Genomic DNA, 144179 nt, shown 5'->3' with positions numbered 1-144179 from the left:
TTCCATTTTCCAACTGTAAAAAAGAATATCACAAGATCTTGAAGTGGATGGAAAAATACCTTTGTTATTGTAGCCGTCAAGTCATGCATGGAATATGTGGCCTCATTTGATTCAAAGAAAGATGCTTCTTCAGAATTTTCTATGGCACTTGAATACACCTATGGAAATGTACACTAAATCAAATTTGAATATCAGATTGAAATAAAGTAGAAATATCAACTATGGTGTTAATATCAGTCCCAACAAAGAATTATTATTGCCTAAAATGAATATTTTACACACGCAATAGTGCCAACTCCTTTTCTTGCAGAAAAAGACAACCAATTTGATCAGTTGAAGGTCTGGCACTGATGCTAACTGATGTCCGCGACAAATTTGGGCAAGCCAACACACCCTCAAATTATTAATTCAATTAAAATGGGAAGGTCTAAGCCGTCAACCAAATGTTGAAACAATATGAAATAAAGGGCATGAACAAAATCCCACCCATATCAAATACCGAAGAGCTTAGTTAATACTATTACCATTACCTAAAACCAAAAAATTTTCACAACGTTTCAACGAGATTGAAGCTCCAACCAACCATGTTTAGCAACACCCATTTTCAAGAGAATATGCCTTATACAATTTACAACATCTGACTTCACAAAACTACATTGCTAATTAAGTCAAGGTGTTGAGCTACTTTGTGCCTTAAAAGAAAACACATGAACTAAAATAATTATTCTAAAAGGAAAAAATAAAAAATTCCAATCAAAATTTGGCACAAACCTTCGCTTAAATCTGTACCAAATAGTGCATATCCATGGCAGATCCTTCAAGTCTTCAAAACCAGAGATAACACCACCTTCGCATGGTTGTGAAAGGCTTTGGTGTCCACCTCACCAGAAAGAGTAACAAACTGGTAGGCCTCTACTTGTTCTGAAGTAGTGCAGTTGTCGTTCCATAATTATTGAGGCACCACTTATTTGTTGTTTGTGGGTTAAAATCATGTTGAGTGCCTATGGTGAACATATTATTGTTCCTTGAAAAACTATGTGATATCTGTACTCCAACAACAGTCTTTTTTATAGGATTAAAAATGTGCAAGTAATATGCCTTCAAGGTATCACCCTTACTAGATCTGCAAAGCATGACTCACTTTTAGTATGACACCAAAAAACTTTCTATGCAATGCTTCATAAAAGGGTTTGCAATTGCCCCTAAATTTTACCAAAAAACCCACTAAAATTCACTATTTTAGTTTACAAGAAGGGCAACGACCAAGTCTTACAAGGTCAAAGAAGAAACAAAATCGAACTTTGAAATACTGAAGCCTTCATCATCTTTCAAGAAGTTTCCTGATGCAATATAGAAAGCAACTTCACCCCCTACAGAAAGATTCTCGTTTCCAATTACACCTGAGAAATGTGTTATTGGAGGTGTTGTCAATACAATGCTTGTACTGACCCCTCCATAATCATGTATATATTGAAGCTCAACCTGTCAAATTTACAATATATAATATAAGCAAAGTTAAAGTGTAATCTGTTTCAGAAAAAAAATTACAAAAGTATTTTTATCACTATAAAACATGAAGAATGTTGTTAAGCATTGTGTCTATCACAACATACAAGCATGAAATTTTACCATGTAGATAATGTTGTGACTATTGATAATGAAAATTAGGGGGCATGCTGAAGCCTGACTAATACAGATGTCTGAGAAAATGTCTACAATATTACAAAGAAAAAGCTCCAGATAGAAACAAGAACAAGATGTTTCGTTGCAATGGTTCTCACATATAAAACCAGTTATTATTTTTCATAGCCTTCCAAATGGCTTATTTCAAACTAAAGAACTGGAAATTTGATCCCTTCTCAAGTGAGACGGAGTGGAAGAGAACACTACAGATGAAAACTAAAACATATTGCAAATATATGCATTCAAGAAAATGGCACAATTGACACAAATTTCTAATCACCTTAATTAGCATGCCTTTCTAAATGATAAAAATGAATGCCACAATAACTAAAAGAATGTTTTAACTTGTAGAATGTAGCAATGTCCCAATTATTACAAAGTATTGCAGGTTGTTACTTTACAAAAAAACACCTATATTAAGCATGCAAATTGTTCAAAGCTAAATATAATGTCAAATATAGATTTGATTGTTCAAATTCTATAATTAATAGAGATGACATCTTAAACAACTAGGTTTTAACTCTCAAGTTCTCTATTCTTAGGCGTAGCCATGACTTCCCTAAGGAGGGGTGACTCCATTTCCTCCTTTGATCTAGCCTTTGAGGAAACCACAAAAGCTTTCAAATATCTTGTGGTAGCTTCTTTCTCAAAAGAAAAAGAACCATAACATCAGCCAAATGATGGTTTGTTAAGAAATGGAATAAGGTCTTAAACTTATTCCATCGATCCAAGGAGAAAAGCACTTCATTGCTACCTCTAAAATCTATGCTTCGAAATATAAATTCAATTATCAAGTATAAACCCCAAAGTTACTTGACAACATCATCCATTGTCACCTTGCTGGTCATCCTTCTCACATAAGGCTAGCTCTCCTCCAACATAAGGGACGAATCCATGATAAGCCTACAAACTTTTCCTTCAAATGCTAAAAAAACATATTTGCAAAATGATATTGTTTTTGTCTTTTAAGATTTGAAATGGAAAGCTAGGGAGGAAATAGTGCCTGGCCCATGGGCTATAGACTCTAAGCAACAAACAAAACATTAAAATTGATGAATAAGATGTGAGTCATGAAAAAACAACCAAACAACAACTGTTATCATTCAAGAATAGATCCAATAAATATGTAATAATGTCATCTCCTATTAAATGGAACATTTGAAGACAATTTGCTCCCCCAACTTGGTCTCTTTTAAGTCACATAGATGAAAATTACCTTTGATGTGTGTGATTGCGTGAGATATCTCAAACCAAAGCTAGTGGGAGCCCACTTTGAATGAACCAAGGGGAATCCTAAGGTTGTGTATCCAATCTCTATTAGTATAGATAGGCCTAACAATAAGAGTCACTTAGCTACATAAAGCACTCTAAATAATAAAATGGCATACTCAAGCTAACGCCTTCACACCTGTTCAAGTTTCCTATCACTTTTTGGTTGGATACTAAATTGGAAAATTTGTACCTTCATATGCGTCAGGTTCAGTGTCTCTTGGTCCTATCATAGTTACCAGGGATCTTTCCTCTTAGTTAACAAAAAATAATATTTCTTCATTTCTGACCAATGTCAATGTCGAGGAGAAGTATCTATCAGGCAAGGAGATCTTGAAATTGGTGGAAGCAACTCTTTCGGAGAAATTTCCATTCAGTAAAGGGAAAAAACCATCAAAAACTACAATAGATTATTTGAAGTCCAAGTACACAAATTTCATATTAGGAAGGTTTCCTGAACTGCTAGAGCAAATTTTATTCTAATAATGTGATGGAATATTTCTCTTAAAGATTATTGTTTGCATTCATCTGTTTTTCTATGATCTATGACCTCTGCAATGCTAGCGAAATTCAGGATGCAAACAACCATTTGAAATAAATTTTGAATAGGGGTTTGTTTCTGAGTTGTACTACTTATGGGGCATTCACAGGAAATATGGAAGAAGGTGAAAGGTTGGTTGGTAAGGGAACTGTAGTTAGAAATTATTGTAAAAAATGATTCTTACTATGTATCATACACCATCACTGCTATGAGTAATACTTAATTTATGATTAATTTAGTTCCAAGTACAAAATTATGGAAAATAATTGCCTCTAGACCTATCACAATTAGTTTGGTGTTCCATGGATCATACAAAAAATTGTTGCAAAGTTTCAAGTTTTTAATAATTATACCAAAATAAAGGGCATGAAAAATGATCACAAAATATGATTGCATATAAGCTTTGTAGTTTCTTATGTTACAAAGCCTACCATCTTCTGCTCTTATTGTGAATTACATACTACTACTAACATTGCATAATGCAAAAATTCAATGAAAACTATGCTACTCATACCATTAAAAATTTCTTGCTGGGAAAATTCATCTTGGAATCAATCCATTCACTAAGAGACAAGAATAGAGTTTGTTGATAAAGTGTTTGGCGTAAAGAAATATAAGCACAAATTGTATTATGATTATTTCGGCACACATCTTGCCCAACAGAGACGAAAAAAACAAAAATGAAAGTACAATTATGCTTAGGATCACACACACAATCATTTACAAAAAAATTAGATCTCTAGGTTAAAAATCAATTTGGCACTCACCGTTACAAATGAATAAAACATAGTAACAATGACAACATAAAGGTTTTATCTAGATGCATTCATAGAATATCCAATTCTTCAATATGAGGTTATATGATGTAAACATTTTGACTTTATTGGAATCCCTTTTGCAATTGTCTCTAGGTAGTAGGTATAGCAATTGATACATTCCATTACTTTTGGATTCCTTTGAAGTTTATATTTACCTTTACTTGAAGTTGACATTGTTGGAAACTCATGGTTAACCAAGCAAGCTTGTAGTCCATATAATGGGTTGGGTGCAGTTTGTATTAGTTAAGGGAATTGTTCAAAACCTTAAACCTAAACCCTACCCCCCCAACAGAAACAAAAAAAAACACCATCCCTATTCATTTTTAAGGGATATCGTAAATTTCAAGTTTTGCTAGGTTAGTTATTTTTTTATGTTTTTTTTTCAAGGTGAAGGGGGTGGGGGTCAGTAGAGCTTATATTAAAAAAGTTGTGGCCATACGATACAACTTAAGTTTACTAAAAATATATAGTCCTGGGTAAGCATAACCTAGAATCCCTAGTTAAGGATGAACCAGTCAAAATACTATGGAGGCCTACCTATATCTGCTTCTTATAATTACATACGTATATTTCTTAACATACTAGCATAGTAAAAATAGAACTCAACAAAACATAGTATGTTACTAAAAAAGGTAAAAATTTAATGCCCGTTTTGGGATTTAGTTACTTGTTCCACATGACATGCTAGGGCTTCATATTTCACAATTGTGGAGCTGGTATCAATGTAGATAGCCACATGATTGTCTTGAGTGGGGCTTTCCAGTAGCTTCGAGATATGACCACATAGGGTGTATCCATGGAATGAGGTGGGCCAGAGGAGGTAGATCCTACAAAGATGTTGCTTAATTTGAGAGTGGATGATTGCTTAACCTCTAGGTGGAGGTTGAAGTAAACCAATGTGCACCCATCCATCATTTATAGAGACAACATAATTGAAGCCATTTTCAACTGGTTCCCTCTAAAATGGTCATGGAGGCCCAAGGTTTAGCCTCCCATTTCCTCAAATTAAAAATATGATTTGATGTTTATGGCATGCATTATATAATTGATCTTGGTGTATATGGATGTGGATGGAAATTTGGGGCAAGCATTATTGTTGAAATAGGTCCTATAGGTCCTATTAGATTACTATGTAGCAAATGTGAATATTGAAGAATAGCCAGTTTCCGTTGGGGGTTCAGGCCTTTATTCATAAGATTCACATATTGCCTGCAGATGGAAATGGGATTATTAAGGCCTCGATTGCAGTTTGCTTTATGGCCTTGATGAAAATGTGGAGTGCATCAATACATACATACCTTCACACCTTGTGTTTTCTACAACATCTTCCCGGGGAGGGGGTTTGGCATGCAAGTAATTGACTAAACATTGGGTCTAGGGAGTGGGTTCTTACAAATATTAAGGGATTCCTCCCTCATTTGTACATGGTTTTACCTATTGGTTCAACATTTTTCCTAGGTTAGCCAATACTTTTCTACACAACACAGGGAATTTGTATTAAAGAGGGAAATGAGCTTAATCCCAATTTCCTCTCGGTATCTTCATCCCATTATTTTTGTGGTGCAATAGAGCTGAAATAGGATCCACAAGTGTGACAGCCTACAAGGTTGTTTCATTTAGTGGCAGTCTTTACATAGATATTTTTTATACAATTCATAGGTATTGTGTCCTATGTTGGCCTCCCACAATAATCACATTGTTGCTAGTCATTAGCGGAGTATCAAATAAAATGAAAATGTACATGGGGGTTAAAATTTCATTCAGGATCTTCACTTATCTATTTGACAATACATTCATATGTAAAATAATTAGATAGACTGAACTGGCTAACTGTCACATGTCATGCACAAAACACATGCAAAATCAAGAGCTTGTTTTCAATTACAGGTAGTATTCTTCACTACCACAGACACCAATGTGCATGTTCATACAATTGAGCACTCAAACTCTCATTTTGATACCATGGTTAAAACACAATGCATATATAAGGTAGATAATTAGTACCTAAGAGATGGTTTTAACTTCTTGAACAATGCTCAAATGAGGGGAGAGTCTCCCCTATATATGGAAATTAATACAAGAAATCGGTCACTAATTTTATGGCCTATGCATAAAATGTGGGAGTGAGATCAGCAAGACTTGCTCCACGAGGTAGTTGTTTAGGCTATAAAGAAACACTGAAATATTCTAGTATTGATGCTAGTCATCATAACAACACAATTGTTGGGAAGCCAACAAACATGCTTGCCATATCTACTTAATAATAAATGAACTAGATATCTTAAAATATTTGAGCACACTATTTGAACTTCATATTGCTCTGTTATATCTTCTACATGTGTGATTACATATGCAATTCTATACAAGTATCTCTCAGGTCACATTTCTTCATATGGCATTCATAACCAATTTTTCCACTAGCTCTATCCCTTGAATACAATATTTATCTGTCCAATCCTTCCATCCTTTCTAGACAACAAGTAGAGCTTCAAGAAAAACAACAATAGGTTAATTTTCCTTTCTTTCTACTTCTCCCAGAGAAGGGTCAAAGAGACATCTTCCATTGTTGGCATCCCACACTATGAATTAGATAGGAAGAGTAAAAAAATGACTTGCAGACTTGCAGTCATGTTTCTAAACATGATAGTGATTTGGTCTTAAAACATAGCATATTGGGCTACCCAACGTTGAAGATTTCTTTCCAACAAGTATTTCCAAATGCTACGATGGATTATTTTCCATTAGATGTTAAGCCACACTGGAAATCCTTCTTTCTCTTTGATGAATTCCCATATTTTACTTACCCACAATAGCTGTACTAACTTTTGAAAAAATGTCAAGTCAACACATAGCTCTGCATTTTTAACAGAATCATAAGATAGGTTGTCTTTAACAGAGTTACAAGATAGGTTGGGAGTGAGAAATGAGCCATCAACAAAATGGTAATTGCTCTCAATTGAGAAGTGATTTCCTCAATTTTTTTTGAGTTCAACAACTGCAAAAGGATATCCTATAGCATTGACTACAACAACATATAAATAAGAGGCCAAAGGCAACCCTATCTAGTGGACTAGTGAAGCAGAGCCACTACTGATAGTTGTCGACTAACACAAAGTAGTAGAGGCATTTGAAGAATGTGTTATGACTAATTCAGACATTATATCATATCAAGAATGGATACCCACTAAAATTTATTTTATGCGCTGTCAAAAAAGGACCTTTTACCTGTTCCTGTTTACCCAATTTCTCCTGGAATCAGTCTTTAAGCTATCTATTGGTAGGCCAAATATTCCATGCTATCTATTGGTAGGCCAACTATTCCATGCTCTAGGTGTGCATATATATGAAGCGAGCCTATTCTTTCTTCTTTTCTGGTTGAGAATTCTATGCTTAAGGTTCTTTGTAAATGTTGGGATTGATGTTGATGTACGATGGGATTTGTTGGCTAGAATTTAGAACAGGTAAGATATTTACTAATATCCAAGTGCCTGGTTGGTTGACGTAATACTCCCTTGGGAGATAACAAGATCACCATGGATGAAATGACCTTTGATAAAAGCATGTTTACTTAATGGTTGAATGATTCAGTGAGTTGTATGCTTGATGCATGTAGCCACATTAAGAAAAGTGATAAGATTGTTGACCTCAGAACTAAAGGACACAAGGAATGATTTATAGAATCAAATATCCCTCCAGGAAGTTCAAACTTCAAACAAAGCCTTTAAATGTCTTGGTTACAAATGCCACAGAGAGTTTATGAGTAGTCGATGATTCAAATGCCTTGAATCGTCAGAATGTGGGAAGATTGTGGGGTTCAAACTCTCGGTCAATAGTCTTGTCAGAAACTTTCCCAATCAAATATGCATTCAAACTTCTATGGCTCACATGAATGTTAAAATGAATTTTCTTACGGGATTTTTCTTGATGAATTTGGGGACTATGAAAACCTGCAGTTGCTGGATGTGGGCAGTAATTTGTTCTTTGGGTCTCTGCCTTCTAGGGTTCTTAGTTTGAGAAATCTCGAATGCTTGGTTGTATGGGAGAGAAGATAATATAAGATAATATAGTTATATTTATGTCCATCTTTTGACCACAAAGTAGGTCAAAGGGACTATTTAGTACAATGATGTCCATACAATCCGAGAGAACCAAATGGTTTCCTACACAAAATATAATGTATGAAATATGGGATTTATATTCAAATCCTCATTTTAGGCCCCTATTTATGCCTTCCCAACCCCACCAATAGCTGAGATTCCCTCCATGCCCCAATACATAATCTGACTGGAAATCTTGATTACTGGATGGTAGTACCCCTGATACATCTATCTTTATTAGGGGCGAGGCCCGTTTCCATAGCCCAGTTTGCTGATGTTTCTGACACACCCGGATAGATATCATTTGGTTGAGCGCTTCTTTGTGCTTGTCTAGAAGTATTTTGAGGTTGTTGAGAGAGATGGAGGGCTTGGGTATGTGCCATCGCCCAATAGTGTGGACAACCTTATGTACATTCCCAGGGTAGAACCAAATCACTGTGATTGGAGGCATGGAGAATCCAGTCTCATGAATTCAACCAAAAGAATCAGATCATACGTGTAATTAGGGGTTAAATTTGACAGGTCCCCTTACCCATCGTGGAATGCTTTTATGATAGTTTTATTTTTAAACTAGCCTTCACAGAACTTTTAATATTTACTTTTACCCTGCATAATATTTTTCATATAAAAACATAATCAATGAACACTCATCATTTTCTATTCATTATCAATGAGATCAACAATTTTATGAAAAGGATAAGGATTGTCCATTTTTTATTTAACCAGTGCCTTTAAAAATGAAGGAGTATAAAATAAAAAAATCACAAAAACTATGTATATTCCTTTCTTCATATACGTATTTTGAGATAAAAGAATTAAACCCTTGCAAATCAAAAACATATTTAGGGGAAATAGAATTAAGCACTTGAAAACACTAAAGTATCAAACATAACTTTATGAGAGTTGAACTTACAGTTGGAAATGTATTTCTCATATACTCTGAAACTAGATTTGTTGAAATAGGTCTTTGTGTCCCGAATCCATCGAATCAGACATGATTCATTCCAATTCGTATCTAGAATTCAGGACACAATGTGTCCAATTGGGACAGAATAAAATTTGGATCTTGTCCCAATCAGACACATCATATGCCAATTTCCGGACGCAAATCCAGAAAAAGTGACCTACGCGGCCATAAAAAGGCGAAATTGATGTTCTTTTTTATCATTTTCACTTCTCTCTTTTGCAGTAAGTTTTTTGTGGGTGTGCCTTGAGGGTTTTGGAGAAAGGATCAAATGGTGTGGGAGCGTTTTTAGGGAGATTCAAACAAGAAGTAAGTGCATTTTCTCCGTATTTTTTTGCATTTGTATTACAACAACATTCATTTGCATTTATTTTACAAATTTGTGTATTTTTGGTTTATTTTTTTACAGTATTCATGGTTCAATCAAGGGCAGCATGGAAGGGGCAAAGGAAGGGGAAGAATGTCCCCATAGGAGATGCCCCTCCTCCCCCAATTTCATTAGAGTTCGGTGCAAGTATTCCCTCTATTGCAAGTAATGTTGAGGGAAGACTTCTTCAATGTAACATTGAGAAATATCCCTTGTGGAAATATGTCACAAGAGATGAATGGCCAAGCAGCAAGGTGAAGGGAGGAGGCAATGTGAATTGGAGATGCAAACTTTTCCAAAATACTTTCAAAACCACATATTACTATGCAAATGGAAAATTGTTGGCTTTACCAGGTTTTGGAGTTGGAGCTTGTAAAAAGGTTCCTTTACAAGAGAGGAAAGAAATGGAAAGAGAGTTCAGTGTTGGTATGGAAAATGTGGTTGCAAAAAAAAAAAAAAAAACCAAGAATGATGACCCGCTTCCATTTTTTAGGAAAGGTAGCAACAAATTCCCATGTGAGAGCTCTAGTGTGTGACAAGAAGCAAAAAGAAAGGAAATTTCACTTGGTCCAATGGATAAGATTTTTCAAAAGGAGAAATGGGAAGAGCTTGATATCAACATTGCCTTTTTTTTCTATCTAAAATTCATACCCTTTAATGTTGCACACTCACCTCTATTTATTGAGATGTGTCAAGCTCTAACTCAAGGGGCTCCATCAGGGTATGTGACTCCTAGTTCAGAGAAGCTTAGAACCACATTGTTGATGAAGTCAAAAAAAGAGGTGCAAAAAATGCTTGAGCCTATTAAAGAATCATGGCCAACATCTGGGGTTAGCATTGTTTATGATGGATGGGTAGGTAAACATGACACCCACTCATCAAATTCATGGAAAGCAGTGGATACATTTGGGGAATACAAGGATGCACAATATATGGGTGAGTTGTTTATTAAAGTTATTGAAGATGTAGGTGTTGATTGTTGTGTGAAAATCATTACGGATAATGCACTTGTTTGCAAGGATGTTGGCATGATTGAGGAAGCTAAATATTTAGAAGTGTTTTGGACACCTTGCATTGTACATTCATTGAACTTAGCACCAAAATCCATTGCTTCTAATCTGCTTTGGATTGGTAACATTATTGAGGATGCACGACATATCCGTAAATTTGTACAAAATCATACAAATTCTCTCACTATCTACAAGGAGTACATAAATCTATCATTGTTGAAGATTGTGGATACATGGTTTTCCTCTTCATTCATCATGTTGAAGAGGTTGAGGGAGGTTAAGATTGCTCTTGGGGTCATGGTTATTGCATAGTTTTGGTCTTTTTGGAGAAAGAAAGGTAAAGTAGCCTCTAAGAGAGTGAAGGACACAATGATAGATGATACTTGGTGTGAGAGAGTAGATCTACTTATTTAGATCATGGACCCTATCATTTCTTTACTTCAATTTGCAGATACATACCAACCCATCCTAGGAGAGGTTTATCAGGGATGGGATTCCATGATTGAGTCTGTGAGGAGACTTATTTTATAGAGTGAGTGGCCTGAGTATGAGACATCACCAAAGGCCTTTCTGTGGTACTATACAAGATATTCTTGTCAGCAGATGGCACAAGAATTGCACATCTTTACATTTTTTGGCTCACTCATTGAACCCAAAATACTACAATGATGAGTCGGTGAATGGTGAACCTTCCTACAGATTCCCTCCTCACATGTATGGTGAAATTTCAGAGGGGAGGAAAGATGCATTCAGGTGGGTCTTTCAGGATAGAGCATTGCTTGATGAGGTGGAGGATGCGTTTGCAGAGTTTTCCACTCTCATTGGTCGATTTGTAGGATATGATCTCAATAGAGATAGGGGGGCTAAGAAACATTATTCTTGGTGGGAAAATCATGGGGAAACAAGCCCTGCTCTACAACAGTTATCCATGAGGAACCTCTCTTAGGTGACATCATCCTTTTATTGCAAGAGGAATCAGATCACATATCGGAATTTGTATAGTGTTAAGAGGAGCAGGCTTGAACAATTCAGGGCATAGACAATGTTGTATGTTCACACCAACCTTCGTCTTATTTGTAGGCAAAGGGAAGAGTGGTTGAAGGGAAAGACAAACATGTGGGATGTATTTCTTGATGATATGGGTCTGGACAACAATGTTGAGTTGGCATTCGCCAACATGGATCTCAATGATCCAGTGCTAGAGCTTGTTAGATTCAATGATGGTGATACTGTAGAGGGGTAATCCTCCACACCAGCAAATACAGAGGCAACTTTTGATACAGGGGAGGAGGATGCAATAGATGAGAGAAATGGTGACCATGAAGATGAGGGTAGCGATGCTGATTTTGATGATGACTATGATGATTAATGACTCATGAGTCATGAGCTACCTACTACCTTGAGCCTTTTATACTTATAGTTGTTTTTTATTTTCTATTTCTATTTCCCATTGGCATTGCACTACCTATGTAATACATTTTGATTTTGATGACTTAATGAGAAAACTACAACTTTCATTGTATTTATCTTACTACCTTGTCTTTATCCTATTAGATCATTGATGAGTTGAATATGTATTATCATTTATCATTTAGTAATTTAGAATTTATGATTTATCATTTATGTGACATGTCACAAATTACAATTGTATTTGAATTTTGTATGTACTATGCATGCTATAATGTTACTAACTTATTTTGTAAATAGTAAAACTTACATCTAGATGAAGATCTATGTTTGAAATCAATGAATTTATTTCATGAATGAGAATTTATGTAATAAATATCTAACTTTTAATATATATATATATATATATATATATATATATATATATCCAGTGTCCTATTTCGCAGGGTCAACGTATCAGAATCCCACACTCGAATCCCCGTATCGGACGAATCCTGAATCCACGTCTCAAGTTACTTAGCTCATAAATGATATGAGCATATAGGTATTGCCTACACCTCTATTCTCTACAGTCACACATTGTATTGGTAGTCTAGGTACTGACTTGACTTGAAAGATTTAAAGATATAAGTCCCATAAAAACAAAACAAAATATTAAAAAATAAATATAAATATACAATGGCGAAGATATGGGCCCACATCTCTAGACGTGCCTCTTGCAAAAATCTCTGCCATTTACATGTTTTTAGAACCCATTTCTTCTAAAACTATTTCTTATGTTGTGTTTATTTCTTCATCCTCCCCTCATCCTACTTCTAGCTCTAATGACATCCAATGAGCTTCTAATATCTGCATCTTATGTTTGACGTGAGTTTTTCTTTGTATCTATATTATTTTGGAGTATTAAGGATTAGCCTTTGGTTGTTTTTTCTTTTTTTGTAGATTAGGTTTAGGAGTTTCTTTTGCACTCCATTATGTACTTGCACTAGTTCTACTTTTGAATCCCACTAACTCTTGTGGTCATTAGTTGGAAATTAAACATAATCTTCTCCTCTCTTATCTACAACTACATTGCATTGATCTGAGTCTCTATCACTTTAACAAATACTTTAGCACTTAGATTCCTTCATGTACTTATAATTCTTTCTATTTTTGTTCTAGGAAATGTCTTTCACATTCCCTCATTGTCATTTTGTTGTTTGATGTACTCTTCAATCCCATTGAGAGACTCTTGTGATCATTTATTGAAAATAAGTAAAACCACCTTATCTAATCTTATAATGTTATCTAGTATTGAACTATGCATTAATGAGCCTAATACATTCAATTTAGTTTTTGGCAATTCAACGTTAAAATAAAGAGCATACTTGTAATTTTGTCTACTATTAAAGAAGAATCAAGATTTCTCACTATAATAGTAGGTGTTGATTAGATAGTGTTGGGATAGCACCTAGTAGTGCCTAACAATAAATAAATGTTAACTTCAAAAGAATTCACCGTTGAAGAAGTTGCAACTGAAAAGTAAAATATAAGCATGAGGATTGTCAAGTTAAAACCTACTACATGCAGTTTGAGCTGCAATTTTGATTCCCTCTCTCTTTGTAGGTTCCTCACCATCGCTCATGGGTAGCTCTGCATTAACATCTGCAAACACTGCTTCACGAGTGTCCTCAATGTAGGCTGAGACTTCACTTGTATACAAACATTCTCCTTGTGCATGTCTTCTCCCATGGGAATGCTCTCTTGCCCCTTCCTTGCCCTTCCCATCATCTATTTCAATCATTTCTTGCATTTTCCTACTTTTATCCAAATTAAGAAAGTCATAAGCATCAATCTGCTATGAAGTTCTCTTCGTTTGTCTCGATCTGCTCGGCTCAAGTGGGGTACAGAACCCAACTGATTGAATTCCATGTTGTTTAATGGATTGATGGTGGATTTCCTGTTGATGCAGACGCTGTTGTTGGAGGGCGTATTGGTGGGCACTTCCAGGAGAGGGAACTAGGCTCTAAAAATCATTCACAAGCAACACTACCCTATCTGCATCCCTGTGACTGCTATAGTTGCTTCTATTATTATTGTTACTGTGGGTCTTTTCCATATGTTGTGATACGCCATGAGAAGGTGACTTACTTGAGTTTTGATACATTTTATGATTCTTGGAAGCAGATTGCCTGATATATAAACTAGTAACCAAATATATTTGAAGAATATTGTCAAATGCATTACGCAATTGGAGTTTGAACTACAAGCTAAGACAGGCTGAACTGATTATTTGTTGATGAAAAGGCATGTGACTTTGGTATACCATCCTCTACTAATGACTTTCCAACTACAAAGAATATAGAAACATAAAAATGTGTCGCTTCTACTAATCCTATAATTTAACTCAGCTTTGCAGTGAAAAAAAAATACTAGTATGAATTTCACAATCATCAACTATTTCCCCTTATAATTAAACAACTTATCTAGTGGTAGCCTTAGCCCTGCTTTAGCAACAACATGAGAAATCGAGGTAGGGTGCCCAGTTATAAGCATATGGTATGGAATAGTAACTATGTTAGTTTATCTGTTGTGTATCTGAGAATTTCTTCTCCAGCAGAGCATACCAATCATGGCAGATATGCACAACAGGGCCATAACAGTAGATATAGCATTCCAAGGTGCTCATGCAGATGTGAGGGCCATTGTTTTGGAGATAGTAGTGATGGATGAGTAGAGGGTGCAACAATAAGGGTGGCATAGTCTAGAAAAATATGGAAGATCCAGTTGCCTTGATGTCTACAGTGTACATAGCAATCCTATGTAGCTTAAGCTTTTGTACAACAGGGCACATACAATAGATCAGTACAACCTTGAGAGGGTGCATTAATGAGGCACTGCTTGGTGATATAGGTCTGTGTATGAGGCACATGCATGCTGCTACATGCACCAACCTTAGCATATTGTTCTAAATTCTGATTTGTTGTTTCAGGCTTAGAATAATTTCTATATAGGCCATATCTTCTTTATTTCCAACATCATTTTCTTATCTTCAGTTAAAAGTGATTCTAAGGAGCAGGTTCCTAGCAGGGGTATATGTATGTCTATCTGTACTTTATTCCTTAGGGGAACTTTGAAGTAAGCTGAAAAATCCTTGGAAGTAAAAGAATCCTTCAAGGCACTCATTCTAGAAGATTTCACCCTCTGACGCTGTTGTGAGCACGAGGATCAAATAGGAGGATCCTCATTTTGTACAATACTGCTATTTCTAGATTCTGATTGTGAGACTCCAAAAACACTAAGGATTGTCTTGTCTTTTTCCATGGCTCATAACCACATCAAATTCATTCACCCCACCTCACATCCACATCTAAATAACAATAAACCCAATTATCCATAGCTCAAACCCACATCAAATCATCAAAAAATGTTGACCAAAATCACAGAGGATCCACTTTTGCAATCAAACATGCCTAGAAACTATAGCAACACACTAGAAATTTGTCATACTTACAAATCCAGAGGGGACCAAGACAGAAAAAGCCTATGATAATGAAAGGCTCCAATGATGTTGATGTGGCATTTAAACAATATGTAGCTGAAGATATGGCAGAAAATTTATAGAAATCAATGCACAAATAAGAAGAAGAAGGAACTCCAGAGAAAACCACTCTAACTCTTGAGTTTGTCACAGGTCAATGGAAGAAGTCAGATTCCAAGAATGAAAAAAGGATCCATACCAAAGATACGGGCTATATTGATAGATTAATGTCTTTAATCGATCTCCTATGTTCACATGAAGTCCACCAGAAAGTGGAACATGAACACTTGTCGGTATCCACTGTTCACATGAAATCCACCAAAAAGAGGAATAGGAACCCAAGGAATTTTTAGGGGAAAGTGTTTCACAGTATGCATGGTTGTCCCCGCAAGTTGTTATGGGACATTGGGAGATGCTCCATGAGAATAGATCACAAATTTGGCAGGCATGCTAAGCCAAAAGTGGCCTCAACCCTCGATCCTTCCAAATTTTTCATCCGTGAGGCGCTGCTGCTAGCTTGTGTATATCACGTTTATGACACTTTTGACGTGTTTGATAAACTGTGTTTTACAGGTTTTGACATGTTTATTGGGGAATAAACTATATTTTACTGGTAAAAAATTCAAAAATTTGAAAACAACATCAATTTTGAAACCAGAGTGTGATGGAATGGCCACGCCTTTCTTCTTCTTCTTCCCCATGGATAAATGTTTTAGATGGAGAGAAATAAAGAAATTTTCTCCTTCCCATGTATTTCCATAAAGAATTTTTCTCTTTCCCATGGGAAAACCTTTCAATTGGAGGTAAATAAACCATTTTAAACCTTTCAGATGGAGGGAAATAAAGAATTTTTCTCCTTCCCATGGACAAAGCTTTCAAATAGAGGGAAATGGGCAAACAATTTTGATATTTAAAAGAAAAAAATCCATGAAAACTTGAATGGAACTTAAAATGAAATGCTATTGTTAAATGTTCATGTGTTTTTCAAGGGAAATAAATTCCATTAAAAAAATGTTAGTTTTTTTTTCATGGGATGTATTTCTAATTGTAAATATTTATTAATTTATGAAAATTGCTAGGTCTTTGTGCTACAAATATTATTCGAGGAGATTTTGGTTGATTTATCGAAAGTGAATTATGGTGATATCAAAACAAGTTTTGTGTAATGATTAATTATCATCTCTAAATAATTGTTTGTTTAATAAGGATCATTAATTTATGTAGATTTTTCATGATGTTTAATAGAGGGAGTCAACATGGGGAAATACACAATACTTTGGCTCTTACATGTTTTAGAAAATTGATCTCTTTTTGTCCATAAACATTAGAGGTGGAAAAATAACATAGCTTCTAGAGCTAAGTTTGCTCGAATTCAGTTATATCTTGAACCACAAATTGGTGTTAACCTCATGGATATAATAAAAATTTAGTGGATTGTAGGGTAGTCTTGTCATGAAATAATAAAGGTAGATATCAAAATAAGCTTTGTGTGGTCAAAAAGTATAGTGAAGTAGTAATGTCATAGCATTAATGATCATTTCCAATTAAATGTTTGTTTTAGTAAGGATAACTAATCTATGGAGATTTTCCATGACTTTCAATAGGACTCCACATGGGAATAGTGGTAGTTTGGCTCCCACATGCTTTAGAAATTGATCTCTTTATCCATAAGCATTAGAGGTGGAAAAAAAATCTACGCTCTAAAGCTAAGTTTGTTCCAAATTAGCCATATCTTGAACCAAAATTATTGTTGACCTCATTGATATGATAGAAATTTGGTGGCTTGTAGGGTAGTCTCATCATGAAATAATTTTTTCACTTGTTATCTAGTCATACTTTTTAATCCTAGACTAAATTAGTCATTTAAGATAGTCACTTATTATCTAGTCGTATATTTTATCCCTAGACTAAATTAGTCATTTAAGTTAGTCATTTTTAGTTTGGTCTCCTAAAATTGCTCAAATTTAGTAGTAATTCACTTGAAATAATTGTGGTGACTAACTTTTTTAGTCACTTAGTCATTAATTTCATAATTTTCTACCAGTGGTCATTGCTGGATGTGGGCTTCATGAGTGTATGTCAGTTATGCACTTGTTATGCATGTGAGTGTCTATAAGTCATTACGCATACATGACATGGTTACATGTGAGTGTCTCTACGTCATTATGCATACATGACATGGTTATAGCTGTCATGCATGAGGTCATGGTGTGTGGTTGGTATGGTAATTTATTCAAAATTGGATAATGGTTGAAATGATGATTATAAGTTGATATGATTATGTTTATACATGTATTATGCTAGTCTAGTTGATCTTCCAGACGGGATATCCTCCCTTGAAATATATTGAGGTATGTTGGTTATGTTTATATTTTGGTTTAGATGACATGGTATACTTGCAGAAAGAAGATTAAAGATTACTATCAATATGGTAGAAAACAGTTCATGAGACTCTCCTTGTGGATTGTATGAGCAACATGGTGGTGGGAACTCTTCTGAATTAGCAGAAACATTGAGAAGTTTGAAGTAAGAAATAAGAAGCTGAAAAGTAGATAATGATAGAATCATTCATGCACAAGACAAAATAAACAAAAGTCAATGCAGTAATCCTTTAGACTTTTTCATATTTGTAGTGATAGGGACCACTTAGGATCAACCATGGGCAAGAGGATAAGACTAATGGAGAATATGGAACTAGGTATCATGGTGGTCATAGGTTGGATAGAGATGACATGATAAATTATGGTAGTCTCTTGGATACAACAAACATGAGAGGTGTTGGACATAGGTTCTATTCTAGTTATGGTTCTGATAAGTATCATGATCATCATTTTTATCATCCTTACAGGAGGAGTGATAGGGAATATTTTCCAGATGAGTTCAAGAAATCCAAGCCACCTACCTTTGATGGATATTTTAAGAATTTCAAGGACGCAGAGGCATGCCTACTTGAGATGAAGCATTTCCTTAATCTGCATGATTACACAGAGAACATGAAGGCTAGAGTAGATATCTTTAGCCTCAAGGGGAGAGCAAACATCAGGTGGGAATATGTTATGCGGGTTAGAGACATCAGGATATAAGATTTGAGTTGGAATGAATTCAAGAGAATTCTGAGGAAGAAATATTTGTCAGAGAGTTGCTATGACAACAAAGGCAAGGAGTTCTATGAGCTAAATATGTGGTCGATGATGGATGAGGAGTATATGACCAAGTTCATGGAGTTATTAAGGTATGTATCGTATCTTAAGGATGAGAAGGCAAAGGTTTAGATATTTGTCAATAGATTACCATTAGCATTTAAATATCAGATTGAGTATGATGATCCCTGGTCACTTGCAGAATTCATTGGGAAGTCGAAGCACTGTTATGAGTAATCAAAGCGTAAGAAAAAATCTCAGCAAGGTTGGAAAGGGAAAGACAAAGCTAAAGGTAAATGGTAGCCGAAAAGAACACGACCTATGAATGAAAGATAGAGAGAAAATTTTTCACCTTACAAGAAGCTTAATAGGTCATAGGATGGAGGGCAGTAGAATAAAGGTGATGGTAAAGGACAATTATAGCGTTGGATATGTGGCAAGGAGAATCTCAAGAGAGTTTGTCCATAAAATCAGGGTTGTAGGCCTCAAATTTATAGTGAACAGGAAGAGAAGACAGTTGGAGATGATGGGTAGAGAATTCCATGGATCTATGCAGCATTGGATAACATGAAGTTGGATCAACAGGAATCTACTATTGAGATGGATAGTAAGATTTTTTATCAAGTTGTTTCTATTTGGATTGACCTTGGATCTAATTATAGTTAAGTTAGTCTTGACCTAGCTAATAAGTGTGGCTTGAATAAAGAAGTGCATGCAGAATCTTGGTTAGTTCAATTGGCTATAGCTTCAAAGAGGAGAGTTCATAATTGGGTAAGATCTTATGCATTCGAGTTGAATGGTATGCTTATCTCAGCACATTTGAATGTACTTCCATTGGGATCATATAGTACATTGTTGGGTATGGACTGGTTGTATATTCATAATAACAAGGTGAATTATTATGACGTAGCCATTCAATGCTTGGATGATAATGGGGAATAAAGAATCTTGCAGGGTAAGAAAAAAGCTACATCAATAAGAATGGTGACAACTATGCAGAAAAAACATAGTCGTAGAAAAGGGTGTGTGTTATTTGCAGTGCATATTTCTATTGACAAAGTTAAGGATGTTGAGGATGCAAAAGTTATGATGAGGTACTTGATCTTGTAGTAGTTTCAAGATGCGCTTCCTATAGATATTTCAGAGTTTCCGCCTCATAGAGTAGTAGACTTCTCTATTGAGTTGGTACCATGTGCAATAACAACATAAAAGGCACCATATAGGATTAGCATACCAGAGTTAGTAGAGTTGAAGTTGGAGTTGAAGGAAATTATTAATAAGGGATATGTTAGGCCAAGTGTATCATCTTGGGGTGCACCAGTGTAGTTTTTGAATAAGAACGATGGTACCCTCAGGTTATGTATTAATTATAGGGAGTTGAACAAGGTGACCATCACGAACATGTATATGTTGTCGAGTATTCATGACTTGTTCAACTGATTGAAGGTAGAAACAATGTTCTCGATTGAGTTAGTTACCAGAGAACCCACAATAATAACCATATTCTGTCAACGTTTCAAATCCCAACAAGGGTCCATCATCAAGACTATTTCTGAATGTTGATAGTAGAAGAGCTAAACAAGAGGTTTAAATAGTTTATGAGGTGAGTTGTTTTGATTTATGGATGAGATGATGGTCGGTTGCTTAATAATTATTTTTATCCATGTTTTAAGGTTTTTATTAAATTAAGTTTTTATTGTAATTCATATCATTTTTATTTTTATTTTTTTAATTTTGAAGTTAATTCATTAATTGGAGAATATTAAAATAATAATTATTAGAAACTAAATATTATAAAATCTAATTCTTAAGAGATTAATTATATGATTAGTAGAACTATTCTTAATTTTGATCCAATTATAAACAATTCTTAGTATAAATTAATAATAATATTAATAATTAATTAACAGTAATAATAATAATTAATAATTAGTAATAAATATTATAAATATTCACTACTAATTCTTACTAATAGTTTTAATAGACATTATAATTATTATTTACTAGTTATTTATAAATAATAAATGTTATAATAACTATTATTATTATAAATAATTATTATAATCAATGTAATTACTAATTATTAATTTTAATGAATAACAATGAAATTTTAGACTAATAATTTAGAGGTTAATTAATTAATTGGTTTAAAAACTATTTATTATTAAATTTTATTATTAAGAGAATTAATTAGTTGATTAATAGAACTTATTCTTAATTTTTAATCTAAATATTAATAATTCTTGATATAACTTAATAATAATACTAATAATTAATAGTCATAATTAATAATTAGTAGTAAATATTATAAATATTCACTACTAATTCTTACTAATAGTTTAATTGATTAATAATTATTATAATTAAACATTAATTATTATTATCCTGAAATTGATTATTAAGAGTAACAATAATAGTAATAAAAGTAATAAAACAAATATTTTATGCTAAATTTTAACCTAAGATGGATATGGAAGGGAGATAGCTACCTACTGAGTGTTAGACTTCGGATGTATTGGTGGTCTTAATTTCTCTGATTAAGGGAAACCAGCTACCGTTGATCTTGATACCATTGTCCCTATTGAGATTATGTGGATGTTTCATAATCTTAAGAGCCTCACTAATCTTTCACCTATGATGATGTTCTTCCCTTGCAATAATTGAGGAGTTTTACAAACATATATGGTGCTTAGTTTTTGAGGAATTCTCTGCCAGGGCCAAAGTACAAGACCTCTCATTCCTAATATTAGCTACATGTTCCTTCAGCCTTGTTTGCAAGGAGCGACCTGTTTCACCAATGTAACTTTTCCACATGAACAATCTTTTTGTAAACTCCTTTAAGTTGATGTCTATCAATATTATCTTTGATAGACTTCATACCTTCTCTAATAGTTCCAGGTGCTGAGAATTGTGATTATGTCTTTCTTTCTTAGGATTTTAGCAATCTTATTTGTCACCCCCTAAATATAAGGTAGAAATATCCTCCCACATTGAGGTTGGTCTTAAGCTTTGGGCTCCTGAGATAACACCCTTCTTTCAGCCCTTTCTATAGCTATTTTAAGTTCTTTTTTCTTTGTAGCCTATACCTTTAAATACTAAGACTAAGTGCTTCCTCTCCTCATCCAAATGCTCAGAATTAGAAATTTGAAGAGCTCTGATAGCCTGAGTGTTCGGAACACTAAAATTCTGGGATGGGTGATGGTGGGAATTACCGTGGAGGTAGCTCTTTGTGTGAGCTGACTTCCTAAATACCTTATGCCCTAAGGAGCCACCCCCCTTCCTGATGATAAGAACGTCTAAAAATGGGATGCTCATGTTTTCTTCCATCTCCATGGTAAATTTTATTTCAAGGGAGATAGAATTAAGGTGAATAAAAAACTTTTTAAGCTCTGTTTTACCATGAGTCCATTTTATATGGTATCATCTACAAATCGCTTCCACCAAGCTGGTTTCAAAGGGTATGATTCAAGGGATTTCTTTTCAAAGTATTCCATGTATAAGTTGGCCACAATTGGCGAGAGGGGTGATCCCATTGCCACTCCAGATGTCTGCTCATAATATCCTCCTTGGAAGGTGAAAATAGTTGACCGCAAACAAATCTCAGCCAGTCTTGCAGTTTCTGGATCAGTAACATCTTTTATAACCTGAATGGCTTCATCAAGGGGAATCTTGGTGAATAAGGATACTACGTCAAAGCTCACTAGGATGTCATCTTGGTCCATCCTCTCATTTCTAATAAGATTCACAAAATCATGGGAGTCTTTGATGAAAGAATCAGTATTCCCGACAAGAGGCCTAAGGATCTTGGCAACATACTTAGCGAGTTCATAGGTTGGGGAACCAATGGTATTAACTATTGGTCTAAGAGGAACTCCCTCTTTATGGATTTTAGGTAAACCATAATTTCTTGGGATAGTTTCATAAGAAGGGATTAATTTTTCATCAAGGTTGGAATCTAAAATTGCCTTTTTTACCTCCCTCATAATTGTGGGAATGGAATTTTTGCTAAGCTTCTTATAACTACCACAGACTAGGTGTTGTTTTGTTTTACAGACATAGTCCTCTTTATTAAGGATTATTGCTTCCCCTCCCTTATCTGCCTTAAGAACTACAATTTTATCATTATTTCAAAGGGACTTAGGAGCAAGTTGTTCATATTTACTTAAATTAATTTTGGGAGTTTTTTCCTTTCTCATAATGAGGGAAAATTCTTGCCTTAATGCTTCCTTATCCTCCAAAGATAGGTTATTAATCCCATCCTCTATGCTACAAATGATATTCTCAACAGGTATGTTTTTAGGGGAAATTGCAAACCCTAAGCCTTTGTTGAGAACACTAATGACTTTTGGACCTAATTCTTGAGAAGACAAATTAACCACTTTTCTTCTGGGCTTTATCTCTAAGAGGCTGGAACTTTCCTTCGAAGAATTTTTGTTTTTATCCAAATGAATTCTTTCATCAGGTTCATAAGTGCTAGCTTTTGGGTTGGCGTTGTTGTTGTCACTGCCTCCTACTACATTCTTGATCTTTTCGTGCTCACTAATCCCTTGATTTTCCTCGTTATCCAAATCAATACTACTCTCTATGCATTCGTGTTAATTTAATAAAAACCTTAAGACATGGATAAAAATAATTATTAAGAAACCTACCATCATCTCATCCTTAAATAAAAAAAGCTCACCTCATAAACTATTTAAACCTCTCATTTAGCTCTTCTACTATCAACATTCAGAAATAGTCCTGATGATGGATCCCTGTTGGGATTTGAAACGTTGACAGAATATGGTTATTACTGTGGGTTCTCTGGTAACTAACTCAAAAGAAATAAACCACAGATGTGTAAAATCTAGAATGTTCTCAATTATTGACTTGAGATCTAGATATCATCAGGTACACATTAAAGAAGAGGACTTCTACAATGCTTATTTATGGACCAGGTATGGGCATTATGAGTTTGTTGTAGTTCCATTTGGTTTGACTAATTCTCTAGTCACCTTTATGTGTTTGATGAATAGTGTGTTGTGTCCTTATCTCGACAAGTTTGTTATTGGGTTTATTGATTGTTATGAAACCAGCTCACAAAAAGATAGAAAAGAGAGATCAACGTCTTAGAATTTAGCCTCTTCAAGGGGGGCAACCTCCTTTACATTACACAAATGAATAATTCTTGGATGATTCAAATGAAAACCATCCTTTCTATATATAGGAGTCTATGGAGTCACAATATAACCTAGCCATCCTAACAATAATAATATAGAGCCACAAAAATAACAATAGAGGGATTCTATGGGTCATAGTAATAAAAATATGTGGACAATAGGGGCTCAACAATATTAATAAGGGATTCAACTACAATAGTAATGGGGTAATCCTAGTATTATAGGGACCTAACATGCCCCTCTCCTTCAAAAAAGTGTTGTCCTCAATGCTTGAGTAGTTTTGGATGCTTCTGTATAAAATTCTCATCCCACCATGTGGAATCTTCAGCGGATAAGTTCTTCGACTTGATAATATACTCCGAAATTGATCGATTTCGTAGCTGTCAAGTTCTTGTTTCTGTGACTGCTTCCGGTTCCAATATAATTTTTCCTTCCTCGTCAAGTTCTAGAAATATTGTTTGAACTGGGAGCTTGTCGCCTATAACCTTATTTAAACATGAAACATGGAAAACTAGGTGCACTCGAGACACTGCAGGAAGCTCCAATTTGTATGCCATAGTACCAATCTTTTGCAACACCTTGTACAGACCATAATACTTTGATGATAATTTATTATCCTTCTTAGCTTGCTTGAGGGACATTTGTTTATATTGTTGTAGCCGTAGGAATACCCAATCACCTAAATCAAAACTTCTTTCGCTATGATGTTGATCTACCTATTGTTTCATTCTATTCTGTGCCAACATGAGGTTATCCCTCAGACTTGGGTAAACCTGTGATTAAATCCATTTGAAACCTCCTCCCAACATTGGCTTGGAATGGATAAAGGTTGTAATAGACCTGGGTCTTAATTGTTTCAACTTTATTTTGTTGGCAAACTAAACATTCTGCCACAAAATTTTGAATATTCAGTTTAAGGCCATCCCAAAAAAATTCCTTCTTAACCCTGTGGTAAGTTTTTAAAAATCCTGAGTGCCCTCCTAAGGGACAAGTGTGCAATTCCATAAGAATTTTTTGTTTGAGTTACGAATTCTTACAGAGGTATAAGTGATCTTTGTACCATAACGAATGATTTTGCCAGCTAAATGTATCAGATGTACTGGAATCTGGTTGTAACTTTCAAATAAGTGCCCATACTTCTTCATCATTCTTTCATTCCTCCCTTGCTTCGTTTATCCGATCTGGTTGGATAATAGAAATGGTGGACAACAATGCTTCCACATCCTCATCCTTTCTTGAGGGTGCATCTGCCACCACTTTTTGCTTCCTTTTTTTGTAGATGATTTCAAAGTCATAACACAACATCTTTGTGACCCACTTTTGTTGCTCTTCAGAGGATAATCTTTGTTCTAAAAAGTATTTAAGGCTATCATGATCCGTTTTTACCTTGAAGTGTCTTCCCATTAGGTAGGGTCACAATTTCTTAAGTGCATGTAGTATTTCCAACATTTCCTTCTCATAAATAGATTTGGTAAAACAATTCCCTTTATTGGACGACTTTCAAAAGCAATGGGTCTTTCATATTGCATTAAAACAACACCAATTCCATTTCGTGAAGCATCACATTCCATAATAAGGGTTTTTGTGAAGTTTGGTGTAGCTAAGACTAGTGCTTGGCACATTGCCTCTTTAAGACGTTAGAAGGCCTTTGTTGCTTCTAGAGTCCATGAAAATGCATCTTTCTTCAATAATATTGTTAGGGGTGTTGCTATTCTCCCATAATTCTTCACAAACTTGCGATAATACCCTGTCAACCCAAGAAATCCTCGCAGATGCTTTATGGATGTGGGGATTTTCCATTCCTTAATGGCTTTAATTTGCTAGGGTCTACGTTAACTCCTTCATGAGATAAAATATGACCTAGATATTCCACCTCTTGTACTCCAAATAAACATTTTGATCTTTTTGCATTTAATTGCTTCTCCTCCAATAGTTGTAGCACCATGTCAACATGTTCAACATTATCCTTCCAAGACTTGCTGTAGATTAGTATATCATCAAAAAATACTAACAAAAATTTTCTAAGGAAGGGTTTGAAAATGGAATTCATCAAACCTTGAAATGTAGAAGGTGCATTGGTAAGGCCAAAAGGCATGACCAAAAATTCATAATGACCCTCATGAGTTCTAAATTTTGTTTTCAGAATGTCTTCAGTCTTCATTCTGATTTGATGATATCCTGAACAACGATCCAAATTGAAGAAGTAAATTGATCCATGCAATTGATCTAGTAATTCATCAATGACAGGAATGGGAAACTTATCTTTAATAGTGAGCTTGTTGAGATCCCTATAATCTGGACACATGTGCCATGATCCATCCTTCTTGTGCACCAATACTATTGGAGCAGAGAAAGAACTTTGACTAGGTTGAATTATACCAGCGTCTAATATTTTTGTAACCATACATTCAATTTCACTCTTTTGGGCATAGGGATATCTGTACAACGTGATGTTTGGAGGAACACTTCCTGGAATCAAATGAATAGCATGATCATGATCACGATTAGGTGGGAGACCATTGGGGGTCTCAAATACCTTGGAATGATTGTCCAAGACTTTTTGGAGATCTGGATAAATAGACGATTCCAATGTGGAAACATCTAGCGAACATAATTGAGCAATTACACCTCTTTGTTCCTTTTTTAGAACCTTTGTCATATCGTTAGAGCTGATTATATTTCCTAGTTTCCCTGCAATACCCCTTAATTCAAATTCCTTTCCTTATGTAGAAAATTTCATGAAAAGTTCTTGAAAATTAAAAGCTATTGTACCCAAGGATTATAGCCATTGGACTGCTAGTACAACATCAACACCTCCCAATGGAATGCAAACCATTGGGCTAGTCAATACATATTCTCCCATTGATAACTTGATATTATGGCACTTTCCAAAGCAATTTATTGTTCCTCCATTTGCAATCATCACTTGGCACTCTAGCACTGGATATAGGAAGCAATTCAATTCTTTTGCTACCTTACAATGAATAAAATTGTGGGTACTTCCCGAATCAATCAACACTATTACCTTTTTCTTCTTGATTTGTCCTTCTATCTTGATCATTTGAGGAGTGGTAATTCCAGCCAATGAATTACAAGATATGGTCGGATTTATTTCTTCTGTATCTAGGCTTTATTCCTGGATTATATCCTTTTCCTTTAACCTTTCTTGCTCCTTTTCTTCTTCCTCTTCACAATCTATGTAGAATAATTTCTTCTCAGCACACTTATGACCTTTAGTGTATTTGCTATCACAACTATAACAAAGCCCTTTTGCTCTTTTTTCTTCCAATTGTTGTGGTGTCAACCTTATAGTTTGTGGATGGCTAGGGGTAACAACACTTCCATCTTTATACTTGTGACATGTATGCTTCCTGGTTGCCATAATTTTGCTTTCCATTTTTCTTGCTAACCTGAATGCCTTCTCTAATGAATTAGGTTCCCAAGGCGAACATCATGTTGGATATTATCCTTTAAAGTCCCTATGAACACATAAATCCTATGCTCCTCTGGAATATTTTTTACGCTTATGTTCAATTTTTGGAACTCCTCAATATGCTCCATTATTGAACCCTTTTGTTGGAGACTTATCAATTGGCTAAAAAAAGTGTCGCTTTTTGTATCCACATAATGTTCTGTCAATTCTTTCGTAAAAATTGCCCAAGTTATAATTTGTTTACGGGAGAAAAGCCATTGATACCATACAAACTGATTTGGTTCCAAAAATAAAGTTGCAATAAGTACCTTTTGTGTGTTTTGCACATTATTCAAATCGAAAAATTGCTCCATTTGTAATATCCATGTTGCGGGATCCTTCCCATCAAACTTCCTCATATTGATTTTTCGAATATGGTGGGTCTTCGATCCAACATTAGAGTCTATGGAATCATGATTAACATTTTTTTTGTTCTCATCATGAGTTTCATTTACTACCTTTTCACCATTAGTGACCATTTCTTGTAGCAACTTATTCATATTTATCTTCAATTCTTCCATCTTATCATCCATGCCATCCATTTTAGCGTCCATGCCATTCATCTTAGCTTCCATGCCATCCATCTTAGCTTCTACACCTTTCTTTAAATAATCCATCTTAGCTTCTACACCTTTCTTTAAACCATCCATCTTAGCTTCTACATCTTTCATCTTAGATTCTGTTACTTTTTGTGCAAGTGACACTTGTTGCACTTGGTCTCATAATTTTGATATATCATGTTGCATTTCTTCCTCTTCTTCATGAGTCATGCTAGAGCTTTCAGGTTGCTTACTAGGTGTTTTCATTTTCTTTTCTTGGGACATAAATTACCGATAATAATGCTTTACTATGCCCTTTGAATTCCTTCAAACTATTTTTTCAAACCAAGCTTAAGCAAAAATTTAAAAAAAACTACACACCTTTTTTGACTTTGTAGGAGCTTGATATTGAATCTGATGTATCTCTGTAATTTAAGATTATCCAGTTCTAAAATTGTGACTTTCAGTAGCCCTCTATGTCCTCTTTCCAATGCCACCAGTCTGATCCAAATTGGATTCTCCAAGAAAGAGTTATGCACAATCTCCCAAGATGACTTGATTATATACCTTTCCAGAAGAGCGAACTTGTATGAAGTGCCACGTGTCACCGTTTCAACCTACGGCACTGAAAAAATATATAAGAAACTACAGTCTGTCCTCTTTCTGTACCTTCTTACAAAATTTCAATCCGATGCTCGGAGAGAAAGTTATGAAGATTTTCCCTAGGTCACCTGTTTGGAATGTAATTTAGGAGTCTGCAAAAAGACCAACTTCCTCAGATCATATCTTCGCAAATATAGCGCGAAAAGCTTTGAAATTCGACCCAAGGTTCAGTGCGATTTCGTCTCAAATGGCTTTTTTTTCGCTTCTAAAACGTTGTGGAAAAAAGGTTATAGCGAAAATGCCACGATGACCTATTTGGAGCAGCAAAACCCTAGAATCCAAAGCTCTGATACCAAATGTTATGAAACCAGCTCACAAAAAGATAGAAAAGAGAGATGAACGCCTTAGAATTCAGCCTCTTCGAGGGGGAAACCTCCTTTACATTACACAAATGAACAATTCTTGGATGATTCAAATGAAAAAACCTCCTTTCTATATGTAGGAGTCTATGGAGTCACAATATAACCCAACTGGCCTAACAATAATAATATAAAGCCACAAAAATAACAATAGAGGGATTCTATGGGGCACAGTAACAAAAATATGGGGACAATAGGGGCTCAACAATATTAATAAGGGATACAACTACAATAGTAATGGGGTAATCCTAGTATTATAGGGACCTAACATTGATGACATCTTGATATATTCTAAAATTGAGGAAGATCATGTCGAGCACTTAGCAACAATATTTAGATTGCTGAGAGAGCAACAGTTGTATGCTAAGCTCAATAAATGTAGTTTCTTTGAAATAGAGGTACACTAATTGGGGCATGTGGTTTCCAAGGAAGGTATAATATTAGTTCCAGAGAAGATAAGAGCTATCGTGGAGTGGGCAGTTCCTAGAAATGTGGATGAGGTAATATCATTTATGGGGAAAGGATGTTATTACAGGAGGTTCATCAAGAACTTCTCTCAGATTGCATATATTATTAAATCAATGGAGAGGAAAGGTATGAAATTTGAATGGATAGAATAATTTGACCAGTTGAGGCAATTGTTGACAAATGCTTGAGTGATAAATATTGCAGATCAAAAAAAATATTTTGTGGTGTGTACATATGTCTGTAAGAGAGGACTTGGTGGAGTCCTTATGTAGGAAGGACAAGTAGTATGTTACATATCAAAAAAACTGAATGAGAATGAGTAGAACTATATGAAACATGATCATTGAGTTGGAAGTAATCATCCATGCATTGAATGTGTGAAGACACTATCTTCTTGGTCGGAGGTTTGTACTGATGAGTGATAACAGTGGATTGAGGTATCTATTTGAACAAAGAAATCTGAATGCCAGAGAGGCTAGATGGTTCAAGGGAAAGGGAATGGGGTTGCAGATTCTCTCAAAAAGAGAATACATGTAAATCATATAAGAACTATGAGCTCCTATGGTACATATTTACATGATCATATTTCACAGGTAGGACAACGAGATGACAAGTACAAGGATCTTATGCACAGGTTAGAGCATGGTACAAGTGGTTATGATGTGGATTATCATCTTACAGTGGATGGTTTGGTCATATTTAGGGACATGATATATGTGTTTATTGCCAGTGAACTTAGGAAGACTATCTTGTGAGAATTTCATGCAAAATTGTATTGAGGTCAACCAAAATACTAGAAGACATTGACAACAGTGAAGAATTTTTATCATTGGTCGAATTTGAAGAAGGAAGTGGTAGATTTTGTGGCTAGATACTTATACTATCAGTAGGTGAAAATGGAGTGTAAGAATCCAGGAGTTTTGTTTCTGTTGATCTTGATTCCAGAATGGAAATGGGAGGCCATTTCCATGGATTTGATCACAAGTTTGCCAAGGACATCTAGAAAAAATGATTCATTCATGGTTGTGGCTGACATGTTGGTGAAGGTAGGGTACTTCATTCCAGTGACATCTATTTATTCAACTAAAGATGTAGCAAATGTCTTCATGTTATGAAACCAACTCACAAAAAGATAGAAAAGAGAGATCAATGCCTTAGAATTCAGCCTCTTCGAGGGGGCAACCTCCTTTACATTACACAATTGAACAATTCTTGGATGATTGAAATGACAAAACCTCTTTTATATATATAGGAGTCTAAGGAGTCACAATATTACCCAGCTGACCTAACAATAATAATATAAAGCCACAAAAATAACAATAGAGGGATTCTATGGGACACAGTAATAACAATATGGGGATAATAAAGGCACAACAATATTAATAAGGGATACAAATACAATAGTAATGGTGTAATCACTAGTATTATAGGGACCCAACATGCCCCTCTCCTTCAAAAAGGTGTTGCCCTCAATGCTTGAGTGGTTCTTGACGCTTCTGTATAAAATTCTCATCCTCCCATGTGGAATCTTCAGCGGATAAGTTCTTCCACTCGATAAGATACTCTGAAATTGATCGATTTCATAACTGTCGAGTTCTTGTTTCTGTGATTGCTTCTGGTTCCAATATAATTTTTCCTTCCTTGTCAAGTTTTGGCAATATTGTTTGAACTGGAAGCTTGTCACCTATAACCTTCTTCAAACATGAAACATGGAAAATTGGGTGCAATAGAAAAGCAGCAGGAAGCTCCAATTTGTATGCCATAGTACCAATCTTTTGCAACACCTTGTATGGACCATAATACTTTGGTGATAATTTATTATCCTTCTTAGCTTGCTTGAGGGACATTTGCTTATATGGTTGTAGCCATAGGAATACCCAACCACATACACCAAAACTTCTTTTGCTACGATGTTGATCTGCCTGTTGTTTCATTCTATTCTATGCTAACACGAGGTTATCCTTTAAGAGTTGCAGGACTTGTTGTTGATGTTCGATGTGATGTTCCAGTGCTTGAACCTTAGAATTTTCTCTTAAATATTATGTGATGGATGGTGGCTGATATCCATAAAGTGCCATAAATGGGGTCATTTTTGTTGCTGTATGGAAGGAACTGTTATACCACCATTCAATGAGAGGCAACCATTTGACCCATTATGTATGTTTATCAGATACAAAGAAACGAAGATATCCTTCCAAACATTTGTTTACTATCTCAGTTTGCCCATCAGATTGAGGATGATAAGATGAGCTATGAGCTAACTGAGTACCAAGACAAGAAAATAATTATGTCCAAAAATTTCTAGTGAAAATGGGATCTCTGTCACTTACAATAATATTTGGGTTTCCATGTAGCTTTTGAATTGTTTCCATAAATGCACTAGAAACTGTATTAGATTTAAATGGATGTGATAATGCACAAAAGTGTGCATACTTGGTAATTCTGTCAACTACCACCATGATGACACTCTTTCCCTCAGACTTGGGTAAACCTGTGATAAAATCCATTGAAACCTCCTCCCAACGTTGGCTTGGAATGGATAAAGGTTGTAATAAACCTGGTGTCTTAATTGTTTCAACTTTATTTTGTTGGCAAACCAAAAATTCCGCCATAAACTTTTGAATATCTGATTTAAGGCCCTCCCAAAAAAATTCCTTCTTAACCCTGTGGTAAGTTTTTAAGAATCCTGAGTGCCCTCCTAAGGGAGAAGTGTGCAATTCCATCTGAATCTTTTGTTTTAGCTGGGAATTCTTATAGAGGTATAAGCGATATTTTTACCATAACGAATCATTTTGCAACTAAATGTATCAGACATACTAGAGTCCTGTTGTAACTTTTGAATAAGTGCCCACACTTTTTCATCGTTCTTCCATTCCTCCCTTGCTTCATTTATCCAATCTGGTTGGATAATAGAAATGGCGCACAACAATGCTTCCACATCCTCATCCTTTATTGAGAGTGCATCTGCCACGACATTTTGCTTCCCTTTTTTGTAGATGATTTCAAAGTCATAACCTAACATCTTTGTGACCCACTTTTGTTGCTCTTCAGAGGATAATATTTTTTCTAAAAAGTATTTAAGGCTATCATGATCCGTTTTTACCTTGAAGTGTCTTCCCATTAGGTAGGGTCGCCATTTCTTAAGTGCATGGAGTATTGCCAACATTTCCTTCTCATAAATAGCTTTGTGTAAAAACTTTCCGTTGATTGGACGACTTTCAAAAGCAATGGGTCTTTCATCTTGCATTAAAGCACCAATTCCATTTCCTGAAGCATCACATTCCACAATAAAGGTTTTTGTGATGTCTAGTGTAGCTAAGACCGGTGCTTGGCACATTTCATCTTTAAGATGCTCGAAGGCCTTTGTTGCTTCTGGAGTCCATGAAAATGTATTTTTCTTCAATAATGTTGTTAGAGGTGCTGCTATTCTCCCATAATTCTTAACAAACTTGTGAGAATACCCTGTCAACTCGAGAAATCCTTGCAGATGCTTTATGGATGTGGGGATTTTCCATTCCTTAATGGCTTTAATTTTTCTAGGGTCTACCTTAACTCCTTCACGAGATAAAATATGACCTAGATATTCCACCTCTTGTACTCCAAATAAACATTTGGATCTTTTTGCATATAATTGTTTCTCCTCCAATAGTTGTAGCACCCTGTCAACATGTTCAACACGATCCTTCCAAGACTTGATGTAGATAAGTATATCATAAAAAAATACTAACACAGATTTTCTAAGGAAGGGTTTGAAAATGGAATTCATCAAACCTTGAAATGTTGAAGGTGCATTGGTAAGGGCAAAAGGCATGACCAAAAATTCATAATGACCCTCATGAGTTCTAAATGTTGATCTCGGAATGTCTTCAGCCTTCATTCTGATTTGATGATATCCTGAATGAAGATCCAACTTGGTGAAGTAAATTGATCCATGCAATTCATCTAGTAATTCATCAATGACAAGAATGGGAAACTTATCTTTAATAGTGAGCTTGTTGAGCTTCCTATAATCTGGACACATGTGCCATGATCCATCCTTCTTGTGCACCAATACTACTGGAGCAAAGAAAGAACTTTGACTCGGTTGAATTATACCAGCCTCTAGCATTTCTGCAACCATACATTCAATTTCACTCTTTTGGGCATAGGGATATCTGTACAGCCTTATGTTTGGAGGAACACTTCCTGGAATCAAATGAATAGCATGATCATGATCATGAATAGGTGGGAGACATTCGGGAGTCTCAAATACCTTAGAATGATTGTCCAAGACCTTTTGGAGATCTGGAGGAATAGATGATTCCAACGTGGAAACATCTAGCGAACATAATTGTGCAATTACACCTCTTTGTTCCTTTTTTAGAAGCTTTGTCATACCGTTAGAGTTGATTATCTTTCCCAATTTCCCTGCAATACCCCTTAATTCAACTTCCTTTCCTTCCACAGAAAATCTCATGAAAATTTCTTGAAAATTAAAAGCTATTGTACCTGGGTTGTAGCCATTGGACTCCTAGTACAACATCAGCACCTCCCATTGGAATGGGAAGCATTGGACTAGTCAATACATATTCTCCCATCGATAGCTTGATATTATGGCACTTTCTCGAGCAATTTATTGTTCCTCCATTTGCAACCATCACTTGACAGCCTGGTGCTAGATATAAGAAGCAATTCAATTCTTTTGCTACCTTACAATGAATAAAATTGTGGGTACTTCCTGAATCAATCAACACTATTGCCTTTTTCTTCTTGATTTGTCCTTCTATATTGATGGTTTGAGGAGTGGTAATTCCCACCAATGCATTACAAGATATGGTCAGATTCATTTATTCTTTGTGTAGGCTTTGTTCCTGGACTATATCCTCTTCTTTTGACCTTTCTTGCTCCTTTTTTTCTTCCTATTCACAATCTATGTAGAATAATTTCTTCTCAGCACATTTATGACCTTTAGTGTATTTGTTATCACAACTGTAACAAATCCATTTTGCTCTTTTTTCTTCCAATTGTTGTGGTGTCAACCTTATAGGTTGTGGAAGATTAGGAGCAACAACACTTCCATCTTTATAGTTGTGAGTGGTATGCTTCCTGGTTGCCATAATTTTGCTTTCCATTTTTCTTGCTAACCTGAATGCCTTCTCTAATGAATCAAGTTCCCAAAGGCGAACATCATGTTGGATATTATCCTTTAAAGTCCCTATGAACACATCAGTCCTATACTCTTCTGGAATATTTTTTACTCTTATGTTCAATTTTTGAAACTCCTAAATGTGCTCCATTATTGAACCCTTTTGTTTGAGACTTATCAATTGGCTAAAAAAAGTGTTGCTTTTTGTATCCTCATAATATGCTGTCAATTCTTCCGTAAAAATTTCCCAAGTGATAATTTGTTTACGATAGCAAAGCCATTGATACCATACAAACTTATTTGGTTCCAAATATAAAGTTGCAATACGTACCTTTTGTGTGTTTTTCACATTATCAAGATCGAAAAATTGATCCACCTGTAATATCCATGTTGTGGGATCCTTGCCATCAAACTTCCTCATATCTATTTTTGGAATATGGTGGGTCTTTGATCCAACATTAGAGTCTATGGAATCATGATTAACATTTCTTTTGTTCTCATCATGAGTTTCCTTTACTACCTTTTCATCATTAGTGACCATTTCTTGTAGCAACTTATTCATATTTATCTTCAATTCTTCCATCTTATCATCCATGCCATCAATTTTAGCATCCATGCCATTCATCTTAGCTTCCATGCCATCCATCTTAGCTTCTACATCTTTCCTTAAACCATCAATCTTAGATTCTGTTGCTTTTTGTGCAAGTGACACTTGTTGCACTTGGTCTCGTAATTTTGATATAGCATGTTGCATTTCTTCCTCTTCCTCATGAGCCATTCTAGAGATTTCAGTTTACTTACTAGGTGTTTGCATTTTCTTTCCTCAGGGCATCAATTACTGATTCAAACTAATTTTTCCAAACCAAGCTTATGCAAAAATTTAAAAAAAACTACACACCTTTTTTCACTTTGTAGAAGCTTCATATTGAATTTGTTGTATCTCTGTAATTTCGAATTATCCCATTCCAAAATTGTGACTTGTAGTATCCCTCTGTGTCCTCTTCCCAATGCCACCAGTCTGATCCAAATTGGATTCTCCAAGCAAGAGTTATGCATAATCTCCCAAGATGACCTGATTATAGACTAGTTCAGTAGAGTGAACTTGTACGACGTGCCAGGAGTCACTGTTTTGACCTTTGGCTCTGAAAAATAGTTACAAGAAACTATAGTCCGTCCTCTTTGTGTACCTTCTTACGAAATTTAAATTTGATGCTCAGAGAGAAATTTATGACGATTTTTCCCAGGTCACCTGTTTGGAATGTAATTCAAGAGTCTGCAAAAAGACAAACTTCCTCAGATCATATCTCCACAAATGTAGTGCGAAAAGCTCTGAAATTCAGGTAAGTGATTCAGCGCGAGTTCTTCTCAAATGGGTTTTTTTGTTAGCTTCTGAAACGGTGCAGAAAAAAAGTTATAGTGAAAATGCCATGATGACCTTTTTGGAGCAGTGAAACCCTAGAATCCAAAGCTCTAATACCAAATGTTATGAAACCAGCTCACAAAAATATAGAATAGAGATATCAACGCCTTAGAATTCAGCCTTTTCGAGGGGGAAACCTCCTTTACACTACACAAATGAACAATTCTTGGATGATTCAAATGACAAAACCTCTTTTCTATATATAGGAGTCTAAGGAGTCAAAATATAACCCAGCTGACCTAACAATAATAATATAAAGCCACAAAAATAACAATAGATGGATTCTATCGAGCACAGTAATAACAATATGGGGATAGGGGCACAACAATATTAATAAGGGATACAACTACAATAGTAATGGGTTAATCACTAGTATTATAGGGACCCAACACTTCATCAGAGATGTAGTGAGGCTACATGGTGTTCCAAGGAATGTCATGTTCGACAGGGATACAATTCACTTCTAAGTTCTAGAAGGAGATGTTCATAGGTTTGGAGAAAGAGTTTGCCTTGAACACAAGTTATCGTCGACAGACATACGGATAGACAGAGACTTTCAACAGGATATTGGAGGACATTTTGAGGATGTATGTGACGCATCGAAAAATGATATGGGAGGAATACCTTCCATAGGTTGAGTTTTCTTACAACAATGGGTATCAGGAGTCACTGAAGATGAGTCTGTTGAAGGCACTTTATGTGTAGAGTTTTAATACTCGAATTAGTTAGAGTGATGTAGTGAACAAGTTGTTGAAAATACCAGACATGTTGGGAGAGATGGATCATGAAATGTAGGTAATAAAGAAGAATCTAAAGGCATCACAAAATAGGAAAAAAAGTTATTTAGATCGGAAAATGATGTTTAAGGAGTTTTAGGTTGGGGAACAGGTGTACTTGCACATCAAATCCAAGAAGAGCTCCTTGAGGATTGGATCATGTGCCAAGATGACACCTCAGTTTTGTGGACCTTTCAATATCCTTGAAAGGATTGGACCAGTATCCCATCGACTTGCACATCCTTCCATAGTGAAAGTCCATGATGTTTTGCATGTGTCCTTTCTTAAGAAGTATGTTAAATATGATGATCATGTGATTGATTGGTCAAGTAAGGACAAGGAAGGTCAAGGAAAGTGAAGGAAATAGAGAATCACTAAGGAAAGGTTGGATCAAGTAGCTTCAATAGGAATATTTGCAAATAATAGGTTGCATGTATGATTTCCTAACTAGTTTTGGCATGCATGGTATGTGCATGTGTATATTTGGTTTCATGGTTGTCGGTGGTGTGGATTTTTTCAGGTTTTGATAATGGTTTTTAGCCTTACCTTGCCATTTATGGAGAGATATGGTGTGTTGGGATTATTAATCGTTTGAGATTTGGATTGGTGGAAGTTTTTGGATCTGGGTGAGTTGGTCTCAGGAAAATTCCAATGGTTGGAGGTGGAGATGGTCTTCTTCGAGAAGCCCTCAACATGTGGGTGGAGATAGGAAAATTCCTCAAGGGATGGTGAAGGAATTTTGAGGTATTCAAGCTCAATCTAGTTTCATGATCTATGAGGAGGTTGAGGTGAGATCACAGTATGGTGATGGTGGAGATGGTTTAACCTCTAGATTCACTTGGTTGTTTATTGATTTTTTTTATCCCACGAGATCCCACATTCATGCTTATAATATGGCATGAGGATGATTGGTTGAAAGAAGGATTTGGTTCAGCCCAATCTATGGTCGAGTGGTATGAGAAGTCACTGACTTAGTTGGAATTTTCGTATGGTTAATCAGAGATAAGTTTGTCTTGCCTTTGATAAGTAAATGTACTTATTATTATGTGGATTTAATGGTTCTTATATCATTTTTATCTCTTTGGTTATGTGTTGGTTATAAGCATGGTTATATGATAGATCTAAGTATGGCTCTTATCACATTTCGTTCAATGAATTTATGGTTAATAAATGCATGACCTAATTGGTGTTATGACAACTATTGTGACAAGGCATAAATTCTTCTTGTTAAACCTCCTATAAGTTTTTAGATCATTATGTTCATATATGCATTTAGGACCTATAGGTTGCATTTCAATCATGTGTTTGACGAAATTCCAGTCCCAGTTGGTAGAAGTTAGTTCAATTCTTGGTTTAAGTTTTGGTTTGGAAGCCTCGTCTCTATGTGATTCAACACTTATAGAAGTTTCAATGAGTTCTGGGTGGGGGCCTAAGTCTTAGCCCTGAAAAAGGGGCTTAGAATTCAAGGTTGCTAACATAGAACTAACTAGAAAAGTCCACAGTCACGGGGAAGCAAGCCTTCAGGAGTGACTAGAGGGTTACAGTCATTTGGAGACCTTGGAAAGGGAGAAACTTAAGCTCTAGGTTAGTGAAACAGAGAGTTAACTTAGGGTTTTGACACCTAGAGGGGTTGGGTTGCTCCTGGAGGTCCCGTGGCTCTTGAGGGAGGTGAGTAAAGTCTTATGTTATTGACTCCATTTCCTTAAGGTCATATATGAGGTCAAGTCTTATCATAGTGACCCTCAACTCATGTTTACCTTGGGAAAACCAGTGAAAGTGGGTAAATGTGGGAGGAGGCGGTTACAGGGTGGTATCAGAGCAGGTTGCTCTCTCTTTGGATAAAATTTGATGTTGTCATCGTTATAGTTGTCATGCATGGGGTTAGGGTACATAGTTGGTATGCTCATGCATGATGTTGTTATACTGATTTGATTATGATTATGTATATATTAGTGTGATACAACCTAATGTGACTAATTTTGCAGATGAGATAATCCTCCCCTGAACATCAATGAGGTATGGTTTTTATTTTGGTATCTATTTAGTTTATCTCATTTGGCCTACTTATAGGAATAAGATAATCAAAGATGACGAGAAAAATGGTAGACTACAGTTCCCATGTCTCTCCATACAGATTAGTTGGGTAGAAAGGAAATGAGTATCTCCTGGTATAGTAGATACCACGATGACTTCACTTAATCGACTTCCAACATATCATGTACATTCCTCACATGCTAAAAAATACCCTTAATTTGACCACATATTGCGAGATACCTCTAAAAATCACATTATTTAACCCCCTACCAATACAAACCCAATATGATTTCCCAATTTAAAAAAATCCATACTTTCACTAGATATTATAGGTATCCATTTTTTCATTAACATTTTTTATATCCTTTTATATTTTTCCATTAATTTTGAGCCCCATTTTTTATACCTACCAATATAAAAAAAAATTACCCCTTTTTATATACTCAATATATTATGTCATTTTTCCCTCAATATATATCCCCCAATATGAATGCACATGTTGAATTGAGGCTTCTGTGATCCATAATATTTATAAGTAGAACTTCGGCATAAATCACATAAAGAGAGACATTTGTCGATGAATTTCGAACCAACGAGTGTGGCTCATCGTCAGGACAAGTTGAAGAAACAGATGCAGCTTTGCATGCTAAATAGTCTGAGCAGAGCCTCCAATGGCTATCTTGATCAACATCTAATTTTGACTTAGGGACTGTAGTCAAAAAGTCAAAATGATAATTTAAAGGGAGTTAGTTAGATTATATAAGAAAGAGATGATGATTACGCTATTAATTTAATAAAAAACCATGACTTGTATGGGAATTAGTTAGATTAAGGACCTGACTTATATATATATATATATATATATATATATTAAATATATTAAATAAATCTATAAATAAAAGTTAGTTAGATTAAGGACCTCACTTATATATATATATATATATATTAAATAAATAAATAAAAGTTAGTTGAAAGGTATGATTTAAATCATACCTTTCAACTAACTTTTATTTATAGATTTATTTAATATATATATATATATATATATATATATATATATATATATATATATATATATATATATATAAGTTAGGTCCTTAATCTAACTAATTCCCATACAATTCACGGTTTTTTATTAAACTAATAGCGTAATCATCATCTCTTTCTTATATAATCTAACTAACTCCCTTTAAATTATCATTTTGACTTTTTGACTACAGTCCCTAAGTCAAAATTAGTCGTTGATCAAGATAGCCGTTGGAGGCTCTGTTCAGACTATTTAGCATGCAAAGCTGGATTTGTTTCTTCAATTTGTCCTGACGATGAGCCACACTAGTTGGTTCGAAACGCGTTGACAAATGTCTCTCTTTATTTGATTTACACCGAAGTTCTACTTATAAATGAATGCACATGGTATGATATTTCTCCCCGAGTGATTCCCCCATGGTAGATACGTTGAGGAGTTTGAGAGTAAAGATCAAAAGTTGCAAAGCAAACAATGACAGGTTGTTTGAGGCTCGAGAAAGACTTAGAAGGGCTCAAGAAAAGAAGGTACAAGTTAGTGCAACAATTCTTCAAAGCTTATCAGAATTGCATAGACATGGATAGTTGAGGACTAGCCAAGAGCAGGAAGAGAAAACTAATGGATCCTATGGTAACAAGTCTCAGTCCGAATACAAGGTGGTTAAAGGGGATGTATTCATGGACCTTAGATCACAAGATACACTTGATGGGAGGAATAGTATGCATGGGAATAATTCTAGTTCCACATCCAAGAGAGATTATTGTCATCATCATCATCATCATACTTATAGGAGGAGTGATTACTTGTTAGAGGAGTTCAAGAAATTCAAGCCTCCTACATTCAATGGAGAGATGAAGAAGTCAGAAGATGCAGAGGCATGGTTTCTTAGGATGAAGAAATTATTCAAATTCCATAGCTATTCATAGAAAATGAAAGCCAAGATAGCCACCTTCAGTCTCAAAGGAAAAAGAAATATTTTGTGGGAATATGTGAAGAACGTTGAGGGAATTCAGGAAGAAGAGTTGACTTGAGATGATTTAGAGAGACTCTTTTAAGAATATGTACCTATTAGAGAGGTACTATGATGACATAGATAAGGCGTTATATGAGCTACAGATGGGTTCTATGAAATATGATGAGTATAATAGTAGGTTCCTAGAGATGTTGAGGTATGTGCCTTACCTCAAGGATGAGAAGGCTAAGATTCAAAGATTCATCAATGGGTTTCCAGTAGAATATAGAGACTACATTGAGTTTGATGAGCCTAGATCGTTGGAGGAGGAAATCTAGAAGTTGAGGAATTACTATGAACATTCAAAGTGGAAAGATGATCCTAAGCATGATTTGTAGGGGAATGAGAAAGTTAAAGAGAAGTGGCCACCAAAGAGGGGAATACCTCAGGATGTAGATAGGAAAGAAAATGTTTCTCCTTACAAGAAGTTAAATGCAATTGACAAGGGACATGGGTCACAATCTAGAGAGTGGTAGACTAGATGCAATGGTAGGGGAATGTTGTAGTGTTGGAAATGTGGCAAAATATCAGCGGAAGAAGGATTGTCCATTGTACCAAGGTGGTAGGACTCAAATCTACAATGCTTAGGAGGCACGGGCAGTTGGGATATTGGTCATAGCATTCCTTGGACTTATCCAACTGTGGACAAAAGGTAGGTATATCATCACACATCCATTATTGAGATGGAAGGTAAGCTATGTGGTCAAGTTGTTTCTATTTTGATTGACCCTAGATATAATTTTAGTTATGTTAAAAATGACCTGGTGGATAATGGCGGTTTGAAAAAAGAAGTGCATGCATAGTCTTGGTTGGTGTAGTTGGCTACATGTATTGAGAAGAGAGTTCGTCATTGGGTACAAGCCTGTGCATTTGAGTTGAATGGTATGCCTACAACAACACATATGAATGTACTGCCATTGGGATGATATAGTATTCTTTTGGGTATGGATTGGTTGTACCTTCACAAGACCAAAGTAGATTGTTATGACAAGGCTATTGAGTGCTTGGATGACAATGGGGAAAATAAAATTTTGCAAGGAAAGAAGAAGCATACATAAGTGAGGATGGTCACAAACATGCAGGCTAAGCACAGTTCTAGGAAAGGGTGTGTGATTTTTGCAGTCGATATTTCCACTCACAAGCGAAAGGATGTTGAGGATGCATCAACATCCAAGAGGTACCCTATATTATAGAAATTTCAGGATTTGTTTCCAGAAGAGATTCTAGAGTTTCCTCCCCACAGGGAAGTGGAATTTTCTATTGAGTTGGTACCAATAACAACACCAACATCAAAGCCACCTTATAGGATGAGCACACCAGAGTTAGTAGAGTTGAAGTTTTAGTTGAAGGAAATGCTCAATGAGGGAAACATTATGCCAAGTGTATCACCTTGGGGTGCACTAGTATTGTTTGTAAAGAAAAAGGATAGTACTCTCAGGTTGTTCATTGATTACAAGCATCTGAGCATGGCGATGATCAAGAACAGGTATACGTTGCCAAACATTGATGACTTGTTTCATCAGTTGAAGGGAGAAATAATGTTCTTGAAGATTGATCTGAGATCAGGGTATGATCAAGTATGCATCAAAGAAGAGGACATTTACAAGACTGCTTTCAACACTAGCTATGGGCATTATATGTTTTTTATTTATCTTCAGTTAATAACTTAATATTCCATCAAAAATAATACTGAATTAGTTCTTCACCAACCAAGTGGAAATATTAAACCAGTGTGAAAATGCTTACTCATTTCGATGCCATTTTTATGATATTTTATTTGTGTGTGAATTTAAGCTAGTGTAGAGTAACTTCTACATATTTGACAATTTAAATGTAAAAAATTGCCCAGATTAAAGTTATACAATTACCATATGCAAAATAAGGTAAAATACACATGAGTTATAAGTAATATGACGTTTACATGTTATATCAAGAGAAACGTTTTCTCATCTCATTAACTCTTATCTTATAGTTGGTGATGGATATCTTTAAAATTATGAGCCATCGTTGTGATATATTATATTTAATGATGGATATAACTTTTAAAAGCATAAAACTTGTTTGTTATTTTATGTATGGTCAATTTAAATGGAAGTGCTCATATTTTTATTCAATATTATTTTGTACAACTAGAAATAAAATGATGTGGGGGTGGTGTTTCTAGTGATTTTCAAACTTGATTTAATTACCTAAATTTAGCCTATTTAAAGTTAATAGTTGCACTGACCTTCTTATCTTCAAGTCAGTAAATTTTCTTGAGGGAATCTTCATTACATCCACCATCTCTGAAAATTATGAAATATGAGTAGTATTTGGCACTAAATAGACAATGTTGGCATATAATCTTTTATTGTGTTTTTTACTCCATGTCACAAATTTATTGATATTTTATGATTCTTGGTATCGATTTCCATGCTAAGACTAGATTCGTCATGCTTTTTAGGATTTCTAGTTGTGGATACATCATATTTCTCACTTCTAATTGTATAAAAAACAAAGAGTATGCACAATGACATGTAGTGACATGTGAGTGTCTATTTTACTCAATGATATGCTTTCTTTTTTAACCCATTCCAATCCTACCCTAATGAAATTTAGAGAGACAAGGATACAATAAGGACTATCAATAAATGAAATTAGAGACTTTAGAATGGAACTAATTGTACCTGAATGTAACGATAAGTATTTGTAGTTGCCTTGTCACCGATGAGCATCAAATCACACTATGAAAAATTCCTTTCATTATGAGAATTTGGTTGCACCTCCACTAATCCTTTGTAGTAGTTCCTTGACTTGCTTATAGATATAATTTTAGAAACAATTCTACTCCTGCAATTCTTCCCTATATGGATCATCTTTGTCCCCCCTATTGATAGTTATTTTGAAGGCAACAAAATAGAACTCTCCAATTGCATCATTGCCTTTCAAAACAATGCTTCAGTATTTATAGGGGATTGTCAAACGAGTCTCAACTCAGGTCGACGAAATCCTTGATTTGTTTCCATCACACAAACCTCTTTTCATAATAAAATTATAAATCCCACGTCTATATTCCTAGTCCCCAACATACCAATTCTTTATAGTGTAATACTTTATCATTTCTCCCTCGGTGCAATAGAGATTCACTACTGTGGCATGGAGATGATTGGTTTCATAAAATGGTGCAGTGCATCTGTATGTCACAGAACTCCTCTCACCTCACAAAACTCCTCTCATATACAACAATAAGAGTCTTATCAAAATGCCTGGTCTCCATCTCATTCATCCTGAAATAAGTGGATATTTCAATGGGTGACAAAGTGTGCTTGGAAATTTAATAGAAGGAGATATCACAAAAGAAAAAAATATGATGCAGCATAATAGTTATCAGGAGGAACAAACATGCCAATCTACTTCTTAACTAGATCAAGATACTCTCGAATTACCTCTTATAATGATCAAAAGATAACCTGAACTGCCTAGAGTCTACCTATGCATGGTAGCAATGAAAACATTGTCAAAAACAACATCTACAACAACATTGGTCAATCTCTTCTTCTAATCAAGGGAATGCCTAGCATGTCAGGGTCCACCTCATCAAGGCTTCTCTTGTTCTTCTACTCTCTCTATTTAGGTTTAGAATAATAACAAAGGTCTTGGAAATTGATGGATGGGTAAAAGTTATTAGACTATTTGGGTTCTTCCATTATTAATAATTGTTTGTAAGCATTGAGTCTGAATTGCAAAAGCCATTCAGGTTCCTTTTTTAGGTGAAATTAACCTAAGATTTGGAGAGTTGTAAGGTTTAATGGATCTAAGTATATTCTACTTAAAATACAATAACATGCTTTAAAACTATAGGCATTGAGATCAGCATCTAAGGATGAAACATAAAAGATTTTATGTTCATGATTACAAGAAATTTTAATTTCATGGAACAATGTTGGGTCCCTATAATACTAGTGATTACCCCATTACTATTGTAGTTGTACCCCTTATTAATATTGTTGTGCCCCTATTATCCCCATATTGTTATTACTGTGCCCCATAGAATCCCTCTATTGTTATTTTTGTGGCTTGATATTATTATTGTTAGGTCGGCTGGGTTATATTGTGACTCCTTAGACTCCTATATATAGAAAGGAGGTTTTGTCATTTGAATCATCCAATAATTGTTCATTTATGTATTGTAAAGGAGGTTTCCCCCTCGAAGAGGTGGAATTATAAGGCGTTGATCTATCTTTTCTATCTTTTCTTGAGCTGGTTTCATAACATTTGGTATCAGAGCTTTGGATTCTAGGGTTTCGCTGCTCCAAACAGGTCATCGTGGCATTTTTGCAATAACGTTTTTTCTGCGATGTTTCAGAAGTTGCAAAAAAAAACCCATTTGAGAAGAAATCGTGCTGAATCTCGGGTACGAATTTCAGAGCTTTTTGCACTATATTTGCGGAGATATGATCTGAGGCAGTTGGTCTTTTTGCAGACTCTTGAATTACATTCCAAACAGGTGACCTGGGGAAAATCGTCATAAGTTTCTCTCTGGGGATCAGATTGAAATTTCATAAGAAGGTACAGAAAGAGGAAGGGTTGCAGTTTCTTATATACATTTTTTAGATTCAAAGGTCAAAACAGTGACTTGTGGCATGTCATAAAATTTCGCTCTACTGAACTAGTCTATAATCAAGTCACTATGGGAGATTTCGCATAACTCTTCCTTGGAGAATCCAATTTGTGTCAGACTTGTGGCAATGGAAAGAGGACAAAGAGGGCTACTGCAGGTCACAAATTCAGAGCTAGATGATCAGAGAGTACAGAGATACATCAGAGGTAGTATCGAGCTCCTACAAAGTGAAAAAAGGTGTGTAGATTTTCTTAAATTTTTGCTTAAGCTTGGTTTGAATATTTATTTTGAAGGAATTCAAAGGGCATAATAGAGCATTATTATCGGTAACTGATGCCTCGACGAAAGAAAATGCAAACACCTAGTAAGGAACCTGAAATCTCTAGCATGACTCATGAAGAAGAAGAAGAAATGCTATATGATATATGAAAATTACAAGAACAAGTGCAATAAGTGTCACTTGCACAAAAAGAAACAGAATCTAAGATGGATGGTTTAAGGAAAGATGTAGAAGCTAAGATGGATGGTTTAAATAAAGGTGTAGAAGCTAAGATGGATTGTTTAAAGAAAGGCGTAGAAGCTAAGATGGATGTCATGGAAGCTAAGGTGAATGGCATGGACGCTAAAATTGATGGCATGGATGATAAGATGGAAGAATTGAAGATAAATATGAATAATTTGCTACAAGAAATGGTCACTAAGGGTGAAAGGGTACTAAAGGAAACTTAGGATTAGAACAAAAGAAATGTTAATCATGATTCCATAGACTCGAATGTTGGATCGAAGACTCACCATATTCCAAAAATCGATATGAGAAAGTTTGATGGCAAGGATCTCGCCACATGGATATTACAGATGGAGCAATTCTTCGATCTCAATAATGTGCAAAACACAAAAAAGGTACGTATGGAAACTTTATATTTGGAACCAAATCAGTTTGTATGGTATCAATGGCTTTGCTCTTGTAAACAATTTATCAATTGGGCAATTTTATGGAAGAATTGATAGCACATTATGAGGATACAAAAAGCAACACTTTTTTTAGCCAATTGATAAGTCTCAAACAAAAGGGTTCAATAATGGAGCACATTGAGGAGTTCCAAAAATTGAACATAAGGGTAAAAGAAATTCTAGAGGAGCATAGGATTGATGTGTTCATAGGGTCTTTAAAGGATAATATCCAACATGATGTTTGCCTTTGGGAAACTGATTCATTAGAGAAGGCATTCAAGTTAGCAAGAAAAATGGAAAGCAAAATTATGGCAACCAGGAAGCATACCCCTCACAACTATAAAGGCGGAAGTGTTGTTGCACCTAGTATTCCACAACCTATAAGGTTGACACCACAACAATTGGAAGAAAAAAGAGCAAAAGGGCTTTGTTACAGTTGTGATAGCAAATACATTAAAGGTCATAAGTGTGCTGAGAAGAAATTATTCTACATAGATTGTGAAGAGGAAGAAGAAAAGGAGCAAGAAAGGTCAAATGAAGAGGATATACTCCAGGAACAAAGCCTAGATAAAGAAGAAATGAATCTGACCATATCTTGTAATGCATTGGCGGGAATTACCACTCCTCAAACCATCAAGATAGAAGGACAAATCAAGAAGAAAAAGGTAATAGTGTTGATTGATTCAGGAAGTACCCACAATTTTATTCATTGTAAGGTAGCAAGAGAATTGAATTGCTTCTTATATCCAGCACCCGAGTGTCAAGTGATGGTTGCAAACGGAGAAACAATAAATTGCTCGAGAAACTACCATAATATCAACCTATCCATGGGAGAATATGTATTGACTAGCCCAATGCTTTCCATTCCAATGGGAGGTGCTGATGTTGTACTAGGAGTCTAATGGCTACAATCCTTGGGTACAATAGCTTTCAATTTTCAAGAACTTTTCATTAACTTTTCTGTGGAAGGAAAGGAAGTTGAATTAAGGGGTATTGCAGGGAAACCAGGAAAGATAATCAGCTCTAACGGTATGACGAAGCTTCTAAAAAAAGAACAAAGAGGTGTAATTGCACAATTATGTTCACTAGATGTGTCCACAGTGGAATCATCTATTTCTCCATATCTCCAAAAAGTCTTGGACAATCATTCCAAGGTATTTGAGACTCCCAAAGGTCTCCCACCTATTTGTGATCATGATCATGCTATTCATCTGATTCCAGGAAGTGTTCCTCTAAACATCAGGCCGTACAGATATCCCTATGCCCAAAAGAGTGAAATTGAATGTATGGTTGTAGAAATGCTAGAGGCTGGTATAATTCAACCAAGTCAAAGTTATTTCTCTACTCCAGTTGTATTGGTGCACAAGAAGGATGGATCATGGCGCATGTGTCCGGATTATAGGGAGCTCAACAAGCTCACTATTAAAGATAAGTTTCCCATTCCTGTCATTGATGAATTACTGGATGAATTGCATGGATAAATTTACTTCACCAAGTTGGATCTTCATTCGGGATATCATCAAATCAAAATGAAGATTGAAGGCATTCCGAAAACAGCATTTAGAACTCATGAGGGTCATTATGAATTTTTGGTCATGCCTTTTGGCCTTACCAATGCACCTTAAACATTTCAAGGTTTGATGAATTCAATTTTCAAACCATTCCTTAGAAAATTTGTGTTAGTATTTTTTGATGATATACTAATCTACAACAAGTCTTGGAAGGATCATGTTGAACATGTTGATAGGGTGCTACAACTATTGGAGGAGAAACAATTATATGCAAAAAGATCCAAATGTTTCTTTGGAGTACAAGAGGTGGAATATCTGGGTCATATTGTATCTCATGAAGGAGTTAAGGTAGACCCTAGCAAAATTAAAGCCATTAAGGAATGAAAATTCCGACATCCATAAAGCATCTGTGAGGATTTCTTGGGTTGACAAGGTATTATCGCAAGTTTGTTAAAAATTATGGGATAATAGCAGCACCTCTAAGAACATTATTGAAGAAAGATGCATTTTCATGGCCTCCAGAAGCTACAAAGGCATTCGAACATCTTAAAGAGGCAATGTGCCAAGCACCGGTCTTAGCTACACCGGACTTCACAAAAACCTTTATTGTGGAATGTGATGCTTCAAGAAATGGAATTGGTGTTGTTTTAATGCAAGATGAAAGACCCATTGCTTTTGAAGGTTGTCCAATCAAGGGAAAGTTTTTACATAAAGCTATTTATGAGAAGGAAATGTTGGCAATACTCCATGCACTTAAGAAATTGCGACCCTACCTAATGGGAAGACACTTCAAGGTAAAAACGGATCATGATAGCCTTAAATACTTTTTACAACAAAGATTATCCTCTGAAGAGCAACAAAAGTGGGTCACAAAGATGTTGGGTTATGACTTTGAAATCATCTACAAAAAAGGGAAGAAAAATGTGGTGGCAGATGCACTCTCAAGAAAGGATGAGGATGTGGAAGCATTGTTGTGCACCATTTCTATTATCCAACTAGATTGGATGAATGAAGCAAGGGAGGAATGGAAGAATGACGAAGAAGTGTGGACACTTATTCGAAAGTTACAACAAGATTCCAGTATGTCTGATACATTTAGCTGGCAAAATGATTCGTTATGGTACAAAGATCATTTATACCTCTGTAAGAATTCCCAGCTAAAACAAAAGATTCTTATAGAATTTCACATTTCTCCCTTAGGAGGGCACTCAAGATTTTTAAAAACTTACCACAGGGTTAAGAAGGAATTTTTTTCGGATGGCCTTAAAGCAGATATTCAAAATTTTGTGGCGGAATGTTTCGTTTTCCAACAAAATAAAGTTGAAACAATTAAGACACCGGGTCTATTACAACCTTTATCCATTCCAAGCTAGCGTTGGGAGGAGGTTTCAATGGATTTTATCACAGGTTTACCCAAGTCTGAGGGAAAGAGTGTCATCATGGTGGTAGTTGACAGACTTACCAAGTATGCACACTTTTGTGCATTATCACATCCATTTAAAGCCAGTACAATTTCTACTGCATTTATGGAAACAATTCAAAAGCTACATGGAAACCCAAAGATTATTGTAAGTGACAGAGATCCCATTTTCACTGGAAATTTTTGGACAGAATTATTTTCTTGTCTTGGTACTCAGTTAGCTCATAGCTCATCTTATCATCCTCAATCTGATGGGAAAATTGAGATAGTAAACAAATGTTTGGAATGATATCTTCATTTCTTTGTATCTGATAAACAGACACAATGGGTCAAATGGTTGCCTCTAGCTAAATGGTGGTATAACACTTCCTTCCGTACAGCAACAAAAATGACCCCATTTATGGCACTTTATGGGTATCAGCCACCATCCATCACATCATATTTAAGAGAAAATTCCAAGGTTCAAGCAGTGGAACATCACATTGAACATCAACAACAAGTCCTCCAACTCTTAATGGATAACCTCGTGTTGGCACAGAATAGAATAAAACAACAGGTAGATCAAAATCGTAGCGAAAGATGTTTTGATGTAGGTGATTGGGTATTGCTACGGCTACAACCATATAAGAAATGTCCCTCAAGCAAGCTAAGAAGGATAATAAATTATCACCAAAGTATTATGGTCCATACAAGGTGTTGCAAAAGATTGGTACTATGGCATACAAATTGGAGCTTCCTGCAGCTTCTCGATTGCACCCAGTTTTCCATGTTTCATGTTTAAAGAAGGTTATAGGCGACAAGCTCCTAGTTCAAACAATATTGCCAGAACTTGACGAAGAAGGAAAAATTATATTCGAACCGGAAGCAGTCATAGAAACAAGAACTCGACAGCTATGAAATCGATCAATTTCGGAGTATCTTATCAAGTGGAAGAACTTATCCGCTGAAGATTCCACATGGGAGGATGCGAATTTTATACAGAAGCATCTAGAACTTCTCAAGCGTTGATGACAACACTTTTTTGAAGGAGAGGGGCATGTTGGGTCCCTATAATACTAGTGATTACCCAATTACTATTGTAGTTGTGCCCTTATTAATATTGTTGTGCCCCTATTATCCCCATATTGTTATTACTGTGCCCCATAGAATCCCTCTATTGTTATTTTTGTGGCTTTATATTATTATTCTTAGGTCGGTTGGGTTATATTGTGACTCCTTAGACTCCTATATATAGAAAGGAGGTTTTGTCATTTGAATCATCCAAGAATTGTTCATTTATGTAATGTAAAGGAGGTTCCCCCCTCGAAGACGTTGAATTCTAAGGTGTTGACCTATCTTTTCTATCTTTTCTCGTGCTAGTTACATAACAAACAAAGTTTGAGGAAGGTCTAGTATCTGCATCCTACCAGAACATTTGCTTGCATCACTTGATCCCTTTGAATTTGGGCATAGTAGATTCCATGACACAAACAATAAGCATATATCCATCTTTACTCTGGATCTACCAAACATGGAGAGGGATCAAATCTTTTTTCACTCTATGCTAGTTTTCATATAAGATATTTGATCCCTCTCGTCGCTTACTAAATCCACAGTAAATATGGATCTATGCTAGTTTAATTATCTCATTTAAATAGCCTATATTCCACTTGAATACCATGGGTCAATACCATGTGCCATCTTTACTTTTATTAATATTAATATTAGGGTTAATAATTTTTTTTTGAATGGTATTAATAATAATTTGGCCCATGGTATTTGGCCCATAAGCTTCACCTAAATAAAACCTATTTTTTGAGCATTCATAAATATAAAGTGAATTATGGAGTATATATATATTTTACCATACCTCTTGTTTATTTATATTTTTATTAATTTACCATACCTCTTTATGGTATTAAAATGGTATTTGGCCCATAGGCTTCACCTAAATAAAACCTCTTTTTTGAGTCTTGTTTAAATATAAAGAGGTTTATGGACTAAATATAAAAGTTGGCTTTATTTATTTACCATACCTCTAGTTTATTTATATTTTTATTTATTTACCATACCTCAAGTTCATTTATTTATTTATTTATTTACCATACCTATTTGTTTAGTGATCATAAACCTCTTTATATTTTAAATTTATATTGTGTTTATAGATAACAATAATTTGATTCATTTCTAAATAGGGCTGACATTAGATTAAAAAAGTTAAATATTAAATGTTTACATTTACGTTTATGTAAATATGTATAATAAAGACATCAAAGCGAATTGATCTATATAATAAAGACATGAAAATTGCTTACTTGTCCATTGTCTTTTGATGAATTGTTCGCCGCAATCAAGATATGGATTATCATAATCATTAAACCCTTTGTACAATAAGTGCTAATCTACATAATAAGGACATGAAAATTGCTTACTTTCCCATTATCTTTTGATGAATTGTTCACCACAATCAAGATATGCATTATCATAATCATTAAACGCTTTGTACAATAAGGACATGCAAAATTATTACTTGTGCATGAAAATTGCTTACTTGTCCATTATCTTTAGATGAATTGTTCTCCACAATCAAGATATGCATTATCATAATCATTAAACCCTTTGTACAATACGGAGATGCAAAATTATTACTTGTGCATTGTCCATTGATGAATTATTGGCCGCAATCAAGATATGCATTGTATTTTGTTGAATTGTTGGCTGCAATCAAGATCTGCATTATCATGATCATTAAACCCTCAACTCTAGATGAAATTTATGCTTTGATCATATAAACCCTTGTTTACCCATAAGACAAAAAATCATCTTTAGTAGAAAGGAAGAACTCTTCAAAGTCCAAATTCATACCCATGTACAGATGGCTAAAATCTCCACACTGAATGGCCTTGTCCTTTCTCCATGTAATCATTGATACTCTCCTAAGGTGTTTCCCATGCAAACTCTATCCGGGGTTTGAATCCCATGAAATCCATAGATCACGGTGATGGTCTTCCTTCTTCTGGCATTTCCACGCAGATATGAACAAGGCAGAGAAAAATGCAATGCTACAATGTGATGTTGTAATCTATGAATATTTTATTTGAACCTGCTAAACTGGAAATTAAAAAGAAAAGAAATATTTATAATGGAAAAAAATATTTATAATCTAAAATAAAATATATAAATTGGAATTGGGTTAAATGATTTATTTTTAATAAGAATTTGTTATTTTTGCATAAGACACTAAACTAAAAAGAAGAAGAAGAAGTTAAAAATAATATTCGGATGACTATAAACATTTAAATATGGCCTCAATTAAGAATAAAAGTTAAATTAATAAAAATAATAAAATTCAATTTGTTATATTTTGTTTTTGTTATTAACTTGTGAATAGACTTTGTTACAATACCATGGGCCAATACCATGGCTTATCAATACTACAAGTCCAAAAACCATAACTTATTTCACAACCAAAATGTTTTATAACAATATGACAAGATTCTTAACTGTGGATATTCACCCCCACATTACGTTAGATACTATTAACTTGTGAAAAATAGCCATTGTTACAATACCATGGGTTATTATCATGGATTATCTACACCACATGCCTAGAAAAACATAAATTATTTCAGAGTCAATATATTTTATAACAATATGACAATATTGTTAGCCATGGATATTAACTTGTAAATAGGCTTTGTTACAATACCATGCCTTATCAATACCACATGCCAAAAAAACATAACTTATTTCATAGTAAAAAAAATTATTTTAAAAATTTTACAACATTTTTTTTATTTGAATATAAAAGGAAAAATGTTACATTTGAGATATAAGTAAACCCTCTATCCTCACGAGTACTAAAAATATTCCAATAGAATATGCCGATTCAGCCAGACAGACAGACATTACCCATTCAGCCAGACAACCCATTGCTATAAAGCTAGCCATTGGAGTTCCTGTCAGTAAGTCAGCCATTTCAGTGGGCTCCGCTACAATGCCCATTCCAGCCAGCCATTGCCAGAAAGCTAGATAGACAGTCAGACAGCCATTTCCCATTCATACAGACTAAGGTTTTAATAAAACTAAGCTAAGATGGATCTATGTCAGTAGTTTATATATATATATATATATATATATATATAGAGAGAGAGAGAGAGAGAGAGATCTCTCTCTCTCTCTCTCTCTCTCTCTCTCTCTCTCTCTATATATATATATATATATATATATATATAAAGAACCGGCATAGATCCATCTTATCTAAGGATCCAAGGGATGAGAGCAGGCAAATTGACTAATTATAATAGATTAAATATAGTGCATGATTTTTTTAAAGTTTTTCATTATTTTATTTTCTTTGATATGATTCATCCAAAATATAGGTTTGATATTTTACAACCAATTAAGTTTTTTTAATTTAGATCATTTCTTAAACACAAAACAAAGTGATCAAATTTAAGAGAGAGTTGGGGAGGGGGTGAAGAGAGGGAGGTAGAAAGTGAAAAGGTTGGAGGGGAGAGAGAGAGAAAGAGAGAGTGATGGGGGGGGGAGAGAGTGAGGTGGGCGAGAGGTAGCAAGGGGAGAGAGAGAGAGAGATATGGAGTTGGAGTGGGAGAGAGAGGGGGAAAAGAAAAAATACCTAGAGAGATAGAGGTGGAGAGGGAGAGGAGTGAGAAGGGAGAGATGGAGAGAGAGTGAGGGAGAGATGAGAGGAGGGAAGAGAAAGAAGAGGAGAGGATAGAGATATAAGGAGAAGGGGAAGGGAGAGAGATGGAGACATAGAGATGGAGAAGGATAGGGAGAGGGAAAGATAGTGATAGAGTTGGATGGAATAGAGAGAGAGTGAGAGGGAGATTGATTTGGGGGGGAGAGAGAGAGGGAGGTGGGAGATAAGAGATAGAGAGGAAGGAAGATAGGGATGAGGAGAGAGAGATGGAATTGGAGGGGGTAGGATGGGGAGGGAACAAGAAAAACATAGAGGGAGAAAGGTGTAGAGAGAGAGGTGATGACAAGGGAGTCATAGAGAGAGAGTGTGGGATAGAGGAGAGTGGGGGGGGAATAGAGAAAGGGATATAGATGGAGAGGGAGAGAAGCGGAAGAGAGAGACAGATAGAGAAGGGGAAGAGAGGGAGAGAGAGTGTGTGTATGTTTGGGGGTTGAGATAGAGAGAGGGAATAAAAAAGAGACACAAATAAAAATATATATATTATATAGTATTACATAACCAACCTAGATCCATATTAACCCTATAAGTATCAAGTGCTGAGAGGGATCCAATCTCTCGAGGTGAAAACATTTCCTCAAGTTTTGCACTAGAAAAAAATGTACCTCAAGGGATTGGATCCCTCTTGGTGCTCGATAGATCCAGTGTTAAGATGGATCTAGGTTGGTTAATATGAAATTAAAGTAGTTTTTATTTGATGTTATAGTCTTAAAAATTAAAATTAATTTCAAATTGGAACTAGATCCAATTAGATTCAATGAATAGATTTTTTTAGAATACATAAAAAAATTGTGTATTAAAAATATATCTTTAAAATTACAAATTATTAGAGATAAATAATGCAAAGTTGGCTCACCTATACACCATGTAAGGATGAAGAAGTGTTTAAGGAAGGATAACCCTTCAACCAATATTTAACAATCTTTCAGTCCTCTATCACTTGTAAGCTTAGATTGCTTAACACAATTAAGATGACTAACATAAAAAATTGATTCATATTATTGTAGTACTTGTTAAGTAGTTGTATTATGTTCTTAGACTAAATTAGTCATTCATGTTAGTCATTTTTAGTTGTATTACTTATTATGTACTCAAATATTTTAACTTGCAGCTAAATTAGTGATTTATGTTAGTCATTTTTAGTTTGGTCACTTAAGATTGCTCATTTTTGTACTATTTCACTTGGAAAAGTTGTGCTGACTGATGAGCCCCAAATTTGGTAACATTGTGGGCTCATTTGGCCTAACTACCCTTGCTCAACCCTTCATTTTTCATGACTTATGCATCATTTTTTAGTATATTTATGTCATTTGTACGAAAGAGGGCAGTCACTATTCCTAGGTGGCTAACACGTGCTTATTTTAGGTTTTTTGACATATTAATGGAGCAAAACCACGTACATGAGGGCTAGGAGACAGCCAAGATGGGATTGAGATTTTGTACGAAGGTTGTCCACAGCATTGAATGGCCTTCCTCGTGATCTTCACCCCCAACTCCGAGCTCCAACAGCCACCACCACCGAGTTAGAAGGCAGCCAAATGGATTTCGAGGAAGCAGCAGATCACTCTTAGTTTGGTCAGCCAAATCCCACTAATTTAGGAGGCTAGCTTGGCCCTCGTAATGTATAAATGATGAGGTTGTAGCCTTCGAAAAGGACTTTTGAAACCTTGTTGCATATTCTGGATTATGAGTTGTTAGCTCTGTTTTGCTCTTTTGTAAGCCATTTTTGGCATGTTATTGGATTTATGATTATTATCTTTTAATGGAAAGCATGAAGATTTGAGTTCAGTTCTGAGTTCTTAAAGGAGCCATAGCTCTCGGGGTTGGGCCCAACCTGAGATCCTAAGGTCTCCTTCCTTTGTATCGTTACCTTTCTTTCAGCATTGTATTTCTTTTCCTTTACATGCATTTGGAAATGCAATTAGCTGAGTTGAATTTCTTGGTGTGGTTAAGTAGGTTAGTTTTATGAACAAAGTTGCTTCAGTAGTTTAGAATAGAGTAAGGAGATTGGAGTTAATAAGAGTTCCAAAAAGGGTTGACTGCACACTCCTTTTCACCTCTGTTTAGGGGCTGGAATTATAGACAGTGCCACCCACCAAAAACAGTGTTTTACATGTTCATGCAATCTTTGATACAATGTTTTCACTGCAATAGTTGTCCATACGTTCAGATCTTTTGGAATGATTCTTTGCTTCAGTTCCATGCATGATTTTCCTTAGCAATAACGTTGCTGTTCATTGGTTTTATTAAACAATTAGAATAGGATCATGATATTTCGGTTATGTGCAGGACGTGGATGATTTGTTTCGTTTACACTGTGCAGTATTACTTCCTCACTCCCTTATCCTTTTAAGCTGGGCCTAGGCCATCTACTCATCTCCCAGTTAGACCATGTGCCTCCCAACTCTTCTATTACCCTCGTTATTCTACCTTTTTCGGCCTTCCATTCCCTCTACCCTTCTTTAAGACAACCTAGTTTAGCACACCCCCTCTTCATCTCATCTCTCCGTCACTGAGTCACTAAAAACTCCTCCCTTACCTCCCTATCCACCCATGCAGCCTCTTCCACTCATCCATCACCCAAAAATTCGATTACAAGTCATCCTGTAGGAATTACTGAACTTCCTGTAGAAATTCTGAACATCCTGTAGAACCCCTGCAGACTTCCTGTAGAAGCTCATAAACACGGTTGCTTGGCATCCACACTTTGTGAAACTCTCTGAAAGAATGTTAGGGACTCCGTAGACCCTCTCTGAGCCTTCCTGACCTCTTACAAGCATTTCTCCCCTTGACCTACCCCTGCACAGTAAAGACCCAGTTAGAAGCACATGCATAATAATTTCAACAACTTGAGCAAAAATACAAAATTATGTTCTCTTCAGATGAAAGTAGTCTAGACACATGCATCTCACCTTAATAAAAGTAATGGCATCACTTTCAGTAGTTTGCATTATCAGTGTTGCATCAGTAGGACTAGCTGGTAGAATTAGGGTTTGCTAGGGTTTTCATTTCTTATTGGCTTTGAGTTCATTTTTGCAAAGTAGGTTAATTTCCTTCGAGTTAGCTTTCGTTCATCGGTTAAAAAGCTTCTTCTGAGAGCTCATAGAAGTTGGCTTGAGCCCTAGTGGACTTGTGCCAGCTGACCAAGTGACAGCTGCGACAAGAGCTAGTACCTGTGCATACAGCACCGTCGCTTCCAAGTTTGTTACGAACTACCGGGTTGATAAAATTAGAGAAGGAAGCTCTAGGAGTTGTAGCATTATTGCTACAATACTGGAGCCCACCATCTTTTTGGCGCCGTTGCTGGGGAAGCATTAGAGTATTAGTAATTGTCGCTTTTCTTCTACTTTTCCTACTCTCGCCTTCTGCTAAGTAGTTTATTTCATTTCCATTCTGCAAAAGTAGCATAGACATTTCCTTCTTTCATAGATTAACATTTCAATTCCGCAATTTCATTTTTGCAAGCATAGATTAGCATTTCAATTCTGCAAGCGTAGACTAGCAATTCAATTCCTGCAATTTCATTTGAGCAAAGTAGATTAGTTCTTTCCTGCTTTTATTTCAATTCTGCATTTTCATTTCAGCAAGATAGTTAGTTGTAGATCAATTTGTTTTAGTTTTTGCAGGTACCAGAGAAAAAACAAAAGCAATCAAAAGTATTCCCATTTCATGCCTCGTAGGAATCGAGATAAAACAGGCAAATTCTTACCCAACACCCCCACCACATCACTGAGTCACCCTTCTCTCTTCTGTGGCGACAGTGATCCAGAAGAACCTATAGGCGAACCTCCTGAGATATACGAAGATCCTATAGCAGAAGAAGAGTTAGAGACCACTCCATCTGAAGCTATGGCTGACCATAGGGGAGAAGATGAGAGAATAGAAGGTGCCTTCCCCATACGAGAGACCAATGGAGACATGAAAATGAAGAACATTAGCCCCTCCGCTTTACCTCACTTCCATGGGATGACTACAGAAGATCCTGATACCTTCCTGTTTGAGTTTGTTGTCCTTTGTCGAACCTATGACTATGCTGAAGATGAGCAGAAGCTGAAACTCTTCCCCTCAACCCTTAAGGATGCAGCATTACGCTGGTTCATGGGCTTACCTAGGAACAATATCACCACTTGGGCTCAGATGCAGCAAGCTTTCAATACCAAATACTGGGGCTACTGTAGGTCCAAGAAAACCAAGGGAGAAATCTTTCGGATGACCATCGGAAATGATGAGTCCTTAGAGGATTACGAGGAAAGGTTCCAACTTAGCTATAAACGGGCCAGGTGCACACTTGACCCTGAATCCCTCAAGTTGGTTCTGCTCCGAGGAGTCCCAGAAGACATCTTAGATACCCTTCGCATGCTAGCTGGAGGAGATATTTACCAACTACCTTATGAGGACATAAAGACTGTGTTTAGAAACCACTCTAGGGCAGCCCAGAAAAGAGGTAGAGGAAACCTCCTCTCAGCTGGTATTCCTTTCTCCAAACATGAGTTTGCAAATCAATTAGAGGATCTCAAGAGTGAGGTGAGACAGACCATTGCCATGCAACTTGATACATTCCGAATCCAGCAGAAGAAAGAAGAAGCTGAGAGGGCCTTGGCTATCTTCTGCCCTAGGTGTATGAGGAATCATCCCAAGAACGAATGCCCATTACATTCGGTTGAAGTATGTTTTGTTTGTGAGGATGACCACCCCACAAACCAATGTCCAACCTTACCTGGGTTTAAAGCCATGTACCAAGGGACAGAAGCACCCACTGAACCTCTCTATTTCCTCAACCAAAGGAGGCCACAAGGACCTAGACCTTACCAGTAGGGGATGCAAGGGACACCCCAAGTTTATTACAACCCCAACCAACCTGCTCCTATGCCTTCCTGGGGCCCCCCTGCTCATCCTTCCTGGTCTATGCCTCCTCCATGGTCTTACCCACCTCAGTACCATACTCAACCCACTACTCATTCGTATCACTCACATTGCCCAGCCATAGCCTCAGTGGAATGCACCTCAATCGGGGTGGAGGCCCCAGTACAATACTCCTCCCGCCATTTTGCCTCCACCACCAGTTCAACCACAACCATTACCTCCTGCTCCCCCAAGGAAAACTCAAATGCCTGCTCAACCGAACCCGAACCCCAACAACAGACAGGCTCAGCACATATATACTGGGGAAACAACATGCCCTACCTATGCTGTGGAGATCCAGGAGATCAATCTGCGATCGGGAAAGACTCTTCCGGATCGCCAACCTCCTCCCCCAGAGGACGAGGAAGATAAACAGGAAAGTGAACCAAAGGCCATTCCACCCTTTCCTGAGAGACTAACAGCCACCACACAACCCAACCCAGAGGAGGATGAGCTTCTAGGAGAGCTCAAACAGTTGTGTGTGAAAATACCACTTCTCCAAGCCATCAAGGATGTACCGATATACAACAAACTGGTTAAGGAAAAGTGTTTCAGACACCTAGGCAGGCGAAAGAGAGATGCTTCAACCATCAATGTCATATGACAACTGTCTGATCTTATGTTGGGACAAGTCATCTGCCCAAAGTATCTAGATCCTGGGAGTCCTGTAGTAGATGTCCACATCAATGGCACCATCATACCTCACACCTTGATTGATCTGGGGGCTGCCATTAATGTGATGACCAGAGATACCATGCTCAAACTCAATCTTCAGGGTTCCTTGAGAAAGACCTCGACAGTCCTACAATTATCAGATTGCTCCACCGTGACTCCCGAAGGGATTGTAGAGGATGTCTTGGTCTCTGTTGACTCTTGGGAATACCCTGCAGATTTCTTGGTTCTGCAACCAAAGGCAAAGCTTACTAGATACCCTCTTATTTTGGGAAGGCCTTGGTTAGCCACTGCAGATGCTTACATAAGCTGCCGTGCAGGAAACATGACCATCAAAAATGGTCCTATGTCCAAGCAGCTAGTCCTATACCCTCCTTCCCAACCCTCATTAGAGCATGACTTACCACTTTGGTTGGATGAAGGAGAAGAAGACGAGGTGTACTCAACACCTTTGTGCACCCTAGACACCACTAGGAGAGATCCCCTAACCGAGGATGATTTGATTGAGACCTTGATCCAGAATCCACCTCCCAGTGCACTGTCCTTAGAGGAATTGGTGGAGAATGCCCAAGCCAGCACCTTAGTGGACCTTTGTGCGACCAACCCTGTCACTCCCAGAGTCAAAACTGTGGAGTTTGGCCCTGAGAGAACGTTAAAGATCAACTCCTCCCTATCTCCTTCCCAGGAAAAGGAGTTGTGTAGTCTGTTGGCAAGTCATCTAGATGCTTTTGCTTGGAGCTATAAGGAGATGAAAGGAGTCCATCCTTCGGTCTGTACCCATCACATCTACATCAAAGAGGATTGTAAACTAGTTAGGCAACCCCAGAGGAGAATGAATCCAGCCCTTAAGGACATCGTCAAGGAAGAATTGCAGAAACTATTGGATGCCGGATTCATTTACCCCATCTCAGATAACGAATGGGTGTCCCCCCTGGTGTTGGTTCCCAAGAAAAATGGGAAGTGGAGAATCTGTGTGGACTACCGAGAACTGAACAAAGCTACCAAGAAAGACCATTTTCCTCTACCTTTCATAGATCAAGTGTTGGATGGACTGGCGGGGAAGAAGTTTTTCTCTTTCCTGGATGGGCTTAGTGGGTACAACCAGATCCAGATCAGCCCGGAAGACCAAGATAAGACCACCTTCACTTGTCCTTGGGGTACCTTTGCTTACCGAGTTCTTCCCTTTGGACTATGCAATGCTCCTGCCACCTTCCAAAGAGCCATCTTGAGCATCTTTTCTGAGTTGGTCCATGATGCAGTGGAAATCTATATGGATGACTTCACTCCTTATGGGTCCGACTTCCAGGAAGCATTGTCCAATCTGGGAAAAGTCCTAACCAAATGCATTGAGATGAACCTGTCCCTTAGCCCTGAAAAGTGTGAATTCTTGATGACTGAAGGGACCGTGCTAGGCCATACCATTTCTTGCCAAGGGTTACAAGTGGATCCTAACAAAATTGCTCTTATCAGGAAGGTTCCACCTCCTCAGAAGGTAAGAGATGTTCGAAGTTTCTTAGGATTAGCAGGGTATTATCGGAGATTCATTAAATACTTCAGCAAGATAGCCTCCCCATTGTTTGGCCTCTTGGCAAAAGATGTGGAGTTTAAGTGGACTGACGATTGTCAGAGGGCTCTGAATGAATTAAAGGACAAGTTGGTGTCTGCCCCAATCTTGAGAGGTCCAAACTGGGCCCTACCTTTCCACATCCACACTCATTCCTCGAACAAAGCCATAGGGGAAGCCTTAGGACAAGTTGAACAAAAACTTCCATATGCCATTTACTTTGTTAGCAAAAACGTATCCAAGGCAGAACTTAATTACACTGTAACCGAGAAAGAATTCTTGGCCGTGGTCCATGCACTGAACAAGTTCCGACATTATATCACTGGCTATCAAAAATTTGTACATACTGATCATGCTGCAATTAGATATTTAATGAATAAACCAGATGTGAATGCTCGTATTATTAGATGGTTACTTTTGTTGCAGCAGTTTGATTTGACTATCGTTGACAAACCAGGTAAAGAAAATGTTGTTGCTGACTTTTTGTCTAGATTGGATTTATCTGCAGATAAGGATGGAACAGTGGATGACCAGATGCCCGATGAACATCTGTTCGCTATTTCAGTACTCTCTCCATGGTTTGCTGATATAGAAAACTACCTTGTTTTAGCACAGTTCCCTCTGCACCTATCCTCAAGAGAGAAGAGCAGAATCATCAGAAAAAGTGCCTCATTCACTTGGATCGGGGGCAACCTGTTCAAGCTTGGCCCTGATCAGATCTTAAGGCGCTGTGTAAGGGAGGAGGAAGTCTTTGATATCCTCCTCACCTATCATGATGGGCCTTGTGGAGGACATTTTGCAGCAAAGAGGACTGCCTTCAAAATCCTGCAGGCAGGCTACTATTGGCCCATGCTTCATCAAGATGTCAGAAGGTATATCAGCCAATGTGACCGATGCCAAAGGATGGGGAAACCGACTCAAAGGGATGAAATGCCTCTCCAACCTCAAGTGACTCTTGAGCCATTTGAGAAGTGGGGTATGGATTTTGTGGGTCCAATCAACCCTCCTTCGAGGCAAAGATCTTACATCATTGTGTGCACAGACTACCTGACAAAGTGGGCAGAAACCAAGGCAATCAAAGCAGCAACAGAAGAAAAGGTGGCTGAGTTCTTAAGAGAAAACATCTTCTACAAATTTGGCTACCCAAGAGAGCTAGTCACTGATCAAGGAAGCCAGTTCACCTCCAACTTAATTGAAGACCTACTAGCTCATCAGAAAATCAAGCATAGGACTTCCACCCCCTATCATCCTCAAGCAAATGGGCAAGTGGAAGTCACCAATAGAGCACTAGAAGGGATCTTGACTAAGGTGGTGAGCAACAGTAGAAAAGATTGGGTAGATCACCTGGTTGAGGCCACATGGGCTTACAACACCGCTTGGAATACCACAACCAGCTTCACACCTTACGAGCTGGTCTATGGGAAGAGAGCTTTGCTGTCAATCGAATTCGATCACAACACTTTGAGGATGGTAGCTCAGCTGGATCTAGATTTCAGCCATGCCCAACAAGAAAGGTTATTGCAACTGAATGGATTAGACGAGCACCGAATGCAGGCCCTTCTTCACTCAGAAGTGGTTCAACTTCAGAGGAAGGTATGGCATGACCAACACCCCAATGACAAGCAATTTCAGCCGGGAGATTGGGCGCTATTGTATGATTCCAGGCATAAAGATTTCAAGGGAAAGCTGAGAACCAGATGGCTAGGACCATATGCAGTGGAAAAATGTAATGACAACGGATCTGTACTTATTCGGACCATTGATGAGGAGGTCATCCCTATGCTTGTCAATGGGCATCGGTTGAAGATCTACAGAAAGCCTCTGTCAAGGCAAGAATTCATCAAAACTGTGGAAAAATCAGTGGTGGTCATAGAGAAGGGTTCTGCCTCTGTTTTGGGCACACCTTAAAGATCTTAAAAAAAAAAAAAAGAGAGAGAGAGAAAATAAATAAATAAAAATAAAGATCCTTGGGTGAAAACCTTTCTGAGGCGCCCAAGGCAGATGGTAGGGGTGAAAAACTCATTGAGGCGCCCCTGCTGTCTTTCAAAAAAATAAGGTTTGAAAAGACCCTTGAGTGAAAACCTCTCTGAGGCGCTCAAGGCAGATAGTAAGGGTGAAAACCTCATTGAGGCGCCCCTGCTGTCTTTCAAAAAAAAAAAAAGAAAAAAAAATAAACAAAAAAGAAAAGAAAAAAAAACAACGACAGCAAGTTCACCATGTGGCAATGCATGCAGGTTGCAGGTATTCTATAAAGGAAGAGAGGTCCCTCAACTCAAAGACAAGGGTCCTTATTATGCTACCAGGTGACCTCACCAGCACCCCCTCCGGAAACACTCATCTTCTCCAAGGTATGGGCACGATTTGATCACAGTTTAGTCTTCTACAGGAAGCTACAGAATTTCTACAGGAAGTTCTGTATTTCTACAGGAAACTTCCTGTAGGAGTTTTGGATGGCCCAGAACTGATTTTGTGGGGAAATCTAACGACCGAGGTCCGGCATGGAGGCATGAAAGCTACTATTTTCTCCATCACACACTGCTGTCACCTCCTTCTACCACCCCAGTCGCCATGCAATGGAAATACCTGCACAATCAAAATAGATCATTGAATTATCAGAGGAAGCGCTTCTCAAATGAAAAAAGATGCAGAAATGCCATGCAAAACTTATCAAAGCCGTCCAAGGGCCCTGCATTTATGGCTGAGATGCCACCATCTCCACTGTTCAGCATGCACCCGAGGAGGAAAAACTGCTACAAGACTTCCTACAGGAATCCTGTAGCAGTTCAGCCAACTAGAATGCACACCAGTACATCGCCTGCAACATGCAATAATAGAGCAGGCACATGCACCACCTACAGCCAGGTAACAAGCATCATAACCATTAGCAGCCTGCGGAAAGGAAGGACCTCCGGGCCTGTGCCAATAGCAGCAGTAAGCAAAACTAATCATCACCGTCCTGAAACCTGGAAAATCATGTCGCAGCCACACAGGTAAGTGCCTCACCCTTTCTTTCATTGAATTACATGAATAATACTTTGAAATGTTTGCAAGTATGAAATGAATGGGTTGAGCAGTCGTATGGCCATTCGACTGGCCACATCGACCAGTTAGATGGTCTAGTCGGATGTGTAAAATGGTGGTCGTGGCAAGAAGAACGGGTAGTGGACACGTGAGAATCATCCAGTCGGGGAGAAGCGCGTTTTAACAGAAATGACGGTGGCGGATCTACGAAGAATGATGTGGCAGTCAGGGAACCCGCAGTAGAATGATTAAGTGACGTCGTCCAACAGTCCGGCAGGGACAGCTCACCCCTGCGCCACGAATTCCGCCGTATTCAAATCTATCGGCTAGATCGCCACGCCACGCATTTATCATCAGCCGTTTAGAGGTCGAGTGAGAGTCCGAATTTATCTGAAGCTCGTCACTCCAAGTCTTCGGCTTGTTCGAGCATCTGGTAACAGCACAGAAGGAGCAGAACCACTGTAGTGCTCTTCAGAACCCGTGCGCTGTTTCTACAGGAAAGCTACGCTACAAGAAGCTCACTGCCACGAGGAAAATTGGGCTCTTCATGTCAAAGGTGGCGAATTAGAAGGTAATCCTGACCTGTGCCTCCCATGCAATTGGTTTTGAGGGTGGTGGAGTCGACGTGCTACAGTCTGATCATAAAAATTGCAAATATTGTCTTCCGTTTGCATGAATTGTCGTCGAAGTGTTTGTAAGGTTTTCTACAGGAGGTGATTTTTAAGGCTCATCTGTGGATAGTCTTCGCGAATTGTGTGCATGGCTCTATCCCAAAAGGCTAATTTTTGAATACACACCCGCCACCTCCAGCTAACAGAGCAGGTTTCCACCATGCTGGGTGGATTCATCAGAAAAGAACCGACCGACTCAAAGAAACTAAGGGAGAACCCTGAAGTGGTAGAGCTGTTCACTCGCGCGCAATGGATGTCGTTCTGCGACAAGTTGCAAGAATATGATGATGAGGTAGCAGAGGAGTTCTTGCGAGCTCTGAAGCCAAAATCCAAAACACTGGCCACTGTCAATTTCAGGGGTTTGAGTCTCAGACCCACCCCACAATTCATCAGCCGAGTCACTGAGCTCCCAATGGGGGTATCGTGGGACAAGGAGGAAATGAAATTAGGCCAGAAGGCTAAAAAGGAATTCTTTCCACCAGAGGAGCAATTCTCCAAGGATAAGAACGGGGTTCACAGAACTAGCTTACTGCCAATTTGGAGCGAGGTCAGCCTCCAAATTATGAAATACATCACATGCGAGGGTCGGTTCAACATTGTGTATGGGTACCATTTCCGGCTACTCACTGAATTGAGACATCAGATGGACCTACCTGTAGAAAAAAAACTAAGTACTCCCTACTTTCTGCTGCAATCTATGATAGAATGTACCACCAAGTTGAGAGAAGGCACACCAGACCAGGTAGCCCACCACGGGCTCATTAAGCTCCTCGTGGAGGATGCACTTCACACATACAAAGTCCCTCTCTCGTGGGAAGCCTTCCGGAATCTGACGAAGGATGGCGATATAAAAATGTTGACCGAAGAGCTTGGTTCCTCCAGCAGCGAGGAAAAGGAGTCACTACCCACAAAGAAGAAAGAAAAAGGCCAAAGATCCACGGCCAAAGTACCGAAGAAAGAGCAAAAGGAGAAACAAGAGAAAAAGGTTGCTAAAGAGAAGGATGACACACCCATATTAACGCCCAGAGAGAAAAGATTACAAAGTAGGGTGGACAGGACTGAGCCAGTCCACGTCAGTAAAGGCACCTCGACAGCAGCCTCGACCAAGTCAAAAAGCAAGACACACTCAGCAAAACAAACTAAAACGGTGCCACTTGTTTCTACAGGAAAACCAAAACCGGCTTCTACAGGAAGCCAAAAATCAGCTGATAAAGGGCCTTCTACCGGAAGCCCTGAGAAAGGAAAACCCAAGGAAAAGAAAGTCGACATTCTTGCAAGGGAGGCAGCAGCCGTGCTGGCCGCCCTTAGTACACCTCCTAAGCCGAAGGAAAAGAGGAAGAGGGAGATCCCTCAGTATTTTAAAGCCCGGAGAAGTGTAAGAATAAAAACGGGCAAGCCACAACCTTCGTCCAGCAGCCCAATTACTATAGAGGATACCCCTACTTCACCCAGGGAGAGGTCCCCCTCAAAGATATCAGTCACCTATGAGAGGGGGAGCCCGAAAACAACTACTTGGAAAGAGAGGTTAGGCCAGTTGGCCTCAAAAGCGTGGCTACAGGATGTTGAGGCTGCTCTACAGGAAACCTTAGCCCAGCTTAAGGAGACAGAGAGGATGGAGGGAGAAGCACCCCTGTCACCACCAAGGGAAGACAAAGTAGAGCCACCAAGAGAAGAAGAAAAAGAGAATATTCCAGAGCCTAGTCCTCAGCCAAGTCTGAGCTCATATTATAATTTCTTAGAAGCTGGGAAAATTATACCACAGAAATTCACTGTGCCACTTTTCTTTGCATTGGAGGAAGAGAGAGTGAGAACGCACACGTGGATGAAAATAGCTAAGTCAAAAGGCGTGGCAGATATAGGCCCCTTGGAGGAGCAACTCAAGGAGGCAAGAAAGGAGTTAGCTATGGCCAAACAAGTGGCAAATTGCCAGCGGGTGTTCCTACAGGAAGAGAACGAAAAACTTAGACTGCAGCTACAGGAGCTGAGGAAAGGAACGGGCACATCTTCAGGGGACATCACAGCAGAATAGCAAGGCAGAGAAAGACTGCAAGTCGGTCTTGGGGAGCCAACCATGCATCTACAGGAAGGGGAGCTGCAAGCACAAATTGAGGTACAGGCGCTCAAACAACAGTTACAGCAGAAAGAGGAACAATTGGCCTGCATGGCCAGTTGGGCCATGGATGCTATACAATGCAGACAGCCGGCCAAATCCTATGGGATATACCTGAGAGACCAATGGCTACAATTTCATATTAATACATTAGCACAAAGAGGTATCTCTCAGCTCCAAGACCTGCAGCAGTTCACTGAATTATGCAATACCAGTTCATCAGAGGATAAGGCCAAACTATCGGAGTTCTATCTCCATAATTTGGCCCTTCCTAATGTGACTTCATGGGATCCCAACACAGTCTTAGGGGATATGAAGTTAATGGCATTTGCCTCATGGTTGAACCATGAAGACAAAAGAGCAGCAGAAGTCAAAGCGGTCATGAATCGAGAGCTGAATGAGCCATTACTAATTAGAGCAGAGACAGGGGATCCAACTACATTAATATCGGCACACCAACACTTATCCACCGACCCTCAAGCTTCACTGAAATATATGGATCAGTAGGCCCAGGCCATAGCGCATTTCGAGGATATGGAGAGACTGTTAGGGGACAACTGTGTTCAAGCTTGCACCCGCCGATGGAACACATTGGCCCACAGTCTAAAGATCAGAGAATATCACACTCCAACTTGAATGAGGGAAGCTCTAGTACGGGTGCGCCTCTATAAGAAATCCATGCAAAACCTCCAGGCCAGCTCGATTGGCCTCAAGCTAAGCCCACCCCTGCTGTTAGGATTGATGGAAGGCAGCACAGAGAAAGATGAGCATGAACAGTGGGAAGAGGTGGAAAGAAAGGCTGGGTTCCATGTCAGGAAGGAGGACACTACTGCAGAAGCTTGGGATGTGAGGGTGGCAGTAAAGGCAATGAAGGACGAGGAGCTGGATTAGTTGCTCAAGGATGAGCAATCATTTTAGCTGGGGGGTGATGATTAGCCCCAAATTTGGTAACATTGTGGGCTCACTTGGCCTAACTACCCTTTCTCAACCCTTCATTTTTCATGACTTATGCATTGTTTTTTAGTACATTTATGTCATTTGTACGAATGAGGGTAGTCACTATTCCTAGGTGGCTAACACGTTCTTATTTTAGGTTTTTTGACATATTAGTGGAGCAAAACCACGCAGATGAGGGCTAGGAGACAGCCAAGATGGGATTGAGATTTTGTACAAAGGTTGTCCACAACATTGAATGGCCTTCCTCGTGATCTTCACCCCCAACTCCGAGCTCCAACAGCCACCACCACTGAGTTAGAAGGCAGCCAAACAGATTTCGAGGAAGCAGCAGATCACTCTTAGTTTGGTCAGCCAAATCCCACTAATTTAGGAGGCCAGTTTGGCCCTCGTAATGTATAAATGATGAGGCTGTAGCCTTCGAAAAGGACTTTTGAAACCTTGTTGCATATTCTGGATTATGAGCTGTTTGCTCTGTTTTGCTCTTTTGTAAGCCATTTTTGGCATGTTATTGGATTTATGATTATTATCTTTTAATGGAAAGCAGGCAGATTTGAGTTCAGTTCTGAGTTCTTAAAGGAGCCATAGCTCTTGGGGTTGGGCCCAACCTGAGAGCCTAAGGTCTCCTTCCTTTGTATCGTTACCTTTATTTCAGCATTGTATTTATTTTCCTTTACATGCATTTGGAAACGCAGTTAGCTGAGTTGAATTTCTTGGTGTGGTTAAGTAGGTTAGTTTTATCAATAGAGTTGCTTCAGTAGTTTAGAATAGAGTAAGGAGATTGGAGTTAATAAGAGTTCCAAAAGGGGTTGACTGCACACTCCTTTTCACCTCTGTTTAGGGGCTGGAATTGCAGACAGTGCCACCCACCAAAAACAGTGTTTTACATGTTCATGCAATCTTTGATACAATGTTTTCGCTGCAATAGTTTTCCATACGTTCAGACCTTGTGGAATGATTCTTTGCTTCAGTGCCATGCATGATTTTCCTTAGCAATAACGTTGCTGTTCATTGGTTTTATTAAACAGTTAGAATAGGATCATGATATTTCGGCTATGTGCAGGACGTGGATGATTTGTTTCGTTTACACTGTGCAGTACTACTCCCTCACTCCCTTATCCTTCTAAGCCAGGCTTAGGCCATCTACTCATCTACCAGTTAGACCACGTGCCTCCCAACTCTTCTATTACCCTCGTTATTCTACCTTTTTCGGCCTTCCATTCCCTCTACCCTTCTTTAAGACAACCTAGTTTAGCACACCCCCTCTTCATCTCATCTCTCCGTCACTGAGTCACTACAAACTCCTCCCTTACCTCCCTATCCACCCATGCAGCCTCTTCCACTCATCCATCACCCAAAAATCCGATTACAGGACATCCTGTAGGAATTACTGAACTTCCTGTAGAAATTCTGAACATCCTGTAGAACCCCTGCAGACTTCCTGTAGAAGCTCATAAACACAGTTGCTTGGCATCCACACTTTGTGAAACTCTCTGAAAGAATGTTAGGGACTCCTTAGACCCTCTCTGAGCCTTCCTGACCTCTTCCAAGCATTTCTCCCCTTGACCTACCCCTGCTCAGTAAAGACCCAGTTAGAAGCACATGCATAATAATTTCAACAACTTGAGCAAAAATACAAAAATATGTTCTCTTCATATGAAAGTAGTCTAGACACATGCATCTCACCTTAATAGAAGTAATGGCATCACTTTCAGTAGTTTGCATTCTCACCATTGCATCAGTAGGACTAGCTGGTAGAATTAGGGTTTGCTAGGGTTTTCATTTGTTATTGGCTTTGAGTTCATTTTTGAAAAGTTGTTTAATTTCCTTCGAGTTAGCTTTCATTCATCGGTTAAAAAGCTTCTTCTGAGAGCTCATAGATGTTGGCTTGAGCCCTAGCAGACTTGTGCCAGTTGACCAAGTGACAGTTGTGACAAGAGCTAGTACTTTTGCATACAGCACCATCGCTTCCAAGTTTGTTATGAACTACCGGGTTGATAAAATTAGAGAAGGAATCTCCAGGAGTTGTAGCATTATTGCTACAATACTAGAGCCCACCACTGACTAACTTTTTTAGTCACCTAGTCACTAATTTCTCATTTTCTACTAGTGTATGTTTCTTATAAGCATGGTTATATGACATATCTAAGTATGGATCTTATCACATTTTAATCAATGAATGTCTTGACAATGAAATGTCGAACTAATTGGTGTTATGACAACTATATTGAGAAGGCATAAATCCGTCTTGTAAAACCTCAGATAAGTTTTCAGATCATTATGTTCAAATATGCATTCATGAAATGTAGTTTGCATGTTCATCATGTGTTTGATGGAATTCCATTCTTGGTTGGGAGAATTCAGGTCAAGTCTTGGTTGAAGTCTTGGCTTGGAAGCCTTGTTTCTATGTGATTCATTATTTGTGGAATTTTCCATGAGTTTTGGGAAGGGGGCTATGTCTTAGCGCTGAAAAAGTGGCTGAGAATTCAGGGTTGCTGGCATAAATCTTATTGAAAATGTCCATAGTTGCTAGGAAGCAAGCCTATATGAGTGACTAGAGGGTTACAGTCGCTTGGTGGCCTTGGCGAGGGAGAGACTGAGGATGTAGTTCATTGAAATAGAGAGTTAACTAGGGGTTGGAAACTTGAGGGGTTGGATTACTGCTCGAGGTATTATGCCTCCTGAGGGAGGTTAATAAATTCTTAATTTGTTCACTCCATTTACTTCAGGTCATATAGGAGGCTGATTCTTATCATGGTGAACCTTAGCTAATTTTTACCCTCAAAAAATCAGTGAAAGTGGATAAATTTAGGGGGAGGCGGTTACAGTTTCCTTGCTAGTTTTGGCATGCATGGTACTTGCATGTGTGTATTTGGTTCTCTTGCTATGAATGGAATGGGTTTTTCTAGGTATTATAGTGTTCTTCAGCCTTTCCTTTCCATTTCTAGATATCCATGGTGTGATGGGGTACTAGTTATTTGATTGAGTTGTATCACTGGATGGATTCGAAAATGAGTGGGGTGGTCTCATGATTGATCATAAGTCCTGCTAACCTCGGAGTAGGATATATGGCAAAGCCTGGTTCTGAATACCCTTGATTGGGCCTAGGAATCCCTTGAATTTTAGTGGCAGAATACACAGTAAAGACCAGAGGGTGGTGACCTTATAGGCCTACGAATCCCTTGATTGGTAATGGAGGGATACACAGTAAATCCGAGATGTTGATACAGACAAATTCCTCATGGTTTAGGTAAATATATCCGAAGGAATCCATGCTTGTATAGGCATAGTGATCCAATGGGATTGCAATAAAGCATGGTTATATTGATGAGGGTTTCAAGCCTAATAATCCTTTGGTGGGATATACAGTAAAGCCTGATGAAGCACTGGTTCGCCTTGTTGTGAGTCCCACATTCATGTTTGGAATATGACATGGGGTTGATTGGCTAAAATAAATATTTGGTTTAGCCAATCTATGGTTGGGTAATTCGTGGAATTCTTTAACTTGGTTGGCTTATTCATTCATTAATAAGAGATCCTTCTCCTAAATTTACTTGTTCATATGTGGTCGTATAGTTTTTATATCCTTTTTATTTCTATTGGCTATATGCTAGTTAAAACTATGTTTTGTGATAGACTTTGGTTATGGTTCTCATTATGATTTGATTAATGCATGAGATGTGAATGAATATATGAACTAATAGATGATAATTAAACTATTGTGACAATTCATCAATCCTTCTTTATGAATATCATATAAGTATGAGACCTCTATGCTTAGAAATATTATTCTAACCTGTAGATTTCATATTTGTGATATGTTAGAAGAAATTTTTGCCATGCCTAGTAGGGGTCTGGTCAACTCCTTGTACCAATGTTTTCATTAGTATCTTTAACTCATATTTTTTTAACTCTTTGATAAGTTTCATGAAGTTATGGCCAATGGCCTGAGTCTTAGCCTTCAAAAAGTGGCAAAGAATCTAGGGTCATTGGTAAAGAACTACGTGAAAAAGGCCATAGTTAGTCCCATGTCTTATTGTGGGAATAACCGGAGGGTCTCAATCACATGCATGTCTTATCATGGGAGTGACAGGGGGTATAGATTACTAAGAATATAAGTTGTCTTAGCGGTTAGGCACCTAGAAGCATTGGTTGTCACTTGAAGGGCCTATAGTTCCTAAGTAAGGTTAGATTGGGTTTTTTTTTCTAGTTCCACTTCCTTAACTATACATGGGGAGTTTAATCACATCATTGTAGCCTCTTGGCACATGGTTAGCCTAGTGGAACAATTAGCTTGGTTAAATGTGGGAGGAGGGTCTTACACCAATATGGCCTTCAAATTACTATCGTATTAATAAACTTGGAAATACATGGTCATGTTGAGGAGCCATGCTTCTACATCCTCCTCCTTTTCCCTAAAAAACATAGGGTATTTCATTTTTCTAAACTCCCGTTGTAGCTCCACATTTTGCTTCCTTTTCTAGGTTTTTGATAAGTTTTGTTTGAATCATCCCCATTTTAATACTTTTATGTTTCACCCTCAACATTTTTCAGTGGTTCTATTTTTCCTCCATCTCCTCCTGTTTCTTTTATCCTGTGACTAGAGTTTTTTGTTAGATATGTGATCATTATGTCTTGTTATTCACTTTCCTTCAACAACCTCTCATTATTGTTTCTGAGATAAACCAACTCCTGCTATAAGCCTCTTACAATATCCATAAGTTAAGTTGTTGGTGGATTAGTTCCTCCTCGAAACTCCACATAGATTCCTTCTCCTTCTACCATAGGTGGGTTGGTATCGTCTTCAATTTCGTACTGTAACCTTGGTTCACTTTAGTACGTTATAGACAATACAAATAAACGTTAGTATATCAATTCTTAAACTTGATTCACAATTATAAACATAACTATAATTTCAGTGGGGTGGTTCCCTGTAAGACCAATTTCTAACCCGGGGCTCTGATACCATTTGTCACATACCTCGGCTCCCCAATTTTTTTTTGGTTATTTCCTTAATATTTATTTAGTATACATCAAAATGTGCATCCAATCCAAAACGTGATCCTAAGGTTTCCTTACCATAGTTTCATTATGACTTAACTTATTCTAGAGGTGTCAACCCTAGACTAATGGTCATACCTTATTATGCTTATGGGTGATCATATATTTGGTGCATATGCTTCAATTTTACAATACAATAGAAAAAACATGTTCCTATATTACAATACTTTAGAGTTTAGGTAATATTCACACTCGACAATAGTATTGTCTTGACTTTGATAAAAGATGTTGGCTCAGATCCTATAATATGTTATACGCATACATTGAATATATTCGCAATTTGGAAAATCGAAGGGTCAATCTTATTGAAATTCAAGATTGAACCAATGGTGGCAATGTATTTCTAGCCCATGTAGTCTTCAGATGATTTCCACTATGGGGTTCACATGGGCGATGGAGATTTACTCTGCTAATATAATGGTGGAATTTTTTTTTTAAAACACTGACACTATGAATTGCATTCCACTCCTATCGATTTGGCTTTTCCATCTACCAAGTTGTCTAGACTCTAGAGAACTTCAATGAGCTATGTTGGGAAATCTAGGTAGATATGGTTCCTCTCTTGAGTCTGTGGCAACAATTTCTATTCCTAAAAATGATGCATAGAGATTTTTAGAATATCGGTAAGTGTTAAGTTTAATTTCTATTATTGTTTCCTCATGTTTATGTTTTCGTTGGTTTTCTTTTGATTTAATGCAGATAAGATTTTCTGTATTGTTCTAGGCACTCTCATGCCTGCTCGGCTAAGGAAAAATCATCACTATTTCACATCGCCTCTACAACTTCATTTGATTTTTTTTTGTTTCTCTAATAGGTAACTTCATTTACTCACATATAATGTGCATCTTATCCCTTATATTCTCATTCTAGTAACAGTTTTCATTACTCAAGTATTTGGTTGCCCCTGGCGTTTTATTGAAAAAACTAATCTAATGCAACAATACTTAGTATGCACGGTGGAGTTGGCTCGCTTTACCACAATCCATGTTCAGTGAAAACAAGATAAATCTCTTTGGTCCTATTCTTTTTCATCTATTTATTTTTAAGTTTCCTTCAGTTTTCCTCATTTTGTTAGTGAATCTAGGTGAATTCGCCCTTTCGACTTATAGTAAAGTCTTAGGAAGGGTTCCACAATGCATTGGTGTCATTATCTTATTGAATTAGATTTCTCAGGTATTGGGTAGTTTTATCTTGTCACTATAATCGCATGTCACTTTGGTTTTTCATTCTCGCAATAATGAAAAGTCCTTTGAAAATGTGCCAATAGAATATGTTTAAATTTTCATGACTACAAGTATAAAATTGCTATTCGATAATAGTGTTTCCCTTTTATTCCCTTTTTTCCCCTAATTTGTTTTTACCCTAGGACTACTAATAATGATGAGCCGCTACAAATTATGGTTAAAGGTATGGATGAAACTACATAGTAGTCTTAGAATTTTCCAAAATCGGAAGTCATACCTCTCATCTCTGACTCCCAACTACTCTAGTATAGGTCCGTCTTCAACATATATCTTCTTGGCCTCCGATTATAATATTCAAGCCGTAGTTTGCATACCATTCTTAGCACTAAGTATACAAAGTGAATGTTTTCATCCTTCCCATCCGGAGGCACAAAATTAGGAAGATATTTTCTCTTTTTTTCCTAGGATGGTTGCATAAAAGTCACCATTGCGGCGTGTGGCATTTTATGTATATGACCTCCAGTAATATAATATTTTTTTGTTTTCTCTAATTATAAAGATTTCATGGTTGACACATATAATTTTTCTCTGGTACTATCTAATATATTCTACTGTAATTCATGTAATTTTTTTTCCAATGGAAATTCTACATACTTTTAAATCGATTTGACTTTGTACCTTAAATTACCATTTTTATTTTTAGTTTCTTAAATACAATCTATGGAGAAATCTACATTACATACCTTATTTAAGATTTTGATGCCATACTTATCTCTAGAATGTATTTTGTTGTCCTCTTTTTAACTCGAAATTATAAAGATTTCATTGGAAAAATAATTTTGCTTATATTAAATTATAATCTCCATTGCAAAATTTATACTGAGTTCAGATTTTATTTCTGTTGGGTTCTTTCATTATGGAAATATTTCCCCAAATTGGGATGGATGTACATAAATTTTTTGGTCTATTCGTTTCGTAAGCCACCCCCAGCAGTATAATTTCCTAATTTAATCTCAGTGGTGTATTTCTATTTTTATTACAGTATTGTTGTAGTTTAATACATATCTTTGTAGTGTTTCCTGGGTAGAAACTTGTCATTTTAAAATTTGTCCCATAATACCCCCACCGCCATTTTTTTTCTTTGACTGAAGAAATGCTAGATAGTTGGATATCTGGGTCGGTTTAGGCTTGCTAATACTAACCACCAGGGCACTAGATCTAGTCCTCCACGCTCTCAATCCTACACCATCTCCTTAATATATTCTACCTAACACTACAAGGTTATAACCTACATGTTACTTTACACGAAAATGATTCCATGTATATAAGATAATAACCACCTATTCCTATCCTGTCCTTAATGTTACAACATATATTTAAAGGTCACTTTGTGTATCGCATGTCAAATATGCATGATCAGTAGTACAAAATGTGAAATTAGTGACTATGTGACTAAAAAAGTTAGTCACCACAATTATTTGAAGTTAATAACTACTAAATTTGAGAATTTTTAAGCATCGCAATGAAAAATGACTAATTTGGTCTATGGATAAAATATATGACTAGAAAATAAGTGACCCAATCAAAAGTGACTAAATTAAATGAATAATTTAGTCCACGACTAAAATATATGACTAGATAATAAGTGACAAAATTAAAAATATTAACGTAAATGACTACTATAGCCCAAGAATAAAAATATGAACAACTAACAAGTACAACATGTATATGAATTAGTCATTTATGGTAGTCACTTTTAATTGTGTCACTTCGGAAATGGAAAATTATAATTTTGATACTAAAGTGTTACATTTCACAAAATTTTAGCAATGTAGATGGAATCAGAAACCCCTTTAAGGGGGTATATGATTCCAACATCAGTGTTTAAGTTTAGATACTCTTTTAATAGGGTCTCAAAATTTGTCTACCATGTTAAAATTTAGGTAGATGGATTCAACTCCTAGAAGTGTTCTTTGTCACTTTCCACTAATCCCGCTATTGCCTTGAATTTACAAATGTTGAGACATTGTCAAGCTCATGCAATGACACACCCAAAATAGGAGAGCCGATGGAAAATAACGATTTGTGGCGGATTCTAACCTAAGAAAGGAATTTGAAAACAAATCACCTATTTTTTCCCAAGATCCTTGCAATATAAGGTTGGGTTTAGCTCTACATGTGGTGAATACTTTCTTAGATCAAAGCACTAAATTGTCAGCTTGGCCAATGTTTTTAATAAATTATAACTTGCCTCTATGGTTAGCAACCAAACAGTTTTTCTTGATGTCACCATTAATTATACCAGGGAAGAAAAACCCAACTGTAGATACAATTGATGTTTATTTAGAGCCACTAATTGACGAACTAGTATAATTGTGGAAATGAATTGAAGAAATACAAATTTTAATGGATGGTAATTCAATTAAATTTACTTTAAGAGCTTCTTTATTGTTTACAATACACGATATTCCTACATATGAAACTTTGACTAGTCTCAATGTTCATGGATACCATGGCTGTCCAGATTGCATCTTTACGGAATTTGTGAGACACTCAAGTAGTTTTCAGAGGTATTTTTATTGTGTACATAGTGCTTACCTCAAAATGGAGCATCTATATCATCAAAAAAAGTCATGTTTCAATGGTAAGGAAGAGAATCATGAAGCACCATTGGAAATAAAAAGTGATTACATTATTGGGAATGGTGAAAAAAGAATCCAATTTATTGAAAATGGTTGTGTGTGTGGTATTAAGAATGATCCACTTAATGATAGTGGTGTAGAACGAGTGTGCATATTCTATAATTTTACATACTTTAAGCATATGAACATTAGCCATACTGTTGACTTTATGCATACTAGGAAAGACATAACTTTTCTATTAATATAGAAACTCATTTGACCCACACATTAAAAGCCCGTTATTGTGGGTCAATCCAAAAAATAAAAAACATGGTAGTGCACCAATATTCTGAAGTATTATAAATGTACTGAAAATAAAATCTTTATTGGAACCATTTCTTGCTAGCTTTCATTAAAATATTTTGCTAAAATTAAAACATAAAAAAGTGCTTATACAAAATTATGCTTTACTTCTAATATATGTCTATGGATGCCCTTATTGACATAAATATCTTAGAGCATCAGGCTTTATATGCTAATGCAAATCAATTCTTATACTCAATGTTAATAAGAAAAAAACTATATTTCATAATGTTATAAACTATTTTTTGAAACACCACAAAATATATATATATTATTGTTAATATTCTTTCTCAACATAACACATGAAAATACATTAAAACTAATTTATGATAGATTATCCCACTGTTAGAAAAGAACACATAAAAAAAAATATCAAAATGATAAATAAATATAATAATTCTTTTGTCAATTGAGTTTAGCCTAGGTGTTTGGATGTTATCCTCCCCACCTAGGTTCAAGTCTCGAATGTTGACATGTTTACACTTTGGAATATAGTAAGTTGTTGTGTTCTTAAGTGAGTCTATATTGAAAGGTCACCCAGTACCAACAACCTCTCTCTTATATTCAGACTGAGTGAAAGGTTAACTTTCTTCCCTTAATAATACCCAATACCTAAAATTCAAATACAATATTTTTTTCCTATAATAATTTTTTTCCATCCTATATAAAATTTTCATCCCAAAAAATGATAAATTCTTTCCAACATACACAAAAATAATTAGAAGTATGATAAAACAACATCAAAAAACCACAAAGAACCCATAAAAATAATGAAATTTTCTCACAAAACCCACAATAGTCTAACAGGATGTGCAAAAATCCCATAATGAAAACCGAGTACACACTACCAGTGGTCATAACCCAAAAAAGTTTGTTAACCAATCACCTTTCATAATGCTATACTTTAAATACAAATAGATTATTTCCATGTGTTATCCCCACACCAATATACACAAGGAAATAAACAATGTGATATATAATTACCCACAATTCATAAGAGTCTTTTTTACGACTTACTTGAAGAAAGGTCGGGGTGTTGGGACTTTCTCATGGAGTTCAAAAAAAGAAAAAGAAAAAGCAGAAGCAACCACCATGGTGAGATTGCCGATGATATTTCCAGGAGCAGGGAAAATGGGACCACCCACTTCAGATTATCACAAAACGCTCAAACATGGTGTGAATTTATTCGATTTCTTCTCATTAAATCTCTTAATGGTGTCGTAGAAAGTTGTTTATACGAAGGAAATCTATATTAAATTCCTAAAATTATTTTCGAGATCCAATAATTTGTTTGATATTGAGATATTTATTACCCCTTTGCTTTTATGCTAAAAGAAGGCTTCATTTGAAGTCTACAGGATAAACATTAACATTTAGACGGTTCATTTGTTGTTTTCAAACCATCATGTTGGCCTTTCACATGTCCCCATTACGCAATATATGCCATCATTATTTAACGCAATATCATTTATGATACCTATAGACTCCAACATAAACCAGGAGATATCACTATGCCTGTCATTAAAGTGAATGCTGTACATACCACGCCTCTATTTATTCAACTAGGGAGCTTCCTTAGACCCAACTATTTGTACTACTCATCTCTTCATAAGAAAAAACAACGCAATCAATATTGGTAAAAATCCTTATACAATGTTGATCAACTCGCAATAAAACGAATTATACAGACCATTCGTAGAGCCTTTTAAAATAGACAACAAACGAATGATGAAAATCCAAGACTCCATCCATAGGTTCAGATTAGTGTGTCACCCTACTTAATATCATGCGACCCCTATTCTTATTTCAGCTCTTCCAACCTTTTCACAATGGAAAGCAATTCCCGAATCCACGATGACTGGCAAGAGCGGCCCCAGCTTATTCCAATAGCTATGGCCAGATCATCCAATCACCTTGGAAATCCAAACAAAAGAAAGTGAGCGGTCCTACCACTCTAAGATCAATCATCAATCAGACCAGTGCTCCACCTACTAGCCAAATTAGATCTAGAAGGAGGATGTTAATACTAGTTACCCATTCAACCCTAAATTCAAATCTTTGGGAACAAGAATCTGGCTCGACTAATATTGCACATAAAGACTTGTTATGTAATATATCCTCTCTCTTGCAACCGAAAGGAGCTAAGTGTTGAAATCTAATTTCAACTGGGCAGACGTAACGCCCAAAACCGCCAGAACGAAACCATAAACCATTTTATGCATATCGGACCACCTTCCTGCAGAAAGTGGTTTCCATACACAAGAGCCCGATATAATATAGTGCAGATGCGTGGCTCTCCCCATACGTAAGCAAGTCTGACTTTTCGGGTGCTATCGTTCAACTGGAAGAGGCCTCCCGATATTCTTGTCCGCCGTCGATTGTTCCAAGATGCATACGAGCTTGCAGTTAATGTTGCGTGAAGTAAAATACAAGCTTGGTTGACTGCAGACTTTCTCCATGAAGACATTTAATGAATTTCTCCTTATTCGTAGAAAGTAGGTGAATATTTAAGTTTTATATTACGGCACGTAAAGTAATTAAGTCTGTTCGTTTTTTTTTTATATACGTTTTTGTTTAGTTTTTATAATGAGCCAAAAAAAATGTAAATGCTTTATGTTGTAATGCTCCTTTAGCTGCAGTGAAAAAAAATGAGTTGGCCTTTTATAAGACTTTGGTTTTGCATAGCAGTGCAAGCTGGAAAAATCATTGGGAACGCATATGTATTCGAGGGCTGTTATGTGTTGATTTTTTTTAAGGAGCGAATATCGCACAGCAGTGCGTAGAAGAAGTATGAGAGTTTTTGTATGTCTTTGTATTTTATTTTGTGATATGCACAACAGTGGGAAACAAGAAGTGGTAAATGTAAAAGCTCTTTTACAACAGTAAATCCATGTAAATTTATTTTACAGCAGTGAATGAAGGTTTTACACAACAGTGTAAAAATCATTTTGTAAAAGAGGCAGAGTATTCTTGGTAAATCCCTCTCAGCAAAGAGGATGAAGTTTGTAACAGGCATTTTGTTTTAATGAATAGAAATGTTTTTATGGTGATGTAATACTCTGTTCTTCAGTCATTTCTTTTAAAAAGCTTCCCTGTGCACAAAAGATCCTGTGGAGAGGAAACAGAGCATTGCCTCTGTGGAGTTTATTTTGTTTGTTTTTGGGATTTTCTCAGAAAAATCCCCAACAGTGGTATTTGAGTAGGCTTAGGCTCTTTGAAAGTGTTCAAGAAGCTGAAAGGAGGAGTCTTCTGTTGCAGCAGTAAATCTTCTCCAGCAGAGTGAAGACATAGTCAACAAAAGATTCAGGTATTCTTCAAAGTTTTCTTTTTGTTACTGCTGAACAAACAGTCAGTGTTTTAAATACACAGTCAAGGAATGGCTAGCACAAGCACTAGCATGGGTATGTTTAATACCCAGCTCCCACAGTTTAATGGGAAAAACTATGACTATTGGGCAGTAACTATGAGAGCCCTATTTGCCTCTCAAGATTTATGGGAAATAGTTGAAGATGGTTTTGAAGAACCAGCAGATGAAAATGAGTTTAATAGATTAACTCCAGCAGAGAAGGATCTGTTGAAGAGCAATAGGAAGAAGGATTCAAAAGCCCGTGTGTTGTTGTATCTAGCAGTAGACTAGAGTGTGTTTCCAAGGTTAGCAGCAGCTAAGAAAACAAATGAAGCATGGAAAACCCTCAAGACAGCCTATCAAGGCATGGAGAGAGTGTAGATAGCAAAACTACAATTGCTGAGAAAATTTTTTGAGAATCTGAGCATGAAGGAGTCATATAATATTGACTCATTCTTCACACATGTGATTGGTTTGGTCACATAGATGAGGACTCATGGAGAAACCATTGAAGAAAGGAGGATTGTGGAGAAAATATTGAGGGTCTTACCCTCAAAGTTTGATGCGATTGTCACCACCATAGAGGAGAAAAAGGATCTCTCAAACTTTTCAGTTGATGAGCTTCATGCATCACTGATAACACATGAGCAGAGGTTGAGTAGAAATGAAAACTCATCTCTAGAGCAAGCCTTCAAGACCCAGATGTCCTTTGGAAGAGGAAGAGGTCAAGGTAGAGGAAACAAGAGAGGAAGAGGCAGAAGCCAGAACAGAGGTGGAAGGAACAACCCAGCAAATGCTCAAGGAAGAGGTAGCAATCCAAATCAGAACCAAGGCCAAGGCAGCAGCCAACAAAGAGGACAACATCATGCTCAAGGACAAAGGTATGAAAAATCCAATGTCTTAAATGCTATTATTGTAAAAAATATAGGCATTATGCCAGTGAATGTAGGAAGAAGCAACATGATATGAGTAATAGACAAAATGAAAATGTCACTAGAGAAAACAGCAGCCAAGATAATGTGTTGTTAGCTTGTAACATGGCTGAAACAAACAGTGAAGACACATGGTTTTTAGACTCAGGTTGCAGCAACCATATGACAGGAAACATAGCCTTCTTTTCTGCCTTAGATAAAAATATGAAATCAGAAGTCACACTAGGAACTGATAGCAAAATTTCTGTTATGGGAAAAGGAGAGGTAAAAATATTTACAAAGCAAGGAGAAAGGAAAACCATAGCAGATGTCTACTATGTCCCTGGAATGAGATGTAACCTCTTGAGTATTGGACAACTTGTCCATAAGGGTTACAATGTTTTCTTTAAAGATGATGTATGCACCATCATGGATATAGCACCCAGCAAAAGATGCATTGCTGAAGTAAAGATGACAAGGAACAGGATGTTCCCTCTTAGAATAAGGGCAAATTTGAAAAACAAAGGAGAAATTGCAGCAGTCACCCAAGAGGCTTTCCAAAGCGTGCCAAAGGATGAAAATTGGTTGTGGCACTTGAGATTTGGACATCTCAATTTTGGAGGTCTAAACTTGTTAAGAAGAAAAGGAATGGTAAGAGGATTACCATTGATAGAGAAACCAGACAACCTTTGTGAAGGTTGCATTTTGGGAAAACAACATAGAGAAAGTTTTCCATCAGGTAAAAGCATAAGGGCAAAGGCACCCTTAGAGATCATCCACTCAGATTTATGTGGACCGATGCAAGCTCCATCATTAGCAGGCAGCCAATATTTCCTAACATTCATTGATGATTTTACAAGAAAAACTTGGGTATATTTCCTTAAATACAAAAGTGAAGTGTTTGAGAAATTCCAAAATTTCAAGGAATTTGTGGAAAACCAAAGCGGGCTGCATATAAAAGTTTTGAGAACTGACAGAGGAGGTGAGTATATCTCCAAGGAATTCCTACGATTTTGTAGAGAAAATGGAATTCACAAACAGTTTACAGCAAGGTACACCCCACAGCAAAATGGAGTTGCTGAAAGGAAGAATAGGACCATCATGGATATGGCGAGGAGCATGCTAAAGGCAAAGCATTTGCCAAATGATTATTGGGCTGAAGCTGTAAATTGTGCAGTGTATATTTTGAACAGGTGTCCTACAAAAGCAGTGATGAACAAAGTGCCGGAAGAGGCATGGAGTGGGAGAAAGCAAGGAGTCACCCACATGAGAGTTTTTGGATGTGTGGCTTATGCACACATACCAGATCAGCTAAGGAAGAAGTTGGACAGCAAAGGGGAGAAATGTCTTTTCATTGGATACAGTGAGGAATCCAAAGCTTACAGGTTGTATATCCCATCTACCAAGAAGTTTTTTGTCACCAGAGATGTTCAATTCATTGAGGAGGAAGCTTGGGATGGAAGCATAGAGAAAACAGTGAATGTTAAAAACTGTTTGTCTCGTGATGAAGATGATGAGGAGGTGGCTGAAATGAATCCCCAAACAGCAGCGCCAACACAAGGACACCAAGGGACACCATTGAGGATAAATGAAAGTGCTTCATCAAGCACACCACAAGGAGGAAATTCAAGTGCATCTTCAAGCACTTGCACACCAAATGAATGGGGTAAGAAGTTTAGAAATTTAAGTGACATTTATGATGAAGGAATGAATTCCTTATTTGCCTTGTATTGTCATGTTGATGATCCTATTCATTTCGAGGATGCAATTGAAGATAGGAAATGGATAGAAGCTATGGATGAGGAGATGAATGCCATAGAGAGAAACAAAACGTGGGATTTGGTTGAGCTACCAAAAGGCAAAGAAGTCATTGGAGTCAAATGGGTTTACAAGACCAAGAGCAATGCTGAAGGTAAAATAGAAAGACACAAGGCAAGGCTGGTTGTCAAAGGGTACAAGCAGCAATATGGGAGAGACTATGAGGAGACTTTCACATCGGTTGCAAGAATGGAAACTGTGAGAGCAGTGCTATCCATAGCAGCTCAAAACAAATGGAAAGTCTACCAAATGGACGTGAAGTCAGCATTCCTAAACGGAGTGTTAAAGGAAGAGGTTTATGTTGAACAGCCTCTCGGCTATGAGAAGAAAGGTGAAGAGCACAAAGTGTGCAAATTGAAGAAAGCTCTTCATGGCTGAAGCAAGCGCCAAGAGCATGGTACAGCAGGATAGATTCCTATCTATTGGATAATGAATTTGACAAATGTGAGGGAGAACCCACAGTCTACATCAAAGAAAAAGATGGTAAAATTTTAATTGTTGTCTTATATGTTGATGATGTTATTTTCACAGGAAATGATGATCAACTCATTGAGAATTTTAAATCTGTCATGAAAGAGGAATTTGAAATGACTGACATGGGTTTCTTGAGATACTTCTTAGGCATAGAAGTAGATCAAAATGAAAAAGGAATTTTTATCTCACAAACTAGATATGTAAATCAAGTGTTGGGCAGATTTAACATGCAAGAATGCAAAGCAACGATCACTCCCACAGTAATGGGATTAAAACTCAGCAGAGAGGACAGCAGCAAGGATTTTGATCCTAGTTTGTACAAGAGTATTGTTGGCAGCCTTATGTATTTAACAACAACTAGGCCTGACATTATGTATGCTGTTAGTTTAATTTCCAGATTTATGGAGAGGCCAAAGGAGGCACATTGGCAGGCAGGAAAAAGAATTTTGAGGTATGTCAAAGGTACTAAAAGGTTTGGAATTTTATATAATGTCTCAGAACATTTAGATTTAATTGGATACACTGATAGTGATTGGGCTGGAAGTGTAGATGATCGGAAAAGCACTTCTGTTTATGTTTTTCATATGGGTTCTGGAGCCATTTCATGGGCTTCTAAGAAGCAGTCCATTGTAGCATTGTCTACAACAGAGGTGGAATACGTGGCAGCTACAGTAGCAGCATGTCAAGCAGTTTGGATGAGAAGAATGATGAGGAGCTTAGGCCAAGAGCAGGCAAAAGTGACGGTGATTTTTTGTGACAATAGCTCAGCTATTGCATTGTCAAAGAATTCAGTGTTTCATAAGAGAACGAAACACATTGATACAAGGTTTCACTACATCTGAGAATTGGTGAACAATGAAGAAATTGTCCTAGAACATTGCAGGACTCAAGAACAGGTAGCAGACATCTTGACAAAGCCACTGGATCAGAAAAGCTTTGAATTTTTGAGAAAGTGTTTGGGTATGACTGAATGCCCAGCAGTTGAAATTAAAGGGGAGTGTTGAAATCTAATTTCAACTGGGCAGACGTACAATGCCCAAAACCACCAGAACGAAACCATAAACCATTTTATGCATATCGGACCGCCTTCCTGCAGAAAGTGGTTTCCGTACACAAGAGCCCGATACAATATAGTGCAGACGCGTGGCTCTCCCCATACGTAAGCAAGTCTGACTTTTCGGGTGCTATCGTTCAGCTGGAAGAGGCCTCCCGATATTCTTGTCCGTCGTTCGATCTGCTCCATCGATCTCCACCGTCGATTGTTCCAAGATGCATACGAGCCTGCAGTTAATGTTGCGTGGAGTAAAATACAAGCTTGGTTGACTGCAGACTTTCTCCACGAAGACATTTAATGAATTTCTCCTTATTCGTAGAAAGTAGGTGAATATTTAAGTTTTATATTATGGCACGTAAAGTAATTAAGTCTGTTCGTTTTTTTTTGATATACGTTTTTGTTTAGTTTTTATAATGAGCCAAAAAAAATGTAAATGCTTTATGTTGTAATGCTCCTTTAGCTGCAGTGAAAAAAACTGAGTTGGCCTTTTATAAGGCTTTGGTTTTGCACAGCAGTGCAAGCTGGAAAAATCATTGGGAACGCATATGTATTCGAGGGCTGTTATGTGTTGATTTTTTTTAAGGAGCGAATATCGCACAGCAGTGTGTAGAAGAAGTATGAGAGTTTTTGTATGTCTTTGTATTTTATTTTGTGATATGCACAGCAGTGGGAAACAAGAAGTGGTAAATGTAAAAGCTCTTTTACAGCAGTAAATCTATGTAAATTTATTTTACAGCAATGAATGAAGATTTTACACAACAATGTAAAAATCATTTTGTAAAAGAGGCAGAGTATTCTTGGTAAATCCCTCTCAGCAAAGAGGATGAAGTTTGTAACAGGCATTTTGTTTTAATGAATAGAAATTTTTTTATGGTGATGTAATACTCTGTTCTTTAGTCATTTTTGTTTTAAAAGCTTCCCTGTGCACAAAAGATCCTATGGAGAGGAAACAGAGCATTGCCTCTGTGGAGTTTATTTTGTTTGTTTTTGGGATTTTCTCAGAAAAATCCCCAACCCTAAGGAACCAGTAATTAATATGGGTGTGCTAATCTGACCAAATGGCGCTAAGGAAGCTATGTTTGTGACCGAAGAAAGCTGTCAATAACGGGCTCTGCTGTCATTAAAGAAACGCCTAAAATGGTGGCTCCATTTGCGTAAGGCGTTAAATTTCAATGAAAATCTCATAATAAGGTGAAACCTGGGTTAGGTTTCCAGAAACCTCTGTACATACACCATCTCGTATGGGGGTATATACATATGCTACAATTCCTCTTATTATGGTTGGATTCTCCCTTCGTACAAGGCTGGGTTCTTCTCGGTAGATTCTTGTATAGTTGGGTGTTACCAAAGGAGCACCCCATCATATTCTCTTTTGTTATCAAGTGGTATCAGCAGTCAATATATTTCTTTATTACAACCCACCTGAGAATATCAGGGAAGGGACTTTAAGGGCGGAGGAGGTAAGGGGTGTTCTTTTTTCCAGTCTACTAGTCGAAAATATCTGCTGAAGATACGTAAAGATCAATTTGATACTACTACTTTTTTTATGTGGAAATACCTATCCATTTCTGTCCTGTTTACTGTCTGGTCTGTTGCATTATATCCTTCCTTTCTTATGTCCCTGGGTGTTTTCCTCTTCTCCCGTTGGCCGTTAGACCTGGCTCTTTCTAGCTACTCGTGTTGGCCTCTTTTCGGAGTTCGAAGCTGCCAACTGCGTTTTCTAATATAGCTCTGTTGGTTCGCCGAGGTGCCCAGCTTTGTGAGGTGTACTCCTCTGAGAATTGGCGGGAACTGGTCCTATCCGCACTTTGGTAGTATGTGTTCACAAGTGTGTCGACCGAGCTAAGCTCTTGCCTGCCCTCAACCCCTCTAATCTAGTGTGTTTCCATGAGCATCTCATTATTCAGATCAACCCTCTTCTACCTTGACCAATTGTGAATTCCACCAGTCCCAGCATATTGTTTATGTGATATGCTCGCTTGTCCTTGCAAATAAGATCTGACTTGGTAAACATTGGGCTTGGTATGGCAGCAAATAGGTAAGGTAGGATCACCTTCTATTGTATGTGGGGGCAACAACAGTTTCACCCTCATCATACCAACAACTATCATTCAACAGAGAACAAAGCTCACATCAAACAATGGGATTCATCATTTTCAGATGAAAATTCACTCAACAATTCATCTTCATCATACCACTATCTCTCACATACAATAACATCTGGCAATAGATAGGAAAAAACATACTTTTAGATGAAAAAAAAAATTAACCACTAGCAAAGGAAAAGAAACATAGTTATAGCATTTTCAAAAATGTCAGGTAGAACCAAGAAAAGTCAATGGACAAAGAGGGTAGGAAAGAAAGAGTGGGAAATTTGGAATGGGAAATGTTAATCGAAGTAAGGAAGACGCTTAATTTAAGCTATAAATTATCATGTTCATGTTGAAAACTTCAAAAGTGAAATTTAAGAGCTACAATGTACCTAAACTTTAGCTCACAAGCCTTGCACTAGGGAATCAAATTTTGTTGAGGAAGGATTTTCTTGTCAAACTTTTATAGAATCATATATGGTAAAGTGGAGATTCTTTCGACATTTTCTCACCATAAAATAGAAATATTTACTTTGAGCATGATTGGATTTGCATGTTTTGACATTTAGTATTTTGTTTGAATTGTCGTTGTCAAAAGTCCTCAAAGAGGATAATAGAGAAATTATTCAAAATAATTGATAAATGAACTATTTTGGCATTTAGTATATGAAATGAAGTGAGATTGGTTGTCAAGGTTCTAGTAGTATGAGCGAGATACCTCATTATAGATATAGAGAAATTATTCAAAATAATTGATAAATGAACTATTTTGGCATTTAGTACATGAAATGAAGTGAGATTGGTTGTCAAGGGTCTAGTAGTATGAGCAAGATACCTCATTATAGATATGGTGTTCTAGGTATTTCAAATTTTGCATTTTCTCTTCTCTACTCATTTATATACTTGACACAAATTTTATCAAACTTCTCACTACCTTGTATGACCCTATACTTAGAGGAGGGCACATCAATTCCTGTACAACATCTTCAACTTTGGCTTACCTTTAGCATAGTGGAGTGGAAGGAGATTATTTCCCATTATTAGAAAATATGGATAACAAGGAACATTTTAATTTTCAAGGATGACATTCCACTAGTAGTACACCTTCATCTTTTTATTTTCCTAGAAGCCCTTAACTCATGACAAATCAATAAATCAAATTATAGGTTTTTAAGGAAAATTAGTATATTTGAGAGAGAGAGGTAGCCAAAATAAAGTATTATTATTCTGAAAGTCAATTGTAGATCAAAACGAAATTTAATTGAAATCTACAACCATTTTATTGGTGTACAGTCGTGCAGTGATAAAATGTTCTTACAGATTAAGAAAGGTGGGCAAGAGAAACAAAGTGCAGGGATACTGAAATCAACAAGCATGCCTATGAGTCCATCAACTGTGGATTCCTCATCTCAGACTACAGACTTCAATCATTATATCCCCCCCAAAAGAATTACAATAGACTTATGATAAACTCACATTGTATAGCCAAATCACCTATGAGGATAGGTATTAATTATGTAGGCAAAATTTATACAATTTATATTTATCGTAACTTCTTTAATTTTCTTAGAAATTTCATCAGGATAGGACAAAAATAAATTCATGTGTCATAAATGAGATTCAACAATAGTTGTATAGAGGTTTGAGACGAGGGGAAGATTTGGGATTGGAGGAAAAAGAGAATGATAGAATGGTTCCACGACCTGTATATAAATTCTTTGATTTAAAAATTCTAGAGAGGATTACTTTCCAAAAATATGTAGAAGTAAAAACACCCAAGTTTTGACTGGAGGGGGATGGTTAGTTAGGATAACCTTAAAGCTGATTTCATACGATATTTATCTCCTTCAATCCTTCTTCGAGATCTTAGATTAATGACATCATGGAAAAGAGGACTAGTGGTAAATCTGGTAAAGTTACTAAAGGAGTCTATATATAGAAGATTAGGACCCAAAAATGAAAATTATAGAAGGGAAACAATAGTAATAATGACATCAAGTCAATATTCTACAAAAACGGGAAATTCATCATCTATAATTGATTCTTGGTTATTCCTCGCTGCTTTCTAAGGAAACCAAGTATGGATGGTTCCTCTAGCCCTTTGGTAGCTAGAAGGATAGTGATAGATTATGTTGCCGACTGCAAAGGAAATAGTTTTCTTTCCAATGCATTTTTAACTAGTGCTCTGATCAAGTGTAATGCCAATAGAACTTGCCAATTGTTGAGTTTTAGAGGTTGTCTTGTAGGCATGAGATCCTTGTCTTTAATAGTGAGTTTTGTGAACTTGATTTTTTCTATCAGTTGGACTGTGCTTTTTGGGCTAGAAGGAAGTTCCAGTAACTATTATGGCCATAAACTCTATGCCACCCTCTAAACGTAGAGTTTTTGTGAAAATGAAAACCATTGGTATTGCTTTGGGGATGGACTGCTTGCATTTGTATTTAATTAGGAGACAAATTATATTTAAGTAGAAAAAAGAGTCTTATGGTTTGGGTGTCATTGGTTTGGAGATAGGGTGCATTGTAGGGGGAATTTTGGATACAAAGATGGGATATGGGTATATAGTGTTCTACAAGGTCTGTTTTGGGTCAACTGAGAAATGAGTTGTTGGCTTCTCGATTACCATGCTGAACGAGAGGAATATGATAGACAGGGAAAATTTTAAGAACCCCCCTAAATTTATAAATATAATAAATGGGTGAATCTCCATGGTATATAGGAAAAATGGAAGGCAATTTTATCAATAATATAATATGTATATATAATTTTTGGCGAATCTCTCACCAGGCATGGCGAATATTTTACTCAATTATAAAATCTTGTAAGATCTTGGCGAGTCTTTCACTAAATAATAAAACTTTGTAAAGTCCTAGTGAATCTTAGAATAGGCTACATGCTGGTTTAATTCCCCCATTTAAATAGGCTACATTCCAGGTGAATACCATGTGCCATTTTGGTGAATACCATGGGTCAATACCTTGTGCCATTTTTATTCTTATTAATTCTAATATTAGGGTTAATAATGGTTTTTTGCATGGTATTAATAACAATCTAGTCCATGGTATTTGTCCCATAGTATTTTGGCCATAGGTTTCACCTAAATATAACCCATTTTTTGAGTGTTCGTAAATATAAGGTGACTTATGGAGTAAATATAAAAAAATGTTTTATTTGTTTACCATACCTCTCGTTTATTTATATTTTTATTAATTTATCATACCTCTTTTACAAATATGGTATTTGGCCCATAGGATTCACTTAAATAAAACCTCTTTCTTGAGCCTTCATAAATAGAAACGAGGGTTATGGACTAAATATAAAAAGAGGTTTTATTTATTTACGATACGTCTAGTTTATTTATATTTTTATTTATTTACCATACCTTTTGAGTAAGTATAAAAAGACGTTTTATTTATTTACCATACCTCCACTTTACTTATATTTTTATTTGTTTACACCCTTACATGTATATAAGGTGACTTATGGAGTAAATATAAAAAATGTTTTATTTATTTACCATACCTCTCATTTATTTATATTTTTATTAATTTACCATACCTCTTTTATAAATATGGTATTTGGCCCATAGGATTCACTTAAATAAAACCTATTCTTGAAAATGGGCGAATGGATTCACTTAAATAAAACCTATTCTTGAAAATGGGCGAATGGAAGGTTGTAAGTCCTAATTTCAAGGGCTAAATTTACCATTTTTACCCTCTCCCTTAAAATAAAGTGGGCTATTTGAGGTGATTTGTAAAAATGTACTATGATACAAAATATTCGCCCACTAAAAATTTAAAACCCCTTAATTTCGCCAAAGGGCGAACATTCGCACCTAAAATTATCCTTGATGATAGAAAAAGATAGTGAACTCATGTATCCTCAAGGAGTATATGTGAACTTCATTTCTAACAATATTTCCAAGGTATTTAGCTATGGAATTATGGTGTACTCTTCTTCATTCTTGTTGAATGCTATCTTTCCCGTAGTTCTCTACAAGTGGGAAAAATTCCCATTTTGATGTATTTTTTATAAAAGAACTTCAGTCCTTTTTTAACAAGAAGAAGAGATAAATCAGTTGTATGTATATGAGGATGATAATGAATCACTCATCTTGATCATTTTGTTGGTTTCTCCCATAAACGAACTTTCCTTTTCTAGCTTTTCACATAACTTCATTTCTAGCTCTTTTTACTAGAAGACAGACACACTGATTTTTTCATGACATAGATGCTACTTTTGTAATCTTAAAGACACTTATCACTATTGAAAACACCATGGAATACTTAAAAACATCAATTTATTTATATAATGTAGCCAAATTTGCAAAAATTTGTTGGTTCAAATTTCTTTTCCTCTGTCTCCTCTCATTCAAAATTTTAATTAAAGTTATCTTCATTCAGTGTCACTTGGCACATCAAAGATGCTTTTTTACTTCTATGTTGTGTGCCTGAGCTTCCCAAAATCTATCCACTCTTATCAAGTTTCAAGATCAACATAATGAGTGGAAAATCGATGCATTCATGTGTATATGTGCCCATAAGTTTGAGAATTCCATCTGTGATTGAGGATCCTCCATTGACCATTTGACCACTTATCAATCGCTAGAATTCATTCCCATTGATGGCAGCCATTTTCCCTACTAGATCCAAACAAGGAAGACAACCATATATCTTCCCTCAAAGGCCATGCAATTTTAATAACTACAACCACCGATGAAGGGTTTCTCGCAAGAAATCGAGTGCATATTATTAAACCTTCATGCAATTGGAATATTAAAAATTTGAACAAAGTAATGCCTCCTGATTAGCTCATTTTTTACATTACTTTAATGGTTAGAATTATAGTTGAATATATATAGAGGTCACTATTCGTTTTTGGATTAAATGCCAAGAAAGTTTGCAAATAGAATTGCACCGAGAACTTTTTTATATATTCAAAATGTTATCGTTGTTGAAAAGTGTGACCTTCGATTGGATCTTGAGCCTTAACACACTAGAAAGTTCGAACCACAAAAATCTTGTAGAAGAGGGGATTCTAGACATCCTTAATATTTTTGATGTGTGGATTTCATGATGAATACTCTAGCCATTTTTTAAAAGTTTCCATTAACTATCAAAGCTTGGAGAACAATTCTTGCAGTTCTAGACATGCATGAGGTAAGGGAAACCATAGAATGGAATACTTTCTTATGGGCCTAGCATTATGGTTGACTAGTTTTACTAAAAGGAACACCTAACAAGATAGAAATAAGCTATTTTTTTATGACACGAAACGAGCTCACAAAATCATAGCCGAAGTAGTTTCCCTTCTAAGATAGTTGTTTAAATATAATTTTAAAAGGAAGAGATAGGTTTGTATTCTATAAAGACTTCAAATGCATGATTGGCTCCAAGGCCCTAGGCCTTGGGGTATTCCATGTCCCTCCAGAGAAAGTTGTTAAAATCAAATTTTTAATGGGTAAAGACATGTCTTGGGAATCTGAAGCCTATAAATGCGAGATTGGCTCCAAAGCCCCATGAATTTGGATCTCCTGTGTCCCTCTGGGAAGTCATTTTATCCATACGTGTTAGGAAATTCTCTTTTATGGAATGTCCAAGGGGATCATAGGACCTATAGGTGGCATGGGCATCAATTGCAACCTATCTAGAAATTCCATCCATAATTTATCTTGAGGATGATAGAGGATAACAAAAAAAATTGCTGAACCTACTGCTATCTTCTAGAAGCTTGTCCTTTTCCAAAATCTTAACAAAAATGAGATTAATTATGTGTGGTATTATCTATCGATTGTTTGTACCCTTTAAAGTGTCTTAGTAACACAAATATATGTGTGGATGATGAGGATTATGCTTCTTTTATAATCCTTCGAGGGTTTAACATGATATAAGTTACAAAAAAGCAAAATTGGGAGGCTTATTTACTAGAGAATGGAGGAATTCTATGTGGGTAAAGGCTTTATAAGGAATGAACGGTGGTAGATGTAGAAATGTATCATTCCAATTCCATGAATTCGTTGGGAAATATTAGTAGATGGAAGATACAGAGTGGGTGTTTACACCCCTTACTAAGAACATTAGAGGGAACACACAATCCTATGAGGATAAAAAAGAAATTCTCCCATGTTTACATTGTGCCATGACCATGATAAGACATGGGAAAACTAGAGAAGAGACATCCATAATCAATTCTAGTATCCTTGTTGTTCCATCCATTAAGGTGTGTTATATGACTTGCCTAGATCGTGATTAACATTTTCCTCAAATCCAACTGGCAGTAACTAAGTTTTCCTAGATGGAGGTCCAACACCATTTTGAAAGCAAAAGGTTTCTTAGAGGACTTGTACCCATGAATTTAGATTGTGAGAGTAACTATCCATTAAAGAGTGCACACTAAAGGGTTGATGGAAAAAATTATATATAAATCACCACCTTGTCCCTCCTTGAGAATTATTCTCGCTTAATATTCCTTTGGTCGAGGCTTGTATATATTCTTTTATTGGAAGAAGAAATGGTTGTGAAAAACTAACTAACATGCTTAGTTGAACAATGGGAAAAGGGAAGATAGAGGCCCTTTGGTATAGAATCTTGAGTATATTGTTTCATTAAGTTCGAAAACATCAACAGACATGAAAAGTCATTTCAGGTGTGTTGTAGTTGTGAACTGAAAACAACCGTCATGCAGTGGCCTTTAGATAGATAAACTCAAAAATATGGATGGGGCAAAGGATCATGTGTGGTGGTTGGATCAAAATTTCCCTCCTATTCCTTCCCCATGTGTTATTCTTATTGAATATTACTCTCTCTAAGGTCATATTTATTATTCAATTGTAAGAACCAGTCCCTAAAATAAGTAACCTACTTTCCCATCCAGATCCACTGATAAAAACAACATAATATCCATTTAAGATAGACTCTTTATAGTGAAAAGTGAACATTGTTTCCTCAAAGGAAAAGTAGAGAAAACTACAACCATCACCTAAGTTTCTTCCAATGGTATTAATGTTTTCACATAAGGTGGAAGTCTTCTGCTAGATAAACTTGGGGCTAGGTGGGTTTGTAGAAATTTTGAATAATTTAACACATATTCACAGAGATTATCCTGATCATACAATTATAAGAAAAACATGTATAATACATAATCTCCTCTACTTTGATCATCAATTTACAGAAGCAGAAACATTCACAGGCACACATAGAAGCATCAATCAAACTCATTAACACGGTATGTATCCCGGGGAAAGCATCTCGCTAAAAACCCCACACTATCTGTATATTATATTGATTGAATCATGTAACATTACAAAGTACAATGCTTATCACAAGAAATCCAGTACCAGCTCCACCTATTACACACAATACAACTCAGATTTGATCTCCAAATCTATTCCACTTCTTTTCTGCCTCTCCAGCTCAATACCTGCTCAAGAACTGATGAGAATGGCTTACCAAACTCGTATTTGACCTGCAAATAATCACTCACACTCTGTTGGACGTGAGCATAGGCTACAATTCTTGATATTGGCCGATGGTATCAGAGCAGAACATGTATAATACATAATCTCCTCTACGTTGATCATCAATTTACAGAAGCAGAAACATTCACAGGCAGACATAGAAGCATAATCTCCTCTATATTGAATAATTTAACACATATTCACAGAGATTATCCTGGTCATAAAATTATAAGCGGAACATGTATAATAAATAATCTCCTCTACGTTGATCATCAACTTACAGAAGCAGAAACCTTCACAGGCACACATAGAAGCATCAATCAAACTCATTAACACAATATGTATCCTGGGGAAAGCATCTCGCTAAAAACCCCACACTATCTGTATATTATATTGATTGAATTATGTAACATTACAAAGTACAATGCTTATCACAAGAATTCCAGTACCAGCTCCACCTCTTACACATAATACAACTCATATTTGATCTCCAAATCTATTCCATTGCTTGGCTGCCTCTCCAGCTCAATACCTGCTCAAGAACTGATGAGAATGGCTTACCAAACTCGTATTTGACCTGCAAATAATCACTCACACTCTGTTGGACGTGAGCACACACTACAATTCTTGATATTGGCCAATTCATTGGCATACTCAATCCCTCTGATTATGCAAATCATCATGCACAACTATAGTCACAACTGATAGCAATCTGATCCTCTAACACCTGTCCCTGCTGAACTGAACATGCACTGACATGAAACTGAGTTAACTGATGTATTCTATAGTTGCGTTATGAGTTAATAACTCATGAATTAATTAATAACTAATTCACCCAACTCATCTCTAGTCCATTGATCAGTTAGACTAAATACAACTAGTTTAACAAAGCTAAACTGAACACAACTCCATCAACTGCACCTCCAGTCCACTAAACTCAACTCACTTGAGTTCTAACTGAAGTCCTGCATGCAAATATTAGTCATCCCATAGGTAACCACGTATTTCCCTATGGGATATGCATGTACCACATCCGTAGCTCATCCTGAAGTGATCCATGAGAATAAGATCAAGTTTATAGTCCAAATATTATTATGAGACAATAATTTTTGACTTTTCTATTTTTGACAGCCAGACTAAAAATAGACTTTGATCACTCACACTGTGATCACTTACACTGTGGTCACCCACACTGTGATCACTCATACTGTGATCACCCCTGTTGGGATCAAAAATAGAACTTGCGCCATAATTTGCCTGCGGGTCCACTTAGTGAAGGTGACTCTTTTCACTAAGCTCCATCATCTTGTTGCATTCTCAACAAGCATTTCTTGTTGCACACTTTTCAACAGGGTTGAGCGATGATATGTAGTAGTAGCTGGAACAATGTCTATGTGAATTCACCCACCATATCCTATTCTTTCAACATTGCCTAGATAGGAGGATAAGTGAATAACAATATCGTGTCCTCTAAATTTTAGACATGGTTTTTGCAAGGGATGAGTCTATTGTAACTGAAACCACTAAGATCATCAGTTTTGATTAAGAATATTCACATGGATGTATCACTCCGAGACCACACTAGGAGATGAACAAGGTAATGGACCTAGAATACAACTTCAAGAGATGAACAAATAAGTAGACCTATGGATGTATAGGCCTAATGGGAAACTTGGATTCTCTCTATTATCAGATGTGTTATGTTCTAACGCATTTGGAGTTCTTCAAGCACGTAGGAATGTTGGTGGTCAAAATTTCTAAGTAATATGGTATTCAGTCATCTGTTTTTGCATTGTATATCACATTTTCCTGAAAACTAACATAAGTCCTTCTTTAAAATGGGTGTGTGTGTGTGTGTGTGATCATAGGTTTAAACAAGATGTGATTGGAAGGATGGAGGAGAGAGAGGCCAAAGCCCTTGAATCAAATAGCCTATGGAGGATGATAGAAATAGAAGTGCTTGTGCAGTAAGTAATGCATACCAGATACATTTTTTCTCTTTCCATAGAATATTGGATAAAATTTCCCATCAAACCTACATAAAGCTTCTATCATTTAGAGACCACTAGTCTTGGCATTCCCCATTGTAGGGAATTGGTTAGGCTGGAAATTTGGAAATGGGAGAAGTATTTGATTTGAGTATAAAGTGTTGGGTGGGATGTAACGACCAATATAAATTGTCAGAATACTTCATTTAGTATCTGAGGCAAGTTGCAATAGGATATTATAATCTTAGTAGATGTAGTTACTAACACTTCTAGGTAACAATTAATTATGGAAGAAATGTGCGAATAATGAGGGATTTCTTGATTTAGATGGACATAAAGCTAAGTAATGGAGTCTCTTCATTCAATAATTTTAGAGTAGCTTTGTGAGGTTGAGTATGAAAAAATATACACTGATATGGTCCAAAAGTCTTGTGAATGGAGACTACATAGACAACACTGGATATTCAACAAGTTTTTTAAAATAGCAATGAGAAGCTTGTTGGTGGTGGAAGGCACCATTGAATATGCATGGAACTTTTTGATGGATTTATCCTTCATTAAATAAGTATAGGAGAACAATTGTTAGCTTATCTGGAAGTAAACAGAAATGAGAAGAATCATCTCTCCTTACTTCAGTGTGCATAAATCATTAAGAATGTCAATATCTTTGAAGGGAAGTCTTTGTCACTGCTAGAAATTTGTCATAAAATTAAATATTTTGATGATGTTAAGTCATCTCCAAAGCCCAAATCTGTGAGAAAGATTAGGTCATTAGAGATAATCAAGCTTTCTTTTTGTTTTTTTTTTGTTTTTTTTCTTGTTTTTTTTTGTTTGTTTGTTTTTGTTTTTTGTTTTTTGTTTTTTGTTTTTTGTTTTTTGTTTTTTGTTTTTTGTTTTTTGTTTTTTGTTTTTTGTTTTTTGTTTTTTGTTTTTTGTTTTTTGTTTTTTGTTTTTTGTTTTTTTGTTTTTTGTTTTTTGTTTTTTTTTGTTTTTGTTTTTTTTTGTTTTTGTTTTTTTTTTTTTTTTTTTTTTTTTTTTTTTTTTATGTTGCTAGCAAATGGATATATTTTAAGGTGTAGTGCTAGAGTTTCCCTGTTTCTTTCAAGTTCATATAATCTTTCTTTTAAATTGGGCCTTGTAAACGGTTATAATAATTGGGAAGAGTTTAAAGCTATGGTATCTTTGGCTAGAATTGCAATGGAAAAGGGTATATTACTATCTCAATCTAGTGTCCCTCAGATAATTTTCAACATGGCTATTATGAGAGATAAAATATATGTCTTCCTTTAATAAAAGGATATATAATTTTGGTCATAGGGGGAGAAATTTATTGATTCGTAATTTTTTGAAGTCAATATTCTTCTTGAGAGCTCAAGAACTCCATATCTTTGAAATTGTTCTTTAAATTTCCTTATCATGTTTTTCTTTGTAAAGAGAGAGGCCTTTTGCATTAGTGTTTCTTTAGGGATGGATTGAAGATTTTAACTTTTAAGACTTCTAAAAGTTTCCTCAGAAAGCAAGTATTATTATGTCTAGGATGAGTTCGCTGTGATGGGACCTCATTACGAGGGTTGGGATCACCAATTCTTTCATGTTCAAAGCTTGAATCTATTGGATATGCCATGGTGGTGACCAAAACATCTTGTTTTGGAACTTGATTGTTGGTGTGGAAATCATAGTCATGGGTGGGGTCTTTCCCTCTTTCCATCTAAATATTTTTAGTTTATTGATTCAAATTATTTCTTTTCTCTATGTAAGATCTCATAGGAAAACCATTGGGTACTTCCTTGCATTTCATAAATGGTATCCAACATAAACCTATTGGTGCTAATTAGGGTGCTTGATCTAGTAGGAATATTAAGGCACACAACAAAGGTAACCAACCTAGGGAATTGATCCCAATATTTCTTACATGAAGCTCAAAGAATTCAACCATTGGAGAAGTGCACTAGGTTATTAATTCTTCTTTTTTATTCAAAAACATAATTAAAAAATTCTTGAATATTTATCAAGAGTGTAAGAAGGAACTATGGAAAGTGTAGGTGAAGATTAAAGTCCTTTTTTGAAATGAATTACTTTGTGTTACAATTCCAAGTGGGCCTCATATTTCCAAGGGTAGATGCATTCTGATGATTGAAAATTGCACCTTGAATAGCTTAGTAATGGACAAATTTCCTTGTTTTCATATCTTCTGAAATGTCTCCTACATTTTGAGATTCATCATAGTGTTGATTCATCCATAACCAATGGCATGACTCAAAAATTTCCAGTCTATACTTCCAAGAATAGCCTCAAAGAAATTTATACTCTTAACCCTAGATTTGGATGGAGTTATGGTAAACTAGATTTTTACTAGAAATAAGGGCACAACGGTGGAATCTATGATTTCTTATTAGTTCCGTATCCAATGGCTTCACTCAAAATTTTCCAGTCTGCACTTTTGATGATAGCTTCCTCAATGAAATTTGAGCTCTTAATATCAAACTTTAATGAAGTTAAGAGGAACTAGATTTTCCTAGAAAGGAGGGGCGAGGGTTGAATCTGTGATTTATGAATAGTTTTAATCATGTTTTCTACATTAGGAAATATTTATAAACAATAAATAACTTCTATATAATTTATTTGAATAAAATATCCTCAAAAATTATTGAAGCACTTGTGTCTCATAAGGTCATTGTTTACTTGTGTGAAGATTAATTGTTCTTTTTTAGGATAGTACTGGCTATCATATGTCACTGGTTCTTGAGATTGAAGCATGATTGAAAACTAAATGTGACAAGTTTTCTAATGCCTTTCAAATGGGTAAAATTGGTAAAAATATATTATTATAGAATTGGATATAGAAGGAAGGTTGTTTTTAGTTTCTTTATGAATGATGTTGTCATCAATTTTATTTTTCGTCTTATTAGTTATAATCACATTCCATGCCTCAAAAGTGATAAGAGTCAATTCTCCTCAGAGCTTGCGACTTCTAGAATGTTCAATTTCATTGACAGTGTGCTATCATTTTATAATATGCTTGTTACGAGCTCAACACATCACTTATGTAAATTGAGACTGGGTGGGAAGGATAACAATCATTCCTCAAAACCACTAGAGATAAACCCACTAGAGATAAACCCAATTTACAACTTTCTTTATGGAGCCTATAATTAATATCATGATGACCACATTTTTTTTTGTAACAAATTCATTCTAATCTTTCAATAATTTAAAGCACATTATTTTAACAAGGCTACGAGATAGGTATGGATAACCAGGAAAGGAAGGCTTGTGATTCTCTAGGCTATTTCGGTTCTCATATTTTTATTTCACTTCTTTAGAGAAACTATATATTCAAATATGAACTCAATTCAAATCAAACTAAAATAGAGAAGCCTAATTATGAAGATGTTTCTCTCTCGACTACCTTTCAATGACGCTATTTGTTTTTATTTATACTTGAATTTCACTAATAATAACTTGGATTTATATATTTCCTTTAACATATCAAGGTAAACATACAAATACCCCATTAATTATGACCTAAATATGGTTCACAGAATCTCATCTTTAGCCCATGTGCATAGCAGAGTACTTTATGAGGTCTAAAGTTTTATTAGAGGCACTATTTGTTTGATTGTTTTGGTTAGAAAAAGTGTTTGCTCTTGGTTTTATGTGACTTTTAATTTATCATTTGTAGCATGTTGCAAAAAGGAAAAGAATAATGTGTGACATTTATCTTGTAGAAATTGATGTTGAATGGAAGGATATAGAGTTTAACCAAGCTACATTCGTCTTTGGTAAAGGAAAAAGAACATCTTAAAAAGTTGCCTACAAATACACCATATAAAAAGTTTGAATACAAGTAATATATGGATTTTTTTTTGCAGATATGTTATTTTTTCTACCCAAGGTATCATAGTAAGAAAAATATTGTTATTTTAGGAATTGTCTGAGGACCTAATTAAGGTTGATTTTTTTGATGTCCTACTTCATTGATACCTTCTCATGACAAGAAGGCTTTAAATATGAATTAATATGTTACTGAAACAAATCAGATTCAAAGTTTATAGATATAAAAAAATTAAAAAAATGTCAATTCCTTCATTATATTGTTACTTGACTCTTGTGTGGGAAGGTTACAAGAAATCGGATAGGAAAAAGGATGGGGAGACAATGCAGAGAATTTCTCGAATATGATTAATTTGTTGTTGGAGATCCTTCATCCACCTAAGAAATCTAATTTGGAAATGTTTTTAGTAGGGATTCCTATGGTTTTTAATGTTGTGATTCTTTCACCTAATGGTTATTTTGACCAAGAAAATGTTTTAGGAATGCTAGACAAGGCACTAGTGGACAGGTAAAAAAAATTCTTATAATTGCAATGCTCATTCCATGATATCCTCTCTTTATTGTTTGATTGTATTTTGAATGTTTCTTTTGATTTTGTTTTGTCTTTTAACTATGAAATTGAAAATACTTGGTATCATGTCCATTTAAGAAACATCCAAAGCTTGAATATTATTTTAGTATTAGATGTTTATTGAAATCTTTTTAGTTATTTTGTGTTAAAATATTGTAATGGATATTAAAAAAGTTTAGTTTCATGTTGTAATTTGAGCACAGGTTTTATATATACTTGACCAAGTTCATGTGTTAGAGAGTGAAATGTTTTTGCAAATAAAATTACAAGAGTTAAACATCATACATCAGATTATTTATTTTAACAAAGCATCTACAACCTATGTTTTTTAACATATAACATAGTTGGCATGATTATTCCTAGGATTTCTCTAAAGGTTGAATATAACTAATTTACTAAGGTGTTATTTTCTATGGTCATGTTTTATTTTCTTTGTTTATACAAGTCATGTGGCGACATAATGGCCACTATCCCCAACTGAAGAAAACTTGTTCAAGTATCTTCTTTTATGGGGGGAAATGACATTTACATTGCTGATGTTGAGGTATATGTCATCTAAATATTTTATAGTCTACTTTAGTTTATATTCAAGTTTTCATTGCCTTTCATGTCTTATACTCCACATTGTATCTTCTTTCATTTTTAGGAGAGGAACTCAATATTAATTGTAAGAAGCAGAAATTGAAGAAAGAGAAGAACATTTACACTGGAGTGGCAAATAAAAAATGAGAGAGAGAAGAGAAACAATCTAATGATACCCTTAAACCCGATATCTTGCATAATTCACACACAAATAGACTGGTGGTCAAGTCTTTAGAGTTGGTGAATTCACTTGTAATGCCTTGGAAACACAGTGATAATGTTTTAAAATAATGAAACAATATTTCAAGTGTAAATTGTAGTCCAACCAATATTAAGTTGGAAACTCATATTGTAATATATCACATTTTATATAATAAAATTTATGTGGTTGAAATTATTTCTATTTGCACTTTATATTATTTAGTCTTGTAATTAACATATGTAAATTTGCATTATCATATTAGATGAACATGCACATTGTATGACATTTTTTTTTTAATTTAGTCACAAAATCATACTAATTAATTTATGTTGATTAATAATGAACACATAAAATCAATCTAAAACTACTAAATTAGTAGTTTATATTGATTAATGATGAACAGAAATAAAATTAATATATGACTAAATTAGTCGTTTATAATGATTATGAATGAAATTAAATAAAACTAATAGAAACTACCAAAAAAAGATAAATTACTACTGCAACTAATAAATTTGTGATTACAAATGATGACTGAATTTTTCATATATACAACTATTATTAGCTGATTTACAGTATCTTATAACATGACGAAAATTTATTCAGATTTCTTTGGTCATTAATTGTTTTCAATGAATGACTAAAATTTGCATATATATGACTATTAGTAGCTAATTTACAGTATCTTATAACAAGACCAACATTTTGGTCACATTTCTTTGGTCATTAATTGGTTTTCTCATGTAATCATATAGTAATATACTTTTTGTATACTTGGTCATTAATTGCGGTAATTAATGAGTAAATAAATAACTAAATTAATAACCAAAATAATGACTAAATATACTACTAGATGATAAAATTGAGACAACCAATTATTGATTAAGATAAAAATGACTAAAATTTAGTCGTGTTATAAGATATTATAAATTAGCTACTATTGGTCACTGACTGAAAATTGGTCGTTTATATGAAAATTTTAATAATTTTTTTAGTAATTATCTAGCCATTTTATGCTAGTGGATTACTCCTAATGATTACCTACAAAGGAGTGAATCAACAACATTTACTTACTGACCTAATTTCCATAGTATTACCTACTAAAATGCAAGGAACACAACACCACAAATAACTAAGCACATCCCCATTCAAAACATTCACACAATTTTCTTCTCCTTTTTGTCTTAGTTTTCTCACATAAAGTTGTATCTATCCTACCACATGTGAAAAATATTACTAGCATCATCGGAATTAGTGATAATATTGATACATGAAAACACAATATTTCCTATATTCATTAATAATATTTAACAATCTACAACTCCTTGATAATCAGAATAACAAATCTACATGATTAATTAAAATTCCAACATACATGCATTTTTGGACATCACTCAGTCAAGTTAAACAATCTGTAAGGTTATAAATTAAAGGTGGAATAATACCATTATGCATAAACAAATATTCTCCTTCATTATTTTCTTGAAATCAATTAGTAAGGTTATACAATCTATAAATCCATATTAATCAAAATCAATTTCCATCTAAACGTAATTTTCTTCCATGGGAAAATGACTCAAGTGAAGAGCACATTGACCCAACAATGAATTTTCACTGTCAATTTCACCCCGAGCTAAGTATTTATTTCCTTTTGAGTCAACAACCTTGATTCTTAAATGGTGTAGCTTTTTATAAGATATCCTTCCAAATAGATTTGCCCTAAACATGTTCTTTTGATTTTTTCTTAAAGACTACTTTTTTGTCCCGCAACACTCTATTCCACCCAAACTTAGTATCTTTCTCCATCTAAGTTATTTAACAGATCTTTCACTCTCATCGTTTTAAATCTTGTTTATTTCCTCATAGCGATTTTTAGGAGATATTTAAGGGAAGATTTGCCTTTACTTTAAACACCAATAGTTGTTTACAACGTGTAAATAATATTCTAACTCTAGTGCTTCTTTCCCAAGTAATTTCCCACATTTTATTTATTAATGAAAATATATTAATTACATAATAATTTTGTTGATCACATCAGTTCCAAGTCTAATCTGGCTTCCCTAGCCATCAAATCTAAAAATAATGCATGTCAAAAGTAGTAACTCATAATTATTAGCCAAAATAGAGGGGTATTACAACTGCTAAACATGTGGTAGAAATTGTAATAAATATTACATACAATTTTATTTCAGTAATAATAACTAAACAAATATAGGTAGATAAGTGACATTAATGAGTATGGATTGTGATTTCCTACACTGGATTATGCTTAACTGATGAAAATATTTGAAGGAAAAATGGCAAGTCCAAGGACTCCAATTTTCTAAAAGGAAATTTATAAGGGGAACAAACAATAGATTTTAAGGGCCACTTAGCATAGAGGGGATACAACGTGATGGTGGAACAATCCCTAGGCCATAAATAAATATTAGTAGGAGGTTTTTTTCATAATATGAGGCTAGGAGGGGTCAAGGTTGAGTGCAAAAATACTTGAGGAAATGAAAGAGTCTCAAGCTATGGGAGCAATGATAGATGTGTTAGGGTAAATTTTTATCTATGAATTTCACCATCCATTACTTGAAAGTGAAATCTATGGAACTCATAAGAGGCAGACATGAGGAAGTTGCTTCTATAAAATCATACCCTAGCCTTAGGGGTGTCTCGGTAAGAGATTCAATTTTTTTCAATGACTATGAATAGTTGGAATGTCCTTCATCAACCAATATCACCCATCTATTTGTACGTTCATCGAACCCTTAATGCACAAGTTTTAGTAACGGTGTTAATTAATTATTTTCAATGTTTCCTATAAGATATCTTGAATACATTATTGAGAATGTCATTTTCATTTGAAGTGATCTAAAAGAACTGAACATCTTGTTGGCTTGATTTCTAATCATTGGAATTGTTATAGATAAGGTTAGCCTTCCATCTCAAATATTCATATAACTACTACTAAATCTCTCTAATATAATATCAAACTTCTAAATCATTTTTAACTAGAGTAATGCCATTAGAATGTTTGAAGGGAAGGGTCAAACAGAATGTATGTAGTTGAGAAGATAATCTACCTCTTACGTAGTAGGAAACACCAGACACAATTAAAGAGAAGTAATTCATATGTAACTTCTAAATCTTCCTTCCCTATTTATCAAGAACGAATATCGTTAGCCTTGAACATTGCAAAAGAAGGATTGTGTACTCTCCTATTAGGGGAGAATGTAAGATAATTCCTTATAATGTTATTTTACATCTCCTCAATATAATTATATTCGTTATATACTATTAATTAAGACGCATTGTCATCTTAGTGGAATCCCTCGGCTATGAAGGAACAAAATTAGCTTGGAGACATTGGAAACCTTTCATGCCAGTCCAAGACAAGGGACTAACGCCCCTACCCTTTTGTCCCACCTCCCCTTTTGAAATAAGAAGAAAAGAAAAAAATAAGTGCTCCTACCAACCAAAAACAAATAAATCTTTACGACTAAAGAAGAGACAAGTAAAAACAATGTAAACTTTGGAACATGAACTATAAACTTAAAATGGGAAGTCTAGCCAAAAAACCCCAAAAAAACATGAAAAACAGTGCTGAAAACGAAAAGTGTTGATGCTGGAATAACACTTTTTTTTTCTAGGGTAAATTTTTAACATGTTTTAAAAATGGCAGTAAACATTTTTTTTGTGCAAAAATTGTGCAAAAAAAACCCTCAAAATGAAAAGTGTTGATGCTAGAATAACACCTTTTTTTAGTGTAAATTTTGAACATGTTTTAAAAATGGTGGTGAAAAACAATTTTTTTTTGTAAAAATTGTGCAAAAAACACCCTCAAAATGAAAAGTGTTAATGTTGGAATAACAATTTTTTTTTCGAGGGTAAATTTTCAACATTTTGAAATAATGGCGCAAAATATTTTATGATGACTCTGACAAACATTAAAATTTGAAAAGAATAATGAAAACATAAAATAAAATAGAAACAAAATTAAAACAATGAAAAAAAAATGTTAAAAAAAATAACAAAACCTAAATAAAATATATTTTTAAAACAAAACATAAAACTAAAAAAAAAAAAAAAAACAAAATGGAAAAAAACAAATATATAAGATATCATTTTTGGGATTCAACTGCGTTAAGTAAGTCATTCAAACGTATGACCATTTCCATGAGAGGTAGTCGTAACTGACTAATTTCTCATGATTTTTGAATAGTTCACTTAGCACTCATTGCATCGAGTGATGCTCACAGGGGTGAAGAAGTGGGATTGAAACTAGTGAAATGTGGAGAACGAATCACATAGCATCAATCATCACTTCCGGGGCTTGCACCCGGTAACCAGACTTCCCAGGAGGTCACCCATCCCAGAACTCCTCTGGCTCAAGCGCGCTTAACTGTGGAGTTTTCCCCACAATCAAGCCCACTTAGCTTGCTACCCCATTTGCAAAACCTTAGCAAGTATTGTGCCTCATGAACCATTCAAGTAGAGATCCCTTGACTCTTTTTGAATTTAAGTATGGGGGATTTACGCAGTGCTCTAATATAATGCACTGCGTAAATCCCCCATACTTAAAAACAAATATATATATAAAAAAATTGTTAAAAAAATAAATAAAATTCACCTATGAAAGATAAGAATTAATTTATTTTTTTTAAATATAGAGAAATAAATAATAAAAAAACATATTTTGAAAAAAATATGTAAAAAAAAAAAAATCTCAGAAACCATAAAAAGGTTTGACAAACATAACAAAAAAAAAAATTATAAAATTAAGTAAAGATAGAAAAATTTAAAAAAAATTGACAAATGACTATAAAAAGAAAATTAAAAACAAACTAGATTAAAAAAAGGAAAGAAAAAACTACTAATATTTAGATTAAAAAAACATTTTAAAAAACAAAAAATATACTCAAATTATTAAAAAAAATTAAAAATAAATAAAATAAAAATTATATATATATATACTATATTATAAAAATATAATAATTTGGATTTTATTTTTCATTATTATTCAAATAAACATTTATTTTTTTTTTTCAAAACATATATATATATATATATATATATATATATAAAAAAAAAAACTTGCGTATTTTTATTAAAAAAAAATTAAACATAAAATATTTTTTTTTTAAATATATATTTTTATTAAAAAAAAATTATGCGAATTTTTCCTTTTTTCTTTTAAATAGACATTATTTTAAAAAAAAAATACATAATTTTAATTAAGAAAAAAAAAATTGGGCCCACCTTGCCAATGCCCAGGCCCACACTCTCACGGGCGGCCAGGCGTCTGTAGGGCGGGCCCAAATTTTTATTTTTTTAATTAAAAATGTGTATTTAAAAAAAAGAATAATATCTTTCAAAAAAAAGAGTAAAAATTCACATAATTTTTATTTTTTAAAATAAAAATATATTTTTTATTTTTTTTTAAATAAAAATGTGCAATTTTTTTTTAAAGAAAACTAAAGTGTATTTTTTAAATATATATATGTGTGTGTGTGTGAAAATTTAAATGTTTTTTGGTTTTTTTTCTTAATTTGCATATATATATATATATATATATATATATATATATATATATATATATATATATATATATATGTACATTTTTTCATTAGTTTGACTATATATATACATATATTTTAAATGCTTTTAATCTAAATTTTAGTAAATTTTTAAAATAAAAAATTGTTTTTTTTGGTTAATTTTCTATTTTTTATTTTCTACTTCTAGATTTTTGTTAATGTTTTTTTAAATTTTTCTATTTTTACTTACTTTATTTTATAGTTTTTTTTCCAACTTCTTTTATAGTTTACGACATAATATTTTTTTTTTACATTTTATATCTCTCTTTTTTTTCTTCTTTTTTTTTCCAAATTCTTTTATGGTTTACAACATAATTTTTTATTTATTTTTACATTTTCTATTTTTTTAGTATTTTTTAATATTTCTTTATATTTGTTTTTTTAAGTAATTAACATTTAAAAAAAGAAAAATAAAACGACTACAAAATTTGTTATGTAATCATGATTTAAAAAAAAAATGGACATAAAAAATTTAAAGTGTCAAAATATGTAACATTTTAAAAAAAAAGATCCACACTTAATACATTAAAAAATTAAAGTGTCAAAAATAAGCCCTCTAAAAAAAATGTATCCACACTTAATATATTAAAAAATTTAAAGTGTCAAAAGTAAGCCTTGTAAAAAAAAGCTTGATGTTGCATCAACACATTTCAGAATCGACATGAAAATGACTAGCATTTAAAAGAAAATATTTGTATTTGATACATAAGAAAAATTAACGTGTCAAAAACATGCTCCGAAAAAACGAATGTATTTTGCATCGCCACTTTTCAAATCGGGTCACCTTTTTGCTACCTCTACAAAATGGATGATCATATTAGTTCCCATTTCAAGGTTTACATTGTTTAAACCTAACATAAATCCAAGGTAGTTGATCAAGAGACAAGCATATTAAGGAGACGAGATGTCAAAGCCACAACATCAGATAAACTAATTGTTATTTCTCAAATATCATAAACAAGAGAAAAAAATTAAACATAAAATCATGATGTCCCATACTGGAACCAAGAATCAGAATAAATGTCCAAGTGCACCCCATAATGGAATAGTTAAAACCTTCAAACCTGAGAATCTTAAGAAAGGAAGGTTTCTTGTGAGATATGCAATCCCTAATACTAAGAGAGAGTTGTCAACAATAAATATATGATGTGAAAAATCACTAAAAACAAAAATAATACATTTGATGTATACCCATAACTCTAGCCATAACAGAAAAGTAAACGAACATACATAATGTTAGAAAAAAATAGGATAGGGTTTTTTAAGAGAAATATACCAATATAGTTATTATAAATCTTGGGTGGGGATAGAAACCAAACTGCAAATAAGAACCCAAATTCAAAAGTGCAAACCTTAATAAGAAATTCATATAGTTAATATTATAGGTTCCATACATTTAAAGCACTGTAAACATAGTTAAATTTTTATTATGGAGGAATCAAACATCTATGGGATGATACACTTTCCCTATACGCTGTCGGAAGGACTCAAAAAATAACCCATTAGTAAATAAAAATTTGAAAACATTAAATAAGCAGTGTCTCCCCATTACTTATATGTAATTTCTCAAATAATTTTACAAGCACAAAGGATGGGTGTTAACCCTCTACCATTCATTATGTTTCAAGAAACAAAAGTCTCATGGATGTTCAATAATCATATAAAATAGAGATAACTAAAAAATAAGCCTTACACAATCAGTGAAAATTGAAGCCATCTAAGAAGACATGGAAAAACTAGCACGATAAGGAGTAGACAACCTCTCATCATCGTGCTAAGGGAAATAAATTAGAAGCCTTGTCCACGAGTGTTATAGACATTTTTGTGCCTTACAGCTCTAAGCATGAAATGTCCATAAACCAAGGGATCCTAAGTCCCTAAAAGTGTTGTTCTGACCCCTAAAGGAACAAGGTCAACAAATTACAGCTTCTCCCAGAAGTTCTCCACCAGAAACTACTCAGAATCAGTCAAATCGGGATCATTTCAGCTGCTCCACTAGCTAGCTGCGTTGCATAGCACCCAAGTACACTAGCTAGGTGCGTTGCAACGCACCTAAATGCACTACCAGGGTGCGTTGAGCGGGAAATGACAAATGGCAGTGCCATTCCGCGAGGTGGAAAGACAATGGAAGCTTCTAGAATCTTCTCCAATGACACTTCCCTCACTGAGTTCGACCAAGGATGAGTAAGAGGCTCTTAGTCTCCAAGTGGAAGCAAGAACTGACAGAGAGAAGCCACTAGTGAAATAATAAGCTGACTCATATTCCTTACATACATCTATATATGGATCACTCATCCCAGAGATCCAGAGGCTGGAATTTTGTACATTGCAGAGAATTGTTGTTGTTTTTGAGATAGATATCAGAGTATTGGGTGATTTATGCTTTGTTGGAGGTGAAGAGGGGATTCTTTGTTGGGAGGTTGATGCTGGATCAGGAATCATCGGTTGTAACTCCTCCTGGATCTTCTTGTTATATCAATAAAACTATTTGAGTTTCTCCTACATGCTTGTGTATCATTGATGTTTGTTACTTTTGTATGTTTAGCTTAAATCTGATCCTAAGCTATTTATGAATATAAATCCATGTCTTTGTGTGGTTTTCTTCTTCTGTGATCTTACAGGAACTTGGTGAAGCTGTGCAACTAAGGGATCAGGTAGCTGGAAGTTGTCAAAGAGGAGAGAGATTGGATCAAAGGACTAGTGCAAGGCACAGGTTGGTTCATCCTATTCCTCTTCGTTTATAGTTCATAAAGAAGAATACGAAAGTAGTTCTCTCTGTTATTTTCTAAGGTCGTTGTCACACCTTAGTGGGATAGGGTCGTTCTGAATAGACACTTTTCCCATTAACAAAATGGCGACTCCACTGGGGATCGTGTCTAATTAGTTTGTTTGTGTTTCTCTTGTTGTTTGTTTCATAAACTTAGAAGTAGCAATCGAACTGCATTTGCCATTAACAAATTCAAAGTAGACATCTGCTACTTCAATCCATTCACTGGATCTGTTTATGATTTGAACAGCTGATTCACAAATGATCTGATTGTCCTTTGTGATAGCTCTTAGACCTCTTTTAAATCTACCCTCTGATTGTACATTACTGATTGCTTTTACTCGACCAAAAACCATAGATTAAACTGCAAACCGTGACCCAGAACCCGGATAGAATTCTCATTTCTACCCCAGCGCAGGCTCTGTGAAGAGGTTCTGCATTTCAACGCACTTCCCGAGAGGGCTACCTGCGCTGAAATGCAGTTTCTCTGTGTAACAGGTGCGCTGATCAGCCTAGCCCTGTGTAGCTGAGGTTCTTTGCTTCATTTTTTCAATTTTGTCTCTGATTTTTGCAGCCTGTGATCAGTGTATGTGTCTGTTTAAAAACCCCTTTTCTTTGCCGTAATTCCACCTCCTTTGTACAAAAAGACTATAGATGTTTTTGTGTGTTTGTGGCATCATTTACAGTTTTCCATTGCAAAATTAGAATAGTCATACTGTCGTCCTTTGATTTAGATCTGTCGTAACTGTCGATTTTGATCTTAGGAGAAAGTTTATTTGCTGTTGACAGTCGATTATGCTTTTACTTTTGCCTTTGGTTTGAATTTGTGACTTTCCAGTGTCGAAACGAGTATTTATTTCAAAATCATAAAGTGTCGTAATCATCTCTACCTTTTGATTTCGAAAAGAAGCTTGTTTGTGTTTGTCACTTGAAAGCAAATTCGGATTTGTAAATCAACTTTCTTTTTAGGCATCAATATTAAGAAAGTGAAAAACAATTACATGCACATGTGCATTTGCATATTGACAGTCTGTTTAGCTTGATTTAGGAAAGTGCATTTACAATGTGCTCTTTGCTCTTTGAGAAAAGATTGTGTCTTTCTTTTCCCCTTGTAGCTAGGATTTTCATTGCTGAAAAGTGATAAAAGTTTGCTTATCATCTTTAGATTGCATTTTAGGAATTACATCTACATCTCGTGGTGAACCCAAAAGGCAAACTTCATAAGAAAGATCAACTTAAAATAAATTGAATGAATCTAACAACGCTTTGGAACTTAACGCACAACATTTAGAGGTCTAGGCTAGAGACGTATTCCGGCGTCGTAAAGCCTCGTAACTGTTGTCCTCACCGATGGTTGGGTGATTCCTCCACTTTGAGACAATAAGTGCCAGTACAGACTTGTGCTCCCATGTACCGTCGAGTATATATTGGGAGACCCCTATAGGCTTAAATCCTTTTATCCATAAGAAGCCGTGTCGGACGCCCTACTGATCGCAATGCACCGAACACAGCATTCGGGAAGATTGACTGCCGTACCGTAAAAAGTATTCTGCGGTTTTGAGATTGGTTTGGTACTCCCTCTACCTAGATCTCCAAAGCAGTCCCTTTCGTTCCTTTTCAGACTCCTTAACAGAAAAGGTCCATCTGAGCACTTGTCACTTCAGGCTCATTAAAAATCGAAGGAGACTAGAGTCATCTTTTGTTTTTTCTCGACTCTTAAAAACTGAAAAAACAAGTTGTGTCAAAGCATCTAAAAATTTATTTTAAATGGAATATTCATTACCCCTTTCCTACGTTGATCTTAGGTTGAGAAAATGGAGTCTACCAACCAAGGAATTCCCCTTGGTGGGAATCCTAGTCCCTTCTCCTCTTGGGGAGATGTTGGTGCACCCCATATGGCCACATTGTCGCTTCCAGGACTGACAATTGGCTTGCCAGTACGGCTCTTCTCAACCAATGTCGTTCAGAACACCACTATTCCTGAACAATCGAATCAGCAATTAGACGAGTCCAGAGTTGCCCACCAACCTTCTACTTCCTCTAATTCTTCCTCTCCTCCTTCCTCTTCACTTGATGGAACTGGTAAAGCTAAAAGCCATGTTCCTAAGGAGAAGAAGGAAAAGAAGAAGAAAGAGAAGAAGAAGAAGGAGCCAAAGGCGAATGGGGGAAAACGAGTATCGTCTAACGAAAATCCACACACTGCACCAACCAGGCCTAAATCGCCATGTGTCATTTGCAAAGGAGACCACTTTCACAGAGATTGTCCTTGCATCCCCCGGATACTAAGGGACTGGTCTCCTCGTTTTCACAATCCGGTGTCATCAACCTCTGGTGATCATGTTGAAAGCACACCGTCAACTAGCGAAAGTGAAGCCCCAGGACAAAGAGGGAAAGCTAGATTTCCTTGTAAACTATGCGAAGGCAATCATACCGTCCACCGTTGTCCCTTCTTAGACGAAGCGAAAAGAGTTTTGGATGATCGTCCGGTTTCACCGTTACGACTTCCTCCTGGATATAAAAAACTCTTGTCGAGTCCGTCGTTAGTTGAGAATCCAGCTGGCCTGCTCAAGTGGTCAGCTGAAGCGCCTATCATTGAAGATAAACCAACTGAATCCATACCGGATGAAATTCAAAAGGTCGAGGCGGTAGTTGACCCAGTCTTGCCTTCAGAGGTTTTATCTTCGAATGATACAGTCACTGAAGAGAACAAAGATAACACCGTCCAAATTCTCTTCATCAACACAGACTCTGACGAACATGGGGGCAATTTACCCGTTCCTTTACCGCAAGAAGGAAGTTCGTCAGAGCCGTACCCGACCGTCTATTCGGTCCCACCCCCAAGCAACCTAATTGTTTCCTTCGACTGAAATCAACTAGGCAGACCCCGTTTACCAGCAAGTGTACCATTCCGAATTATCGTTCAAATATATAGAATGGTTATGGCCGGTACCATCATAGATGAGGGGGCTTCTATGAGTATCCTTTCCTCGACTGCTTGGAAAGTTCTTGGTTCGCCATCGCTTTTGCCTGAAATGAGAAATCTGACGGGTTTTGATAAAGGAACCAGTCGACCTTTAGGGATCCTTCCCGATGTGCCCCTAACATTGAGAAGGAAGAAAGTTCGCATGAACGTAATGGTAGTTCAAGGACCCTTGAATTATAACCTACTCCTTGGACGAGACTATATTTATTGCATGGGAGCCATTGTCTCCTCACTCTTTAGAGTAATGTGTTTTCCGCACGAAGGAAGAGTGGTCAAGCTCGTGGACCAGCTTTCATTTCCCGGATCACGCATAGCAAATAGTCATATACCATCCCTAAATGGTCTCTTCACGCAAGAAATGTCTCAACTTCCAGTCCGTCCTCCTGATGAGCGCGAGTAATTCGGAGGGATATGACTAAAACCCAGGGGGCATGCATCCTGGTCTGCTTCGGCAGGAAAACTTCGGGTAAAGGGTAGGTTTCCGCGGGAGAATATGACTAGTCTGTACCCCTTCCGTCAGTGGAAGAGGGGTTATTCTAGAATAAGATTCTCTTGTCAAAGTTATGTGAGTTGGCGGGCATCGTCACTCACCTTTGTTTATTTCGAGCAACATCGCCGAAGAAGTGTTTTGTTTACGCCGTAAATAGAACAATCTTTGGGTAACTTGTAAGAGGTAGGCCTCTCTCGGTAAAACAAATGTTTTGGCGGAAAGAAGTAGAGGTAACCTTGAAACTCTATTTTATACCTGGGGGCATGCAAACCTTTTGGAGTGCAAGCGAAGAGCGACTATTTTTTTTTTTAAATTTATAGGACCTCTAACCCTTTAAACTCGTAGGATTGGTCATTTCCTAACTTGCATAAAGAAAGGATGTGAGGAAACACTCGAAAGCTTGCCGTTTTATATGAGACTTTCTTATCATATGACTGGATTAATTGAGCAGTTTTAGCACATAGTTCAAGCTCGTTAAAAAATAAACATAAGACATGAGCAAATGTTTCCACCCGCGTTTAAGCTCGTTAAAAAATGAACTATTCCCTGGTAAATAACCACCGTGAATGTAACATTTCAGCCATTAAAGCCTTGGTCGTGTTTGCACCGTCACCTCCACTTTTCCATTGGCCGATCATTCACCTCCCTTTGATTGTTTACCCATTTTGAGGAACAGCTGTGAAGATTGCTTTCACTAGCCATCACACTGCCGTGATTGGAAAATTCCAAACCTTACCTGGAATCAGCTGCTACCCATTTTATCACTTGTTCCTCAAAAGACGAGTCTTCTTTAAGCTCTTTTCAACTGACTCGTAAAATATGAAAAGATTGCCGAGTTTTGGCCTTCCAGCTCGTTAAAGCAACGGGAAGTGCTATCCATCCTCTAAATTTTAATCTTTTTGGACCTGAGGGATTATTACACAAAAAGATCGAGCGCTTGTTTTGTTCGGCTCGTTAAAACTATCAAAAATTCATCCCTTCTGTATTGTTTTATACTTTTTCAGACTTAAGGGATTAGATGACGAAAAAGGAATTTTGAAGTTACCTTTACGTACCTTTTCAGACTCTCTAAAAATGAAAAGGACCGAGTTATCTTTGTCGTTAAACTCGTTAAAAAGATTAATAGCGACAAACTTGTCCTTAGACGAGAACAAGTTTCACTATCGCTAGGCTCGTTAAAACATAGCGATGGGTTTCCCCGAAGGGCAAATTATAGAACAAGCATATGTTATCCTCCTCAAGCTTGACAAAAATAAAGAGGTACTGGTCAGCAATGACTGGGGAAAATTGGGAAGAAAACTCAAAGAATCTTTATTGGTAGCAAGTTGCTCTTGAACATGACACTTCCACTCCGTGCCTAAGTCGGGTTGGGTTGTTTCATTCACCGGTCACATCACCATGGTCACGCCATACCATCCACATTTGGGGTAAATGCTACCAATCCATCACATAAGTGTCGCCGACATGTTCAAGAGAAGTCATCCACAGAAGTCACCTGTGTCCCATCCACTACCATACATTATACTTCATTCTTTCATGACCGCCATCCTGAACCATATATCATCAGATCGTTTTCACCTCCATCAAAATCATTTGCTCCTTTCTGTGTCATTGCTGGGGGATTCATTAAGGCCCTCCTTTGACGGATCGCTTCTTGTTGACATCAACTCATTATCCAAGAAGTTGATCTAGGAACACCCCATTCAGTACTTTGAAGCTTGCATGCCTCAATGGCAAGTTTCTCACTTCCGGCGACAGGTATACATCAATGACCTTCGACCGAAAGATTTTGCGTGGTGTTCGACGCCAAGTCCTTTATTCACACCATGTGAATTGTACTGCAGTACCTTGAGGGTCATCATCATTATCGGTGATTCCTCTCGCGCTTGTTAACAGTTTACATCACTGACTGGTAATCAAGCGATGTCTTTCCATGTTCGACTTCAAAACATTTCTCACATGGATCGACTTGTACTTCGAGTGAAGATCGGACGAGATTGAAAACCCCGGATCTAGTTTCATCCATCTGGGCTGCGATATATATTCAGGAAAATAAAGACATTGAAATGTACAGCATTGCAGCACAGATAATCATCCTACCAAAAGGATGATGGCTCTATCAGAATCATCAGTCTACCATCAGACGATTGTCTATCCTATGTACATGAAAATGAATTTATAAAGCTGAGCATGGGAATGCCCGCCTCAGCTAGATCATGAAAACAGTATGAAGATAATGTATTGTATTGTATCTTATTACAGGTCTCCTCCCAGCATTGAAAGAACTTCGGATCCTCCTAATAAAACATTTCACCCAATAAACGGCCTCATACTTTAGGGGGCAACTGTTCTAGACATTTTTGTTCCTTACAACTCTAAGCATGAAATGTCCATAAACCGAGGGATCCTAAGTCCCTAAAAGTGTTTTTCCGACCCCTAAAGGAACAAGGTCAACAAATTACAGCTTCTCCCATAAGCTCTCTACTAGAAACTGCTCAGAATAAGTCAAATCAGGATCATTTCAGCTGCTCCACTAGCTAGCTGCATTGCATAGCACCCAAGTACACTAGCTAGGTGCATTGCAATGCACCTAAATGCACTACCAGGGTGCGTTGAGCGGGAAATGACAAATGGCAGTGCCATTCCGCGAGGTGGAAAGACAATGGAAGCTTCCAGAATCTTCTCCAATGACACTTCCCTCACTGAGTTCGACCAAGGATGAGTAAGAGGCTCTCAGTCTCCAAGTGGAAACAAGAACTAACAGAGAGAAGCCACTAGTCAAATCATAAGCTGACTCATATTCCTTGCATACATCTATATATGGATCCCTCATCCCAGAGATCCAGAGGCTTGAATTTTGTACATTGCAGAGAATTGTTGTTGGTTTTGAGATAGATATCAGAGTATTGGGTGATTTATGCTTTGTTGGAGGTGAAGAGGGGATTCTTTGTTGGGAGGTTGATGCTGGATCAGGAATCATCGGTTGTAACTCCTCCTGGATCTTCTTGTTATATCAATAAAACTATTTGAGTTTCTCCTACATGCTTGTGTATCATTGATGTTTGTTACATTTGTATGTTTAGCTTAAATCTGATCCTAAGCTATTTATGAATATAAATCCATGTCTTTGTGTAGTTTTCTTCTTCTGTGATCTTACAGGAACTTGGTGATGCTGGGCAAGTAAGGGAGCAGGTAGCTGGAAGCTGTCAAAGAGGAGAGAGATTGGATCAAAGGACTAGCGCAAGACACAGGTTGGTTCATCCTATTCCTCTTCGTTTATAGTTCATAAAGAAGAATACGAAAGTAGTTTTCTCTGTTTGTTTCTAAGGTCACTATCACACCTTAGTGGGATAGGGTCGTTCTGAATAGACAGTTTTCCCGTTAACAACGAGATGGATTGCCTCCTCTTCTTGGTCTTTAAATTAGTGTCCTTAGACTTCTTCCTCCAAAAAGTAACCATCATGTCCAAACCATGCCATGTATAAGATAGTGTCCTGGAAAAGATGTATTGAAAATGAAAAAATTAAATAGATAAACAACAATGGTAGAGATTACCTACACTGACACCCATTGCCCTCTAATTCTCTACACAATGAAGGGTAAATATTTCCAAGACAAACTATATTTCAAATGAATGAGAAAATTAATATAGGTACTAATGATGACACTCAGGGATTCAGAGTGTAGGAGGGGAAGGGGGAGAAAATAAAACAAGAAAGTGGAGGAAAAAGATTGCGGGAAATTGGTAGAAGAATACAAGACATGGAGCTGAAGGAAAACTGGGAGAACAATAATGAAAACTCTAGATCCATAACTTCTAGGTGATATGTTTGAACACTAATTTCAAGCGATTTTCCAAGAAACCAATTCGCCATCCACTTGTCAACTACCACTATCGAAGCCTGAGATTAAATTTGGATGGCTTGACAAAAGGATACTATTAAATCCATGACAAGGTCATGTTAGGAAAATAAGGGGGATCACCATTAGTTTATGATCCAATCATGTATAATCATCTAAGAATGTGATCCATGGACTAAATTAGGATGGATTAAAACCATAATTCATGCTAGATGTTGACCACCAAACATGTAGCCCCTAGTAGAACTCAATCATGTCAGAACAAACCTAGGGAAAGGAAAAACCATGTGGGAGTGGGGTCAACCTACAACCTTCCTTGACCTGTCTCAATGAGTCACTGAATGACTCGACAGAGTACATGGATTGGCCAACTTTACAATGAAATCATATTCAACCATAGTTGTTAATAAATTTTGATAAGGTCACTCACGAGAAAGTTATAACTTGTATTAAGAAAAATATGGGAGGGTTGTTTATAGAGAGGTGTTACAAAATGGTATCAGAATCGAGGTTTACAACACTCAGATCTACATGGGGATAAATGATTGAGGAGGGAGAATAGGAGAATCCATAGGGAAGCCATGAAGGGAGTGAACATCATCGGGTTAAAGAACCAGGGCAAGGCTATAAGTAAAAATACCAAACTTTAGGAATCAAGAGATCCAATATATGCAGTGAGTCATATGAACAACTATGAAAAGCATGTAAATTAACTAGAAAAGTAGATAATTCTAAGAAAACTCCTCCTAAATATGCAGGTAGAGAAACAAAAAATGCAAGGAGGGTAACAAAAGATAGCTGTAGCATTGTTAAAAATCCTTAATGATAAAATAAAAGTGTAAAATAATGGGCATAACTATAATATTGAGGGAATTATTCTAGAGAAACGTAAATAATATTTAAAAAGAAAGGAACCAGATGAGATGGGAAATGAATCATCAAATGAAACTGAAAAATTACTAGTTACATTAAATCATCAAATAGTAGTGAAAAAAATGAGTAAAAACTTAAAAAAAAAAAAGGAACAAGGTAGAAGAGTTGCAAGGGGCATTTAAGAAACTTTGGCCACCATATTCTAAAGGAGATTCTGCAAAAAAAGCATAAGCATGATTGATGAATATAAGAAAATATTTCTAATTTTATCAATATTCCATCACCCTGAGAGCTAGGATGTCTACTTACTAGTTAAATGGAGAAGCCTTTATTTGGTAGTAGATTACCAAAATTGCTAATAGAATCAAGGAAAATGAGATGACATGGAACCAATTTAAGGAGGTGTTTAAGAAATAGTATTAACATGAAAGATACTTTGATGGCAGATCCAAAGAGTTTCATGACTTCAAACTAGGAAGTATGAATATAGATAACCTCACCACCAAATTTTAAGGTTACTGAGGTATGTACCATACCTTCACGAATAAAGGGAGAAGGTAAAAAGGTACCTGAGTTTCTTATCGTCATCATAATAGAATAAAATTTAATTAGATAACCCAAAAACAATTTACATAGTGATATTAAAATAAAAAAAATGCCATCATAAATTTAGTCAGAAGACAAAATAGGACAACCCATGGTGATAAGAAAAAGAAGACGTCATATTTCAGAAGAAAGGGCTTCAAATTCCCATAATTTCACAATAAGGAAAAAAAATTCAAGGGAATAATTATAATAGAAATGTCAGTACAACATTTAAATATGTTCTAAATTCCACACAGTCAGAAGGCCTCAGAAATGGGAAGGAAGAACTCCATCTGGACCAAAACGACCCTCAAAGAAAATGGTGTGATAGTTCAACCATACACCATATCCAAGAAACATGCATGCTCAATTATGTAGCCCAATACATTCCAAGAATAATCGTATCCCTAGACAACTGTTAGGCTTAACATCAACCCTCAACGGTTAAAATAGGTGGTAGGATAAATATTAAACCTATTATATTTATCGACCCTAGTTCTAGTCAAAGTTGTGTCACCTAATGTAGTAGAGAGTTTTCAATTAACCAAAACAAAACATAGACAATCATGGCTAGTGCATCTGGCCACTGAACAAAAGGGAAGGTCACAAAACTAGCCTCATATTGTGCCTTAGAAATGAATGTCCTTCCATTAGGATCATATGATGTGTTGATCAATATGGAGTAGCTAGAGAAGCACAGGGTGATTCTGAATTTCTTAGATAAGGCCTTTGACTACATGGACAATGAGGGAAATGCATGAATAGTCAAAGGAATACATAGGCCTATAATTTTAAGAGAGATTTATGTTGTACAAATGAAGAAGTGTGCTATGAAAGGCTATAAATTTATGTTGTTTAGTTGGTTGATACAACAACGAAAAATGGCAAACCTCATCTTGAAGACTATGCATTCCTTCGAGAATTCAGGGAGATGTTTCTTGAAGAAATCTTCGAGCTACCAGCTAAACAAGATATCTACTTCACTAAATATTTAATACCAGATTTAGCACATGTTTCGAGGCCCCCTTATAGAATGAGCATACTAGAACTAATGGAACTGAAATTATAGCTACAAGAATTACACTTCGTCTTATTGTTATCATGCGGAATTTGAACTGTATTGTAATACCTTCCTTGATTTCAGTAAAAACATTTGGACAAATTCACTTCCTCCTTCCACAATCCATGAGTTCGTATCTCAAATTTTAGGTGAAAGGGAAGACCATGAATTATTTTACCAAAAAATGGGTTGGTGGAAATAAATGATATGGATGTGGAAATTTGGCTTTATTTCACTCAAAATATCTTACTGCCATGAATAAGCATTAATTATCTAATAAAATAGTCAATTGGAAGAGATATGAGTATATTAGTGCTCAAATTGGTATAAGTTCTACAAGGATTAACCTGAAAGAGGATAAAATCAGTGTGAGATTTTTTTGCAGAAATTTGAAAAAGAAATTTATAAATACACCAACCATTCTCATAGAGCCTGATGGAAAGGCCTACAGTTCAAAAAATCACATGAATCTTTTACTCCGGGAATTATATTGCCAGTGGTTATTTTCCACATAATTACACATTTGTTGCACAAAAAGAAATATAGAGTGAATATTATCATTTTGACCAAGTCTCAATGCTTTTCCACATTCTATATAGACATGCTAAAAAAAGTATTTATAATATAGAAAGTATGAATGAAAATCAACATATAATTCTTATATCAGTGACTATCATACACATGATAAACATTTTGTACAACATTGGTTTCATAAAATTTATGATTCAATTAAAAAACATGGTATCAAATTCAAGGAACATTGGATATGGGTAGATAGATGCACGTGCCAATTTAAATCTTCACGAACATTCTATTTGTTGTGTAACTTTCATAGGAAAACATGCATTAAATATTGTTGGAATTTATTTGAGACCAATGGTAACAGCCCCTGGTTGATTTACTATGTAAATAAATAAAAAAAAGTAATAACCAAGGTCATGGGACATGTATTCTAAGACAAATGTTGGGAAAAAAACACAATGATGGGGATCACTTGTGATTAATTAATTACTATGGAAGTTGGTAAAAGTATTTGCAAAGGAAAAGTCGAATTAATTGGCATTTTATCTATGAAAATAATGAAAAATAGGAGAAAAGGAAGGTGAAAGGTCAAAAAATTGCATGTGAAGAAAATTGAAGGAAAATGAGGAAAATAGAGGCCTTAATGATAAAAAGGCTTTTGAGGACCAGTTCACAAAAAATTTTTAGTTGAAGCTTTTGTCAGTTCAGTCTTTGGTGCTCTCATTCTATTCTCTCTCTCTCATACTCTTGCAGGCTTAGAGAAATATTAGAGCATTACTGGAGCACTCTAGTTTTCATTGGATTTGGAGAAAGAAGGTAAAGGAAAGTAGGAAAGCATAAGGGAATAGCTAGATTAGCTGCTACATCAAGATTTCCTTGCAGGTATCGAGTTGCATGTATGGTTTCCTTGCTAGTTTTGGCATGCATAGTATATGGATGTGGTTATTTAGTTATGATATGTCATTGGCATGGAGGATTTCCTAGATCGATAGTTGCTTTTCCTATACCTACCATTTCCTGGATAGCCATGTTTTTGTGGGTCTTTACTCTTGTTTTTTATGATTCATGCTCAAGTTCCTTATGGTTGTGGGTTGAGTTACGAGTTCTTGGAGCTTTTTGTCTGAACAAACACTCTAGAGCCCTGGACTAACTTGGGTTGAGTTACTAGTCCTGGAACCTTGGTTGAAAAAATGCTCTGAAGCCCTTGGTGGGTTGCATTACTAGTCCTAGACCATTGGTTTGACAAACACTCTGGAGCACTTGTTAGGTTGAGTTACTAGTCTTGGATCCGTCGCTACAAAAACACTATAGAGTCTTAGAAGGTTATGGGTTGAGTTATTAGTTCCTAGAGCCATGGTTGGGACAAATTATCTGGAGCCGTGGGTAACTTATGTAGGGATCAATTTGATTGGTGATAGTGATTTCCAACCATGAGGTGGAATTAATCGTTGAGGGTTGAGGTCGTTTGACCTCTTGAAGCTCTGGTTTGCTTTTGTTTTGTTTATTCCATGAGATACCACATTCGTGCTTTGAATATGGGGTGGGGGTGATTGGTTGAAAGAGAGATTTGGTTCAATCAAATATATTGTCAAGTGGTATGTAGAAGTCCTTGACTTGGTTGGAATTTTCATGTGTCAATAATGGCTCTTTTCCTCTTGCATTTTATGCGTAATTGTAATTGTTATGATGTGGCATTGATGAATATTCTAGCATGATGTAATATATGTTGTTGGTTCGTTGGTTCTATGTTGGTTATATGATGTATATTAGTTATGGCTCTTGATGTGTTTTGATTCTTTGATGAATGGTTAATGAATGCATGACCCAATAAGTTTTATTTTAGCTATTATGAAATGGAATTAGACCTTCTTGATGATTAACATATAAGTAACAAACTCCTATGTTTAAATATGCATTCATGACCTATAGATTAGATGGCCTCAACATGTTTGAAGAAATGATTTTCATGGTTAGGCTTGCTTATGTCAAGTATCCAATTAATTTTTGTATGAATGGATTTGTATTGATGTTAGTTATCCTTCTGGAAAGTCTCACTAAGTTCTGGGTAGTGGTTTGGAGGATGACTTGGAATTTAGGCTCAGAATCCATGACCGCATGCTATGAACTGGATATTTTAGGTTGCAACCACATGGATGAGAGCTTGTGCATGTGATTGGAAGATTAAAAATACATGTAGGGATTGTTGTACGAGCAGTTTGGGACCTAGGTCAAAGAAAAGGGTGTCTAGTTAAGCATTTTGCAATTGACCCCACTTCCTTCATGGGGTCTAGAAGGTTTGGTCAAGTCATAGTAGCTCCTAATCTCATTTTTACCTTGTTGCACTAGTGAAATTAGGTAAAGGTTGGAGGGGTGGTTACAAAATGGTATTAGAGCTCCTAGGTTCAACACTTGGATTGGACGGGTGGAAATTTTTTTTCGTGCATGTATGTGAGTTGTATATGTGTTTGTTATGCATGCATTGTTATTTTCATTATTTTAGTAGTGTTTTCATGTAAAGGTTGATGATGTTGATTTTGAGATGAATAATATGGTAATTTTATTATACATACTTGTGTTGTGCTAATGTGGATTTATCTTGTAAATGAGATAGCATCCCCTAAACATCACTAAGGTATTTTGATTATGTTTATTTTTGGTTTATATGACATGGTATGATTGAAGCAAGTAGAGGATAAAATATGAAAACAAAAATGGTGGACTACAGTTTATGTCATTATCCCTACAGACCAAATGAGAAGCAAGGTGATGAGTACTCCCCTGACATAACAGACACACTAAAAAGTTTTAAATTAGAAATCATAATTTGTAAGATGAATAATGACAGAATAATTTAGTCATAGGAAAGACTTACTAGGGCACATGAATAGAAATAAGAGGTTAATTCAATGATTCTTTAGGGTTTGTCAAGTTTGCAGAGACAAGGATCACTTAGGATCAATCATTTATAGGAGGAAAGGACTAATGGGGCATATGTCAACAAGTCTCAGTTAGGATACAGGTTCGATAGGGATGATACAGTCAGAGATGATACATCCTTGGATACATCTGACAAGAGGGGTAATGAATATGGGTTATATTCTAGTTCTGCTTCAGAGAGATAGCATCATCATCACCATCACCATCTATATAGGAGGAGTGAGAAGCAACACTTTCCAGAGGAATTCAAGAAAGGAAATCCTCCTATGTTTGATGGAGAAATGAAGAAGTCATAGGATGCAAAATATTGGTTGCTTGGAATGAATAAATTCTTCCAATTTCATGATTATGCAAAGAATACGAAATCCATGATAGTTACATTCAGTCTTAAAGGAAAAACAAACATTTGGTGGGAGGATGTGAAGAATTTCAGACGCATTCAGGAATAGGAGTTGACTTGGAGTGAGTTTGAGAGATTTTTCAGGAAGAATTATCTATCTGAAAGGTACTATGATGACATGGTAAAGGTGTTCTATGAGTTGAAGATGGGATCTAAGACCGGTGAGGAGTATACTAGCATATTCTTAGAGGTGTTGAGATATGTGCCTTATCTTAAGCAGGAGAAAGAAAAAATTAAGAGATTCATTAATGGGTTGTCGGTATCTTTCAGGGATATGATAGAGATTAATGAGCCTATATGGCTAGAGGAAGCCATAAGAAATTTGAAGCATTGTTATGACTAAGAAGGATTGGAATAGTAATGATAGGAATAAATGAAAGTTTCGGGTTAAGAAGAGAGGAAAACCACAGGGTACATATGACAAGGAGAATGCAACATTGCAAAACAGGTTTAATGCAATTGAGAAAGGATAAGGATTTCAGTTTGAGGAGAAGAATAAAGGTGATGGTAGGAATCCTTTCCAATGTTGGACTTGTGGAAAGGATCATTGTAGGAGAGATTTTCCACATCATCAAGATTTACAATGCTTAGGATACACAACCAATTAGGGATGTTAGTGAGAGTATTCCTTGTAATTTATGCAGATTTGGGTAATAGGAAAGATAATCATTAGAAATCTATTATAGATATGGAATGTAAGATTTATGATCAAATTATTTTTATTTTGCTTGACCTTGGATCTAAGTATAGTTATATTATTTCTGACCTAGTGGATAAATGTGGTTTAAATAAACAAGTGCATGTAGAATCTTGGTTATTGCAATTGGCTACATGTAATAATAAAGAGTTCATCATTTGGTAAGAGCTTGTGAATTTGAGTTGAAAGATATGCCTACATTAGTGCATCCAAATGTGCTTCTATTGGGACAATACAGTATTTTGTTGGGTATGGATTAGTTGTACATTCACAGGGCTAAGGTATATTTCTATGAGAAGGCTATTGATTGTTCAGATGACGATGGAGAATAAAGAATCTTGTAAGGTAAGAAGAAGCCTATATTAGTGAGAATAGTTATAACTATGCATGCCAAATGCAATAGTAGGAAAGGATGTGTCTTGTTTGAAGTTAAAATTTCCATTGACAAAGGTAAGAATGTTGAGGATGTGGAGGTCTTGAAGAGGTATATGGTTTTGTAGCAGTTTCATGTTGTATTCCCAGCATAGATTTCAGAGTTACCACCTCATAGGGATGTGGCATTTTTTATTGAGTTGATGTCAAGACCAACACCAACACCAAAGTCATTGTACCAGATGAGCACTCCAGATTTAGTGTAACTAAAATTGCAGTTGAAGAAAATTCTTGACAAGGGATACATTAGTCGAAGTGTGTCACCTTAAGGTGCAACAATATTTTTGGTGAAGAAGAACGATGGTACTCTCAGGTTGTGTATTGATTTTAGGAAGTTGAAGAAGGTGACAGTAAAGAACATTTACCCTTTGTTGTATATTGATTACTTGTTTGATCATTTCAAGGGAGCAACAATGTTCTCAAAGATCGATTTGAGATCACGATATCATTAGGTATTTGTCAAAGAAGAGGACATCTACATGACTAATTTTTGGACTAGGTACAAGCATTATGAATTTGTTGTGTTTAGTTTTTTTTTTATTAATGCTCTCGCTACTTTCATGCATTTGATGAATTGTGATTGTATTCATTGATGACATATTGATATATTCTAAGAATGAGGAAGATCATGTAGAACATATGGAATTTGTGTTAATATTGTTGAGAGAGGATCAGTTGTATGCCAAACTTAGTAAATGCAGTTTCTTTCAGACATAGGTTCATTATTTGGGGCATATGGTTCCTAAGGAAGGTATAGCAATAGACCCAGAAAAGATCAAACTTATCATGGAATGGGAAAACTCCTAGGAATTTGAGTTAGTTCAAATCATTCATGGGAATAGTAGGTTATTATAGGTGGTTCATTAGGAACTTCTCATGAATTACTTATCCTATTACATCTTTCAGAGGAAAGGAAAGGAATTTGAATGGATAGAGGAATGTGTAGTGAGTTTTGAGAAGTTGAAACAATTATCTAGAAATGCTCTGGTACTAAAGATCATAGATCCAGATAAATATTTTGTGGTATGTAAACATGTTTGCAAGAAGGGACATTGTTGATTTTTGATGCATGAAGGATAAGTAGTATGCTATGAGTCAAGGAAATTGAGTGAGCATGAGCAGGATTACATGACTCACGATATTGAGTTGGAAATTATGATTCACAAGTTGAAGATGTGGAGACACTATCTTCTTAGAAGGAGGTTCATATTGAAGAGTGATCACAGTGGATTAAGATATTTGTTTGAAGAACCGAATTTGAATGCCAGGAAAGCTAGGTGGTTGTCTATGCTTAGTGAGTTTGACTTCGAGATTAGGTAAATTAAAGGAAAATAGAATAGGGTTGTAGATGCTATTAGTAGAAGAGTATAGGTAAATCACATATAACCTATGAGTTCATATGGGACTGATTTAAAGGATCAAATCATAAAGAGACGGAAATAGGATGATAGGTACGAGCAACTTAGGCACAAGTTACAGCAATAGGGTACACATGAACAAGATATGGATTATCATCTCACAACATATGGTTTTTTTAGATTTAGCGACAAGATCTATGTGTCAGACAATAACGAGATAAAGAAGCTTATCTTAAGGGAATTTCATGTCAAGGCGTATTCAGGTCACCTAGGATATCATAGTACATTGAAAATGTTTAATAAGATCTACCATTGGTTGAATTTGAAGAAAGAGGTTGTTGGAAATAACACTGAGAGGGGGGTGAATCAATATTATCAAATCAAACACTTTTTCATTTCGATACTTAGATTCATATAAGCTACTTCAGTTAAAGTAACCTGCGTGTACACACAACTATGTCTAATGCAACCAATGTATATCCAGTAAACTTATGATTCAGTTAAACCATTAAATTTTGATCTTTAGTTAGTGCATCAGAACTTTATTAACCATATGAATAGTAAACAGGTGCAGTAAAACAGAACAGATCATCACACACAAAAAGCACACATGAGCACCATGATGTGAGGTGGAAACCCAATGTGGATGAAAACCACCTGTTACAATTCGTCTCTATCTTCTTTTAATAAGAAACTTCCTTTTACAATATTTATGTACTGGTGCAACCTTATACTAGCACATAGGCTTCTAACTGTAGAAGGTTACAACCTCCTCTCATTCTCCAGCTTCTCCTGAAAGGGAGCTACAACCCCCTTGGCTCTTGTACTAGCTGATGTAGTAGTACGTAATTGCTGACCTACAAAAGGCTACAACCTTCTCTTTTCTTCCAGGGACCACGTTTCATAATTTTTTAGATTGGATACTCCTGAACCACAACACCATAATCTAAAGGCCACATTTCATCCTATTTTCATACTGGACCCATCAGTATCATTGAAGCACAAAATCAATCAACACTAGCATCATCAATCTCTGAATCACTGAAACCTTATCAACAAACTGCAATCACCAGAACATGGAGCAGAACATAGAACTCTGCAACAATGTTCAGATCTAATTGTGTCATCAAAAATCATGTATCATTGTGCATACAAAACTTCACCAAAGCAAACCAGCGTGTATACACAACTTCACCAAAGTGAACCAGCGTATATGTCATTAATGACTTACTTATTTCTTCGCTGCACTTCCTGACTTCAGACATAACCAGATCATTACATATACAAGGATAATATGTGTGTTAACAACCAGATCTAGTCCATCAGATCACATAATATAAGTCATTATGATCCTAATCCATTATTAGATCTCATCCATCAACACTGAAGCTAAACACAATCAACCAAACTGAATATGCAGAATTATGGCACTAGTGAACAATCATCAGAACTCATCAACAACCAGAACCACTTGTAACTTCAAACATCATAGTTCATATAGTATACGCTACTTATATGTATGTACGTGCTTTTATCATAGTTAACGAGCATATACATCTGAAAATATTCATTCATGATTTGTTGTTATTCCAAACTTGAGTTATACCTAGATCATAATACTTACAGGACATTACATGTGTCAGTATACAGATCTAGAATAAACATGATCAAACCGTATAGAGATGACTCATTCCAAGCCATTAGATCCCGATCTATCCTTAGATCTTGTTCTCCATCAGCCGCTGAGATTCCTCCTTAGCTAAGATCAAGCAAAGCATTATGAACCCATAACCTGCATACTAGATATCATACTTGATCAGATATTCAATACTTTCTCACTGCCTTTGCCTAATGATCTTCTCCTCCTTTTATAGTCTTAGGCCTTACTCAATACCATGGTCCAAAACCACTAGAACCAATACCTTGGACCAAATACTTGGTTTCAACACTTCGGACGAGATACCATGGTCCAAAACCATAGGTCCAAATACCAAGGACTAAATACCATGAACCAAAAATAAGTTTTCCCACATGTACGCACTTTTCCTTGCATGAAAGTGTGTGCATATGTATACACGCCTTTTGATCTGTGATCTCGCATGTATACACAACTTGGTTAAGAGGAACCTACATATATCTATTTTTCTTCATTCTGTGAGCCTGAACTGTGATCGGTCATCTTAGTAAGTTTCCATCAAGGACAAAACCTGTATCATAATGCCAATAATCTCCCCTTTGGACTTGATGGCAAAGTTAACTTGCCATACTGAGAACTGTCATCTTAATGAGTTGTCATTGTTCATTACATCTGAACTGTTTCCTTTGAGCTGCCCTACATCCCATGTATTTTGTCACATCTGATCTCTCTTCTGTAGATTCATCTAGTTATATATAAGTGATATGTTTTGCTACAAGTGGGTTGCCATCAAGTACAATACATGCATGATAATGCCAACAATCTCCCCCTTTGGACTTGATGGCAACAACCATACCAAGTCACTCTCCCCCCTTTGACATCAAGGGCAAAGGGCGGACCAAGGTATTCTCTTCCTTGATATACATTCTGCTGTCCATACTCCCCCTGAGTACTTGCTAAAATCTTTGATTGAGCTCCCCCTTTGTATATGCCAAGGTGTACCAATCTTTCCATGCTCCCTCTGAGTACATGCTGAAATCTCTGCTCTGCTGAAGTGTGATGTTCATGCTCCCCCTGACTGTAAGCAAGGTCTGCAAAAAGATGTTCTACAAGAAGAACATGACTCTATACATCATAAATGACCTTCCTATCACCAAAGACTCATACATACATCCATCTCCCAACCAAGTTGGGATATACCAATATTGACTTATCCACCTAACCAAGTGGGGATGCACCAGATACCAATAGTTTATACATGACTGAAATATTACATCATCCTTCCCATGCATAGTGGGGGTACAAATTACATCATATGACCAAAATGGATTCATCAAATGACTACAATAGATAGAGACAAACTATTACATCATGAGTCTTGATATGACCTTTACATTGAAAGATATATATGACATAGAGACTAAATATCTAAGACAAGACTATGATAGTCATTAGCAAGTATTATCAGCACTGTATGATCTTCTCAATAGGCATATATCAACCACTTCCAGATCAACAACCTGTATATGTCCATTAGTGTAGAAGTCATCAACCTGTAACAAGGTATGTCTGCATATAGATGTCAACTCATCCTTTTGAACATCATCATAGCCTTCCATGAATGAATTTTGTATATGACATACAAAATCATTCATATTATATCATATGTGAAAAATCACCATAGCCATCTTATCATCAAGATCTACATGATCTTATATATCATCCATGTATCATCACTTGGGAACATCTCAACATATGTAAGTATCAACCTATCATCATATAGGTAAGAACTCATCATCATCATGTCTCCAACAATGCAACTTAATCATCCATGTATCCAGCATACTGTATATAACACTATGTATCTTGAGCTCAAGATCTTTTGTTAAGACTTCTTGATATCATCAAGAGTAACAATCCTCATCCACATGAGTGGCAAGAACTATAGGAATCCTGCATCATAACTATATTATATGATCTTTATGCATATGATGACCATAGCATATGAGTGACTCATCATCAAGTAATGAAGCTGTGTATTCAAGATTTGTACTTATCCTTATCCTTATGAAGATCACCATGTAAGCACAATATATGCATCATCAGAGAATCAACCACAAACCTGATCTGAACACCAACTATGTAACCCCAAGAATCATGTGAGATTTTTTCATGGACAACTCATAACCATATCATAGCAAGATGTATCATTTAGCCATATAAGCATCATCACCAAGGACTACTAACCATAATGCCAACAATGCATTATTAAAAGTATATGCTCCCCCTGAACCTATGCCATCTGTCAGATCTGATCATGCATATATCAACAAGAAGTATCAAGGAATCATCATCATCAACTTAGGATCAAAACACTTCTAAACATCTTACAAGTATCAAGACATTTCCACACATCATCAACAGATTATAACCATTATCAACTATATCTAATAATGGACTAAATCATATCAGACCCTTTCCCTGAGCTTGTCCCACTGCTTTTCTGAAACTGACATATACGTGACTGTGCAGTGTCTAACTCACGTATATACGCAACTTCTCTTTATGAAACTTGTGTATGAGATTGAGAACACTGAAGTTTTACACTTTCAGCTTCCTTTGAGTCTGGTATGTCTATACATTGTGTTGTGCCACATCTTTCTGACTGTACTTCCTTCTTCTTCCATATCCTCAAATGTGATTATGTTTTCTCCTTTTGGTATGGTGTGTATACTTTGTTCCTACATTCCTTTGCTATATGTCCAAGCTTGTTACATGCATAACATCTTACATGTTTCATACTCCTTCTGTAGCAATCAACAGCTTTGTGACCAAACATATTGCAAGAAAAATGATATCCCTTAAAGTACGTTGAACTTGATGATCTTTTTGTGTGATGGTCTTGAACCATTCTACTTCTGCATCTAGCTACAACATGTCCAATATTATGACATACATAATATTCATTATTCATTGGAGGAGTAAAATATTTTCTTTGAAGAATTTCCTTCCTTGGTTGTTGATGGGATTGACCTCTCATCTCCTTGTTCAGCATTTCAGATTGTGCATTAGAGTTCCTTGTCTTATTTTGTGAGCTAGATTCACCTTCAATAGATTCATGAAAACCAAGACTACTTTTGATAGCAGGAGACCTTTGACTACTAAGAATATCATCCAAGATCTTAGTACTATCTTGAAATCGTAAGAGCTTATCCTTTTCTTCTAAGTTATATTTTAGAATATTTACCTCAACCTGATGTTGCTCTTCCATTTCACGATACTGCTTCTTCATGTTTTCTTCAGCTTTTCTTCCTTCTTCTAACTGATATCTTAATTCAAGAACCTCATTTTCTTGTTTTTCAAGAACTTGGAGTAGCTCTTTATTCTGCTTATTTGATTCTTCAAGATCTTCTTTTAGCGAGAGGATCTTCGCTTCAAGACTTTCATAGTAATTGTATCTTTCTCTGAGTTTCTTGATTGTTGTGCTCCTTTCATTTACTTCATTTCTTAATGATGTCACTTCATCCTGCAACTTTTGACATTAATCTTCCTTTTCCTTGAATAGCTTCATTACCTTGCTTCCTTCCCCTAGTTGAGCTTTTAGTTAGGTAACTTCTTCTTTGTAGATACATTCCCTTTTGTGCAATAGATCTTGTTGATCTCTAATTTTTTCTGTAGGCCTTTTAAATTCTACCTCTGTTTGATATATTTATTTCTCACCCATAAGAGAAAATTTAGTTGTTTCACTATCACTTTCATCATCTTCAAATGTATGGATAAATGTATCACTAGAGGATAACAAATTCATACTTGATAGTTCTTTTGCTTGTTCATCTTCATTCTGAAGTGATTCTGAATTTGAAGTGCTTCTTCCACATATTCCCCAATCGATTCTCCCACTATCATAGTTCTTCTGAGATGTCTTCATCTTCTTAGGTGCTTTCTTTTTAAGCTTCTTTCCCATTGTTCTACGGATCTCCTTCAAGCAATCAAGATTTTACCAAAGGACCTACTCTAATACCAATTATTGGAAATAATACTTAGAGGGGGGGGGGGGGTGAATCAATATTATCAAATCAAACATTTTTTCATTTCCATACTCAGATTCATACACGCTACTTCAGTTAAGGGAACCTGCGTGTACACACAACTATGTCTAATGCAACCAACATATATCTAGTAAACTTATTATTCATTTAATCCATTAAATGTTGATCTTTAGTTAGTGCATCAGAACTTTATTAACCATATGAATAGTAAATAGGTGCAGTAAAATAGAACATATCATCACACAAAAGAAGCACACATGAACACCATGATGTAAGGTGGAAACCCAATGTGGGTGAAAACCACCTGCTGCAATTCGTCTTTATTTTCTTTCAATAAGAAACTTCCTTTTACAATATTTCTTTACTAGTACAACCTTATACCAATACGCAGGCTTCTACCTATAAAAGGTTACAACCTCCTCGTTCTCCATCTTCTCCTAGAAGGGAGCTACAACCCCCTTGGCTCTTGTACTAGTTGATGTGCTAGTACGTAGGTTCTGACCTACAAAAGGCTACAACCTTCTCTTTTCTTCCAAGGACCACGTTTCATAAATTTTTAGATTAGATACTCCTGAAGCACAACACCATAATCTGAAGGCCATGTTTCATCCAATTTTCATATTGGACCCATCAATATCATTGAAGCACACAATCAATCAACACTAGCATCATCAATCTCTAAATAACCCAATACTAAATCACTGAAACCCTATCAACAAACTGCAACCACCAAAACACAGAGCGGAACACAGAACTCTGCAACGATGTTTAGATCTAACTGTATCAACAAAAATCATGCATCAGAGTGCATATGCTACTTGGAAGAGCCGAACCAGAGTGTATACACAACTACACCAAAGAGAACCAACATATATGTCATTAATTACTTACTTATGTCTTCGTTGCACTTCCTGACTTCAGACATAACTAGATCATTACATATACAAGGATAATAGGTGTCTTAACAACCAGATCTAGTCCACCGGATCACATAAAGATAAGTCATTATGATCCTGATCCATTATTAGATCTCATCCATCAACACTGAAGCTAAACACAATCAACCAAACTGAATATAATGAATTCTGACACCAGTAAGTAGTCATCAAAACTCATCACCAACTAGAACCACCTGTAACTTCAAAAATCATAGTTCATATAGTATATGCTACTTAGATGTATGTACGCGCTTTTATCATAGTTAACTAGTGTATACATCTGTAAATATTCATTCATGATTTGCAGCTAGTCCAAACTTGAGTTATACCTAGATCATAATATTTACAGAACATTACATGCATCAGTGTCCAGATCTAGAATAAACATGATCAAATCATATAGAGATGATTCATTCCAAGCCATTAGATCCTGATCTATCCTTAGATCTTGTTCTCCATCAACAACTGAGATTCCTCCTTAGCTCACATCAAGCAAAGCATTATGAACCCATAACTTGCATACTAGATCTCATACTTCATTAGATATTCAAGACTTTCTCACTGCCTTTGCCTAATGATCTTCTCCTCCTTTTATAGTCTTAGGCGTTACTCAATACCGTGGTCCAAAACCACTTAGAACCAATACCTTGGACCAAATACCTGGGTTCAACACTTCGAACGAGATACCATGGTCCAAAACCATAGGCCCAAATACAAACGACTAAATACCATGAACCAAAAATAAGTTTTCCCACATGTACGTGCTTTTCCTTGGATGAAAGTGCAGGCATACGTATACGTGCCTTTTGATCTGTGATCCCACGTGTATATGTGACTTGGTTAAGAGGAACCTGTGTATATCTATTTTTCTTCATTCTGTGAGCCTGAACTATGATCTGTCATCATAATAAGTTTCCATCAAGGACAACACTTGTATCATAATGCCAACAATCTCTTCCTTTGGACTTGATGGCAAAGTTAACTTGCCATACTGAGAACTATCATCTTAATGAGTTTTCATTGTTCATTACATCTGAACTGATTCCTTTGAGCTTCCCTGCATCCCATGTATTCTGTCACATCTGATCTCTCTTCTATAGATTCATCTAGTTATATATAAGTGAGATGCTATACTACAAGTGGGTTTCCATCAAGTACAACACATGCATCATAATGCCAACATAAGTTGCAGAGTTTGTTGTGAGATGTTTGGATTGTACACATATAAAAGAATAATGCAAATATCCATGTGATTTATTGTAGTTGATTATGATTATAGTGTGGAAATGGGAGGTCATTTCCATGGACTTCATTATAGCTTTTTCCAGGACATACAGAAAACATGAATCTATTATGGTTGTGGTTGACAGGATGATGAAACTAGCTCACTTCATTCTAGTTAAGTCTGTTTATTTAGCTAGTGAGCTAGCTCAAATATTCATTAGGGAGATAGTGAGATTACATGGTATTCCTAAAAGTATTGTCACACATAGATGACAAGTTCACTTCGAGGATTTGGAAGGAGTTTTTTATAGGTTTGAGGATAGATTTTCCCTTCAATACAACTTATCATCCATAGACAAATGGACAAATAGAGATGGTCAATAATATTCTTGAGGACATGTTGAGAATGTATGTTACGCATTAGAAACAAAAGTGGGAAGATTATTTTCCACTAGGGGATTTTTTAACCAAGTGGATATTGGTGGCCACCGTCCTATTCCACCTAGACCTCTAGTTAGTTTCATCAGTTTCTATGATTAGAAAAGCATTAATATTTTTAGCATTTTTTCGGGTCCTGAACTTCTAGAGTTGTTTTGACCCCCTAAATGGAATTTGTTTTAGGTTCATAGCAAGCCCATAGCTATATACCTATTGTATATCTTGTAGTACTCGAAGAGATATTTCCAACAAGGTATAGTATGCGCTAAACGAAGATCATATGACCAAGTTACAACTCCGAGAAGTTGATTGCCCAACTAACCCCAACAGGGCCCACAAACTCTTAGCGTTCCATCTCCTGGGGTTAGGGTTTTTGGTTTTAGGTTTTTAATTTTTTGTTTAATAAAAAAATTTCCCTTGAGCCTCATTGTAACATAGTTCTGAGGAATGTAGCTTCCACATCTCTTCTCAGAGATAAGATACGATCGTCTGAGCTAGTTTATTTCCATTCAGCCTGTAAGCATCTTTCAGTTCTTTGATGTTAGTGAAATGAAGATTTATTTCTGCTACATCTCTATGTTTATGTTTGTATTTGTATTCTATTGTGTTCCTTTATAAGTCCATATCAGTGGTATCAGAGTGATTTTCTCTTTCTCTTTTTTTCTTTGCATGTCCCCAAAAAGGTTAGGGTTTAAGGAGTTAAGGATCGAACTAGTTAAAACTTTGCAAGCATAGCCTTGCGAACCCCGACGACCTCCCATGGAAGAAGAAAAAATATGAGGGAGCAAGAGATCCTTTCAAAATATTTCTCGAGGAAACCCTCGAACGACGATGGAATACGATGATGGATAACATTTTCCAGATCCTTCGGAAGATACCCACAGGTGACACATAGTCATCTAGCAGCCACTCTAGAGCTAACACTCCCTTTAAGGTACAAGTCAACTTTAACATTCCCATATTTTAAATCCAGAGAGATGCAAACATCATAGATAGATGGTTAAATCTGTTGGAAGGATATTTTTCTGTTCATGACTTTTCCAATCGGGAAAAAATTACTTTTTCACTCCTCAAAGTCGGCCCTCATGTCAAGGACTAGTGGGAAATCTACTATGAACAGAAGGACGAGAGAGAACCTTCACTGTTTTTAGCTGAACCCACTTGTAACTATTTCTGGGATGCCATTAAGGAACAATATTACCTTGTCAAGAGCTATGAATATAAATACAAAAGGTTGACCACTCCATGAGAGGGAAGGGACCAAGACATGACGAAGTTTATAAATATTTTTCACACCCTTTGCACGAAGTTAGCTATAAAATATTATGAGTGGAATTTGGTACTGAAGTATCGTGACTGTCTACAAATGTACATCTAGAATGAGATGGATTTCTTATAAATATCCTCTCTTAGTGCCACCTATCGATACAATGTCAATATCAAGAATAAATTTAAATAGAAGAAGCAAGACTTTGGATCTTCGAATCTAAAGCAAGGGAAAGGAGCCCCAAAAACACAGAACAAAGGAGAAAGGCAAGCTAGGGTGACTTGGGACAACCCACTGAATCTGCAAGGAAAGAACAATACCACAAAGATAACGAAGGACATAGGGAAATGGTGTGAGTTCCATAAGACCCCCACTCATAACGTAAGTCAGTGTCGAGCCAAGAGGTCACTGGTGGTAAAGGTGAAGGCTTCTGAATCAAATGCATGTTTTAGCTCTACATTAGAACCTAACAAAGGGAATAAAAAATGGAAACATATTATTGATGCGGATTCTAGTTCCACTTTTGTGACCACAAAGCTCCAAAAGATTGAGCCTAAAGATCTAGAGGAGGAGAAGCGACTCTTCCACTCACAAATGTGGGTAAAGGCTTCTCTGTTGCAAGTCATTTTCGACAACAGAATCTGAAAGAACCTCATTTAGTAGAGGTCATGAAGAGTTGAGGCCTACCGAACACAACATACCTACAGTTGTACACCATCGAGTAGCTTCACCAAGGAAAAGATCTCCACGCCAGCCAACAATGTCATGTTCCCTACAACATGAAGCCCTTTATAGATGAGGTATTGTGTGATGTTTCTCCTCTTGAATTTTGTGATTTATTATTATGCCAACCATACTTATGAAAGCATCATTTTGTGTATGAGTTTAGGCCTCACACTATTCTTATTTCTTTGGGAAATCAGTTATAGAGGATACCAGAGGTAGCACCACCTACCACCATCTCTTTAATATCTACGATGCAATGTAGTAATATCATTTCCCAAACTAGAAAAATTGTCTTCCTTATGATTCAACTTGAGGGCAATAAGAAGACTATGCCACATTCAAAATGGCTGGACAAGGCTCCTCCACATGGTAGTAACATATGGACAACGTCGTGGAGGTGTACATGGACATCTTCTCCTCAACCACAAAGGTACCCCTACACTATCAAGTCAAGCACTCCATCGATCTGACCCCAGTCATTTTGCTACCCAATAGACCAATCTACTGACGCTCTATTCTAGAGAACGGTGAAAGTAAGGGGAAAATTTAGGAGTTTTTGCAGAAAGGGAACATCAATACAAGTTCATCACCCCGTGGAATCCCGATCGTGTTGGCACAGAACAAGGACAACACGAGACTCTGTATTTACTATCCAGCATTAAATAAGATCATTGTCTGAAATAGGTATCCAACCCCATAGGTTTATGACCTTTTGGACTAGCTTAAGGGAGAAAAATATTTTAACAAGATTGATTTCAAGTCGGGTTATCACCAGGTGCCAATCGAGCCCTATGATGTGTGGAAGTTTGCCTTCAAGTCCAACGAGCGTATTTTCAGTTGCTGGTCATGCCTTTCGGGTTGTCGAATGCCCCCGCAATATTCATGAGGCTAATGGTTGACATCTTGTGGCCATTCACCAACTATTCATGGTAGTGTATTTGGAAGACATCTTGATCTTCATCCAGAGTTGGGAAGAGCACCTACACCATATTCGACAAGTCCTCCAAACCCTGTGACAACACAGTTTCTACCAATTTGGAGAAATGCACTTTTAATATGACCCAGGTTCAATATATACAATACATCATTGATGAGAAGGGTGTGCATGTGGACCCAACCAAGATACAAGTTATTCGAGATTGGCCAGCCCCAACCAATCTAATAGAGCTAGGAAACTTTCTAAGACATGTCAATTTCTACCACAGGTTTGCGTTGGGTTTCTTTCATATCACTTGGCCTTTGAGTCAAGTCATCAAGGGAATATTGAAAGAAAACTTATTCTGGTCCAAATCCAAATAGAAGGCATTTTTTGCGTTGAAGAATCACCTCTTCTTTACACTAGTTCTCACATTACAAGACCTCCAAAAACCATTTGAGATTGAGACAAATTCCTCCTACTATGCTATCGGGGCATTTCTCACTCAATAGGGGAATTTAGTGGAATATCACATTGAGACACTTTCAGACACAGTCCAAAAGTATCCCACCAATGACATAAAGATGTATTCCATTATGTAGCTCTGTAGAAAATTGAAGCAATACATTATGGGGAAGGAAATGGTCATCCACAGAAACCACTAACCCCTGCATTTCATATAATCGCAAAACGATTGCCATAAAAAATGGTCCACATATCTGCACTAGTTCCATTTGAACATCAAGTACAGGAAGGGTAACACCAATAATCTTATAGCCTATCTCAACCAACCACCGTTTATGGCACGGACCACTGTGATCGACTCTTGTGGACATTAGATTTTAGGGTGGTCACATATTAACAAGAGTGATATAGAATTCGACGACACATACTAGATGCTCCTATAAGGAAAGAAAGTTCCATATTTTCACCTCTAGGGCACAATGTTATGCCACCTAGGACACTTATTCTTCAATAGAGAATTCCAACATGACTCATGAGGTGCACTACAGTCGAGTCATTGTACACTTCATAGTAGAGATAACAGTGGCAATGATGCATAAGTACTTTTATTGGCCGAACCTTTGATGGGATGTTGAGAAGTACATTAGATCCTGCACTCCTTGTGCCATTTCTAAAATGAAAATCAAGAAGCAAGGCCTATATACTCCTATTCCTATCCCTAGTTAGCCTTGGGTATTCATCTCCATATATTACATGTGAGAACTTCCTTCTACTAAGTATGGAAATGACTGCGTTTTTGTGGTCATTGAAAGATTCTCTAAGATGGCCATTCTGGCAGCCTACAAGTATCATAATAGAAGCCACTGCTAAACTCTTCTTTGAATGAGTGACAAGTGTGGGTACACTTTGAGATCCCACAGTCCATTACCTCAGATCATGACAACAAGTTCTTGAGTACATTTTATGTTGGATACTAAGCTCACTAAGTCCACAAGATTTCCCCCCTAAACTGATGGCAAAATAAAAGTCGTCGATAGGATGATCGTACATATTCTATACATGTACATATTGAAGCATCAATGCACATGCAATGAAAGTCCCCCCTATGTCTAATATAGCAACAATAGAGCTCTTGATAGCTCAACTAACCACATCCCCTTCTAGGTGTGATTATGATTCCAACCAATATGTCCCATTGATGTGGCCATACCATTTGTAGCTATAGATGCAAATTTGATTCATGTCTAGCCTAGAGAAGAGACGACTAACAACTCCATCAAGTGCATTCAGCACATCCTCTAATGGTTCATGACATATTGGACAGAGTCAATTCTATGTACAAGCAATGTCAAGATTAACATCAGGTGCCTCACAAGTTCCAAGTCAGAGACAAAGTTTTGTTATATTTCCAGGAGCACCTCATCAAGCTCCACCGAAAGCTTTTCTAGCTCTAATAAGGGTCGTACATAATCACTAAGGTTGTAGGTAACAATTTTTTGAGCTCAAAATTCCACTATTCATTGGTCTGCACCTAATATTAATGTAGACCAACTATGACCATACCTTCTCCTATTTTTTAGCAGCTGACACCAACAAAACTCAACCCATGCTGCATTGAATAGGCCACCACTGATAATATCATGGAAACACAGATCAATAACACTCTCCAACAGAGGATACAACTATATCGATTTGTAAAATCAAGCCAACTCCCTCACCATGGCAAGTCCTTCAATAGGGACCAAGTTCAAGAGAAATATCCACACCTCATGGAGGCTTTGCACACAATGGGGAACATTGCTTCCTAAGGGGGAGAGGAATGATAAATATGGATATTGGTGGCCACCTTCCTATTCCACCTAGATCTCCAGTCAGTTTCTTTAGTTTCCTTGATTATAGCAGAATTTACTATTTTTAGCAGTTTTTTGGGTCCTCAAATTTCTGAGCTATTCTGATCCCCTAAATGATGTTTTTTTGGGGCCCGTAGTAGGCCTGTAGCTATAGGTAGAGGAATCCTCAAAATTCTATAGTTCTCAGATATATATTTCCAATGAGGTATCATACATGCCAAACAGAGTTCATATGACCAAGTTACGAAGCTGAGAATTTGGTTGCCTAACGAACCCCAATGAGGCCCACAAACTCTTGGTGTTCCATCTCCCGAGGTTAGGTTTTTGGTTGGTTAAGCCTTTCCTTTGTTTTTCAATAATAAAAATTCCCTTGAGCCTCATTGTAACATAGTTAAGAGGCATGTAGTTGTCACATCTCTTCTCAGAGATAAGCTACCATCGCCCAAGGTAGTTTATTTTCATTCTTCTTGTAAGCATCTTTTAGTTCTTTGATATAAATGAAATGAAGATTTATTTGTGTTACATCTCTGTGTTTATGTTTATATATGTATTATGTTGCGTTCCTACATAAATTTGGATCAAGTTTTCGTATAATAATGGGTATCAATAATCTTTGAGGATAAGTCTGTTTGAGGCACTTTATGGACATAGTTGTAGTACTCCTATCAGTTATAGTGATTCAATTAACAGAGTATTGATTAGACCAGATATGTTGGCAGAGATGGAACATGAAATAGATGTTATCAAGAAGAATTTGAAGGTTGTACATGATAGGAAAAGGATTTATGCAGATCAACACATTTTGTTTAAGGATTTTTAAGCTGGGGAACAAGTGTACTTGTGAATCATGTACCAAGTTGGCACCTCAGTATTGTGGTCCTTTCAAGTTTCTTGAGAGGATTGGATCAGTATCCTATCAATTTGCACTGTCTCCAATAGTGAAATTCCATGACGTTTTTGATGTGTCATTTCTTAAGAAGTATGTGAAAGATGATGATCATGTGATTTCCTGGTCTATATTGCAGGTGGAATCTGAAGAAGAATTCTGGTTGGAACCTCAGTGAATTTTGCATTGAAAGATTCTCATGCTACATCATTGGGCAAGCAAGAAAGTTAAATTGCAGTGGCATCACTTTGGGCTTGATGAAGCTACATGATATATGGATCATCATATGTGGGCTATGTATCCACCTCTATTCGCTAATTGAGAAGATATGCTTTGATATATGTTTTAATGTTGTGTTTTGGTTATGTCTATATATGCATATGTATGTAAATACCGCATTGAGCTGTGCTATAAATATATAATAAGCGGTATGATGTTCATGATAGGTTGGTTACGTTTTTAGTAGATGGATATGATGTAAATTTTGTATCAATTTTTGTTACAAATCTCCATGAGGAACATGTTTTTTATTGGTTTATAAGTGATTGAAAATTGAGGATGGCGGTCCCCCTAGGGGGAGCATTTTGTAATATTGCCTGGTTGATTTCCTATGTAAACAAATAAAAATATAATAACCAAGATCATAGGAAATGTATTCCAAGTTCAACATTGGGAAAATGCATAATGATGGGGATCACTTGTGATTAATTAATGGCTATGGAAATTGGAAAAGTTATTGGAAAATGGAAAGAGGTATTAATTGGAATTTTATTTGTGAAAATAACGGAAAATAGGAGAAAAGGAAGGTGAAATGTCACATAATTGCATGTGAGAAAAATTAAAGGAAAAATGAAGAAAATACAGGCCTAAATGATAGAAAGGCTTCTAAGGATCAATGCACAACTTTTGTCAGTTCAGTCTCTATTTCTCTCATTCCATTCTCTCTCTCATACTATTTCACACTTAGAGTATTGGAGCATTACTGGAGCATGTTTTGAGCACTCCAGTTTTCATTGGATTTGGAGAAATAAGGAAAAGAAAAGTTGGAAATCATAAGGGAATAGGCAGATCAATAAATTCAATGTGATTTCCTTGTAGGTATCGATTTTCACATATGATTTCCTTGATAGTTTTTCAATGCATGGTATATGCATGTGGTTATTTGATTATGATATATCATTTTCATGGATAATTTCTTGGATTGACAATTATTTTATCTATCATTTCCACTTCATCAATAGCCATGGTATTGTGCTTTTCCACTTTTTGTTTCTGATTGGAGCTCAAGTTCCTTATGTCTATGGGTTGAGTTACTATTTCCTGGAGCTATTGGTTGGAACAAATGCTCTGGATTCCTGGAACAACTTGAGTTGAGTTACTAGTCCTGGAGCCTTGGTTGGATAAATTCACTTGATCCCTTGGTGTGTTGAGTTACTAGTCTTGGAGCATTGGTTGGATAAATTCACTCGATCCCTTCGTGTGTTGAGTTACTAGTCCTTGAGCCTTAGTTGGACAAACACTCTAGAGCCCTGGATAGGTTCAGTAGAGACCAACTTGGTTAGTGTTAGTGATGTCCGACTATGATGAGGAATCACTAGTTGAGTATTGTGGTGGTTTTGCCTCTAGAAGCCCTGCTTCAATTTTATTTGGTTTATTCCAAGAGATCCCACATTCATGGCTGAAATATGGTGCAGGGGTGATTGGTTGAAAGGGAGATTTGGTTCAACTCAATCTATGGTTGGGAGGTACGTGGAAGTCCCTGACTTAGTTGAATTTTTCATATGTTAATAAGAGCTCTTTTCCTCTTGTATTTCATGAGTAATTGTACTTATTATTATGTGGATTTAATCGTTGTTTTAGCATGGTGTATGTGCTTTTCATTTCTTGGTTATATGATGTATATTGGTTATGGGTCTTAATGTGTTTTCATTCATTGATGAATGTTCAATGAATGCATGGGCTAATAAATGTTATTTCAGCTATTATGAGAAGGAATTAGCCCTTCCTTGTGGTTCTCAAATAAGAAACATACCCCTATGTTTGAATATGAATTCATGACATGTAGATTACATGTTCTCAACATGTTTGATGAAATGTCTGTCATGGCTAGTCTTGGTTAGGTCAAGTCTTCGATTAACTTTTATACGAATAGCGTTGTATTGATCTCAATTATCCTTCTATAAAGTCTACTGAGTTTCGAGCAATGGTCTAGACACTGAACTAGAATTTAGGCTCAGAATCTGGGACAACATGCTCTGAACAAGACATTTTAGATTTCAACTGCATGGATTTAGGCATGTGCATGTGGTTGGAGGCTTCCAACCACATGGAGCACTTGTTGTGGGACTGATTGGAGACCTAGGTCAGAGAAAAGGGTGTCTAGTTGAGGGTTTAGCCACATGGGGTGGTTACTCATCTTGTGAGTGACCTGTAATCCCTGTAGATTTTTGTGAGATGTCAGTTTGTCTTCCGCAGTTGATTGTACTCCCTTAATTGGACTTAGGAGGTCACTTCAGATTATTTTAGTTCAACCTCTCATGTTTACCTTGGCAGGTCGGTGAAATTAGGTAAATGTGGGAGGGATGGTTACACGAATCATGGAAAATGTGACCATGATGGTCCAACAGCATATGTAAAACAAGCACTTTGAAGGTATCAAATAAACCACTCTATTTCCAAACTTGGATTAACTGAAGACATTGTTTAATGGTGCCAAATAACTCTAATCCATGAAATTAATCCATCAAAATACATTCACAGGTATGTAGATATATGTTGTAATGCACATGATATTTTATTAATTTTATTTTTTAAATGAAATTATTCTTTTAATATATCTATACTTGCCTTCAAAAATAAAAATATCAAAACATATATATATCACATTTATATATCACATTTCACATGCATTGAAATGAATTATTTCAAAACCACATGTTCTTTTGGCATATTGGAATCAAATATGTTAATTGATCGAGGGCATATGACACTAGCAAAATACGTGGGACTCAAAAATTACATTCAATTAATACAAAACCCTCACACCAAAATGTGTTTACATTTGGTCCACGCAAAAAATCGTGTTTTTGTTCTTTTCTCATAGACGACACAAAATCCATAGAAAATTGTGAGAACAAAATTCATAATTATGTTAAAGATTGGAAACGTACATAACTTAATATGAAGGCGGTTTTTTCACTTGAAACTACAAAGGATATGGAATTAGAAGAGACTTTAGTGTCATGGTGACATATTTTCTCATCTTCTTAGAGAAGTTACTTTGTTACTATTACTTACAATGATTGTTTTATGTTTTAAAACAATACAGGTATACTTTATTATAATGAGTTGTTTGTCATTGAAATTGATCGGACATATGACAATGCTTGCAGGAGATGTCTTTGATGCAGACGCACCCATAAGGAATGAAAAAAAAAAAGTCAAATATCATTCGATACTTTGCATAAAAGCAAAGATGAAATTATAGAAGGACTATGATAGTAATGAGTTTACATATGAAAGAGTATCTCTTATAGTGAAAGGAAAACCCATCAAGCACCAACTCATGTTCACTTTCAAGGCTATCAACCCGATGTCATCCACTGCTAATACAGTCATTCGGTACTTGTACCACGCATACAACTAATACATGTTCAAACGAAGAGAAAATCGAAAGCTAGAAAATGGAAAATGACAAAATAAGATCAGCGACGAATACTTAAATCGAAAGC

The sequence above is a fragment of the Pinus tabuliformis genome, chromosome 5_1, assembly GCF_031772625.1.
Source record: "Pinus tabuliformis cultivar Carrire ecotype Pingquan chromosome 5_1, CPIR1, whole genome shotgun sequence".
Classification (NCBI taxonomy): domain Eukaryota; kingdom Viridiplantae; phylum Streptophyta; class Pinopsida; order Pinales; family Pinaceae; genus Pinus; species Pinus tabuliformis.
The sequence above is the reverse complement of the archived record's forward strand: the minus strand, read 5'-3'. Positions refer to the sequence as shown.